At 47.8% G+C, this 144,179-nt stretch overlaps 2 protein-coding genes and 1 long non-coding RNA gene across 5 annotated transcripts; 2 read left to right on the top strand and 1 right to left on the bottom strand.

Moving 5' to 3' along the window:
* Positions 1-27,894: 27,894 nt before the first annotated feature.
* svbp (small vasohibin binding protein) lies at positions 27,895-33,410 on the top strand. 3 transcript variants are annotated; one of them, XR_011935429.1, is made up of 4 exons: positions 27,895-28,006; positions 28,706-28,825; positions 30,986-32,716; positions 32,835-33,410. XR_011935429.1 is itself a non-coding variant. In XM_072478431.1 (3 exons), exons 2-3 carry the CDS (start codon positions 28,712-28,714, stop codon positions 31,082-31,084), a joined length of 213 nt encoding a protein of 70 aa, XP_072334532.1. In that variant the 5' UTR covers positions 27,895-28,006; positions 28,709-28,711; the 3' UTR covers positions 31,085-33,410. The 3 variants fall into 3 exon arrangements, 2 of the variants coding, with proteins under 2 accessions (XP_072334532.1, XP_072334531.1); XM_072478431.1 differs by having other exon boundaries at positions 28,709-28,825; positions 30,986-33,410; XM_072478430.1 differs by having other exon boundaries at positions 30,986-33,410.
* Positions 33,411-33,843: 433 nt separating this feature from the next.
* LOC140392791 (uncharacterized) lies at positions 33,844-47,602 on the top strand. Its single transcript, XR_011935428.1, has 2 exons — positions 33,844-34,103; positions 47,262-47,602. It is a non-coding gene; the product is annotated as an uncharacterized lncRNA (long non-coding RNA).
* Positions 45,685-143,728, bottom strand: trim62.1 (tripartite motif containing 62, tandem duplicate 1). The gene is made up of 5 exons (XM_072478428.1): positions 143,174-143,728; positions 64,862-64,957; positions 57,691-57,947; positions 56,650-56,765; positions 45,685-51,734 (listed from the first exon to the last, which is right to left on the bottom strand). The coding sequence occupies exons 1-5, from the start codon at positions 143,576-143,578 to the stop codon at positions 51,184-51,186; spliced, it is 1,425 nt and encodes a 474-aa protein (XP_072334529.1). The 5' UTR covers positions 143,579-143,728; the 3' UTR covers positions 45,685-51,183.
* Between the last annotated feature and the right edge of the window lie 451 nt (positions 143,729-144,179).

Raw genomic sequence — 144,179 nt, 5'->3', positions numbered from 1 at the left:
AAATGAAAATGTTGGCCCGGAGTTATGTCTGGTGGCCAGGCCTCGACACCGACATTGAGAAGGTGGCCCAAAACTGCTCCATTTGCCAGAAGCATCAGAAGCTTCCGCCGGCCGCGCCCCTACATCACTGGGAAAGGCCTTGGGCACGCTTGCATGCAGATTTTGCAGGCCCTTTCAAGGATCCATGTTCCTTCTATTAATTGACGCCCAGTCTAAATGGCCAGAGGTGCATAAGATGCAGGGGATAACGTCCTGCACCACAACTGAAAAGATGCGTTTGTCGTTTAGTACGCATGGCCTCCCCGAGGTGCTGGTCACGGATAACGGCACTCCATTCACGAGTGAGGAGTTTGCGAGGTTCACGAAGCTGAACGGCATACGCCATATCCGCACTGCCCCTTACCACCTGGCTTCAAATGGGTTGGCAGAGCGCGCAGTGCAGACATTCAAAAGAGGCCTAAAGAAGCAGTCTTCCGGATCAATGGACACGAGACTGGCTCGCTTTTTGTTTACGTATAGGACCACCCCCCATGCGGTGACTGGGGTAGCTCCCGCAGAACTCCTAATGGGCCGGAGACTTCGCACCCGCCTTAGTATGGTTTTCCCGGACATTAGCTCAAATGTACGCCGCACACAAGAATGGCAGGGACAGGGATTTTCTTGGCATCGGCCGTTTGCGCCCGGTGACCCAGTGTTCATTCGGAATTTTGCTGGTGGTGCCCAATAGGTTCCTGGTGTAATCTTTCGCCAAACGGGCCCTATATCTTACCAGGTGCAAGCCCAGGGTCGTCTCCAGCGCAAACATGTAGACCACGTTCGGTCCAGAAGACTATCCCTTCAAAAGATTCCCCGCCCCCGGAGCTCATTTCTACAGACGCAGAGACCAGAGGCAAGGGAAGGTAGTCCTCACAATCTTCCAGTGGTGCCTCACTCGAAGCCTGCGCAGGTCATTACGGAACCGAATGGAGATAGAGATGCTGACATGATGGAGGCAGCAGACTCTGACTCCGAGATGGAGACACAGGATGCATCAGAGGGGAAACCCTCGGGTCCACGGGCCGTGGATGTACAACCGTTGCGCCGTTCATCACGGAAGCGCCGGTCTCCGTCTTGTTACACGCCACCTGATCCAGCGCCACAGGCAAATGGTGTCCGGCCTGCGGCCAAACTAGTCCGACGCCCTCCTTCGCCAGGGTCTTCGGTGGATTCCTTGGACTTTGGGGAGGAGGGATGTTATAACCTGCCTACTTACCATTGGCTGGGGACAAATGACAATCCCACAATCCTGTGGGAGTATGAGCTTCACCAATGAGGGGGGCGGAGAAACCATTAGTAAACTCCTAGTATAAATAAAGCTGGCCAGTTCAGGAACCAGCAGGAAGGAGTGTGCAGCAAGGGAAGTTGCTGCTGCTGTTATATATATATATATATATGTTATTGTAAATAAATGTTATTACTTTGTATCCTTAAAACTCGTGCTGGATTCTTCGTGGCCCTCACAAAAATCCACCTCTCCAATGACTGGAGATCCTTCAGCTGCTTGATACACCCGTTCTAAAGCCCTCTGCCTCTCCGCCTCTCCAACTCTTACTTGCCCTTGATGAAAAAGACCCCTCAAAGTCCATCTCTTCAACCAAGCTTTTAGTCATCACTACTAATCTCTCCTCCTCTGGCCAGCATCTGTTGACCTGTGAAGCACATGGGGTGTGCCTTACATTACACACAAGTTTCTTTTGTGATCTGGTTTAGGAAAAAAGGAGCCGTTCATTTTTACTCCTGCCCATCCTTACGGGAGACTGTTATAGAGTAAGTTGCTGTCACAATAAATATTGTGCATTGAGCAACAGATTCTCAAACATCAGTACAGGTGCTGGAGTTGCTGGTGGTGTTTAGCTGATGACAGCACTAAGTGTACCATGTCGAAAGAGCCACAGAAAAGTAGTGTGGTTAGAAATCTATACATTATCATTATGTTCTTCTCATCGGAGGTAGGAGTTGCTACAACTGGACTCAGCACTTTGAATCAAGGAAATGAAATGAAATGAAAAAATGAAAATCGCTTATTCTCACAAGTAGGCTTCAAGTGAAGTTACTGTGAAAAGCCTCTAGTCGCCACATTCCAGCACCTGTTCGGGGAGGCTGGTAAGGGAATCGAACCAAGCTGCTGGCCTGCCTTGGTCTGCTTTAAAAGCCAGCGATTTTAGCTCTGTATAAACCAGCCCCTTTGCTAAACCTGCGATTTAGCCCTGTGCTAAACCAGGCTAAACCAGCTAAACCAGGAATGAAGGGGCAGCCAGAATTCTCACTTCAAACCACTATCCAGTCACCCCATTGGAAAGCATGCATGCAGGTGTCAAATGAGCGCAGGACCAGGATGTGAGCTGCCTTCTATGGTTGAGTAGCCCACCAACATTCACATTGTAGATTTACATTTGAAAGAAGAGTACTTGATCAAGTTGCTAAATGGCTGTTAATGGTACGCCAGAAGCAATCAGAAATTTTGGGACAGGAGGGGAAAGCAAGCTGGATCACACACCTCACCTGTGCCCCTGAAATACCAGAATAACCACCCCCAAAGGTTCACCCTAATCCAGAGGTCAGCAGGTCTGATTGAGAGTAAGCTCTAGAACTTGGCCTCATAAGAGTGCAAGTCAACTAATCAGCCGCACAGCCCATGACCCTCAGCGTTAACATCTACACAGCCTATAGCCACCAGACTTAACATCCACACAGCCTATAGCCCTCAGAATGCTGATTCACAATGCCCATAGACCTCAGAGTTATCATCCTCACAGCCACTAGACGTCAGAATTATCATCCACACAGTCCGTGGGCCTCAGAATTATCATCCACAGTCGCTAGCCCACAGAATTAACATCCAGTTTTTGCCCCTCAGAGTTATCATCCACACAGCCCATAGCCCTGAGAGTTATCACCCACAGTCTGCACTGTAAATTCTGTGATCTATGAGTTACAATTCACAGTCTATAGCCCTCAGAGTTATCATCCACAGTCTATAGCCCTCAGAGTGATCATGCACACAGTCTATAGCCCTCAGAGTGATCATGCACACAGTCTATAGCCCTCCGAGTTATCATCCACACAGCCCATAGCCCTCAGAGTTATCATCCACAGTCTGCACTGTAAATTCTGTGATCTATGAGTTACAATTCACAGTCTATAGCCCTCAGAGTTATCATCCACACAGCCCATAGACCTCAGAGTTATTACTCACACAGCCCATAGCTCTCAGAGACTAAAGAAAATTAAAGTCTGACATGGGGGGGGTCACTCCAGGAAATTTGCCTGACCTGTAAGACTGAGCTTAAGCTACAATCCCCCAATACCAGCTGGCAAGAGTGCTGATCTCATGGAGACAGAAAGGAAGGTGGATATTCTCCTATCCCTGTGCTTGCTGTTGCTTGCATTCTTGAGGGTTATTAAGTATGAAAATGTTAGTATTATTTGACATTGTTGTGACAGTGTGTACTGAACACTCTGGGTTTCCAGGTGGGTGGAAGAATTTCAGCAATTTTACAATTTGTAGAATTAACAGCTTTCAGCAGCTATTTACTACAAGTACTTGTTGACAAGTGATACTCACGAATAATATAGCGTGTCAGGATCTGCATGAGGGTTAGGTATTCTGCTACAATCTCCAGTCAAGTAGACACAAAACTGACAAGGTGATGCCAGAACTGCACTGTATCTTATAAACAAACTGTAAATCAAACTTACCAGCTAAAGCACAGCTAAATGTAGAAATAAGCCATACAAGGATTGCCTCGAGTACCATCCCCAGTATGTGCTCATTTACCTGTCTTCAAACTCGTAGGGGGACCAATCAAGGAGTAACGGGGAGCTGGTGGCGTAGTAGTATTGTCACTAGACTAGGAATCCAGAGACCCAAATCTCTGGGGACGTGGGAGACCCAGGTTCAAACCCACCACAGCAGATGGTGGTATTTGTATTCAATTAAATAAATATGGAATTAAAAGTTGCAATTGTTGTAAAAACCCATCTGGTCCACTAATTCCCTTTAGGGCAGGAAATCTGCTGTACTTATCTTGTCTCAATAAAAGAAAATCTTGACTTAAAAGTCTAATGACGACCAGCCACATGTGACTCCAGACCAACAGCAATGTGGTTGACTCTTAAATGCCCCTCTGAAATGACCGAGCAAGCCATGACAAAGTCAAATAGGCGGTCATATGCACGTACACATAAATGTATATAGTTGTATATCAGTGCACATCGTTATCGGTACGACCTCTGGCCAGCAGGTGGCGTCAGACATCCATCACCTAACTGGAAACACCCACCAGTTGGTAGTAGGACGTACAACAGGATAGTTGCATTGAGAGTAGCTCCAGGAGAATATACTGAATTCATTTAGTAACTTTGTATAGTAATCTGTTAATTCTCTTTCCATGTGTTTGCTAATAAATCATCTTTCTAGTTAAACAACTAGATGTTCTGTGTACATCATTATAATGGTGGGATCACAGAACACAACAAACTAGGGTAAGCACCCAGGGATGAGGGGAAGTGATCAAAAGAGACAGGCAATATTCCAATCGAACTGTGATCTGGTCATCCCAAACTTACTGGGTCTGAAGAGGATCCTGTCAGGACTGACAGAAAAGAAATGCTCATTTTGTTTTGAGGAGTTATACAGGAGGAGCTGGTGCCATAAGAAGAAACAATTTGGTGGTGGGAGTAAACCATCACTTATCAAGGATCTGTCTAGCACTCAATGGTCTCGCTCACTTCTGTAATACTGCATTCGAATCAGTGATTGTAATAGCTACCAAGAGAATACATCAAAGCTATACCTTCTTAATATCATACGTTCTCGGAGTTGTTCTCTCTTAAATCTGATGATTGCGACATACGTTGCCATTTTTGAATGTTAAAGGCACTAAATACATGTTGCTGCTGTTGTCACACACTGTTCCAGCAATGTGAGCGCCTCCAGTACTTCACGCAATTGCTACGCATAATTTCAGAAGAAATGTCCATGGGTGGGCATCCTCCACAAGTGCTGAGCCAATCTGATGGCATCCAGGGGCAGGAACTCTGAGATTTCCCCTCCCTATCCAATGGGCACTGAGAACATTTGTGGTGCCCTGGCTGAGGTCAACTAATAAGTCACAGTCAGAGGCTATTCCTGATCTGTATAGCCCAGTCCAGTGCATTCGCCCAGGCCATTGGAGAAACTATATTTAGTTGGAAACCTTTCCATATTTCATCAACTAGAGTAAGTCCAGCATTTCTGGGAAGGTGGTGGCACAGTGGTATAGTCTCGTGACCTAGGATAATAGTCTGGGGAACTGGGTTCGAATCACACCATGGCAGAGGGTGAAATTTGAATACAGTAAAAAGAAATCTGAATTAAAAGTCGAATGATGACCATGAATCGATTGTCTAAAAACCCATCTGGTTCACTGATGCCCTTTAGGGAAGGACATCTGCCAAAAGACGTAGGAGCAGAAGTAGGCCATTCAGCCCATCACATCTGGTCCACCATTCAATGAGATTTTGACTGAACTGATCTCATAATCCTCAATTCCACTTTCCCACCGAATCCCCATAATCTTTGATTCTTTTAACTCATTAAAAATATGTTGATCATAAATTCATAAGATGTAGGAGTAGAATTAGGCCAATCAGCCCATCACATCTGCTCCACCATTCTACCATGGCTGATATGTTCCTCATCTGTTACCTACAATGCTACAGACCAAGAGCTGGATTGCAAAATCAGCCAGAGCATCTCCTCCCTAGAACACATGACCTAGGAGCGCGGGTAGGCACTATGGCTTCCCGAGCCTAAACACATTCAATAAGATCATGGCTGATCCCATCCTGGCCTCAACTCCACTGTCCTGCCCGTTCTCCATAACCAATTACCATTACCAATGAAAAATCTATCTAACTTCTCCTTAAATTTGCTCACTGTCCCTGCATCCACCACACTCTGGGGTAGCGAATTCAACAGATTCACAAGCCTTTGGGAGAAGTAGTTTCTCCTCAAATCTGTTTTAAACTTGCTACCTCTTTTTCTAAGATTATGACCTCTCGTTTTAGAAGGCCCCACAAGAGGAAGCATCCGCTCCACGTCTACTTTATCCGTACCTTTTAGCATCTTGTGTACCTCAATTAGATCTCCCCTCATTCTTCTAAACTCTAGAGTATAGGCCTAAACTGTTCAATCTCTCCTCATCCAACAAAACCCTCATCTCTGGAATCAACCTAGTGAACATCCTCTGAACTGCCTCCAATGCCACTCCATCTTTATTCAAATAAGGGGACCAAAACTGTGCACAATACTCCAGGTGCGGTCTTATCAATGCCTTGAAATGAAATGAAATGAAAATCGCTTATTGGCACAAATAGGCTTCAATGAAGTTACTGTGAAAAGCCCCTAGTCACCACATTCTGGCGCCTGTTCGGGGAGGCTGTTATGGTATAGTTGCAACAACACTTCCTTATGTTTATCCTCAATTCCTTTTGCAATAAATGCCAACTTTCCATTTACTTTCCTTATTATCTGCTGCACCTGCATGCTGGTTTCTATGACTCATGCACAAGGACACCCATATCCCTCTGCATCGGAGCGCCCCGAAGTCTTTCCCCATTTAGATAATAAGTTACCTTTCCATTTTTTCGACGAAAATGCATGACCTCATACTTATCCACATTAAACTCCATCTGCCACATTTTGGCCCACACTCGTACCTATCTATATTGCAGCCTTGGACATACTTAATGACCCAACCTCCACAGCTCTCTGCCATGAAGAATTTCACAGATTCACTACTCTCTGAGACAAGACATTCCTCCTCATCTCTGTCTTAAATGGGTTATCCCTTACTCTGAGATTATGCCCTCTGGTCCTACACTCTCCCACAAGGGGAAACATCCTTTCAGCATCTACCCAGACACGCCCTCGGAGAATTCTATAAGTTTCACTAAGGTTGCCTCTGAGTCTTCTGAACTCCAAATGAGCACAGGCCCAACAACCTCTCCTCATAAGAAAATCCCTCCATACTCGGGATCAACCTAGTGAGCCTTCTCTGGACTATCTACAATGCCAGTAGGTAGGGAACCCAAAGTGATCATGGAAATCTGCCATTCTTACCTGGTCTCACCAACATATGATTTGAAATGTGACTGAATCTTGCATGGACTCTCAAATGGATGAACAGGGCACTTAGGGGAGGGCAATAAATACTGGCCCAGCCTGCAACACCTATGTCCCATGAATGAACTTTCACAAAATGTCACCTGCACCAAATTGCATCCCACTAGGCTTGTGATTTATTGTCTCGATATCAAAATTTCCACAATCGTCATAAAACAAGGTCTGAATGAATTAACAGAAAGTTTAAGCCATGGAATAATAGCATAAAGAATATGAATGTTGGCAAAGCGAATTTGGCCAGGAACCAAACTAAAGGGTTTTGATGCATTGTAAACTGTGAGAGCTCTTTGATCCAATTGTATTTTACTGCTAGCTATTGAGGGTACTTTCTCGGCTTATGATCATGAGTGAAACTGGCACTTTCATTGCAGTGTTTAGACAGCATGTGGTAAATGTAGCTATTTGTGAGATTTGTTGCATGATTTCCTTCTACTTACAAAACTCGTAAATTCGCAGGGAGCAAATTCAGCTGATGTTGTGTTGTAAAAAAAAAAGACAAGAAACTTTTTTTTCTTAAAATAAGGTTGTGCTGGGTTGTGCAACTCTTGTTGGGAACACGGTGTTGTTCAGATCACACAGAGCTTCGTCTCAGGGGAGATGAAAAGGAAATCTGCAAGTGTTGCAAATCGGAAATAAGCTCAAATGGACTTGCTTATCGTCATTTTTCAGTTCTGTTAAAGCATCTATATCCAAATTGTCTGTCTTTCCAATGCGCACAAAGGTACCAATGGGCCCTAATATTCTCTTAATTTTGTAGTTGTTGCTTCTCTTCCCGCACTAAGTGGAGCATGAGGCAGACTTTCATCTGTTGCCACATCGAAGTTATTCCTGAAGCAGATCGCTAGTCTGTCACCGGAAGCTTATAGCTTGAGGGGCGCTACTCCACATCACACGTGGCTGACCAGAAATCTCTTGCACTCTCACCGACAGCCATTGGCATGTTTGGAAGCAGTTGCAGATCGACACTCAACCTGTCTAACCTCGTTATGAACACACCTGCCATGGCCATCAGGTCCTGGGGTGGGACTCGAACCAGGAGCTTCTGCCTCAGAGGCAGGGATTCTACCCACTGCGCCACAAGACCCGCCCAACTTTTTATTCTGGCCCCCTCAGATGTGGACTTGAGGGAGGACTTGAGTCCTCTGTACCCACAGTTTGGAGCTTCTGCAGGGTCTTGTTTTACTCACCCAGCCTGACATATAACACACAGCTGTGAAGTTCATGTTTGCCATGGAGTGTGTTGTGCACCAGTAGCGTGATTCTCATGAGTACAAACTTCATGAGTACAGCTTCAAGTGGAAGGAATTACTTACTGCCATGTAGAAAGACAGGTTTGAGGCTACTTCTAGGGAGATGGGAAAGGCATCCGGAATTCTTGTGACCTCAACTAGCACTTACCAAGCACCTACAGTAGAGAAACATTCCAAGATACTTTACAAAGGTGAAGTCAGAGAGGACATCTTTCCGGATGAATTTTTTTGAGAACTACCATTAACAGACTATGTCCTGATATTGGGCGGCACGGTAGGACAGTGGTTAGCATTGTTGCTTCACAGCGCCAGGGACCACAGTTCAATTCCCGGCTTGGGTCACTGTCTGTGCGGAGTCTGCACATTCTCCACGTGTCAGTGTGGGCTTCCTCCGGGTGCTCCGGTTTCCTCCCACATGTCCCAAAAGAGGTGCTTGTTAGGTGAATTGGACATTCTGAATTCTCCCTCCGTGTACCCAACAAGCACTGGAATATGTCAACTAGGGGATTTTTCACAGTAACTGCATTGCAGTGTTAATGTAAGCCTGTTTGTGACAATAATAAAGATTATTAGTATTAGCAAGGTGTTATCCTAACTATTCTACATCACAGGAATCCAACTCACATGCATGGTCATCCCTGTTTTTAAATTGAACCTTATTTTTTACTAACCAACTTTCAGATCCTAAACAAAAATGCTAAATGGCCACTCCAAAAAAGTTTCTTTATTCCAAAGATTTACAGCAAGTTGCTCCAAAAGATCTGCAGGCTTTCCCATGACCTCCCACCATTACTTCAACGGGAGACCGGCACAAGCCCCTGGAAAAGGCAGAGGCTTAGTTACACTGAGAATGCATCGATTCCCAGTCTGCAGTGGACCTCTGCACAACTCCTTCCATCCAATACAAGGGAAATGAGAGAGTGCCAGGGGATGAGATTCCCTATCCCATGAGCCTCAGACAATAGGGATATGAAGAATGATATGCCAAGGAATGTTAAGGGTGCTGAATCTCCAAAGGGTGGCAATGGACCCCTCAGGCAGGGTCCAGGCGAGGGACCCCCAAAGATAGACCTGCCGTTTTTGAAAGAAAAAAGTGTACAGACGGCCCCCTTACATAAAACTCGGAAATGACTGGTACTGGGTCAAACTGGAATTCCAGTTTAATGTATACAAGGTCAATTTGAACAGAAATCCGTTGTTTCCACATTTTACTGGTATTTCATTCTGCGATCCTCCAATGTAAGGGGGCCACCGTCTGTACTCTTTTTTTTCCAAAGTAAACCAGGGTCTATCTTCAGGTTCCCTGGCCCGGTACCTCCCTGAGCGGCCCACTGCCACTGGTACCGTTTGAACCAGAGTTCCATTTTAAGATATGCCAGACTTGTTTGGACCAGTACCAGTCATTCCCAAGTTTTGCTGTTTTTTCCTTCCAAAGTTGGTTGGGATGCACCAGGTTTTCTTCTGCAAGGGGCAGGCCGGTGCCCTAGACCACCCATAGTGGCACTTGTGCCCACCTGCCCTAAGTAAATCAGATGTCCTCTGTACCCACAAACCTCAGCTTGCACTGGCGGGCACTGGCTGCCCAGTGTAAAATTAGAATTATGTCCCAAGGATTTGCACCCCTGGTATAACCTGCCTGCTTACCATTGGCTGGGGACTAATGACAATCCCACAATCCTGTGGGAGTATGAACCTCCCCAATGAGGGGGCACAGAAATCATTAGCAGACTCCCTGTATAAATAAAGCTGGCCAGTTTGGAACCAGCAGGAAGGAGATTGATGCTGTTGTGTATATATATGATTGTAAATAAATGTTATTTCTTTGCATCCTTGAAACTTGTGCTGGATTCTTCGTGGCCCTCACAAAACTGGCGACGAGGGTTAAAGTGAATAGCTGTCTACACTGCTGAAGCCACCTCCCTGGATTTTTGTTGGATACAGGTTGGAAGTTGTTTTCTATTATACCATGTCTCTGTACGGGCGTTTGGATGTTTTTGATGCTGCGCTGGAAAGCTGGAACCAGTATGCACAATGGATGCAGACACCGTCGCGGACGCCGGTCCTGGGGGCGCCAGAGGCGCTGTCGTTCCGACCAAAACTGTGACCAGCCCGGGGGCCGTACCTTCCATGTGGATGAACCTGCGGCGACTACTCCTGAGGACGTGGAGACGGAGGATGACTGCCTGCAGCTGCATTGTGTGGCAGCTCCCTGTGTGGCCCCCATTAAGGTGACAGTACGGGTCAATGGTCACCCACTTGAGATGGAGTTGGACACTGGTGCAGCGGTCTCCGTGATCGCCCAGAGGACATTCGACCGCATCAAGCAGGGTATACAGACCCTTGCATTAACCGACACACAGGCCAGGTTGGCCACCTACACGGAGGAACCATTGGACATTGCAGGAACTACGATGACCCCTGTTGTTTCCGGACGCCAGGCGGGGCGTTTTCCACTTATCGTGGTGCGCGGCCATGGGCCCAGCCTGTTGGGTCGGGACTGGTTGCGCCATTTGCGCTTGCAGTGGCAGCACATCCTCCAAACAGTTTCTGGAGGGTTGACTGAGGTGCTAGGACGATACCCAGATGTATTCCAGCCTGGTTTGGGGAAAATAAAAGGGGCCGTAGCCCGTATCCAAATCGAACCAGGAGCCACACCGTGCTATTTCCCGGTGCGCCCGGTGCCTTACGCTTTGCTCGAGAAGGTGGAAGGGGAGCTAACTCGTTTGGAGAGTTTGGGTATTATCAGGCCAGTCCGTTTCGCTGACTGGGCAGCACCAATTGTACCTGTAATGAAGCTAGATGCCACAGTTCGCTTGTGCGGCGACTATAAACTTACAGTGAATACGGCTTCCCGACCCGACCGATATCCAATGCCTGACATAGCGGATCTCTACGCAAAGCTTGCAGGTGTACTCTCAGTCACAAAATTAGATATGAGTCACGCCTACCTGCAGTTGGAGCTGGACCCTGCCTCCCGACCATATGTAACGATTAATACACACCGGGGTCTGTATGAATATACATGTTTGCCCTTTGGAGTATCCTCTGCCTGCGCTATTTTTCAATGCGTTATGGAGGGCATTTTGAGAGGTTTACCGCATGTCGCTGTCTACTTAAATGACGTTTTGATCACAGGAACGTCGGAGCAGGAACATTTGGAAAATCTGGAGGCTGTCCTTAGACGCTTTTCGGAGGCTGGAGTCCGTTTACGCCGCACAAAGTGCGTCTTTCAGGTGAAGGAAGTAGTCTACCTGGGTTATCGGGTGGACCGCGAAGGTTTGCACCCCGTTGCAGAGAAGGTGCGCGCGATTCAACAGGCCCCCGCCCCGACTGACACTTTGCATCTTCGTTCTTTTCTCGGCCTCGTAAACTATTACAGGAAATTCCTCCCCAATCTGGCAACTACGCTGGCCCCGTTGCATCTTCTGCTAAAGAAAAATCACACCTGGGTTTGGGGTCAGCCGCAAGAAACCGCTTTCCAGCGGGTAAAACAACAATTGTCGTCGTCTGGGTTACTAACCCACTATGATCCTGGAAAGCCATTGCTCGTCACATGTGATGTGGTATTGGGGCCGTCCTTTCCCACAAGATGGAGAACGGGGCCGAGCGGCTGATAGCTTTCACCTCCCGCACATTGACTGCAGCAGAAAAAAAATACGCGCAGATCGAAAAGGAGGGCCTGGCAGTGGTCTTTGCGGTGAAACGTTTCCACCAGTACGTGTATGGCCGCCACTTCACTATCGTGACTGATCATAAGCCTCTGCTGGGACTTTTCAGAGAGGATAAGCCAATACCGCCCATTGCTTCCGCACGGATCCAGCGCTGGGCTTTGTTGCTTGCTGCATACGAGTATTCTCTGGAGCACAAACCAGGAACGCAGATAGCGAATGCCGACGCACTGAGCCGATTGCCTTTATCGACCGGCCCCATGTTGACCCCATGACCGGTGAGGTGGTTGCAACCCTAAATTTTATGGACACCTTGCCTGTCACGGCATCACAGATCCGTGCGTGGACCCAGACGGAGCCAGTCCTGTCAAAGGTTCGACACATAGTCCTGCTATAGCTTACCAGGTGCAAGCCCAGGGGCGTCTCCAGCGCAAACATGTAGACCACGTTCGGTCCAGAAGACTATTCCTTTCAAAGATTCCCCGCCCCCGGAGCTCATTTCTACAGCCGCAGAGACCAGAGACAATGGAAAGTAGTCCTCACAATCTTCCTCTGGTGCCTCACTCAAAGCCTGCGCAGGTCGTTACAGAACCGCACGGAGATAGAGACGCCGAGATGACAGAGGCAGCAGACACTGACTCCGAGATGGAGACACAGGACGCATCAGAGGGGGAATCCTCGGGCCCACGGGCCGTGGATGTCCAACCGTTACGCCGTTCATCACGGAAGCGCCGATCTCCGTCTCATTACACGCTCCCGATCCAGCGCCTCGTGCAAATGGTGTCCGGCCTGCGGCAAAACGAGTCCGACACCCTCCTTCGCCAGGGTCTTCGGTGGATTTCTTGGACTTTGGGGGGGAGGGATGTTATAACCTGCCTGCTTACCATTGGCTAGGGACTAATGACAATCCCACAATCCTGTAGGAGTATGAGCTTCCCCAATGAGGGGGGTGGAGAAATCATTAGCAGACTCCCTGTATAAATAAAGCTGGCCAGTTTGGAACCAGCAGGAAGAAGTAAGCAGCAAGCGAGGTTGTTGCTGTTGTGTATATATATATATATATATATATATGTTTTTGTAAATAAATGTTATTTCTTTGTATCCTTGAAAATTGTGCTGGATTCTTCGTGGCCCTCACAAAAACCCCCAATTCATTTTGTACACTGTACGCATTAAGGCAGAACTAACAAAGCGAACTTTCATTTCTTTTAAAACCTGCACAAGAGTGGGGCCCAAAACTGTGTCAAACTTGCTTCACCACTGTTTCATGGTGCAACACTGCCACATGCTGGTAGCAAAGCAGTACTGCTGCAATAAAATGCATCAGCTGAAAAAAATAGCAAGTTTTACACGTGATAATGGATTTACCAACTAAATCATTACGGATGCTGGGAAATTTATTTAAACCACATTTAGGATCCGTAGCAACTTTTATTAAAACGTCCATATTATTATATTAAGATCTGATTGCTTCAGTTTTGAAGCTAAGTATTTTACTGCAACAAATGAACAAGTTATAATCCAGGCTTTTCACTGTCAAACTGTGGTCCTTACAAATCTATATCCATCCAGCATAGTCAGTACCTGCAGTGCATTACATAAGGTCGGATGAAACGTTAACTCTGCTTGCATTTTGCAAAAAAAGCCTTTGTGAATATAAGGTTGTACCAACAGGAAAGATTCCACCTCCAAGATGTTAATGTGAATGGATAACTCAGGCTTTGTCTCAATCTTTCCCAACCATATATATTACACACATTAGTACGGGTCCTTCCTGTTTGTTCCTGTATATTCCATTTGTGCCCCATTCTTTTATTTTTGCCGTTATATTTTTGATCCATGGATGTTTACTGGACCTGTGACTTTAAGGAAAGCAGCCTGTACGCAGCCTGTTCCTTTAATTCAAACAGAAGGATCCAGAAGGCTGTGCTGTTTTGGCTGGTGATTGCAGATGTACTGGCAGTAATGACAGAGATTGGTCGACATCCATGATGGCGCGGTTTGATAGATTTGGCTAGTGACCAATGAATTGGTCCAAAAGGCTGTGCGCTGTCTGGTAACTGGTGGTGATTAGATCTGGTCCCACTGGAATGTTTCAGAGTTTCAAGGGTTGAGTTTTGGTTTCAGTTTGATTCCTCGCTACTCAGGGGAAGGACTGCTGTCTTCTCCCCCCTCCCTTTTCTCCAGAAAGGCTGTGTTTCTGAACTGGCAGGGGCCCTGGATGAATCCATGCACAGGATAACCATTACAGGCTGCGCAAGAACGGATCAATTCTCTCTGCAGACAAGGTTGGTGTAAACCGACCAACTCTCTCTCCAAAGAAGGCAGAGGCCTGGAAACAAACCACGAACAGAAAGCAGAGTTTGATGTGAAGCAAAGGGGACACAGGGAAAGCTGTGAGTAATACATTTCTAAACTACAGAAAAGACCATTACCAGCTGTAAACTAGACACTTTAATCAAGATCAACTAGCGTGTTGTGAGGAAAGTGTGCTAAGGAACCACCATTTGAAGCAAATCTGCTTATCTTTTGACCTTCATCCTTATTATTTTCATGCCTTTTTGCCCCTCTGTGTTTGTCTGTCTTGTGTGTGTGGCTAGACGGTGGGGCAGTTAAAAGGGGTAGTAGCTTGTTGATATCTCATTGTATTTACTGCGTATTCCATCATTATTCTTGTTATAAATAAACAGTAATTGTGTTTCAACTTACAAACCTGGTGACTAATTATTGGGCAGCTAAGAGTCAAAGATTTCGGGTATTTTCAAAATAATTATTGGTTAATTCATTTGTGCCGTGACTCTGGAGCACGTGGGGCTGGAATTGATCGTGCACTTGCCCAGGATTGCGTAACTAAATATATATAACAAAACCAAATACTGTAGATGCTGGAAATCTGAAATAGAAACATAAAATACTACAAAAACCCTGCAGCACAAGCAGTGTTTATGGAGAGGGAAGCAGAGTTAATGAGTGGAATTCTCCCAATGCAGTGGTGGGCAGCTCCAGTGATACCTGTCCTGCCGACCAGAATGGCGGGATCCTGCACCAGATTCTGCGCTTGGAACCTCATGAGTTATACACAGGAGAGTTCCCTTCAGACTCTCCTGGCGAGCCGACAGCTGATTCATTACCCACCCTCAGATGATTGGTTTGAAAGTCCCGATGCCACATTTAAACACCAGTCCAGCACACACTCATTATCACTCTCTCCAGCCCCACCTGTCTTCACCGTGCAGGATGTCAGCAACCCAGAGGGGAAAGGCTAACAGCCTCAAAGCAAAGAGCACGGTAGTACAGTGGTTAGTCCTGTTGCTTCACAGTGCCAGCGACCCAGGTTCAATTCCCAACTTGGGTCACTGTCTTTGCGGAGTCTGCACGCTCTCCTTGTGTCGACGTGGATTTCCTCCGGGTGCTCAGGTTTCCTCCCACAAGTCCCGAAAGTCATGCTTGGTAGGTAATTTGGACAATCTGAATTCTCCCTCTGTGTACCCAAACAGGTGCCGGAATGTGGCGACTAGGGGCTTTGCACAGTAACTTCATTGCAGTATTAATGTAAGCCTACTTGTGACAATAAAGATTATTATTATTATTATTATTAATAAAACAAAAGAAAAGAAACAACATTTAAACTTCAACCCTAACAATAACAGATTACAAACAATTTCTTAACCTTAACACACTAGATCCCATTAAACAACACTGTCACGGAACATGAAGCTCTCACGCCATTTTCACAGGCAGACAAAGGCAATACTTGCATGAACGAAGCAACTTTTCTTCTGGTAGGGACATTCATTCTGAACCTTTTTCCAAAGCCTGTCTCAGTGGCAACTTTCATGACCGTCTCGGTCGATTACCAAAGCCTTCTCCTGTGACTGTTCAAAACAGCATTACTTCTCTCTCTCTCTCTCTCTCTAAGTTCTGCCCAGCCCCTGAAGCAAAGATTCTCTGCTGGGCTGTTCAGGCTTGAACCCATCGGTGTTATCTTGATTGTTTGATTGCCCACTCCCGTTTATACAAAAGACAGAGCCATGCTATTGATATGCAACTAACCTCCCACTGGGCAAAGAGGCCATCAGACTCTGTAATGGGCTAATAGCTGGGCAGGCAGGAGTCTCTCGAAGTACAATGGGTCTGGGGCATCTGGTGTATTCCCACTAGCGAATTTATGTCTGGGACAATGTAACTTGGCCAGGTGTGGGCATATACCTCTGACTCTGTGCTGCAGGTTTTTTTCCCCCTCAGTCTGTTTAATCCCTAAATTGTCTACACTGGGGATTTCTGGACCCAATTTCCTAATCTCTACCTTGTGTAACATGAGAAGGGATGTAGGTGCATTGGAGGCAGTTCAAAGAAGGTTCACTAGATTGATTCCAGAGATACGGGTCTAATGAATATAAGACATTTTTCATATTTTAAATGTTTGTATTTAGTATTGTTGCTGTAATTTAAAACAAAAGGAGAGAATCACTGATTTTTGCCCGAGCAATGCAATCTTTTGTAACAAGACACAAGAATGCGGGGTGCTTTTGGATTGCAGGTGGCAGAATTAATGGGAGGAGCAGGTTTGTCAGTTGCGTCTGGAACACCAAGTTAGACAGACATGGTTCAGTTGTTCTTAAAGGACTCTCTCTCTCTAAAGGCTTTGTACCAATATAAACAAGTGGAAACCCTTAGAATCATAGAATCCCTACAGTGCAGAAGGAGGCCATTCAGCCCTCGAGTCTACGTTGACCCTTCGAGAGAGCACCCTACCTATGCCCAAACACACTCCTCATCCCTGTAACCCAACCGTTTGGACACTTAGGGCAATTTAGCATAGCCAATCCACCAACCTTTTTTTTTGAAAAATATTTTTATTGGTGTTTTGAGTTACAGATACAGAAAAAAAAGGGAAGCTCAAACTGAGTTTTGCATGTAACAGGCAATGCAACAACAGTAATAAGAAGTTCCATTTGTGGATTGTCTTCCAGGTGTGGGCCACTTGGATCCCCAGGTACCTGAACGTGATTTGGGTTACTTGAAACGGCAGTTCCTCCAGCTCCGCACCATTTCTCGAGGGTTAGATTTTGCTTTTCCCCAGGTTGTGTTTGTAACCTGAGAAGGCGTCGAACTCCCTAAGGAGTCTGGTTACCTTTCCCATACTGGCTAGGGGTTTGACACATAAACAGGTCATCTGCAGAGACTCTAGGCTCTCTGCTCCCTCTCCGGATGCCTGTCCACCAATCCGCCGATCCAAGGGCGATAGCCAGCGGCTCAATTGCCAGTGGAACAGGAGCGGAGATAGCATGCACCCATGCTTCATTCCCCTGTGCAGCCAGAAGTACACAGAGCTAGTTGCATTCGCCCGTATGCTCGCCATAGGAGCGCTGTACAGGAGCTTCACCCACGCGGTGAACCCTTCCCGAAACCCAACTGTTCAAGTACCTCCATGAGATACCTCTATTCTACTAGATCAAAGGCTTTCTCAGTGTCTAGGGAGACAATCACCTCTGGTGTCCTCTCCCGTGATGGGGTCATTATTACATTCAGCGTTTGATGTTCGCTGTTAGTTGTCTGCCTTAACAAACCCGGTCTGATCTTCCGCGATCATTTCTGGTCGGCAGCTCTCCAGTCGCCTTGCCAGTGCTTTTGCTATGATTTTCACATCAGTATTTAAGAGAGATGGGTCTGTATGATCCACACTCTGTCGGGTCTTTGTCCTTCTTGGGGATCAAAGAGATCGAGGCCTGTGCTAACATGGGCCGCAGAGCCCCCTTCGACAGTGAGTTGTTGAATATCTTCCGCAAGTGAGGGGCCAGCACTGCTGAGAAGTTTTGTAGAAGTCTACCAGGAATCCATCCGGTCCCAGCGCTTTTCCTGATTGCATCGAGTTGATGCACTCCATGATTTCACACAGCTCTATTGGTGCTCCCAGCGCCTGTTTCTTGTCCTCCCCCCACCACCGGCATATCCAGTCTGTCGAGGAACTGTTCCATCCCCGAGACCTCCTTCGGGGCTCGGAGGTTTACAGCCCTCGGTAGAAGTTGTTAAAGGCCTTATTGATCTCGTTTGGGTCCGCTACCATTACTGTCTCTAACTTGAGCTATCTCTTTCGCAACTGTCTGTTTTCTCAACTGGTGTGCCAACATGCGGCTGGCTTTGTCGCTATATTCATAAAAGGCCCCCCATGCCTGGCGGAGCTGGTGGACTTCCCTCTGCGTGAAGAGTAGGTCAAATTCCACATGCAGCCTTTCCCTTTGGGGCCGTGGAGTCGATCAGCCGCTTCTTGGCTTCCCTTTCCTTCTTGTCCCTAAGGGCCCTTTAAGCTATGATTTTTTTCCCCCTGATCTTTCAATGCCTCCTAGAATGTGGAGGGTGAGACCTCCCCGTACTGGTTGCAGGATACATAATCGTCGACGGTTTTGGGATATTTTAGTACTGAATTCCTTATCGGCGAGTAGAGCTGCGTCCAGCCTCAACGGGGGAGGGTTGTCCAAGGGTTGTCCGTTCTCCAACCACCTGTCAACGTAGTGCGGTGCATGGTCGGAGATTACAATCGCTGAGTATTCCGCCTTTGTTACTCCTAGAGGCACTCTCTTCCCTACTAAAAAAAGTCTCCACGAGTAGGCTTTATGCACGTTGGAGAAAGAGAATTATTTTTCTCTCAGGTGGTGGAACCTCCACGGGTCCCCCCATCTGTTCCATAAAGACGTTCAATTCCCATGCCATGCCTGACACATTAACTGTTGCCTGTTGGACCCGACATTGGACAGATCCAACCCCAGGACAGGTAAAGTTTCACCCCATGATTAGTTGGTGAGTGCCCAAGTCCAGGATTCGGCCATCGGTTTCTTGACTAACTCTGCATCATCCCAGTTCGGGGCGTATATGTTTATCAAAACTACGAGGGCCCCTTCCAGGGTCCGTCACTGTACTTGTCGCCATAAATGAGTCTGTCCTATTAATTAATATGGCCACACCCCTTGTTCTAGTGTCGAAACATGAGTGGAACATTTTTGTCCTACCCAGCCTTTCCTCACCCGCTGTCTGTCCCTCTCTCTCAGGTGGGGTTCCTGTAAGAAGGCTACGTCCACCCTCAGACTCTTGAGATGGGCAAGGACTCTGGATCTCTTCATCGTCAACACCTCCTTCATGATAGTCCTCAATACCAGGGCCCTACAAGGCCGCGTACTTAGCCCCCTACTATACACATACGACTGTGTGGCAACATTTGGCTCCAAGGACTTCTGGTTGCGGCTAGGACTTCCGGTTGCGGCTATGCGGAGCTAAGTCGCACGTTCGGCAGCTCCCGCTAAAAACGGTCTTTTGGGCTCTTTTTAGGGCCCGTAACGGTGCTTGTTCGACGTTTCCCGGTGTGGGAAGGGGACAGCAACATTCCCCCGATAGTGTATGGAGTGGACCAGGAGTGGGGCGATTTAAAAAAGTGGCATTGCAGCAAAGAAAGGTGTGAGGGAGGAGGACCAAGATGGTGGCAGGCGGAGACCAAGCAGAGCTGCTGGAGCCAATGAAGGCTTCAATCGGTAAGCTGCTGGAGACCCAGACGGCCCAAGGGGCACCGATCCGGGAGGTCCGGCAGAAGGTCTCGGAGAATGAGGACGAGATCCTGGGCCTGGCGGTGAAGGTGGAGGCGCACGAGGCGCTCCACAATAAATGGCAGGCGAGGTTCGAGGAGATGGAGAACCGGTCGAGGCGGATAAACCTGCGGATCCTGGGTCTCCCGGAGGGGCTGGAGGGATCGGACGTGGGGGCCTACGTGGTCACCATGCTGAATTCGCTGATGGGAGCGGGGGCCTTTCAGGGGCCCTTGGAGCTGGAGGGGGCGCGCCGAGTGCTGGCGAGGAGGCCCAAGCCCAGCGAGCCGCCGCGGGGGGTGCTGATGCGGTTCCACCGGTTTGCTGATCGAGAGTGTGTGTTAAGGTGGGCCAAGAAGGAGCGGAGCAGCAGGTGGGAGAACGCGGAGATCCAGATCTACCAGAGTTGGAGCGCGGAGGTGGCGAAGAAGAGGGCCGGGTACAATCAGGCGAAGGCAGTGCTGCACAGGAAGGGGGTGAAGTTCGGTATGCTGCAGCCGCGCGTCTGTGGGTCACCTATAAGGATCGACACCACTATTTGGAGTCCCCAGAGGAGGCGTGGGCCTTTGTTCAGGCCGAAAAACTGGACTCAGACGAAGGGTCGGGGATGAGGGGTCGTGGTGGAGGGATGGTTGGGGATTGTTGGGTTGTGTTTCAAGGGGTGGTTCTTTGTTTTTTGGGTGTTGATTGGGCATTGTTTTAATTGGGGCCCCGCGGCGGGGGGGGGACCAGAGTTGGGGGTAGTGGACCGGGCCTGGAAAGGGTGCTGCGCAAGGGGAGGCGGGGGCGGGCGAGTGGAAAGCGCGGGCTTTTTTTCCCCCCGCGTTTAGGGCTGAAGGGGCGGGGCCGGAGCTGGGAAGCGCAGACTTTTTCTCCCGCGCTGGGAGTGGAATGGTAGAGATCCCGCTGGTGGACAGGGGGGGGGGGGGGAAGTTCCACACTGGGGGGGGGGGGCGGCGAGTGTGGCCAGGGTCAGCAGGAGTCAGCTGACTTACGGGAGTGCAATGGGGGGAGCAATGCCGCTCGGGGGTCCTAGCTGGGGGGGGGGGGGGGGAAAGAAGGGGGAGGGGGGAACCGGGTTGCTGCTGGAATGGCCAAGGGGGAGCTGGAGTTGGTAGAGGAGGTCAGGGCGGGGGTCTGCCGCTGTGGGGAACGGGTCGTGCGGGGGGCGCGGGCACATGGCTGGCCAAGGAAGAGATATGGCTAGTCGGCAGAGGGGCGGGTAGCCCCCTGATCCGGCTGATAACCTGGAATGTAAGGGGACTAAATGGGCCGGTCAAGCGGGCCCGGTTGTTCGCGCACCTGAAGGGGCTGAAGGCGGATGTGGCCATGCTTCAGGAGACGCACCTGAGGGTGGCGGATCAGGTAAGGTTGAGAAAGGGGTGGGTAGGGCAGGTGTTACATTCGGGTTTGGATGCAGAAAATCGGGGGGTGGCGATCTTGGTGGGGAAGAGAGTTTGTTCGAGGCGTCGAGCATTGTGGCAGACAATGGCGGTAGGTATGTGATGGTAAGTGGCAAGCTGCAGGGGGAGCGGGTGGTGTTGGTCAATGTGTATGCCCCAAATTGGGACGATGCGGGATTCATGCGGCGTATGCTGGGCCGGATTCCGGACCTGGAGACAGGAGGCCTGATAATGGGGGGGGGGGGGGGGGTGGATTTCAATACGGTGCTGGATCCGACATTGGAGCGCTCTAGGTCTAGGACGGGCAGGAGGCGGTCAATGTGCTGAGGGGGTTCATGGACCAGATGGGAGGGGTGGATCCATGGAGGTTTGCGAGACTGGGGGCCAGGGAATTTTCATTCTTCTCCCATGTTCACAAGGCCTACTCCCAGATAGCCATTTCTGATCATGCTCCGCACTGGGTGGACCTCGAGTTGGGGGAGGAGAGGGACCAGCGCCCGCTGTGGCGCCTAGAGGTGGGGTTGCTGGCGGACGAGGAGGTGAGCGGGCGGGTCCGGAAGTGTATAGAGAGGTACCAGGAGGCTAATGACAATGGGGAGGTGCAAGTAGGGGTGGTCTGGGAGGTGCTGAAGGCGATGGTCAGAGGAGAGCTGATCTCCATTAGGGCACACAAGGAGAGGGGGGAGAGGAGAGGGAGAGGTTGGTGGGGGAGATGGTGAGGGTGGATAGGAGGTACGCGGAGGCCCCGGAGGAGGGATTGTTCAGGGAGCGGAGTAGCCTCCAGGCTGAGTTCGATTTGTTGACCACCAGGAAGGCGGAGGCGCAGTGGAGGAAGGCGCAGGGGGCGGTATAGGAATACGGAGAAAGGGCGAGCCGTATGCTGGCGCACCAGTTTCGGAGGCGAGAGGCAGCTAGGGAGATCGGGGGAGTTAGGGATGGAGGAGGGAACACGGTGCGAAGTGCGATGGGTATCAATGGGGTCTTCAGGGACTTCTACAAGGAACTGTACCGGTCTGCGCCCCCACTGGAAGAGGGAGGGCTGGGTCACTTCCTGGACCGGCTGAGGTTTCCGAGGGTGGAGGAGGGGCAGGTGGCGGGGTTGGGGGCGCCGGTTGGGTTGGAGGAGTTGGTCAAAGGGATAGGGAACATGCAGGCGGGGAAGGCACCGGGGCCGGATTGGTTCCCGGTTGAATTTTACAAGAAGTATGCGGGCCCGCTGTTGGTAAGGACCTTTAACGAGGCAAGGGAAGGGGGGGCTCTGCCCCCGATGATATCTAGAGCGCTGATTTCCCTGATCCTGAAGCGGGACAAGGATCCCCTACAGTGTGGGTCATACAGGCCGATCTCACGTGGCAATGATGCGTAAGTGGGTGATGGAGGGGGATGGGGCGGCATGGAACAGACTGGAAATGGCGTCCTGGGTGGGCACGAGCCTGGAGGCGCTGGTAATGGCGCCGCTGCCACTTCCTCCAACGAGGTACACCACGAGCCCGGTGGTGGCAGCTACCCTCAAAATTTGGGGGCAATGGAGACGTCACGGGGGGAGGCGGGGGCCTCGATGTTGTCCCCGATTCGGGGGAACCACCGGTTTGTCCCGGGGAGGATGGATGGAGGGTTTCTGAGCTGGCACAGGGTAGGTATTAGAAGGATAGGGGACCTGTTTGTGGACGGGAAGTTCACGAACCTGGGTGAGCTGGAGGAGAAATTTGGGCTCCCCCCGGGGAACACCTTCAGATATATGCAGGTAAGGGCGTTTGTTCAGCGTCAGGTGGTGGCGTTCCCACTGCTGCCACCACGCAGGGTCCAGGACAGGGTGCTGTCGGGGGTGTGGGTTGGAGAGGGAAGGATCTCGGCAACGTATCAGGTGATGCAGGAGGAGGAGGAGGCCTCGGTGGAGGAGCTAAAGGGTAAGTGGGAGGAGGAGTTGGGTGAGGAGATTGATGAGGGGGTGTGGGCTGATGCCCTGGGGAGGGTGAACTCTTCCTCCTCTTGCGCGAGGCTCAGCCTCATACAATTTAAGGTGCTGCATAGGGCTCACATGACCGGGGCAAGGATAAGCCGGTTCTTTGGGTGCGAGGACAGGTGTGCTAGGTGCTCAGGGAGCCCAGCAAATCACACCCACATGTTCTGGGCCTGCCCAGCGCTGGAGGACTTTTGGAAGGGTGTAGCGAGGACTGTGTCGAGGGTGGTAGGTTCCAGGGTCGAGCCGGGTTGGGGGCTCACAATATTTGGGGTGGCAGAGGAGCCGGGAGTGCAGGAGGTGAAAGAGGCCGGTATTCTGGCCTTTGCGTCCCTGGTAGCCCGGCGAAGGATTCTTCTTCAGTGGAAGGATGCGAGGCCCCCAAGCGTGGAATCCTGGATCAGCGATATGGCGAGGTTTATTAAATTGGAGCGGGTGAAATTCGCCTTAAGGGGGTCGGTACAAGGGTTCTTCAGGCGGTGGCAACCGTCCTTAGACTTCCTGGCAGAACGTTAGAAGGGGTCTCGGGGGGGTTGGTTCCTTTTTCTTGAGTGGGCGTGTATTTTTGCCTTTGTGTTGATGAAGGTTGTTAATTTATTATAGATGTATATGGGGGGGGGGGGGGGGTGTTGTTCTTTTCTTTCTGTATTTTGTAGTTGATATTTTGTGAAAATTTTAATAATTATTATTTTTTAAAAAACATTTGGCTCCAACTCCATCTACAAGTTTGTTGATGACACGTCCGTTGTGAGTCGGATCTCGAACAACTATGAGTCAGAGTGCAGGAGGGAGATAGAAAATCTAGTGGTGTGGTGTAACAACAATCTCTCCCTCAACGTCAGCAAAACTAAAGAGCTGGTCATTGACTTCAGGAAGCAATGCACCGTACACACCCCTGTCTGCATGAATGGTGCCAAGGTGAAGATGATTGACAGCTTTAAACTCCTAGGTGTGCACATCACCAACAATTTGTCCTCGTCCACCCACGTCGACGCTACGACCAAGAAAGCACAACAGCGCCAAATGTCCTCAGGAAACTAAGGAAATTCGGAGTGCCCACATTGACTCTGCCAATTTTTACAAATGCACCATAGAAAGCATCCTATCAGGCTGCATCACAGCCTGGTATGGCAACCGCTCGGCCCAAGACCGTAAGAAACTACAGAGTCGTGAACACCGCCCGGTCCATCACGCGAACCTGCCTCCCATCCATTTTCTCTATCTACACCTCCCACTGCCTTGGGAAAGCGGGCAGCATAATCGAAGACCCCTACCACCCGGGTTATTATATCTTCCAACTTCTTCCATTGAGCAGGAGACATAAAAGTCTGAGAACATGCACTAACCGGTTCAAAAACACCTTCTTCCCTCCTGTTACACATGACAATAAAACAAATCCAAATCGGCCGGTTGAGGCCCCTCATGTTCTATGTTACTATCCAAATTGGGGGTGAGTGGGGCCTTCTTTCCCAACACCCACCCCCTGTGGGGTTAACCATACTCACCTTGTGAGCCCGGCCCTATCTAATCAGGCCTGCCCTCGCTCTCAGGCTGTTCAAAATGGGCGCCAACTGCTTCCTCTTTTTCACCATCTCCATGTGTTGTCCGTTGTAACCAGCTTTCTACCCACCTCCCCCAGCCTCTGTCTCTCCACCTCTCTCTTCTTATCCTTATGCTTCCCCCTCCCAGTTCCCCTCCCCCCGGATTTACCCCCCCCCCCCCCCCCCCAACTCTGCAACCCCAGCCCCCCATTCTTTTGCAATTTGGTTTCCCTGAATTTCTGTCTTTCCTCGCCCTCCTGCCAGGTGCATCCGCCCTCCCTCCCGGTAGGTGCGCCGTAGCCTCCTCCTTCACTGTATTCCCATAGACCAGCTTACTCGCTAGTGTAGCGATTCCCCTCTTGGTCAGGTTCCTCTATTTAACCCCATCTGCCTCTTCCCCCCCCCACTATCTCTGCATGTGTTTGTTCCTGCACCTCTCAGCTCTTGCAACTCGCATTCTAGCTCATGTGCGATATCACTGCCTGCCCAGACCATTCTCCTGGATGAATTTGTTGGGCTCCCCCGGGGCATCGAAATAATACTCTTTTTGTATAGGGCAGATTTGGCCCGGCGTTTGGCCAGGTCTGCCCCAATGTCTTGATACAAACGGATGGAATATCCTTCCCATTTGCACCCTCTCGTGCCTTTCGCCACCTCAGGATCTGGTCTTTGTCCCGATACTTGTGGAACTTGGGATCCAGTCACTAATTGCTTCACAATTGCTTTAACCCTTTACTTCATAGGCTGTTGTAAGGCATCACTAACCTTAGGAGTGCATCAGATATTACTGACTTTTCACTAGCTAGCTCCACCAGGTCTGCACTTTTCAGCTCTGACGTTAGCTTCAACGACCAGTAGCCTGTTCCAATGGCAGTCCCACTTTGTTCCTTTTCAGGAGTGCATTGGATTACACTCCACTTGCTTGGATGAGTGCAGCTCTAACAAAGCTCAGAAAGCTCAACACCATCCAGGACAATGCAGCTCACTTGATTGCACCCCTTCCACAAGCATTCAAACCCTCCACCACTAATGAACAGTGGCAGCTTTGTGTACCATCTACAAGATGCACTGCAATAACTCACCAAGATTCCTTCCAAACCCACAACCACTACCATTGAGAAGGAAAAGAGCAGCAGATACCTAGGAACCCCACCAACTAGAGGTTCCACTCCAAGTCACTCACCACCCTGACTCGGAAATATATCAACATTCCTTCACTGTTACTGGGGCAAAATCCTGGAACTCCCTTCCCAACTGCACAGTGGCTGTACCTACACCTCAAGGACTGCAGCGGTTCAAGGAGGCAACTCACCACCACTTTCTGAAGGATAATTAGGGATGGATGATAAATGCTGCCCTAACGAGCGACGCCCACATCCCATAAATTATTATTTTTTTTTAAACTTGCTTTCTTGCCCATCACTCCATGGTATGGCTTTTCCTCTAGCACAGATGAGAGAATTATTGCCTGTCGAGCTTATAGGTTTGGTTCAAAACTAGCTCAAAAAAACTAAAACGTGGTCCATGGCTGCTGAGCCACAGCTCAGTCTTTCTCCAAACTTGTGTTTACTTTTCATGTTATTAAACTCTCTAAGCACAATACAGACCCAATTTGAATTTAAACCAAAAACTTCCATAAATGCACACACTTTTGTTTAGCATGAATCTAACTTACCCTTTCTTACACAAAAACACTAAATTAAACGCACCAAAATCTATACCTTATTTATGTTATCCAACAATACAAACGTAGATTACTTACAACTACCTCTCTTCCTATCAGTACCCTCGCCTCTGAATTACAACGTTTTGGGGTTCAAATCCCACTCTAGGAGTTAAGCACAAAAATCAAGGCTGACACTACAGTGCTGAGGGAGTGCTTGCACTGCCAGAGGTGGCATCTTCTTGGATGTGATGTTAACCCGAGGCTCGGTATCAGGTGGGTGCAAAGTCTGGGCATTACATCAAAGAAGAGCATAAATACCCCTGGTTTCCTGAGGTCAATTTTGATCCCTCAGTCAACACCACTGATGCACGATCAATTACGATTAAAGACGAGGTAGTAACATAACTGAAGGCTTTAATAGACTAGAACTGTTCCCCAGCAGCTTCGGTACAGAATGAGGGCTGCTGGGACAGCACCGGTTCTTATACCCCGCCTGTCAGGGCGGAGCTACATACCAAGCAGCCAATGGTAAACTCCTAGGTTTAACCAATGGTCTTCAGCCTCTCGGGTACTGCAATACCTGATAATACCACAACCACAAAAACAGATTATCTGGTCATTGTCACATTGCTGTTGGTAAGATCTTGCTGTGTGCAAATTGTCTGTCGCCATATAAGTGGCAACACTTAAAAGAAAGAAGTTCAACATTGCTGCAAGGAGCTTCCTGACGTCTGGTGTCCGTCAAAGGTGCTAGAGAACTGGAAGTCTTTCGATCTATGATGTTTCAACCAATGGTTCCTTGTCCTGTGCAGTTTAATATCATTTCTAACCTGTGGTCCCTTATCCTGTGCAGTTTAATATCATTTCTAACCTGTGGTCCCTTGTCCTGTGCAGTTTGATATCATTTCTAACCTGTGGTCCCTTGTCCTGTGCGGTTTGATATCATTTCTATCCTGTGGTCCCTTGTCCTGTGCGGTTTGATATCATTTCTATCCTGTGGTCCCTTGTCCTGTGCAGTTTGATATCATTTCTAACCTGTGGTCCCTTGTCCTGTGCGGTTTGATATCATTTCTATCCTGTGGTCCCTTGTCCTGTGCAGTTTGATATCATTTCTATCCTGTGGTCCCTTGTCCTGTGCAGTTTGATATCATTTCTAACCTGTGGTCCCTTGTCCTGTGCAGTTTGATATCATTTCTATCCTGTGGTCCCTTGTCCTGTGCAGTTTGATATCATTTCTATCCTGTGGTCCCTTGTCCTGTGCGGTTTGATATCATTTCTATCCTGTGGTCCCTTGTCCTGTGCAGTTTGATATCATTTCTATCCTGTGGTCCCTTGTCCTGTGCGGTTTGATATCATTTCTAACCTGTGGTCCCTTGTCCTGTGCATTTTGACATGATTTTTACCCTCCCTTGTCCTATATTCCTGCACAGTCTACTATTTGTTTTCAGATTTTCCACGCTGCTGAGTATTTTCCTTGACACGAAGCTGCTTCTCAAACTCCCCATCGCTGCTCTGAGGACTGCACCTTCCGCTAGCTGCAGTTGCTGAGCTGCCATCACTCACCCATTATCCTGACTGCCTGATGCTGAGGCTCCGTCCCCATGGAAACCAGCACCACCCGGAGCCCTTTGAGGGACGGACCCGGCCGCTGGGTCCGTGCTGGAATTGGTTCCGGCCGCTGCCGGCTGGAAGGGGTGGCGACGCAACAGGGTTCCGCGGGGTTAAGCTGGGCCTCTGGTGAGTAAGAGCGACCACCTTCGAGTGAGTGAGGGTTTAGACGTTTTGGTCTAAGTACCGGGAGCCCCTTGGCCGCCCTAGTTCGGTTGGCGATTGTGGCTTTTTCCACTGCAGCTCCTGTCAATGTTAAACATTCCCCCAACACACACACTGAATGTCTGGGTGAAAGAGTTTGAGCATCAGTTCTGGCTGGCTGATCTCAGGGAGAGGGGCAAAGGGGCCCAGCTTCCATAATCCCTCGCCAGTTTGAGCTGTTTCTCAGCCAGAGAGTTGTGGCCTCAGAATTAACCTCAGTGGCTGCAGTGTCACCTCAGAGGAAAGGCCAGGGACTCTTTCCCCCCCCCCCCCCCCCCCCTTAGCACTGCCAGTGTGTGGCCTTTGAAGCAGGCTTGGCTGCAGTGTTAACAGCAAATTAAATACCCATACACGCATCAAAAGTGGCCCTTTCACCTGTGTTCGCCATCCATTAATTGTACCCTGTAAGGAGCCACTGCTGCCAAGAGAGGAGAAGAGTTTGGCATTCTGTAAATTGATTTGCAGTCCCATGTGGATCTCACGCCCAAGTTTTACTGTTATGTTGGGATCTAAATATAGGCAAACAATGTAAGTCTAGCAATAACTCGGCTTGAGGTAGAGTGTGATTTTGCCAGTCCATGTGCATTTAGATCTTTCTTGTCTTTCTCTTCAATTTGTTTTTAGCAGGAGATGGAACCATCCTGCCGTAAGGAGAAGCCAAAGCCAAAGGAGCCACCCTACCGAGGGGACAAAGCCAAACAGAAATCTGCTTTACAAGAACTCAAACAGAGGCAGCGAGCTGAGGTATGTGGTATTAGGCTGATTTGCTAATTATTTTTTTACTTTTTTATAAATTTAGAGTACCCAATTCATTTTTTCCAATTAAGGAGCAATTATTGTGGCCAATCCACCTACCCTGCACATCTTTGGGTTGTGGGGGCGAAACCCACACAAACACGGGGAGAATGTGCAAACTGCACATGGACAGTGACCCAGAGCCGGGATCGAACCTGGGACCTCGGCGGTGTGAGGCAGCAATGCTAACCATTGCGCCACCGTGCTGGCCTTTGATTTGCTAATTAAACACCCTGTGATGTTACAAAGCCAGAGCACAAACGAGGAATTGATGCGATTCAAAACTACACGAGTAGAGATCAGTCAGTTTATTTTCTGTCACCTTAGAGTACAAGATTGAATTAGTCTTTGGCAATTGTTACCCTATCACCAAAACACAGTCTTGTTATGTAGCAGAATGATGCCATTTGGCCGATCATGTCTGGGCTGGCTCTTATAGTGTGAAGTGTTGTGAAGGGTCAATGCCGAGGCTGGGGTTGGTTCAGTTAAAAATGGTATACAGAGCGTACTTAACGAAGGCAAGGATGATCTGGCCGTCTGAGGGAGTGGAGGATTTTGCGAGCGATGTGGGAGGGGCCCAGCCAATCATGTACATACGTTCTGGCCCTGCCCAAAGTTGGGGAAATATTGGGGGTCATTTTTCAGCACCACGTCCGAGGTTCTGCATATGGAGTTGGAGCCGGGTCCCCTGGGGGCCATATTCGGGGTGTCAGACCAGCATGAGCTGCAGACGGGAGCGGGATATGATGTTTCAGCCTCCGCCTCGTTGATTGCTCACCGGCGGGTTCTGTTGGGATGGAGGTCAGTTTCTCCCCCAGTGCCTCGATGTGGCTGAGGAACCTGATTGAGTTCCTGTATTTGTAGAAGGTGAAATTTGTGCTGAGAGGGGTGCATGAAGGGTTCCACCAGAGGTGGGGCTTATTTGTTTTACAATTTGGAGATCTAGTTGCTATCAAGGAGTGAGGGTGGTGGGGTTGTGTATTGTTGCAAAAATGACATTTTTCCAAAATTGTCTGCACCAGCTCTCCGGACAAGCATCATGTCTTACCTGTACTGCTGGTAGATACAGCGTACCCAATTTATACTAAAGTAGAATACTGTGCTCCTTAAAATCTAAAATAAAACAGAAAATTCTAGAATTACCCAGCAGATAAGGCAGAAGCAGTGGAAAGAAAATCAGAGTTAATGTTCATGGTTGATGGTTTTTTCATCAGAATTCTTCTGACTAAAGGTCACCAACTTGAAACATTAACTCGGTTTCCCTTTCCATAAATGTTGCCAGATCTGCTGAGTACTTCCAGCACTTCCTGTTTTTGTATCCCTGATTTATACTTTTTTACTGGGAATCATTCTCTCACAGTCACAGGAGATCTCCTCTTCCCAGGTAGTGAATGTTGTTTGGTCTACCGATATGGGCAGGAGCATTGCTTTCTCAGAATACTAAAAAAGATTGGCTGCCAAGTTGTAAAAATTCCGGGTGGTTCATAAAACACCTTTTAAACTTGGATTGACACCATCGAGAATTAATGTGCAACGTAAAGCCAAATGGAGTGAGCCACCCTCTCCAAGGGGGAGTGCCTCAGATCCATGGCACCCCTGAGTCACATCATCAATTTAGAGTTGCTTTGGAAACTGCTTCACAACATAAAATGTTGTTGTCAATGCAAAATGATGATATATAAGATAATATATTTATAACCTTTTTGGAAAATGGTATGTACTTTAAGATATCCTTTTTTAGCTATTGCCAATGTAACTATTAGAGCCCTAAAGGTTGAAATTAATTGTGAGATCTTTGTCTGAGATGAAAGCCTCATCTATGGGCTGGTTGTAAGGATTTTAATGTGAAATGACTTTAAAAATACTCCACTTAGTTCTCCCTAGTGTCTGAGAACCCCCTCGGCTTAAATAAATCGACATAGTACTCGAGTCGTCACGCACCGAGTGGTCAGCCTTGCGTTACAGAGGTCAGAGAATTGGCATGATGATATCATTATCTCAAAGAGTCACTTGGAATGCAGGATTTCTGAATTTACTCTGAACTGCCTATTGTTACATTGCTTTCATTGGTAGTGTTAAACTTTGTGCTGTTTCCTCCTCCCCCAACAGATCTACGCTTTGAACAAAGTGATGACAGAGCTGGAGCAACAACAGTTTGAGACTTTCTGCAAACAAATGCAGTCGCAGAATGAATGTGGACAGCACTGACGACCTGACACGCCACAGCCCAGATCAGGCAGCTTTTTTATTTAAAAAATACAATGCTTACGAAGAGCAGTACATTTTTTAAAAAAGATCCTGTTCTTTGTTCTTGTTCTTTATAAGTCGTCCTCAAACGTTAGGCAAAAAAAATAAATAAATAATTTGTCTCCGATCACAACCTATTATCAAGAGAATAGGACCAGACCTTCCCAGTGGAGACCAGACATATGACCCGAGGTTTAATTTGGGACTGTGGGGAAGCCCCGATGTGCTGCTCTGTGTGAATTGCACGGGAAGTTTTAACTTTTGATGGGCAATTCCTCTGCTCCCAGGGAGCCCCATGTGAAAGTTTCCAACTCTAAGCTAGAGTCAAATTCTTTGGGCAGTCCTGCAGTACTTACCTAAATATTGACCCCTGAAACATTTGACAGAAAACACCTAGTCTAGCGCCCTGGTTAACCGCAGAACTCGTCTCTCTATCCCTCACACTTGGAGCACCCATCCCACCCTGACCACCCATCGCCTACTTGACCCACCTGCCACCCTAGCCACTTATCTCACTCACCCTACCGATTCACTAACATTCACACTGGCAGATAGTACAGTAGCTGCTATAAATTTCTTCATGGGACTGTACGCTCCGTATTTCTGAAGATACTGGGCTCGGATGATCCAGCCAGAAATGCGGAGCACCGTCAGGGTATTGAAATGTTTGAGTGGAGTGGCAACCTGTCGATAATTGCTACTTTGGAAGATCAAGGCCACGGAGTTATTTTGTTTCCCTTGAGTTAAAACATTTCAGTGAAGCAGTGTAGCAGCCAGTGAGGTTGTTGCCCCTGATTATTGCTTAGTAACTCCTGCTGCTGCCCCTGTATGCATGTGCCAACGTTGGGCGAAGACCAGATGGGTTTCAGCTGCAATGCACGCTGAAATACCCTGCCATTGCTTACTGCTCAAGCTAAATAAAGAACGGTCAGTGAGTGAGGGACTGTTGTCCTCTCCCAAATCTAGATGTTAAACAGAGCTTCGTACTGACCCAGCTGCTCTCGATCTGTGAATGATGCCAATCATTTCCTATTTTTATCAAGTGAGCCGAGAAGAATAATCCTGTGTTCTTTTTGCCATAAATGTGTTTAAGGCAAGAAAAGGCCATTTGAAGCATCAAGGCTGTTGCACCCAATATCCATTTATTATATCATGGACTCTACTCTAAACCACCAGCACCATTTCTTGCTGACCGCCATCCAACGAGTAACGCTAAATTCCTTCTCCCTCCCCGAAAAAAAAAATCAAGCAGTGCTAACCTCCTTGACAGGTATTGGTCCAGTGCTCTCCCTTTTAATTGGTTCTTGAATCTACTCCATTCCCCAAGAGTGTTCCAAATGTACACTATTTTGTTGGGGGATAATGCTTTCTCTGATCTTGTTCGAGTCTTGTGATGTTTGTAGTTGTGTCCTCCAATATCAGTTTGCAGCAAGCAAATCCTTCTTTCAAGCCACTTTTAACCTGTTTTGCTTTATGTTTGGCCAGAAGAATTGCGAAATTTCACTTTGCATCCAATGCTAGAACACTCCAGAGCCAAGCAGAGTGATACTCCATTCGCCCCAGCTTTACAGTGCCAATAGGGTTGCACCTTGGGTCAGTAAGTTTAAAAAAAATCCTTGGAACAATCTTCCTAATTTCCTAAACATCACTATTGGTTGCTTTCCTTGTCTCAGCATAGCTGTTTTGAGCTCAAAACGTCTGTACCTTCCAGATCTCCGGGGATGATGTTGTACCACTCACTCTAGCTTAATCTCCAATTGAAAAGGCCAAAAAGTGTCCTCCTTCCATCCTTTGCTCCAGTACCCTATTTGGAGCAACAGCTATGGACTCAGGTGGGCCACCCTGCACTATTGAGGGTCTGGAATAGGCACCGTTTTGCTGGATGGATCAGGAGAAACGTAAGCTGCAAAGATTGGAGTCTTCCTTCGTGAGTACTGTTCAGAATTGGAGTGGAAAATGGAAGAGGAATAAAAAAGCAAGATTACTTTCTTGAAAAGGTCTTTGTTCCTCAAATGACAAGACTTTCCCGTTGCATCTCTTTTTTAAAAAGTGTATTTATATACTTGTATTTATATCCCTTGATTATTTATTGTCATTATATACTGTCATTTGTACATTGTGATGTTTTGTTTCCATGGAGAAAGTACTGATGACAAACTGAGGGAGACAAAATGGCTACCTTGTAAATGACCATAGTGATGGAACTTTAGCTGAAAATGAAAGTCTTGGGTATGATATTTAGTTACTGCCCTATGTCAGTGAGGTAAATAAAATGGTGTCAAAATATTATGGGCCAGAGCTTCCTCTTGATTCTGCTTTCTTTGACCGTGTGAAACGTTAGTGAAAACTATGTAAGTTCAGTTTCTGTGAATTTCTTTTTGTGCTAGTTCAAATGACGCCAGACTAGGAGCTGATCCTGCCCACAAAACTGGCCACATGCATAGCAGGATCCAGTCAACACGCTTGGGAATTTCCACTGTTCACACTGTTGGAGCATTTAAGGAGGCTAGAAATATTAAACTGGTTCACTTGGGTGGAAGGACACTTGTTTAAATGTGTTTTGAAAGCAATTTTGTTTAATTTTCTAAGAAATGATGGACCCAAATGTAACTAACAAATATTACAAATATTTTTTTAACCATTTTTGGAATTTTCTGGGCAACAGGGAAAGGGCGTGGGGGGGGGGGGGGGGGGGGAAATCTGGCAGTCCGTGAGTTGCCCTTGCAGAGTGCACAGGCATGATGGCCTGAATAGCCTCTTTCTGTGCTGTACAGCTTTATGATTTTGAAATTTTAAACCCGAAAACTAATTCGTGGTGGATTCATATCGTGATTAAAGCTGCTTTTTTTCCCCATGATGTAGGCATTTGTTGCCCATCCCTAAATGCCCTTTAACCGTGAGGCTGACTGGCCGATTGCAAAGGGCAGTAAAAAATCAACCACATTACCGTGGGCCTGGAGTCCCATGTAGACCAAATCAGGTAAGGACGGCAGATTTTCTTAAAGGGATATTAGTGAGCCAGATGGGTTTTTTAAGAAATGTTTTTATCGTATCCTTAAAGTTAAAAAGCAATGTGCCGAAGGCAAGCCCTTACTCCATCTCATTCCTTGCTCCAAAAACCAATTAAAATTCAAATTGAATCCAATTCATGGTCTCCACAAGGAAGACATACAAGAGCCAAGTTCACAACAAAAGGCATTGCACCACATCTTGGGCTTGATCTGACACTTGATCTTAGCCAAACTAAAACAATCAGTGATAGTTTCATGGTCATCATTACTGAGGTTAACTTTCAATTCTAGATTTCAATTAATCACATTTATTCCAGGCCAGGGCAGCACGGTGGCACAGTGGTTAGTGCTGCTGCCTCACGGCGCTGGGTCACTGTCTGTGTGGAGTTTGCACATTCTCCCCGTGTTTGCGTGGTTTTCTCCCCCACAACCCAAAGATGTGCAGGGTAGGTGGATTGGCTATGCTAAATTGCCCCTTAATTGGAAAAAATGAATTGAGTACACTTAAGTTTATAGAGGAAAAAAAAAAAAAAAAAATCACATTTATTCCACCAGATCTGGGGGGATTTGAACTCCTATTCCAAGAGCATCAGCCTGTATTCGCTGGATTACATATTCCCAGTGACATTGCAACTATGACACCATCTCCATTTCAGCTGGTATTAATCAAGGTACTCTTAAATTGTAATCAACAAATATTTTTAAAGCAGCATTTTTAAAAAATTATGTTTTAAAACACTGTCTGATGGCACTAGCTCAGGGCATATTTTACATTCAATTATAGGCAAGTAGAAACTCAAATAAAAACACTTTTCAAAACTTTGGCCACAATGTATAAGGATCACCAACTGCGTTTAAAGTGGAAATGTTATCCCTTCATATTTAAACCAGCCATGTTTCTTGCTCCAGTGGAAATCGCACACGTCCTAATTCCGTCATTCCATAGCCACGTCCTTGATGGAAATGAATCTTTTGCATCCTTTGTTTATTTTAATAGGAACAGAACCCTCCCCATTCATCCCATCCCCAACCCCGAGCAAACATACCTTTGGCAAGGTGGGCAATGAAGTCAGCCCTGCGTCGGCTCTTGAGCTGCAATTATTACAGGGTGCAGCATGCATTAAGCTACAGCGGAGCTGTCCTGGCGGGGAGATGCACCAACATGGTGATTGAGATCTGATTGGCCATGGTGTTGCCACGGAGAAGCAATGGGAGGGGGGGTTGCGGGGGCCTTCGGCTCCCCGAGCTCCTAGGTAGTTCAAAAAAGAGAAGGCTTGAACATGTTTTGTTTGTTTGCAGAGAAGGGGCCATAGTGTGAATGTATGTCGCTTCGAACATGCATAAATTAGCCGCGTTACGAGCTTGACTGATAACAGATCAACCAATTTAAGATAGCTGTTAGAGCCCATGCCCTCACATACTTTCTCTCTCTCCCTCCCCCCCCCCCCCCCCCCCCAAACAAGTCCCCACCTTTCCTTGCCCTTTAATTATTCCTGCATTAAAAGTACTGTGTTGACTGAAGTGCTTTGAGACATCCTCAGGATATGAGAGGCACGGTATACATGTAAGTCTTTTAAGTCTTTTCATTTGATGTCAGCACTAGTGGTGGTGGGGGAGAAAGAGAATGTTTTGCCCTCACCCTCGCTTCAAAGCAAAAACAAAGGCACATGGCTCTTTCAATCCTCCGCTTTAACGGAGATGGTGATGATAGTATGAATTTAATCCTTTGTCCAATGATAGAAAAATAATTGTCTGTGTTACTTCTACACACCAATTATAATGTCTCCACATTTCCGCCCTCCACAAGCTTTAGCTCATATAAAATTCAGCTGCCCTTCTCCAAACTCGCAACAAGTACCACCCATTCATCAGTCCTGCCCTGACCAGCCTGCATTAACACCGGGTCCATCAATTTCCTCCATTCTAATATTTCCCATCCATTCAATAACTCTCCAAAATAACATGATTTGAATTCCTTAAATAGAAGGAAATTGGAGGCACAGACCTCATCACTTTGCACTTTGTCTTATAACTGGTTGTCAAAGGGGGAGGCAGTGGTGTAATCATATTGTCACTGGACGAGTGACCTAGGGATTCAAATCCCACCATGGAAGATTGTGAAATTTTAATTTTAACAAAATCTGGAATTACAAGTCTACTGATGACCATGAAACCACTGTCAATTGTTGTTAAAAACCCATCTAGTTCACTAATGTCCTTTAGGAATGGAAATCTGCCATCCTTGCCTTGCCTGCACTTGATTCCAGACCCACAGCAATGTACCATAAATGCCCTCCGAGATGGCCAGCAAGCTCTGTTCAGGGGCAATTCAGGATGGGCAATGTCCACATCCCACTAGTGAATAAATAAATAAACATAGGAAAGCTCCCGCTATTTTGTCCAAACGCGTCGTCTCATTATTCTCCTTTTTTAAAAAAAAAAAGCATCCCTAATGTGGAAATCTGGTAGTTTACTACTTCTCACACCAACCATCCTGCAGCTTCAATAGGTGATATGGTCAACGAATATTAGATTATGGGATTGTTTCTCCACTGTTGATGCATGCCCACTTGGATCTGGATTGCGACCGGCCAAGCTCATTTTGGGTATGAACGTTACAACCAAGAGACAGTCAAGTCACCCTGACAGGCTGACCTGAAATTAATGCGAGCTTCTCGAGGTAAGAGCCATTGCACGACAATTCACAGACCTCCCCTCCCCCTAACTAAGTTTCAGAACAAATACAGCGGGGGCACATCAGATACTTAACAATATTAAAGTTCTCCCTCTCACCATCTTACTGAAAGTCCTTCGGAGTACGCCAATCTTTGAGAGGATAGTCAAAGCACAATCATTAATATTGAATTGGGATTTGGTTGGGATTCTAACCTAAATTTTAAAAAAAAAATTTTGAGTATTTGGGAACTAATTAAACATAATAACTTAATTATAATTTAGAGGATATCTAAGCCAGAGATCGGAGAGTATTATAGTTAGCTATCGCATTTCTATTAGAAATCTAGTGCTAGGAAACAGATAGTTGACAGTAACTTTGCAATTTTTAAAAAAAAGTATTAAAAAAAAAAAAAAAATTTAAATTAATTGACGCAATGTCAGTTAGAGGGGTGCTGTGCTCTGACTGTGAGATGTGGCAGGTCCGGGAGGCTTCCAGCGTCCCGGATGGCTTCATCTGCAGAAAGTGTACCCAACTGCAGCTCCTCACAGACCGCATGGTTCGGTTGGAGCAGCAATTGGATGCACTTAGGAGCATGCAGGTGGCGGAAAGCGTCATAGATCGCAGTTATGTAAATGTGGTCACACCCAAGGTGCAGGCAGAGAAATGGGTGACCACCAGAAAGGGCAGGCAGTCAGTGCAGGAATCCCCTGTGGTTGTCCCCCTCTCGAACAGATATACCCCTTTGGATACTGTCGGGGGGGATAGCCTATCAGGGGAAAACAGCAGCAGCCAGAGCAGTGGCACCACGGCTGGCTCTGATGTTCAGAAGGGAGGGTCAAAACGCAGAAGAGTAATAGTAATAGGGGACTCTATAGTCAGGGGCACAGATAGGCGCTTCTGTGGACGTGAAAGAGACTCCAGGATGGTATGTTGCCTCCCTGGTGCCAGGGTCCAGGATGTCTCCGAACGGGTAGAGGGAATCCTGAAGGGGGAGGGCAAACAGGCAGAGGTCGTTGTACATATTGGTACTAACGACATAGGCAGGAAGGGGCATGAGGTCCTGCAGCAGGAGTTCAGGGAGCTAGGCAGAAAGTTAAAAGACAGGACCTCGAGGGTTGTAATCTCGGGATTACTCCCTGTGCCACGTGCCAGTGAGGCTAGAAATAGGAAGATAGAGCAGACAAACACGTGGCTAAACAGCTGGTGTAGGAGGGAGGGTTTCCGTTATCTGGACCACTGGGAGCTCTTCCGGGGCAGGTGTGACCTGTATAAGATGGACGGGTTGCATCTAAACCGGAGAGGCATAAATATCCTGGCCGCGAGGTTTGCTAGTGTCACACGGGAGGGTTTAAACTAGTATGGCAGGGGGGTGGGCACGGGAGCAATAGGTCAGAAGGTGAGAGCATTGAGGGAGAACTAGGGAATAGGGACAGTGTGGCTCTGAGGCAGAGCAGACGGGGAGAAGTTGCTGAACACAGCGGGTCTGGTGGCCTGAAGTGCATATGTTTTAATGCAAGGAGCATTACGGGTAAGGCAGATGAACTTAGAGCTTGGATTACTACTTGGAACTATGATGTTGTTGCCATTACAGAGACCTGGTTGAGGGAAGGGCAGGATTGGCAGCTAAACGTTCCAGGATTTAGATGTTTCAGGCGGGATAGAGGGGGATGTAAAAGGGGAGGCGGAGTTGCGCTACTTGTTCGGGAGAATATCACAGCTATACTGCGAGAGGACACCTCAGAGGGCAGTGAGGCTATATGGGTAGAGATCAGGAATAAGAAGGGTGCAGTCACAATGTTGGGGGTATACTACAGGCCTCCCAACAGCCAGCGGGAGATAGAGGAGCAGATAGGTAGACAGATTTTGGAAAAGAGTAAAAACAACAGGGTTGTGGTGATGGGAGACTTCAACTTCCCCAATATTGACTGGGACTCACTTAGTGCCAGGGGCTTAGACGGGGCGGAGTTTGTAAGGAACATCCAGGAGGGCTTCTTAAAACAATATGTAAACAGTCCAACTAGGGAAGGGGCGGTACTGGACCTGGTATTGGGGAATGAGCCCGGCCAGGTGGTAGATGTTTCAGTAGGGGAGCATTTTGGTAACAGTGACCACAATTCAGTAAGTTTTAAAGTACTGGTGGACAAGGATAAGAGTGGTCCGAGGATGAATGTGCTAAATTGGGGGAAGGCTAATTATAACAATATTAGGCGAGAACTGAAGAACATAGATTGGGGGCGGATGTTTGAGGGCAAATCAACATCTGACATGTGGGAGGCTTTCAAGTGTCAGTTGAAAGGAATACAGGACAGGCATGTTCCTGTGAGGAAGAAAGATAAATACGGCAATTTTCGGGAACCTTGGATGACGAGTGATATTGTAGGCCTCGTCAAAAAGAAAAAGGAGGCATTTGTCAGGGCTAAAAGGCTGGGAACAGACGAAGCCTGTGTGGCATATAAGGAAAGTAGGAAGGAACTTAAGAAAGGAGTCAGGAGGGCTAGAAGGGGTCATGAAAAGTCATTGGCAAATAGGGTTAAGGAAAATCCCAAGGCTTTTTACACGTACATAAAAAGCAAGAGGGTAGCCAGTGAAAGGGTTGGCCCACTGAAGGATAGGCAAGGGAATCTATGTGCGGAGCCAGAGGAAATGGGCGAGGTACTAAATGAATACTTTGCATCAGTATTCACCAAAGAGAAGGAATTGGTAGATGTTGAGTCTGGAGAAGGGGGTGTAGATAACCTGGGTCACATTGTGATCCAAAAAGACGAGGTGTTGGGTGTCTTAAAAAATATTAAGGTAGATAAGTCCCCAGGGCCTGATGGGATCTACCCCAGAATACTGAAGGAGGCTGGAGAGGAAATTGCTGAGGCCTTGACAGAAATCTTTGGATCCTCGCTGTCTTCAGGGGATGTCCCGGAGGACTGGAGAATAGCCAATGTTGTTCCTCTGTTTAAGAAGGGTAGCAAGGATAATCCCGGGAACTACAGGCCGGTGAGCCTTACTTCAGTGGTAGGGAAATTACTGGAGAGAATTCTTCGAGACAGGATCTACTCCCATTTGGAAGCAAATGGACGTATTAGTGAGAGGCAGCACGGTTTTGTGAAGGGGAGATCGTGTCTCACTAACTTGATAGAGTTTTTCGAGGAGGTCACTAAGATGATTGATGCAGGTAGGGCAGTAGATGTCTATATGGACTTCAGTAAGGCCTTTGACAAGGTCCCTCATGGTAGACTAGTACAAAAGGTGAAGTCACACGGGATCAGGGGTGAACTGGCAAGGTGGATACAGAACTGGCTAGGCCATAGAAGGCAGAGGGTAGCAATGGAGGGATGCTTTTCTAATTGGAGGGCTGTGACCAGTGGTGTTCCACAGGGATCAGTGTTGGGACCTTTGCTGTTTGTAGTATATATAAATGATTTGGAGGAAAATGTAACTGGTCTGATTAGTAAGTTTGCAGACGACACAAAGGTTGGTGGAATTGCGGATAGCGATGAGGACTGTCTGAGGATACAGCAGGATTTAGATTGTCTGGAGACTTGGGCGGAGAGATGGCAGATGGAGTTTAATCCGGACAAATGTGAGGTAATGCATTTTGGAAGGGCTAATGCAGGTAGGGAATATACAGTGAATGGTAGAACCCTCAAGAGTATTGAAAGTCAAAGAGATCTAGGAGTACAGGTCCACAGGTCATTGAAAGGGGCAACACAGGTGGAGAAGGTAGTCAAGAAGGCATAGGGGATGCTTGCCTTCATTGGCCGGGGCATTGAGTATAAGAATTGGCAAGTCATGTTGCAGCTGTATAGAACCTTAGTTAGGCCACACTTGGAGTATAGTGTTCAATTCTGGTCGCCACACTACCAGAAGGATGTGGAGGCTTTAGAGAGGGTGCAGAAGAGATTTACCAGAATGTTGCCTGGTATGGAGGGCATAAGCTATGAGGGAGCGATTGAATAAACTCGGTTTGTTCTCACTGGAACGAAGGAGGTTGAGGGGCGACCTGATAGAGGTATACAAAATTATGAGGGGCATAGACAGAGTGGATAGTCAGAGGCTTTTCCCCAGGGTAGAGGGGTCAATTACTAGGGGGCATAGGTTTAAGGTGAGAGGGGCAAGGTTTAGAGTAGATGTACGAGGCAAGTTTTTTACGCAGAGGGGTAGTGGGTGCCTGGAACTCGCTACCGGAGAGGAGGTGTGGAAGCAGGGACGATCGGGACATTTAAGGGGCATCTTGACAAATATATGAATAGGATGGGAATAGAAGGATACGGACCCAGGAAGTGTAGAAGAATTGTAGTTTAGTCGGGCAGTATGGTCGGCACGGGCTTGGAGGGCCGAAGGGCCTGTTCCGTGTGCTGTACATTTCTTTGTTCTTTGTTGAAGTATTGACTTCAGCTGAGAGACAGTGGACCTGGATGAATGGTATTGGTGAAGCAATTTGTGTACATTTACACTGCAATCCACTTTACAGCAGTTTCATTTAAAGCAGGCACCAATACCTTTTGTGTTCTTTTAACTGTGTACCCGTTTCTTTTTTCCTTCTCCTCAGTGTGCTGGGACATACAGTCTCAGCTGTGGCCTACCCTCTTGCCCCAATGGCTACTCTTCCACTTGTGTGCTTTGTCGGCTGAATGTCAATAGCTCATGCGACACTGGAGGACATCATTCCGAAGGGCTGATTCTGGCCTCATGAGTCATGCCCACATTTTCCAGTGGAGGTCACCAGATAGCAACACGAAGCATGAACCATAACAAGAACTAGGAGCCATCTGGCCCCCTCGAGCCTGCTCCACCATTCAATGAGATCATGGCTGATCTTTTGTGGACTCAGCTCCACTTTCCGGCCCGAACACCATAACCCTTAATCCCTTTATTCTTCAAAAAACTATCTATCTTTATCTTTAAAACATTTCATGAAGGAGCCTCTACTGGCTTCACTGGGCAAGGAATTCCATAGATTCACAACCCTTTGGGTGTAGAAGTTCCTCCTAAACTCAGTCCTAAATCTACTTCCCCTTATTTTGAGGCTATGCCCCCTAGTTCTGCTTTCACCCGCCAGTGGAAACAACCTGCCCGCATCTATCCTATCTATTCCCTTCATAATCTTATATGTCTCTGAGATCCCCCCTCATCCTTCTAAATTCCAACGAGTACAGTCCCAGTCTACTCAACCTCTCCTCGTAATCCAACCCCTTCAGCTCTGGGATTAGCCTAGTAAATCTCCTCTGCACACCCTCCAGTGCCAGTACGTCCTTTCTCAAGTAAGGAGACCCAAAAATGAACACAATACTCCAGGTGTGGCCTCACTAACACCTTATACAATTTGCAGCAGAACCTCGCTCGTCTTAAACTCCATCCCTCAAGCAATGAAGGACAAAATTCCATTTGCCTTCTTAATCAACCTGTTGCACCTGAAAAACCAACTTTTTGCGACTCATGCACTAGCACACCCAGGTCTCTCTGCACAGCAGCACGTTTTAATATTTTATCATTTAAATAATAATCCCTTTTGCTGTTATTCCTACCAAAATGGATATCATAGAACCACTAGAATTCCTACAGTGGAGAAGGAGGCCATTCAGCCCATTGAGTCTGCACCGATCTTCTGAAAAGAGCACCCTACCTATACCCACACCCCCACCCTACCATCCCCCCCGTAAAACCCATAACCTCACCAAACCTGCACATTCTTGGACAATAAGGGGCAATTCCATCATGGCCAAACTCCTTATCCTGCACATCTTTGGTTTGTGGGAGGAAACCGGGGCACCCGGAGTACATCCACGCAGACACGGGGAGAAAGTGCAAACTCCACGACAGACTGTCACCCAAGGCCGGAATTGAGCCTGGGTCCCGAGTGCTGTGATGCAGCAGTGCTAACCATTGTACCACCACTTCCATTTATTTATTTATATTTTTTACACATCCACCACTTCCAAGTAAGGTTGCGAACCGTCCAGGATTGTCCTGGAGTTTAAAGATCAATCTCCAGATCACTGTCCGTGTGGAATTTGCACATTCTTCCCATGACTGCGTGGGTCCTCACCCCCGCAACCCAAAGATATGCAGGATAGGTGGATTGGCCATGCTAAATTGCCCCTTTGGAAAAATTAATTGAGATATTCTAAATTTATTTTAAAAGATCAATCTCCAAGACACTTGCGTGCAGCCATGGAGAAATATTACAGGGAGATTTAAAAAAGCTAATTTTTTTTCTTTGAACATTTTCTCTGTATCAAATAAAAAAAATTTGAAAATGGAAAAAAAAATACTAGCTGTCAAGCATCATCCAATTGAGGTGATGTGTCCTTTTTGCTTTCCAATTAGAGAGAAGGAAAGGCCATGTGTCGCAAGGATGGATGTGTCAGTTAATAAGTGGCTATAGCAGGGCAGCTCGGTGGCGCAGTGGGTTAGCCCAGCTACCTCACGGCGCCGAGGTCCCAGGTTCGATCCCGGCTCTGGGTCAGTGTGTGGAGTTTGCACATTCTCCACGTGTTTACATGGGTTTCGCCCCCACAACCCAAAGATGTGCAGGCTATAGGTGGATTGGCCATGCTAAATTGCCCCTTAATTGGAAAAAAAATGAATTGGGTACTCTATAATTTATTTTTATTTTATTTTTTTTAAATAAAGTGGCTACAGCATGGCGGGGGGGGGGCGGGGGGAATCAAGTGATAATCTCCAGGAATACATTTAATTAATAATAATCTTTATTAATGTCACAAGTAGGCTTACTTTGACACTGCAATGAAGTTACTGTGAAAAATCCCCTAGTCGCCACACTGCAGTGCCTGTTTTGGGTACACGGAGGGAGAATTCAGATTGTCCAATTCTCCTCCAACAGCACGTCTTTCAGGACTTGTGGGAAGAAACCGGAGCAGACCCGGAGGAAATCCACGCAGACACCGGACGCGAACGTGCAGACTCCACATAGTGACCCAAGCCACAAATCTAACCTGGGACCCTTTAATCGCAAGTTGGCAACCCTTGCCCTCAGGCTCTGGGCCTGTTATTACTCCCCATCTCTAAACCAGCTGACTTGGCACAGATTGGGTTTGGTACCTGCTCCTAGCCTTGTTGCTTTCTATATAACCTATCCTGCCTTGCTCCACCCACTCTCTGCTCCACTTTCTGCAGTCACATATCTACTCCTCAATACCCTCCACTCATCTGATCCTGGACTCTCCTATGCCTCTCCACTCCTCTGATCCCGGCCTCTCCCATGCCCCACAATTAAGTCTCCAGCTGCTTCAGTCCTACCCTCTGGAATTCCCCCCCCCACCCCACCCACCCCTCCATGAACCCTTCCAATATCCAATTATTTGACAAGGCCTTCTCAACCTCTCCCATCCCAGCTCACGCGTCAATTTTCCTCTGAAGTGCTTTGGGACATTTCTTGACGTGAAAGGCACTATATAAATAAATGCAAGTTAACTCATTGGAGAAGCTGAATGCTCTAACCTTAAGATTGCCACACAGCTTTCAAACCATTAACATTAAAGTGCTGGTTTTCAGCTCACTGTGCATTCACCTGTTACTAATTGGTGTTAGTGAAATAATTTGCGGCAAGCAAATATACACATGTACAATTCACCTCAGGGCAATGTGTTTGTTTTGAAAGGTAAGAACGGATGTCTGAAACTTTCTATAATTAATTTGAACTCCAGCCTATTCAATTATTTTCTGTATGCGTTAGCATTTCGTTCCCACCTCAAGCTGAATGCACTAAATTACTGTATCACAAGTGTCAGCAAGCTCCCTGGAATTGCACCAGTGGGAACACATTCTTCACCAGGTTATTAAGTATTCAAACTGTGAGGTGCATTGCTGTTGAAGGAAAATGGTAGCCCACCCCTGTAATCGGCCATGCCAAGTACAAACATACCAACAAGAGTGTGTTGACAGACACCAACAACTATAACATGGCTGAATTTCCTAACGTTTCCAATTCAGGGCACCCTATAAAACACACTTACGGTCTCGACGAGGCCATGGTCACCATTATCTTTAGAACTTCTCCCAGTTGAATGATAAATTGGACGCTAGGCTGGTATTGGGAAGTAAAGTCGCCATAGTCCCTGATGACCAAAGGCTGCTTTCCCCTTTGAGGAAGGTGTGTGATGTGTGTGTGTGTGTGTGGGGGGGGGGGGGGGGCGGGGGGAGGAGGAAAGAGTGGACTGGTGATGGTTTAACCTAAGGATCACCACACCTCAGGTGAGGGGCAAGGTTGAGAAGGTGGCGCTTTTATGAATAACCTCAGCCAGTACGGGAATTGAAACTGTTGCTGGCCTCGCTCTGCATCACGGACCAGCTGTCTAGCGAACCAAGCTAACCCCCCCCACCCCGGGATGCCTTTGTTCAATTACCATTGGAAATCATGGAGGTAGAGTTTCCTCAGGGCATTGATGAGGACAGTTTGCAGCCGCACTTTGGAAATATCGGTGCTAAAAATGAGCCACTGGCACCGGGAAGATCCAAGTTCTGACCCCAGTTCAGTGTATCCTATGGGAGTAGCATTTTGTCCTGGCTCCCCTGGGCAGCTGCTTCATTACGGAGTGACTCCTGGTGGATAGTGTGATCCGCCTTGTGAACCAAGGTCATCTGTGATGCTTCACATTGTTAAATATACAGGCACCCATGAATTTGAACAATTTGACCCCCACTGTGCAAAAAGGACAGCTGGCATCCATGAAACTGTGCTTCCTCAACAGTCAGCACCTTTTACATAGGTGAGAGTGAGAAAATCGAAGAGGGAAAACAGCAAGTTTGATACTTAATCTTTTCTCATCCTATGTCGACATTATAAACCTAAAGGGCTCAATCAAAATGAACAGTCATTGACCTCCCTTAATAAAATAACGTAGACCAGATATGCAAGCAGCAGTCCAGAATTTTATTAAAGACATACTCAAGGAGGATACAAACGATGCACTTGACAATCTGGAGGTCTGAAACCAAACCCTTAGGAAACTCATCATGCATCTACCGCCTAATAATCCCACCAGAACCAAATCAAAAAACCTTCAAAAGTTCAATGGATGGCCTTAATATTTCATGGGCTTAATGATTATCCGAATGAGAAGGTTGAAAAGCAAAGACCCTTGACAGGATCTCTCAGAGAGAGGCTAATTGTGTAGGTTGTATTGATGTTAGGTTCTAACTTCAGCAACGTGGACCATACAACTTTGTGTCAGTTTCACACTGTTCAGGTTTCACATGGGCTGCAGCAGGATGCAAAAGATCTAAAGTTTTTTTTTGAAAAGTCTTTTGGACGGACTGGGAGCCTCCTGAATTGTGTCCATTTGTTTGCATTCCAGCAGAGAGCTTGCACTCCCATCCTCACAAGCATTGAAATTTCCACCGGCTTTAGAATGCCACACTCTTGACCCTGGGCTGCCTGCCCCACGTCATCCAATTACAGGTGACCAACAAGTACCGTCACATCCAGCACCACAACATCCATTAATTCAAGAGGAACCTTCACAAATCAGTAGAAGTCTAAATCATAGGATAGAATCAGAAACGGGTTCCAGCACTGAAGGAACAATTCACCTGAACAATTCCCCCCACCTTCTCCCCATAGCCCTGCACCGTTTTTCTTTCCAGACAATAATCCAATTCCCTCTTGAATGCCTCGACTGAACCTGCCCCCCACCTCAGTGCATTCCAGATCATAGTCACTTGTTGCACGAAAAGAAATAATTTCCTCATGCCACCATTGTTTAATGAATTTAATAAAATGCAGTATTAATTTAGGAAACGTGCATTCAAATTGGATGGTTAAGGCAGCTCCTAAAAGCATCTCTAATCACCCATTTTACAGTATTACTTGTGGAGGTCAACAAGAATTGATTTGCTGTGTCCTCCATGTTTGACTGCATAGGTCTTGGGCATCAGCAAACTCCCCCACAACCCAAAGATGTGCAGGGTAAGTGGCCACACTAAATTGGCCCTTAATTGGAAAAAATGAATTGGGTACTCTAAATTTATGTTTTTTAAAAACACTGCATCCTTTGGGTGAGGGTGCATGTGTGAATTTTGGGTGGGGAGAGGACCTGACCCAGTTGATGCCCCCTGCAGTCAAACAATCTCCCAAATTCATTGTTTTCCCGTCCCACCGGAAGTGGACTCATTTGGGCGACACGGTAGTACAGTGGCTAGCACTGTTGCTTCACAGCGCCAGGGTCCCAAATTCGATTCCCGGCTTGGGTCACTGTCTGTGCGGAGTCTGCACATTCTCCCTGTGTCTGCGTGGGTTTCCTCCGGGTACTCCTGTTTCCTCCCACAAATCCCGAAAGATGTGCTGTTAGGTGAATTGGACATTCTGAATTCTTCCTCCGTGTACTCGAACAGGCACCGGAATGTGGCGACTCGGGGCTTTTCACAGTAAGTTCATTGCAGTGTCAATGTAAGCCTACTTGTGACAATGAAGATTTTTTATTTTTTTATTTTAAAGGATGGGACAATTTAAGGATTGGACTGTTGGACGCCCCCCGAATTTCCCTGCCCTGCCCACGACCGGAAAACCCACCCTTAATCTGGGTATGCAGCATATTAACCCACACAGGTGAAGTACTGGAACAAACAATAAAGGAGGTGATCACCACCAGGGCATGGGAAATCAAACCAGAGAATTATTGATTGGCATCGCATACCAAGGTGGCCAATTTTCAAAATCGATTAACAAGACAATGGACTTGGGGGCTAAAATCTTCTTCCCCGCTGTTACCAGACTCCTAAACAATCCTCTTATGGACTGACCTCATTAAAACTACACCCCTGTATGCTTCACCCGATGCCGGGGTTATCTAGTTATAGTGTGTACCTTGTGTTGCCCCATTATGTATTTTCTTTTATTTCCTTTTCTTTTCATGTACTTATGATCTGCTTGCAGAAAAATATTTTTCACTGTACCTCGGTACACGTGACAACAAACAAAATCCAATCCAATCCAAATCCCAATCCACTACGAGGAAAGGCTCCCATAAGTCACCGCGATTCACAAGCAGCTAAAAGGTCAAGAGTGGAGCATTCTAAAGTCAGCTCCAGAATTGGGAAGCGCCAGTCAGCAGAAAATTTCACTTTGCATCAGCGAAACAGCCTCGCGAGGAAACAAATGAAAAACAAACTTTTGATTAACAGTCCCGAATTGTCTTCAGAGTGTAACGCTTATAAGGGAGTGAACACATCATTAGCTACATCTCCAGCTGCTTCGCTCCCACTGAATTGCCGGCTGTCTTTATGAGGCACAGCTGATTGAAGACAGTCTTTACATCGACGCAGGGAACATGAGGTGCTGGCCTGCACCAAACAGAGGACTTGCCTCACACTGGAACTGCAGGATGCCAGACCTAATTGTTTTTGGAGCGGAGGTGGGCAGAGGAAGAGTAATTATCAAACACATCGCAACAAGGCTTAATAAAAGAGCATCTAAATCCATCATAGCTCCAGAAAAATCAATTTACCATCACATAGCAGCTACCGTTTTAAGTTCTGGCTTCCTTTGAGCCAGCGCATAGAAGTCAAAGCAATAAAATGAACAGTTATACTTTCTAAAAATAAATACTCAAGTGAAAAAGGGAAGGTAAACAATGGGTCTAAAAACTCTCCCTCACTCCAGGTTATCGGAACGAGTCAAATTGCTACTAATTTTGGAACATTTTGGCAGTGGGCTTTCTCCGGCGGTTCTGTTTGCCAAATAGATGGCTGAGTCTCACTGACCAGAAAGGGCTCGAGCCTAATCCCTCTGCTGAATGGGACCTTTACTCTTGACGCACTTCAGTGCCCACGGTTACAGAGACAACGACCTCTGCTACACAGGCCCTCACAGTCAAATAGTCTAATTCTCATTGCCAGAGTTCACAGGTGAAATATGTCACCCATTTGGGCCTGTGGGACTGTTCCCGACTGGGAGTCAGCTCCTATAGGATGGAAAGACTTAACCAGAAGAGGGTGGGGAGACGGTGCAAGTGGAGTTAATTGGGAGTCAGTTTAGCTCAGTTGGCTGGGCTGCTGCTTTGTGATGCAGAGCAAGGCCAGCAGCGCGAGTTCAATTCCCGTACCAGCTGAAGTTCTTCATGAAGGCTCTGCCTTCTTAACCGTGCCCCTTGCCTGAGGTGTGATCGTCGGGTTAAAACTCCACCAGTCAGCTCTCCCCCTCAAAGAGAAAAGCGGGACTACGGGAACTTTATTTTTACTTACTTTTGAATATACAGAGCGGAGAACGTCTCCCGAAGGAGAAAATGAAATTTTTGATTTTCCCATTGGCAAATTCCATGCAGGAATATGGCTTATCCAACAAAAAAAAAAAAAAAAAGCACTTGTAAGGGACTGAAAGGAGTCCACTGTATTGCAGATATTTCACTTAGAAAGCTAACTACCCAAACTTGATCTGTCCTATTCCTTCAAATGTGTGCCCCCCCCCACCCACATCCATCCCACCCTGCCCCTCCTCCCGCCCCAGCCAAAACAACTACAACCTGCAACACATGTTTATTGGAGTTTAGAAGAGTGAGTGGGTATCTCATAGAAACTTATAAAATTCTAACAGGATTAGACAGGGTAGTTTCATAAAGAATGTTCCCAATGGTGGGGGAGTCCAGAACCAGGGGTCATAGTTTGAGGACAGGGGGTAAACCTTTCAGGATGGAGATGACAAGAAATTTCTTCACCTCGAGAGTGGTGCATCAGTCGAATTCACTACCACAGAAAGTAGTTGAGGCCAAAACGTTGGGGGATTTCAAGAAGGAATTAGATATAGCTCTTGGGGCTAAAGGGATATAATGGGTGGAGTGGGAAGGCAGGATCAGGGTATTGAATTTGATGATCAGCTATGACCATAATGAATGGCGGAGCAGGCTCGAAGGGCCTACCCCGGCTACTATTTTCCATGTACTTTTTGATGTACATCCCACCACTTCTTTTTTCCATATAAATGCTCAGGATCAGTGCTTAAGGGGAGAGAGAGAGAGAACAAAGCAATTTGTTTTTAAAAAATGACAGGATCAAACACTCACAGGCCTGCAGGGATTTTGTATGCTGAAGGCACCTTGACCCTGCCCCAACCTTTAACGTTTCTGATCGCATCCAGTTAAAAGTGGGTTGAGACCGCCCAGCATGACTAGCCGATAGACATTACTTTCATCCCATCGAAGTCCAGGTACAATTTGAACCCCAGTCGCAGGGTGTGCATAACCCTGTATGTGTCAGGTTTCTGCTGCAGCTCCACAGTTAGTGTAAAAATCCAGAATCAGGGCCCAATCGGACTCCAAAGCTGAGCAGGTCCTCCAGGAAAGCAACATTAAAACCACAGTCCAAACGATTCCTGACACATAAGAAGAGTTGGCATTCACTGCCCAATCCCGAACCAAAATAAAACATTAATAAATAATTTGTGTTTCGTTAAGGACATAGGCTGACTGAAGAGAAGTATTATTGTCTGAAGGCCGTTTCACGTTATGTGCCGAACATCAGTGGACACTTTCCATCACTGCTTCATCCATTAACCAAAACTCATGTTTTTGTTTTTTTAAATCACCAAGAAACATGGAACGAAAAGAGCCCCCAATCATCGATTAATGTGCATGCAGCCAAAATACCGAAGCTTGCTGGTTATTGTGAAAGAGACTTTAAGACATCTCAGGTAGCCGGTTGTTATTTTTGCAGTTTTCAGCTTAAAATCCCCAAACCGGCTTGGGAGTCCATTTAATGTAAGGGGTCCCCATTCAGGTCAATTTGTGTCCGCTGCAGTTTCAATCTCTCGTTCAGCCACCCTCGTGGATGAGAATTGTACAGGGCTGACCTGGGAATAAGCACAAAGGCACATAGACATGGCATGCAAAACAGAATTCTGGGCGCAAGCCATCTGCTATGCTTTCTGCATGAAACGCCAACGTTTAGTCTCATGCTGGTGACTGGGCTGTTACAGCGAGATGCATCAGGTTTGATGCATCACTGTGCCAAACAGGAATGGGGCCGGAAAGAGAGAGAGAGAAAATATATAACTACTAAAATATAAATCCAATGAGGTGGCAAAATGCAGCAAAAAAGAAATGGGCACTTATGCCCATCCCACAAAGTTCCTGATCACCACCTTGTCATTGTGGGTAAGCAGAGAGAGCCAATGCATGGTATTCCCAAAGAAAGTGGTAAGAAAAGTCAAGAGGGTACCACAGGTCCATTATGATGCATAATGGAGGACCGCTCGTGAATGGCACAGCCAAAGACACTGACAGCGGTTTACCCACCTGTGCCCTCTCTATGGTTAATGCCATGGCCCATGGAGACCAGAGGGCAGGAGAAATAATTGATGGTCTTATTAAGGGGAGTGGGAGCAAGTAACAGAATCAAAAAGGGAACTCTGAATTTAGCCCATGTTTTCAGATTCGGACGGTGTTGATTCGCAAGGGCTGAACATTTTTCCCATTGGCATGGCTCTGCCCCGGGCTAAAGTATGGGAAAAACTTTCCGGTGAACTTCTCCCGGAAGGTGTAAAGCCAGGACATGTCGTCAGCATTGTAGAAGGTCAGGAGGCTTTTATTGTAGTCAAAATAGACGCCGACCTTCTCCAACTTGGACTTGACATTCAGTCGGGTCCAGGGTTCCGTGCAGGCACTATACTGGTTCCCATCATGCATCACAATGCAATAGAAACCCCTCGACGGTTGGATCTGGATGCTTCCTTTCCGGTTAACGGACTCCAGCGCCACGCCAATCATCCACTGCGTCTTTTCGGACACCATCACCTCCCAGTAGTGGACGCCACCGTCGAAACTATCCGACCCCAGGACGGACACCTCCACATCAAAGCGCTTGGGAGAGTCTTGCAACGGCTGTGGGTGGAGGTTACCGTAAGCCACAATGGTGCAGTCATCCGAGAGAATGAGGCGTTGGTGAGCTGTTATTGGATCCAACGTCAGCGCTGCTGGGACTGAGAAAAGAGAAATAAAATCATCATCATTCTTTCAAAATGCCGAGCACCAACTACAAAATCATTGGATGTTAAATGACCTGTATTATACATATTTCTTGTAAATAATATGTCACCATTTTCTTCTGCCCTCCAGTCAAAGAAAAAGGAACTTGCATTTATATACTGCCTTTCACAACAGCCCCAGATATTTTTCAGCCAATTAAATACTTTTTTTAAGGTTAGTTATTGTTGGACTGTCAATTTTATCACAGCAAACTCCCACAAAAGTGATGTGAGAATGATCAGATAAGCTTAACTGATTGGTGGAGAATAGATTTTAGCGAGGAGACCCCCCCTAGCTTTTCAAAATAATGCTGTGGGATCTTTTATATCCCCCAGACCGACGATAGGGCACCCCTCAGTTGATTCTTCTGGGCGGCACGGCAGTTAGCACTACTGCCTCACAGCACCAGAGATCCGGGTTCAATTCCAGCCTTGGGGGACTGTGTAGAGTTTACACTTTCTCCCCATGTCTGCGTGGGGTGGTTTGCTCCGACTGTCCAAAGATGTGCAGGTTAGGTGGATTGGCAGTGATAAAATCTTGAGAAACACTAGGTCAGCCTGGATTTTGAAGTCAGCGAGTGGTGACCGCTCGGTATTACGCGTACCCACAGATGTTCTGTGGGCCTTTGCACTGCCACCCACAGTAATCAAGCAGTGAAAATAGCACAGCGCCCTTCACTGTGGACCCGAGTCCTGTGTGAATATGGCAAGCAATAACGTGTCTCCTCAACCAATCAGATCAAAGGAGGCTTTCTGTTTAGCTTACTAAAGCCACAGTTTCTTCACTACTCGTCTTGTGTTAATTGATGGCAATTCACCTCAATTAGTAGATTTAGTTTATTTTGTAAACCAAAAGAAGCACAGCGCTCACGAGAAGGAGCTGGAAGTAGTTATTCTTGTGGTAATCTCGCTCTCACAACTGGATTGCCACCACAAGGTGGAGCTTCGTTACGATTTTCTTTACATTTATTATTATCCAACAGGGCCACATGAAACTCTTGAGCCTCGTTTCCAAGGTCCTGGAAGCCGAGGTTACTCAAGTCTTATTTGGACTCAGAGCTCCCATTCACTGTTTGTACTTTGTGGTCCTGGCAGTTTTGAAAATGGGTGTGTTTAGTAATGATCGGTTGGCATCAGCACACTTAACGTGAACTTAAAACTTCACATGGGACCCCCCTCCCCCAAGACCTCTCATGGTATAAAACTACACACAAAGACTTCACTTCACATCGAGAAGCAGGTTTAGCTCCTTACCCATCCTATTTAATACCAGTGTATGTATTTTCTATATTTGTTCACAGGATGTGGGTGTTGCTGGCTGGGCCAGCATTTATTGCCCTTGAACGGAGTGGCTTGCTCGGCCATTTCAGAGGGCAGTTGAAAGTCAACCATATTGATGTGGGCCTGGAGTCACATGTAGGCCAGACCAGGCAAGGACAGCAGATTTCCTTCCCAAAAGGACATTAGTGAACCAGGTAGGTTTTTACAGCAATTGACAATGGTTTCCGGGTCATCATTAGACTTTTATGGAATTCAAATGTCACCATCTGCAGTGGTGGGATTCGAGCCCGGGTCCCCAGAGCATTGCCCTGGCTGCTCCAGCAACACTACCACTGCACCATTGCCTTCCTGGTGTGGTAGTGAGTCACAGAGGGACCAGGAAGGCCTCGGCCCAGAGGTAGCTGAACCTCGAAGTGGGAGGGTGGGGACTCATTGAGTCTGGGCTGGCTGTGGAGTTACTGAAAACCAGGCCGAGTTTATGTTTTTCTGAACCCCCAGTTTAAAAATAAGCCAGGATATTAAGGAACACACTGCAGCTCTGTAATGGTCGCTCATTGCCAGATTTAATTTCACTGTGTACGTCATCGTTCCCTGCCCTCCCCCTCTGCAGGTCATCAAGTTCCGATATCAGTACTCGGCCATAGCCCTCTCTGAAGGATCCAGAGTTATTGCTGGATTTTGCACTAACACTTTTCTTAAGAATGTGAAAAGGAGGGAACGCCTTATGTTCAAATCACTGTAATAAGTTTCAAACTAAAAACTCAGCTGCCTGGCAGACGTGTGCCACAATGTTGAAATGATTGATTATACAGATTTTTCCAGAAACCAAAACGAGATCCAGCCACCAGCCTGTGAAATGACTGAACCATTGCGGCGTAGAGCTGGTTAGTCGGGCCTTTGGCTGGTTACTGTGCACCTGTCGAGAAAGGTTGGATGTGGAACTTGATGTTGACTGGGGTTGTCACAGAACGAGCGCTCAGTAACCCTACCTAGCCCACTCAATGCCACAAATGCAAAATATTAATAATAATCTTTATTATTGTCACAAGTAGGCATACATTAACATTGCAATGACGTTACTGTGAAAATCCCCTTGTCACCACCTTCCGGCGCCTGTTCGGGTACACAGAGGAAGAATTCGGAATGTCCAAATTACCCAACAGCACGTCCTTCGGGACTTGTGGGAGGAAACCGGAGCACCCGGAGGAAACCCACGCAGACACAGGGAGAACTTGCAGACTCCACACAGAGTGACCCAAGCCGTGAATCGAACCTGGGACCCTGGCGCTGTTAAGCAACAGGGCTAACCACTGTGCTACCATGCCGCCAAAAAACAGCTGCACTTTTAAAGCAACATTTAAAGATAAATACAGAAACAGAAAATGCTGGATAAACTCAGCAGGTCTGACAGCATCTGTAGAGGGAGAAAAACTTCAAATCCGTATGACCCTTCTCCAGAATAGATACAAACTGACACAGGTCAGATCTGTGCAATAATCTATTCAACATGACTATGGCAACAGGAATAGTGCCAGAAGACTGGAGGATAGCAAATTTTGTCCCCTTGTTCAAGAAGGGGAGTAGAGACAACCCCGGTAACTATAGACCAGTGAGCCTTACTTCTGTTCTGGGCAAAATCTTGGAAAGGTTTATCAGAGATAGGGTGTATAATCATCTGGAAAGGAATAATTTGATTAGACATAGTCAACACGGTTTCGTGAAGGGTAGGTCGTGCCTCACAAACCTTATTGAGTTCTTTGAGAAGGTGATCAAACAGGTGGATGAGGGTAAAGCAGTTGATGTGGTGTATATGGATTTCAGTAAAGCGTTTGATAAGGTTCCCCACGGTAGGCTACTGCAGAAAATACGGAAGCATGGGATTCAGGGAGATTTAGCAGTTTGGATCAGAAATTGGTTAGCTGGAAGAAGACAAAGGGTGGTGGTTGATGGGAAGTGTTCAGACTGGAGTCCAGTTACTAGTGGTGTACCACAAGGATCTGTTTTGGGGCCACTGCTGTTTGTCATTTTATAAATGACCTGGAGGAGAGCGTAGAGGGATGGGTGAGTAAATTTGCAGATGACACTAAAGTCGGTGGAGTTGTGGACAGTGCGGAAGGATGTTACAAGTTACAGAGGGACATAGATGAGCTGCAGCGCTGGGCTGAGAGGTGGCAAATGGAGTTTAATGCAGAAAAGTGTGAGGTGATTCATTTTGGAAGGAATAACAGGAAGACTGAGTACTGGGCCAATGGTAAGGTTCTTGGCAGTGTGGATGAGCAGAGAGATCTCGGTGTCCATGTACATAGATCCCTGAAAGTTGCCACTCAGGTTGAGAGGGTTGTTAAGAAGGCGTACGGTGTGTTAGCTTTTATTGGTAGAGGGATTGAGTTTCGGAGCCATGAGGTCATGTTGCAGCTGTACAAAACTCTGGTGCGGCCGCATTTGGAGTATCGCGTGCAATTCTGGTCGCCGCATTATAGGAAGGATGTGGAAGCATTGGAAAGGGTGCAGAGGAGATTTACCAGAATGTTGCCTGGTATGGAGGGAAGATCTTATGAGGAAAGGCTGAGGGACTTGAGGCTGTTTTCGTTAGAGAGAAGAAGGTTAAGAGGTGACTTAATTGAGGCTTACAAGATGATCAGAGGATTGGATAGGGTGGACAGCGAGAGCCTTTTTCCACGGATGGTGATGTCTAGCACGAGGGGACATAGCTTTAAATTGAGGGGAGATAGATATAAGATAGACGTCAGAGGTAGGTTCTTTACTCAGAGAGTAGTAAGGGAGTGGAATGCCCTGCCTGCAACAGTAGTGGACTCACCAACACCAAGGGTATTCAAATGGTCATTGGATAGACATATGGACGATAAGGGAATAGTGTAAATGGGCTTTAGAGTGGTTTCACAGGTCGGCGCAACATCGAGGGCCGAAGGGCCTGCACTGCGCTGTAATGTTCTATGTTCTATGTTTATACAAGCTGTGGCTTGATCCAGAAAATCTTCCAGAAAATCCACAGCCTCAGTGCTATCCTGCTGCCCCAGCCACTCACTCCTATTGAGCCAGACAATGTACATTGATGATATTTTGTTTGACACTGAGCTCAATTCTGTTTGTGCGGGCATCCTTTCAAATGAAACAGAAAATCTCAATAGCCAGTTGGTAAATGCACAGACCAGCAAAGTCTTTGGTTCAATCTAGCTCTCTGCTGAACGTGCCGATCTCAGCCAAGGTGGAAGGTATGTCGCAATTGACCACAGTACCGCTGGGCAAGAGAAAAGGGCTTTAAAAAACAAAACTGGAAGGGCTCATTGTCAAGTCACCATTCCGACCTCAGTAAAACAGCCCAAACAAGATTCCATTCTGTGGCTCATACATGGCTCACAATGCCACTTGGGGCATGTACTGGACAGTCAATAATGATGGAACTGTGTCCTAACCAAACGATGGGTACCTTCAGGAGAGAAAGAGAGAGCGCAAACTGACGTCACCCAGAATTCCACTTGCTGACCCGTCAGCTGACAGGAGCAGCAGGGCTAAGGCTGCCAGCAAACCTTCCCTGTGACTTAGCGAACCTCGCTTACTGGTGACTCACCTGGCTGAATATCCTGGAACAAGGACTTCCAGATGGTGTACTGCAGGGGGCCCATATACTTCGAAGTCGGAAAGTCTTCGTATGTTAAATTGGTCTCGTGGATCTTTCCCTTTAGCCTGGAGGAGACAGCTCATTTTAGCGCACAGAAAATTAACTTGGATCAAGCCACGCATAACCCAAAAGAGATCAAAGAAATGTTTCTTAGTCTCACTTCACTCTATATCCAGCAAATCACAATGAGGTGTTGCATGCCACAAATTTGGTCAAACGTCACCAGTTCACTTCAGTATTGATATACTTATTGTAGAATGTACTCAACAACATGCTATCTGTCACCAAAGAATAGCAAAATTATTATAATAGCTCCTTTGGTGACTCAGTCACTAAGATGCCCATGTGATATGTCGTCAAGCAATCTTGGTGAAGATGGGGAGGAAAGAAAATCCACTAAGTGAGCTGAACTGGACGGCATCAAACCAAATTTCTTCATACTGGTTAACACCAATCAGAATGGGCGGCATAGTGGCTAGCACTGCTGCCTCACAGCGTCAGAGACCTGGGTTTGATTCCGACCTCGGGTGACTGTGTGGAGTTTGCACATTCTCCCCGTGTCTGCGTGGGTTGACTCCGGGTGCTCCGACTTTCTCCCACAGACCAAAGATGTGCAAGTTAGATGGATTAGCTATGCTAAATTGCCTCTAGGTGAGATTACGGGGATAGGGCCTGTGTAGAGCGCGCTTTCAGAGGGTCGGTGCAGGCTCGATGGGCTGATTAGCCTCCTTCTGCATTGAAGGGATTCTATGATTCTTCAATGAGAATAAACTGAGATAATAAAGACAGATAATTCTGGATAAATTCTGCAGGTCTGACAGCGTCTGTGGAGGGAAACAAATTGGGAACGTGCCCTCGACACAACATTTGTATAACCCCAGAGGGAGAGAAAATGGAACATTAAGGCAGAAGCAGGACACGCATGTTCTCCACTGAGCCAATGTAGTATTAACCACCCTGAAGAATTAATGGTCAAAATGTGTACTCTACCTCTCCAAAGTAATGTTGATGCCTTCAAGAAAGAGCAGCTTGTCTGCCTCGACAAGCTTCTCCTGCAGGATCTGCATCCCCTCCTGCACCTCACGCAGTTGATGGCTGTAGCGCTGGATCTTCTGCTCAATGTCATTCAGGGTGCGGGCTGTATCAGTCTCCAACTCTTCCAGCATCGACTTCTGTTTCTCCTTCAAGAAACGGTGCAGGCGCTCAAAGGCTTCCGCGATGGTCGCCCGAAGGCTCTTTGCCGAAGACTGGGTAAAATGAAAAGCAGAAGAAATTTCTAAACCAAAGAAACATCAACAAAGCTACGATCAAACCCTTGGCACTCACCTGCCCCCGAACATGGGGACAATCTCATATTGCCATAACTGGCGTTAGCTTTCGGGTTATGAGTCAGAGTCAGAGGTCTGCAACACAGAAAAGGCCCTACGGCCCTTGTCTTATCATTATTTCTGTCGATTGGTTATTCTAACTGTTTTATTCTAAAAGCTGTTCTCTCAGTGGCTACCTAGCAGATTGAAAGATGAAGAGGTGTACTAAAAGAAGCTATACCTACCATTAAAAGTCACTTCAATGCACCCAAACGGTGAGCTTGGATTAGACACAGCTGTGGGTTATAAGAGCACAGGAGGTGGCCATTCAGCCCATCTGTTTCTTGCTGGTTTTCTGTACAGCACAGTCACATTCCCCCTTGTAGCTCTGGATGCTTATTTCCCTAAACGGTCCATAGCCAATTTACCTTTGGCAATCGTTGATCATTTTGGCTTCCACCACCAGGTTCGATAGGTTATTACCATTTGCTGTATGAAAAAGGTCTTCGTCACACCATCTCTCGTTCCGACCCCCCACCCACTTCACACCACCTCTCTTTTCCCCCCCCCCCACCCACCTCACACCACCTCTTTCCCACCCCCACCCACCTCACACCACCTCTCTCCCCCCCCTACCCAACCTCTCTCCCCCCCACCCACCTCTTCCCCCCCCCCACCCACCTCACACCACCTCTTCCCCCCTACCCACCTCACACCACCTCTTCTCTTCCCCCCTACCCACCTCACACCACCTCTTCTCTTCCCCCCTACCCACCTCACACCACCTCTTCCCCCCCCCCCACCCACCTCACACCACCTCTTCCTCTTCCCCCCCATCCACCTCAAACCACCTCTTCCCCCCCCCACCCACCTCACACCAACTCTCCCTCCCCCCCACCCACCTCACACCACCTCTTCCCCCCTACCCACCTCACACCACCTCTTCCCCCCCCACCTCACACCACCTCTTCCCCCCCACCTCACACCACCTCGTCCACCCACCCACCACCACCTCACCCCCCCCACCACCACCTCACCCCCCCCACCACCACCTCACCCCCCCCACCACCACCTCACCCCCCCCACCACCACCTCACCCCCCCCCACCACCACCTCACACCACCTCTTCCCCCCACCCACCTCACACCACCTCTCTCCCCTCCCACCCACCTCACACCACCTCTTCCCCCCCCCCAACCACCTCACACCACCTCTTCCCCCCCCCCATCCACCTCACACCACCTCTTCCCCCCCCACCCACCTCACACCACCTCTTCCCCCCACCACCCACCTCACACCACCTCTTCCCCCCACCCACCTCACACCACCTCTTCCCCCCCCACCTCACACCACCTCTTCCCCCCCCCACCTCACACCACCTCTTCCCCCCACCCACCACCACCTCACCCCCCCACCACCACCTCACCCCCCCCACCACCACCTCACCCCCCCACCACCACCTCACCCCCCCACCACCACCTCACACCACCTCTTCCCCCCACCCACCTCACACCACCTCTCTCCCCTCCCACCCACCTCACACCACCTCTTCCTCCCACCCACCTCACACCACCTCTTCCCCCCACCCACCTCACACCACCTCTTCCCCCCACCCACCTCACACCACCTCTTCCCCCCCACCCACCTCACACCACCTCTTCCCCCCACCCACCTCACACCACCTCTTCCCCCCCACCCACCTCACACCACCTCTCTTCCCCCCCCACCCACCTCACACCACCTCTTCCCCTCGCCTCCCACAACTTCTCTCTCCCCCCCCCCACCGCTTCCTCTCCACCCCCCCCCCCCCCACCACACACCATCCCTTATCCCCCTCACCCCAGTATCTCCTGCCGAAAACCTTAAATCTGTGTCCCCCAGCCCTTGTGCCATTAGCCAATAGGAACACACCTTTCCTTGCCTACTTTATCTAGGCCTGTCATAAACTTGTAAACCTCTTGTCAAATTTCCCTTCAAACTTCTTTGCTCCAACACCCTCAAATTTAGCTATTTATGCTGGGGCCGACACATGGAAAACATTCAAATTCTGCATGAATTAAGCAGACACCGAATGATAGCCAACAGGGTGGAAGAGAGTAATAGGGAGAGTCCGAATCCTGCTCTGTACAAATGACAATTGGAACTTCAGGGAAGTTCGAGTAAAACCCATCATTTGTTCCCACTGAGAGGAGGGTGGGGTGTGGAGGGTAGCAGGCATCTGCAAAAGCCTCGTGTCAGCCCTCTCGCTGCCGGGTGCCAGGAGAGTCAGGCGAAGAAACAAGCTTTCTGGGACTACCCGCGGTGAAGATTTTGCACGCACAGACAGTGAGCCAGAAAGTGAACAGACTCCTGAAGGCATTAAACTGAGAGGGCAATGTGTAGGAATCCAGCCTCCTGCTGCCACTCACAAAGACTTGCCCCAACAAGAGGTAGACAGCAGTTGCACGGGGAAAGAAAAAACAGCAAGCTTCATTTGGCTCATGTAGAAACCTGATAACTTGGCTCGCTCGATGACTCAGTACAGTCAGTCTGTACATGAGTCAAAGACACCTGCAATTCCTGACTTTAATTCCTCATCTGCACTGAGTCAGCCCATTTCAGTTGGATCTGCCAGAGCACCGTAATTGACCTCAATACACAGAGGAAGGAGGAGGAGAAAAATCACCCAGGGATCCCTACTTCGGGTCACTAAGCAGTGATCTCCATTGGACAGTATGTGTTGCAGATTGTAGCTGAGGATACAATTGGGCTCAATTGTGACCATCCTGCCCTTGCTCAGAAGTAAAGACGGATCTTGACGTATTCATTAAACTGTGTGCCAGCACGTTTAGGAGGGTAATAAATTGGACGGGCAGGAAAACACACACATTTTTTTTTTTTTTTTTATATCAGATTCTAGAATAATTAACCCGTTCTCAGTAATCTCTCTCACCCTCGGTGGCAACTGTTATGTACAGATCCATACTATGATAATTACCCCAATTCAATCTCTTTACCGATAAATATTTTTCATTGAATATACAGCGGCACTTCCACAGATTCGGTCTGTATGGTAACCGTTTCCCCATTGCTAGGTTTTCTTTTCATGATAGAACCAAATGAGGACGTAGGAAAATGTGAGCATAGACCATTCAAGAAGATCACAGCGGAGTGTCTCAACTCCAGTTACCCACCATTGTGCGGCCTGCTTAACAAAAGAAAAACAAATCTATCAAACCCTCCATGTACACCAGCAATCTTACACTACTTTATTCTGCACATGCAAGGTCGGCCAGTTATTGTAGACAAGCCTTTCTGGCAATATTGCAACACAAAATCATGGACTGGTTTCAGCACAGAAGGAAGGAGGCCATTCAGCCCATGGTCTCCGTGCCAGCTCTCTCGAAGAGGCGCTCCACTAGTCCCACCTACTCACTCTGCAAAGATTTTCTCCTTCTGATGATTATCCAATTCCCCTTTTGAAAGTCACAAATGTATCTGCTTCCACCACCCTCTCAGGCAGTGCACACCACATCCTAATCACTCACTGGGCCCTATGTTCACTGGTGCAAGGTGGGGCGGGAAGGGGGGAATGCAGGGAAAGTCCCAAGGCTGCGCTCCTACCCCTAGACATTTGGATACCCTGCGGTGGCCCATTGTTCTTGATGCTTGGACTCGAAACACTTGGGTGAGATACCAGGCAGGAATCAGTGTCTGTGGAACATCACCCAATGCCTTCGCAAGAGGAGGAAAAATCATTTGCATGAAGCAACATGTTGTGCAGAGAGCACACTGTATAGTTCACACCTCCAGCATTTTGATTTGTAACTGGTGAATACAGTGAGGAAACCAATATGGTCCAAAGCCCAAGTATAGAGCATTATACAACAGATAAGAATAATGAAAACTCTGCCTCAACGATTACTCTTTCCCTGGAGTTTTCAAATATTTTTCTCAATACCTTAATTCCTTTTTATCCAGACACTTCTGCCAGGGTCTAAAGATGTGTGGAGCCATCTGAAACTTCCCCATTATGGAGTTCTTTATGTGAGAACCGAAAGAGAAGCAAATGTTGGTAAGCTAATAATAATAATCTTTATTACGGTCACAAGGAGGCTTACATTAACCCTGCAATGAAGCTACTCTGAAAATCCCCTGGTCGCCACACTGTGGCGCCTGTTCGGGTACAATGAGGGAGAATTCAGGATTTCCAAATGACGTAACAGCACGTCTTCCGGGACTACACGAGGAATCACAGAGAAACCAGGTTCTCTCCTTTTTTCAAAGTCAACGTGCCTGCGTTTCCAGCAGGGGTCAGTCAATTATAATCAGCGTAGGACACCTGTGGTTACATTCCCCCTCTTTAATTCCGAATGCCAAGGTCAATTGTGGAATCCAGCCACCATCCCAAAGGGAATGAAGAAAAGTAACATGGACCAAGAGTTCAATCCAGGGCCACCTTGGCCAATTCCACATTCATCAAATAAGCCATGGAGGACAAAAGTAGAGCTTTTTTCGAAGTGTAACTTAAGGATAATGCAGTGGTATCAAACACTTGCAATTGGCCAATACTGAAAACAGAAAGTGCTGTAAATACTCGCATGTCAGTCACATCTGAGGGGAGAGAAAGAGAGGGCTTGATGTTATGGCCGCGTGGCGTCCGACTTGGTACGCAACCCCACCGGTAAATCTCACAAGTGCCTCTTGTGTGATTTACCAGTCTCACTATTCCTCACGAGATCCCGTCAGACTTCACGATCTGTATCCCGCCCACAGTGGGCGGGGACTAAATTTGCATATTCAAGTATGCAGTAAGGCTCACTTGAATATGCACTCGCCGGAGTTATCCAAAGAACGGGATCTAACCCCCACGCCTTGGAGACCCTGGGTAGTGCAGGTTAGCACTGGTCTCCACAAAGGGTCCTCAGGCAATGGGATGGTCGGGCTCTAGATAAGGTGGTACCCTGGCATCCTTGACCAGTACCTTCCCGTACCAGCCTCCCCGAACAGGCGGCGGAATGTGGCGCCTAGGGGCTTTTCACAGTAACTTCATTGAAGCCTACTCGTGACAATAAGCGATTTTTTTTTTTTTTTTTTTTAAATGTTGATGCACCCTGGTACTGCCAGCCTGGCAGTGATTCAGTTGCAGTGAATGTCTGGAGATTGGGGTGCCATTTCTTGCTGCACTGGCGAGCAGAGCTCGTTACTGCAGGAAATGAGACCGCGTATGGCCTCGGCTGGGCGTTCAACGCTGCTCCCCAAAATGAAGCAGAGTCCCGTTTGATAGCGGGGCCATTCTCGACGTTGTCAGCACCGGTAAACCCACGGCTAAACGCGCTCGGCACGAGACTCAGTTTCATTTCCATTAAATCTCGCCCAGGGTTAATGTTTCAAGTCCAATATGGCTGTTCCTCAAAGTCATATTCAACTTAAAAGGTTAACTCTGTTTCCCTCTCTCTTCACAGATGATACCTAGTGAGCGTTTTCAGCACTTTCGGTTTTTATTTCAGATTTCCAGCATCCGCAACATTCTGCTTTTGCTTGCAATAGCCACTTTTGTTAACAATTTTGAAAAAGATCACAGCAGACTGACAATGCCACTTGGCCTCTACTTCTTCCTCCTGTCTCTATATTCGATGAGTCCCTTGTGCCCATCCCCTATCCCAGCCACCATAAACCTGATGAGTGGAAGAGACCATTCACTGGTTCTTTGCTGCGGGTTAAAACAGAGCTTTCATCTCACACATCCCAGCTTTCACTCCAACCCAGGCTAAGGAGTTTGCATCTCAAAACATGTCAATATCCAATGTAGGTGTCTGCAGGCCACACTGTAGGACACAGTGTAAGACCTGTTACACTGCCTTTCAAATGGATGGTAAAAATTTGAAATGGATGGTAAAAATATTACGGGTGGGATTCCCGTCCCATCAACAATGGGCACTGGCGCGGGTGGGGACAAGAAAATTAGGAGAGTCACCAATGGTTCGCCCGACCTCGACGATATCTGTTGCTGTCGGGAGGGGAAGATCCCACCTTGTGAATAACATTCCAAGTGTAGAGAGTTCTCTCCATGTCCTGGCCAACATTCATCCCTCTAGCAGAACCATGATAAACTGATCATTCATCTCAGATCAACTGGTCTGATCGGCAAATTGTTTGCCAAAAGCCAAGTATCATATAGCTCCTTTCACAACCTCAGCATGTCGCAAAGTGCTATCCAGCCCATACAGTACTTCTCAGGTGTAGTTATTTTTGTAATTATGGAAACCCACAGCAAAGTCCCACAAACAGCAATGAAATAATGACTAGATAATCTTTTCCAAGTGGCTGATGGTTAAATGACAACCCAAGAAACTGGGGAAAACCCAATAGCAAAATAGTGCCAATTCTCCCCTCTCCCCACTCCACCACCACCAATTAAGGGGCAATTTAGCATGGCCAATCCACCTACCCTGCACATCTTTGGGTTGTAGGGATAAGACCCACGCAGACACGGAGAGATTGCGCAAACTTCACATGGACAGTGACCCGGGGATAGGATCGAACCCGGGTCCTCGGCGCCGTGAGGCAGAAGTGCTAACCACTGCACCACCGTGCCTCCCTAAGCTTGCCTGTAAACTAGCGATGGTTATCCGTCATAAAAAAGTAATTCATCTGGTGTGACTTGCTTTGCAATGACTTGTGGTGCCCCATCAGTAGAAGTTCAATCTTTACACTAAATTAATTTGCGAGGCAGTCCATGTGAAACTCAGCTATAAATTGCCTCATTGTGAGGACGGTTGTGGTTTGAGTTGTCACCCTGCACAGCAGAGGTCTGGAGCCTCAGGAGAGGACGGAAGAAAATTAGAAATGAAAATGTATTCCTTAAGGCTTACCTTTGTCTCGGAGAGCTGGCGTTTCAATAGCTGTAGCGCCTTCACATGCCCATGTTCGCTGTCCTGCAGAACTTCATATTGATCCTTCAACTCCCTCTGCAATTAAAATAAAATAGCTTGACTGGCATGCGGGAAAGTTGTACTGGGAGTTTCTGATCCTGACTACAGGATCATGCAAAAGTCAAACAAACAGTTCCAACCACCCGCGCCCCCCCCCCCCCCCGCGTGAAACCCCAACCCTTCAATTTAAGAAATTGCGTCGAGTCTCCTAATCAGCAGTTGACTGACTTACGACGTTTTGAAGGTCGTAAAGAAGACTGTTTAACATTAAATATTCCAGAATTTTGACAGCTACGCCCAAGGGTCTGCATGACGGATCATTAGATGAGGCGGCAAAGTCAATAGTACAAACGATCAGCTTCTAATTGCATTTCCCAGCTACATAAACAGCAGCAAACACATTGCAGAGGACAGGACAGGGCAGTTGTTAGCCAACCAGAAACTGCTGAGAGTGGTGGGCAGCGGTCTAAGAGATGTCAAGGTTTTCTGGCCTGGTGCCTTGGTGAAAGCAGCAGGGAGGGGAGCAACACCAAAGTGACATTGTCTGCCCTGAAACACTGAGAAAAGAAGATTGAGAAAGAGATGGCTGAAAGGGTGAATGCAGAGTCCAGAGCCCAACGACAGCTAGAAAGACATCAGGAAAAAGATGCTAGTCTTCAAGTTGTTGGTTATGTAAACCAATTACTTTAATACATCACAAGCACTGGTCTATATACAAATGCTAAAAACAAATACTATGGTCTAATAGTTTCTTCATTCAGCACTGAATGACATTAAGCAGGGAGAACAGGTCACCTAGATTCAGTGCTGCCACAGCAGATCCAAGTCTAGATATGCTTTGTTTGGCTACAGACATGTGTGCTTACAAAGTGCAGATTAGCCCAGCACCAATTCTTAAAAGGGCTTCATGCAAACTGTATGTATCCACATTCCATATCGTGCAGTATGAAAAATATCACTAGTTGCATTTAGATCTATAGCGCCTTTCATGCCCTCAGGAGATGCTCAAGGATGTTACAGCCAATGGAGTACTTCTGAAGTGTAGTCATTGCTGTAAGCAATTTGTGAAATAAACAAGTTCCCACAAACAGCGATGAGATAATGGCCGGGTAATCAGTTTAACTCATGTCGATTGAGGGATAAATGTTAGTCAGGGCCCCCCGATCTCCCCTGCTCATCTTCAAAATTGTAGCATGGGATCTTTTAGCCTGTGTTTGCTGCCAAGGTGTTGCATGTGCAGTTGTACCATTTAACTCCAGTGTCAGTGCAAGCGATGGTCCACTCAAGGACCTACGGTTTTAATTTGTGAAAAATAAATGAATGCAGTGCGTTTTAATATTAAAACAATAGTGGGCATACATCTGGTAAAGTAGCAAATCACTGTGTAATCTTATCATTTAAAAAATATTAAAGCATCAATGTACTACAATGTACTACAAAACCACTTGCAGATCAATTTGCAAGCCAACAGACATTGAATATACAATCTTCAAATTCAGCATTTAATGTTCTGCTGGCTTAGCTCTAGGTTATCCAGGAAAGTCCAAATATGTGCAGGTTAGATGGATCGGCCATTCTTTTGAGGTCCATCAACAAACAGTTGGGTGGGGTTCTCTTTCAGAAGGTCGGTGGTTACTCGATGGGCTGAGTGGCCTCTTTCTATGCTGTAGGGATTCTATGATTCTAATAATCAGACAGTAAAGAACCTAACACCGAGATTTATTAAAAGCGGAATTTATCAATTCAGCTTCCTAGAGATTTGATTACAGTTATAGTTTCTGGGCTTGAATTATTTAGTTTTAAAATCTCCACAGAGGTGTTTTTGACTGGTTTTGTTGGCACTGGTGTCTCTGGCCAATGACATAATTGGTTTTCCTGCCTATGCATGCGCAGATGGGTATCGGCTGCCATCATGTGTTGTCAGGAGATATAGTAGATGTCCACCTGGAAGGGTAGATGCGGCCCTTAGTTTAACATCTCATCCAAAGGTCAAAGCCTCCAAACCGTGCAGTGTTCCCCAAGGACTGCACTGAAATATCAGCCTAGATTTTGTGTTGAAGCCTGCAGAATATGTGTCCTCATTTTGCATCACACATCACGCTCCTGAAGCTACAGGGCATCGGCAGTGGTTCAACATAGTTTCAACATAGTTTCAATGCTCGTCCTATTCTGCAGATTGTAGGACAAGCTGGTATTTGATTGGCAATGACAAGTATAAAACAGGTGGTCCAGAGCAATCAAGTACCATTCGTGCCACACAAGTGCTAAGCAATGACCATCTCCAATAAGAAAGAATCAAACCATCGCACTGAATCTTCCACTTGTCAACAACAAGGGCGTTACCACTGACCAGAAACTGAACTGGACTAGCCAGATAAATAATGTGGCTACAATAGCAGGTCAGAAGCTGGGAATCCTTCAGCAAGTAACTCGCCTCCTAACTCTCCAAAGCCTGTCCACCATCTACAGGGCACAAGTCAGGAGTGTAATGGAATACACTCCACTTTCCTGGATGAATGCAACTCCAGCAACACTCAATAGGTTCGACACCATCCAGGACAAAGCAGCCCACTTGACTGGCATCGCTTCCACAAATATTCACTCCCCCCACCACCAACGCACAGTAGCAACAATGTGTACCATGTACAAGATGCAATGCAGGAACTCACCAATTCTCCTTAGGCAGCACCTTCCAAACCCACGACCACTACCATCTAGAAGGACAAATGATGTGGAAATGCCGGCGTTGGACTGGGGTGAGCACAGTAAGAAGTCTTACAACACCAGGTTAAAGTCCAACAGGTTTGTTTCAAACACTCGCTTTCAGAGCACTGCTGAGGAAGGAGCTGCGCTCCGAAAGCTAGTGTTTGAAACAAACCTGTTGGACTTTAACCTGGTGTTGTAAGACTTCTTACTAGAAGGACAAAGGCAGCAGATACATGGGAACCCCACCACTTGGAAGATCCGCTCTTAAATCACTCACTATACTGGCTTAGAAATATATCAATGTTCCTTCACAGTGCTGGGTCAAAATCCTGGAACTCCCTTCCTAACAGCACTGTGGGTGTACCTACAACACATGGACTGTAGCGATTCAAGGAGGCAGATCACCATCACCTTCTCAAGGGCAATTATGGATGGGCAACAAATGCTGGCCCAACCAGCAAAGCCCACACCCCATACAAATGAAGAAAAAAAATATTAGATTCTTTCAAAGGAGCAGCGACAGCGACAATGGATTAAGGGATATTGCAGTTCAGAGCCAGTATCATCACTTTGTGTCCTACAGTCTCGCAGTCTTGCCTGATGGAAACACAGTTCTTCAAGATGATTATTTGAAATTGAATTTTTTCCTTTCTGCGTCCAAAGGAATGGAAGTGCAGACTGTATCCATAGATGATGCCAGACAAGCTAGCACCTTCATAGCATCCTGTACAACCATCATATGCTCAGTCAAGCACCAGCACGGGTACACAAATCCTGGAGATTTCACATAGTGAGGTGGACGCAACCCTCCCCGCCAGAGGGATCAGAGCCTGGTGACTCTTCACTACAGACAGCGCCATGGGGAGTGGTGGCAACTGCCAGTAATGCAGCCGTTAGAGCCCAGGATCAGCGAGGGACTCAGGCTTCACGTGTGGAGATTCCCCCACCTGCCACTGGTCCAATACCATGGCAGAATGGCCGTCAGCGAGCCTTCCAACTCCGAACTTAAAGCAGAGCAGAGGCAGGAAGGCAGCAGGGTCCCCACACTTTCTGCCCTATTAAATGCCTCCCACCTCCCGATTTCCCCTCGCGGTGAGCATTAAATTATATCCTGAGCGCGTCATGGGGAATGGGAAAGGAGCAGCAAATGGTGATGGTTGTTCATCCACAAACCCTCACAGGGTCTGCTAAAGCCAAGATACGACCCACTCAGTAAAATAATCTACACTGGTGTTTGTGTGGAATACACTGCATGGGCTGGGGGCATCAAAGACCCCATGATCCAAATGTGCCCATCAAAGGCTAACAGTTGCCTGCCCCGCTGTCTTCAACAGGGCACACAACAATTCCAGTCATGTCAGAAACAGTCCTCAGTTGCAGAGATCCTGGGCACAATCTGGTCATGAATGATCAGAATGCTGCTTAGCGTGGCCTAGGACCCGTGTCAATAATGCTGCCTCAGTTGGCTTTAACATGCTGAAATAAAATCAACAAGAGACAACCTTGAGGCACGAAATAACAGATTTCATATCTGTCTGGGTGTGGACTCAATGCAAAGTAAATGGACTTCACAGAAGAACGGTGGGTGGCACCAAGGGCCATTAAAACCAATTTGCATTTATTCACATTACCCGCCGGTGGGCATAGTAGACTTAGTTCGCCGTCAGCGGGAGTCAGAGCATCGGGGACGCCAATCCCAATTTTCCCCCGACACCCCATTCTCCGTCCCGTCAGGGAACGCATTCCAGGGCATCCCGGGACAGAGAATCCCGCCCATTCTGTTTCCTCATTTTTAGCAATGGAAGTTTGCTGTCATACCATTCCACCCCATCACCCCCAAAGCTCCCACCCTAGTGCCCCTCACCAGCCCAGTCTAGGTCCTGCTGCCATTCTTTTCCCTGCCCCTCAGGTCACACTGTAGGAGCAAGGTGAAGAGTGCCAATATTAACACCCTTTTCATCCCCCAGCTCCTGGAACACTCTTCTCCCATTCCTCTTTCGTAGCAGTCTCCTGCATCGCTCCCTGCCATTCCTGGTTTCCACCTGCAAAAGCATTCCACACAGATGGAAATTTTGCAGAATGCTGTAAGTGGGGATTTCTGACATGAGAAAACCATCAGACAAAAAAAAAAAAGCCCCCGCCAGAGCATTCAACACAGCTCCATTCTCCGGAGCATAAACATTATTGCTGAAGCCAAGGAGAGTATCAGATTTTCTTCTGCAAAAAAAAAGCAAAACGGGCAAGGACTCCCAAAACACAAACTGCCTGCGTGTAACGAGCATGTATCAAACATACCAAGTAGCACAAAAGTGTGGCTTTTAGCCACAGTATACACACAGGGGTGGCTACCCATTACTGCAATAGAATCTCGAGACATTGCAAGTACACAGCCAGTAATACAAACTCCCCCTTACAGCTGGATTACTGTGGTGATGTCACTGGGAGATAGTAGGATTAGCAGTCCTGAAAAAGTGAGATTAGAAGGAATCATCTGGTCCAGCAGTTTGATTTTGGAGAGAGCGAGTTGAACAATATATTTTCAAATAGCTTATTTTTTAATGCATTAATCATCAGAGACTTTTTAAACACATACTTCAACCCTCGAGCACAGAATGAAATGGTGAAGGCCTGGAGATTAGGTCACTTTTCAGAGACTAAACACTTTCTTGATTCTCCAATAGAGCAGGCAGGAAGCTTGTTCATCACAAGCTGTAAGTGCTCCGCCTGCAATGTTGATATAGGTCTAAAAATTGGCATGCTTACACCAAAAGCATGAGCTTGGCTCTTTTCCTTTGCAAATAATGAGGCCTAGTAATGCCCGTTTCAAAGACCTGCTTCCCCCTGAAATATTACCATGGGGCCTACGGCAAGAAAATCCGTACAACCCAACAGGAAGCGTTCACAGGGTGCAGGTTAGGCTGCAAATCTCGAGGCAAAGTCATTTAAAACATAAATCACCCGAATGTGGAGCTGGGAGAAGCACAAAGCTCCTCCTCTACAAGGAACAGGTCCCGCTGCCTGCCACCGCTCATTCCTCCCACGATCGCTAACCATGTCTCTCTACGACTTAAAAAGAATTGCCAGAGAAATGCATCCCAGGTCCAATATTGGGGGCACCTCAGGCCTCACCATGCAGAGTGAGTACTCACTGCTCCCCTTCCATGCCCAAAAACTGCCTCACCCAAGATTTTACATCCATGTTTGTCCAATAATGCCACAAATTAGTTAAGTGCACAAGTCAGTGTGGGCCACAGTGACTCCCATCCAGTTGTACAGAATCTTTAATATAATAAAACATTTCATTATGCTTCACAAAAGGGAGGGACTAAGTGGCGAAGGATTTAGGATAAAGATGGGCAAAGTGATTAAATGTTTCAGAGTTGGTTAAAGACGTGGCTAAAAGGATAGGATTTTAAAATGAGATAGTCGTGGGAGGTGGTGAATTAGCAAGATGAAGAGGTTTTGGGAAGAAATGTGCCAGATTATTTTTATGGTTGATCCAATTTTTTCCCTGGAAGAGGGAGGGCGCAAAAATAAACCCATTCCTCTCTGATGGCGAGTACGTTTGTCGGTGTCAGAATGGCAAAATTCAGATTCACCCGTGATGGCCCCAATGAATAAACAAATGCTACCTATTGCCTAGGCTCACACATAAGGAATAGTTCCCCGCCTAAGTAACCAGAGGCAGCCAATACCCATGGACCTAGCTAAAATGAATATGAAGGGTCAAAAACAATTGTATCAAATTTAGAGCGGAGGGTTAGAGAGGGAGTGGGAGAGGGGGGGTCAGAGAGGGAGTGGGAGAGGGGGGGTCAGAGAGGGAGGGGGAGAGGGGGGGTCAGAGAGGGAGGGGGAGAGGGGGGGTCAGAGAGGGAGGGGGAGAGGGGGGGTCAGAGAGGGAGGGGGAGAGGGGGGGGTCAGAGAGGGAGGGGGAGAGGGGGGGGTCAGAGAGGGAGCGGGAGCGGCGGGTCAGAGAGGGAGCGGGAGCGGCGGGTCAGAGAGGGAGCGGGAGCGGCGGGTCAGAGAGGGAGCGGGAGCGGCGGGTCAGAGAGGGAGCGGCGGGTCAGAGAGGGAGCGGGAGCGGCGGGTCAGAGAGGGAGCGGCGGGTCAGAGAGGGAGCGGCGGGTCAGAGAGGGAGCGGCGGGTCAGAGAGGGAGCGGCGGGTCAGAGAGGGAGCGGCGGGTCAGAGAGGGAGCGGCGGGTCAGAGAGGGAGCGGCGGGTCAGAGAGGGAGCGGCGGGTCAGAGAGGGAGCGGCGGGTCAGAGAGGGAGCGGCGGGTCAGAGAGGGAGCGGCGGGTCAGAGAGGGAGCGGCGGGTCAGAGAGGGAGCGGCGGGTCAGAGAGGGAGCGGCGGGTCAGAGAGGGAGCGGCGGGTCAGAGAGGGAGCGGCGGGTCAGAGAGGGAGCGGCGGGTCAGAGAGGGAGCGGCGGGTCAGAGAGGGAGCGGCGGGTCAGAGAGGGAGCGGCGGGTCAGAGAGGGAGCGGCGGGTCAGAGAGGGAGCGGGAGCGGCGGGTCAGAGAGGGAGCGGGAGCGGCGGGTCAGAGAGGGAGCGGGAGCGGCGGGTCAGAGAGGGAGCGGGAGCGGCGGGTCAGAGAGGGAGCGGGAGCGGCGGGTCAGAGAGGGAGCGGGAGCGGCGGGTCAGAGAGGGAGCGGGAGCGGCGGGTCAGAGAGGGAGCGGGAGCGGCGGGTCAGAGAGGGAGCGGGAGCGGCGGGTCAGAGAGGGAGCGGGAGCGGCGGGTCAGAGAGGGAGCGGGAGCGGCGGGTCAGAGAGGGAGCGGGAGCGGCGGGTCAGAGAGGGAGCGGGAGCGGCGGGTCAGAGAGGGAGCGGGAGCGGCGGGTCAGAGAGGGAGCGGGAGCGGCGGGTCAGAGAGGGAGCGGGAGCGGCGGGTCAGAGAGGGAGCGGGAGCGGCGGGTCAGAGAGGGAGCGGGAGCGGCGGGTCAGAGAGGGAGCGGGAGCGGCGGGTCAGAGAGGGAGCGGGAGCGGCGGGTCAGAGAGGGAGCGGGAGCGGCGGGTCAGAGAGGGAGCGGGAGCGGCGGGTCAGAGAGGGAGCGGGAGCGGCGGGTCAGAGAGGGAGCGGGAGCGGCGGGTCAGAGAGGGAGCGGGAGCGGCGGGTCAGAGAGGGAGCGGGAGCGGCGGGTCAGAGAGGGAGCGGGAGCGGCGGGTCAGAGAGGGAGCGGGAGCGGCGGGTCAGAGAGGGAGCGGGAGCGGCGGGTCAGAGAGGGAGCGGGAGCGGCGGGTCAGAGAGGGAGCGGGAGCGGCGGGTCAGAGAGGGAGCGGGAGCGGCGGGTCAGAGAGGGAGCGGGAGCGGCGGGTCAGAGAGGGAGCGGGAGCGGCGGGTCAGAGAGGGAGCGGGAGCGGCGGGTCAGAGAGGGAGCGGGAGCGGCGGGTCAGAGAGGGAGCGGGAGCGGCGGGTCAGAGAGGGAGCGGGAGCGGCGGGTCAGAGAGGGAGCGGGAGCGGCGGGTCAGAGAGGGAGCGGGAGCGGCGGGTCAGAGAGGGAGCGGGAGCGGCGGGTCAGAGAGGGAGCGGGAGCGGCGGGTCAGAGAGGGAGCGGGAGCGGCGGGTCAGAGAGGGAGCGGGAGAGGCGGGTCAGAGAGGGAGCGGGAGAGGCGGGTCAGAGAGGGAGCGGCAGAGGCGGGTCAGAGAGGGAGCGGGCGAGGCGGGTCAGAGAGGGAGCGGGCGAGGCGGGTCAGAGAGGGAGCGGGCGAGGCGGGTCAGAGAGGGAGCGGGAGAGGCGGGTCAGAGAGGGAGCGGGAGAGGCGGGTCAGAGAGGGAGCGAGAGAGGCGGGTCAGAGAGGGCGCGAGAGAGGCGGGTTGGGGGGCGGGGGTTCAGAGAGGGGGGGGTTCAGAGAGGGGGGGGTTCAGAGAGGGGGGGTTCAGAGAGGGGGGGTTCAGAGAGGGGGGGTTCAGAGAGGGGGGGGTTCAGAGAGGGGGGGGTTCAGAGAGGGGGGGGTTCAGAGAGGGGGGGGTTCAGAGAGGGGGGGGTTCAGAGAGGGGGGGTTCAGAGAGGGGGGGGTTCAGAGAGGGGGGGGTTCAGAGAGGGGGGGGTTCAGAGAGGGGGGGGTTCAGAGAGGGGGGGGGTCAGAGAGGGGGGGGGTCAGAGAGGGGGGGGGGTCAGAGAGGGGGGGGGGTCAGAGAGGGGGGGGGGTCAGAGAGGGGGGGGGGTCAGAGAGGGGGGGGGGTCAGAGAGGGGGGGGGGGTCAGAGGGGGGGGGGGGGTCAGAGGGGGGGGGGGGTCAGAGAGGGGGGGGTCAGAGAGGGGGGGGTCAGAGAGGGGGGGGGTCAGAGAGGGGGGGGTCAGAGAGGGGGGGGGTCAGAGAGGGGGGGGGGTCAGAGAGAGGGGGGGGTCAGAGAGGGGGGGGTCAGAGAGGGGGGGGTCAGAGAGGGGGGGGTTCAGAGAGGGGGGGTTCAGAGAGGGGGGTCAGAAAGGGGGGGTCAGAAAGGGGGGGTTAGAGAGGCGCGTTAGTGAGGGAGCGAGTGTCACCAACCAATTCTTGGAATTTGGTAGCTCCCTTTCCCTAAACACTCTTTTCAAACATAAGTTGTCACGGTCCAATGATCTGTCAGTAACTCCTCCAAAATTGCACAATGAGGGAATTATTTCAGCCCAACACCTGCTTCTGGTGTGAGCGCAGAGTTTTGAGATGAGGAAATTCAGCCACTCAGTTGGGTTTCGACCGATATCGGACTGGAATTTCATTTATTTTTTTAAAAAACCTTTCCTCATACAACCTTTCCCCACCCATTTGCTCAAACGTGCTTCGTTCCACTGCCCATGCTCGAGTCCAGTTCTGCCGGGCACCGCAAGGGGTCTTTCTCAATGCATGGGGCAGGATTTAACTAATGGGAACAAAGTTCCGTAGCGAGCGCGTTCCGCTGCATGTTTCCCGGCATTGGGGAAGAGGGGGCAGCCTTTGCTGTCTGCCCCGCTCCCCGCAAACCACCACATGACTGCCCCTCCCGCCAACCGCCATCACTCACATGCATCTCATTCAGTGCTTCCCCACCGCAAGTGTGCCGCAGCCACCAGCACCCGCGAGCACACATCCTTGCATCAAGGCACCAGACAAGCCCCAACCGTTTCTCTCAGCGATCGCCCGCCTACCGCTGCAGCTGCCCTTCTCGCCTTTGCTTTAATCAGGAACGGGGGAGCAGACGATTAATAAAGCAACAGTGCTTTCCTCTGGCCCACCACACAACGGGCAGGGATGCGGTTTGTTAAAAATACTCTTTTGTTCCATGGATTAGAAGGGAAGGTTTTCAGGGGCGATCGGAGGCAGTGATAGGATCTGATTGAATGAGCCTCAACCCCTGATCGGAGGACCAAGGCGGTTCAACATCTCGCTGACTGCTCGCAACTCCTCTTTAGCCATGGCTACCCCCTCACCCCCAATTCCCCTTGCTGTCCCACGAGGGATGCAGCTACCAATTTTGTACTGGGTTTCCAGCCTGTCATGGTCAACCCTGTCTGTATCGCCAGCGCCAGTACTGAATGGCAACCTCTGCCAGGTCTTGCCAACAAGACGACTTGGCTACTGTAGGTTCAGCCAGGACCTGCTGGTTATCTATCTGTGACATTCTAGGCCGGAATGTCCAACTGTTGGCTGGGCCGCCCACTATGTCTGTGGAGGCTGATGTGCTGAGGGACACAAGGTTTACCAGCCTCCATAAAAACAATTGTGGGATCAGTCAGTCATCGGGCTGGCATGGAGTGTGGATTCAGCCAGTTTCACACATTCCTGGCCCAGAAAGTCCTTCCACAACTGTTCACACGACCGGTTTTTCAGCACCACGGGCATCTCGCCATTCGCCACTGCTGGCACCTTCTGGTCCCACTGATGTCTATGCTGTTTAGCGTGCCATGCCCATCATATTGCCAGGGAACCCACAGCAGAGGGGGGAGGGGGTCATAACCAGAAGATCCCACTGGTGGGAAGGCCTGAAAAACCCCATCCCAAGTCTTTTACGGCACCATAGGCCATTCAGCCCATTGAGTCCATGCCAGCGCTCCATATAGTAATCCAGTCAGTCTCATTTCCTCCTACCACCATCCCGACAACCTCGAGGCCCTGCAAGTTTATTTCCTTCAAGTGTTCATTCAGCTTCAATGAGAAATCACTTGTCACCTTTGCATCCATCCCCCTCATCAGCAGAGAGTTCCAGACCAGCAGCACTTGCTGTGTAACAATGTTTTTCCTCACGCCCTGGCGAGCTGCCTGCTGTCCGGAGGTGGTGGAGCCCCCCCCCCATTACCATTGGGGATTGGCATGGAGGGAGTTACATGCAGCAGTTAGATGGCCCGCAGACTCCCAGACCTCCGGTATTTTCTGTGGCCTTGAGGAGTCAATGTTCCATGTGTATACAATTTTCCAGAGGCTGTAGCCCCTTTTTGACTATTTGAGGGGGATGCTCCTCAAATTTCGGTTGCACTTCACCCCCACGATCCCGACCTTCGACTACCTGGTGGTGGGGGGGGGGGGGGGGCACCATTCTTAAGCCAGCTCCTGAGCCTGACCAAGGTGGCCGTTAACAGGTCCAGGCAGCGGGAAGTTGTCTGCCCAACTGCCTGCCCCTCTTCCACAGCCATGTTCATGATAATAATCTTTATTGTCACAAGTAGGTGTGGTGATATGCATCACTGTAACTACACAAGGGGTTAATGTAAATACACTACAACTAAGTAAACACTAGAGGGAGCACCAGAGACATCATGACATGCAGACATACAGCTAATGAACACATAGAATAGGACACGACCAATGGACAGTCAAGACACCCAGAGGTGACACTACCACAAGGGGGCAACCCATATAAAAGGACAGGGCACACATGCTCTCTCTCTTTCCACAGGCGACACTTAGAGAGAAGGACAGGGGCAGATCAGAAGCATCACACCCACCGCATGGATTAGAGCAGACTGGTTAGTTAGACTCAGTTACTATAGCAAGATTAGCAGGAGAGTCGAACTCAAGTAGGAAAATTGTTAACTGTTCAATAAATGTGTTAAACGCGACTTCCGGGTGCGGCGATGACCAGCTGAGTCGCACGTTTCGGCAGCTCCCGGTGAAACGGACTTTTGGGCTCTTGATAGGAGCCCCAACGGTAATTTTGACGGCTAAAAACACTGTGCGGTAAACCAGAAGGGAATCCCCCCTGGATACGGATGGAAAAAGGAGGAGAAAGTGGCCGGATTGCAGTGGATCCTTTAGAACAGCAGCAAGGAAGGCAAGCAAAAACCAAGATGGCGTCGGAAGGTGGCAGTTTAACATGGGGCCCTGAACAACAAGAGTTCTTGAAATGCTGTGTGGAAGAGCTCAAAAAGGAAATGAAGAAAGAGCTGTTGGCCCCGATACTACAGGCGATCCAAGGGCTAAAGGAGGAACAAAAGACCCAGGAGCGGGAGCTTCGGGTCGTGAAGGCAAAGGCAGCCGAGAATGAGGACGACATACAGGGCCTGGTGGTGAAGACGGAGATGCATGAGGCACATCAGAAACGATGTGTGGAAAGGTTGGAGGCACTGGAGAACAACGCAAGGAGGAACAACCTGAGGATTCTTGGTCTTCCTGAAGGTGCGGAGGGAGCGGACGTCGGGGCATATGTGAGCATGATGCTGCACTCGTTAATGGGAGCGGAGGCCCCGGCGGGTCCGTTGGAGGTGGAGGGAGCATACCGAGTGATGGCGCGAGGACCGAGAGCAGGAGAAATTCCCAGAGCCATAGTGGTGAGATTCCTCCATTTTAAGGATAGAGAAATGGTCCTTAGATGGGCAAAGAAAACTCGGAGCAGTAAATGGGAGAACGCGGTGATCCGCGTTTATCAAGACTGGAGTGCGGAGGTGGCGAGAAGGAGGGCGAGCTTTAATCGGGCCAAGGCGGTGCTTCATAAAAAGAAGATAAAATTTGGAATGCTGCAACCGGCAAGACTGTGGGTCACATATCGAGGGAAGCACCACTACTTTGAGACGGCGGATGAAGCGTGGACTTTTATTGTGGAAGAAAAACTGGAATGAGCGGATTATTAAAAAGAACGTTTGAACAAAGTGGTGGGGCGAATGTGGGGGGCGAAGAGGGGGGTTAAAAAGGGGGGAAAGAGGAGTTTTATGTACTAATCCTGCGATGTTGTAACTTTTCTCTCTTCCACAGGTGGTGAGGGGGGGGAGATGGGGAGGTGGAGGAGATGGGGCGTTGGCCATTGGGGGCGGGGCCAAGGGAGAAGCGCGGGCTTGGTTCCCGCGCTATGATAATCATGGCGGGAATAGAGAAGCAGGAAGGAGGGGGCGTCGCACGGTGCGAGCCGAGGTCACGGGGGGAAGCCGAGGTCGGCCAGAGTTTGCTGACTTCTGGGAGCAACATGGGGGGAGTAATTACGCTAGCGGGGGATCTAGCGGGGGTGGGGGGGTGGGAGGGGGGGAATTACTGGGTTGCTGCTGCTGGGGAGAGGGGGAGTTGGTATGGGCGGGGGGGCACCGCCTGGGGGAGATACAGCTGCGTGGGAACCGGGTGAGGAGCTGGAAAAAGGGGATGGCTAATCGACAAGGGGGGGGGGGTAGGAAGCCCCCCAACCCGGCTGATCACGTGGAACGTGAGAAGGCTGAACGGGCCGATAAAGAGGGCACGGGTACTTGCACACCTTAAGAAACTGAAGGCAGATGTGGTTATGTTACAGGAAACGCACCTGAAACTGATTGACCAGGTTAGGCTACGCAAAGGATGGGTGGGGCAGGTGTTCCATTCGGGGCTAGATGCGAAAAACAGGGGGGGTGGCTATATTAGTGGGGAAGCGGGTAATGTTCGAGGCAAAGACTATAGTGGCGGATAACGGGGGCAGATACGTGATGGTGAGTGGCAAACTACAGGGGGAGACGGTGGTTTTGGTAAACGTATATGCCCCGAACTGGGATGATGCCAATTTTATGAGGCGGATGCTAGGACGCATTCCGGACCTCGAGATGGGAAAGCTGATAATGGGGGGAGATTTTAATACGGTGTTGGAACCAGGGCTGGATAGGTCGAAGTCCAGGACTGGAAGGAGGCCGGCAGCAGCCAAGGTACTTAAAGATTTTATGGAGCAGATGGGAGGTGTAGACCCGTGGAGATTTAGCAGACCTAGGAGTAAGGAGTTCTCGTTTTTCTCCTACGTCCATAAAGTCTACTCGCGAATAGACCTTTTTGTGCTGGGAAGGGCGTTGATCCCGAAGGTGAGGGGAACGGAGTATACGGCTATAGCCATTTCGGATCACGCTCCACACTGGGTAGACTTGGAGATAGGGGAGGAAACAGGAGGGCGCCCACCCTGGAGAATGGACATGGGACTAATGGCAGATGAGGGGGTGTGTCTAAGGGTGAGGGGGTGCATTGAAAAGTACTTGGAACTCAATGATAATGGGGAGGTCCAAGTGGGAGTGGTCTGGGAGGCGCTGAAGACGGTGGTTAGAGGGGAGCTGATATCGATAAGGGCACATAAGGGAAGCAGGAGAGTAAGGAACGGGAGCGGTTGCTGCAAGAACTTTTGAGGGTGGACAGACAATATGCAGAAGCACCGGAGGAGGGACTGTACAGGGAAAGGCAAAGGCTACATGTAGAATTTGACTTGCTGACTACGGGCACTGCAGAGGCACAATGGAGGAAGGCACAGGGTGTACAGTACGAATATGGGGAGAAGGCGAGCAGGTTGCTGGCACACCAATTGAGGAAAAGGGGAGCAGCGAGGGAAATAGGGGGAGTGAGGAAGGAGAGATGGAGCGGGGAGCGGAGAGAGTGAATGGAGTGTTCAAGACATTTTATAAAAAATTATATGAAGCTCAACCCCCGGATGGGAGGGAGAGAATGATGGGCTTTTTGGATCGGCTGGAATTTCCCAAGGTGGAAGAGCAGGAAAGGGTGGGACTGGGAGCACAGATCGAGGTAGAAGAAGTGGTGAAAGGAATTAGGAGCATGCAGGCGGGAAAGGCCCCGGGACCGGGTGGATTCCCAGTCGAATTCTATAGAAAATATGTGGACTTGCTCGCCCCGGTATTGACGAGGACCTTTAATGAGGCAAAGGAAAGGGGACAACTGCCCCCGACTATGTCTGAAGCAACGATATCGCTTCTCTTAAAGAAGGAAAAGGACCCGCTACAATGCGGGTCCTATAGACCTATTTCCCTCCTAAATGTAGATGCCAAGATCCTGGCCAAGGTAATGGCAATGAGAATAGAGGAATGTGTCCCGGGGGTGGTCCACGAGGACCAAACTGGGTTTGTGAAGGGGAGACAGCTGAACACGAATATACGGAGGCTGTTAGGGGTAATGATGATGCCCCCACCAGAGGGGGAAACGGAGATAGTAGTGGCGATGGATGCCGAGAAAGCATTTGATAGAGTGGAGTGGGATTATTTGTGGGAGGTGTTGAGATTTGGTTTTGGAGAGGGGTATGTTAGATGGGTGCAGCTGTTGTATACGGCCCCGATGGCGAGCGTGGTCACGAATGGACGGGGATCTGCATATTTTCGGCTCCATAGAGGGACAAGGCAGGGATGCCCTCTGTCCCCATTATTGTTTGCACTGGCGATTGAGCCCCTGGCGATAGCGTTGAGGGGTTCCAAGAAGTGGAGGGGAGTACTTAGAGGAGGAGAAGAACATCGGGTATCTTTGTATGCGGACGATTTGTTACTATATGTGGCGGACCCGGCGGAGGGGATGCCAGAAATAATGTGGATACTTGGGGAGTTTGGGAATTTTTCAGGGTATAAATTGAACATGGGGAAAAGTGAGTTGTTTGTGGTGCATCCAGGGGAGCAGAGTAGAGAAATAGAGGACCTACCGTTGAGGAAGGTAACAAGGGACTTTCGTTACCTGGGGATCCAGATAGCCAAGAATTGGGGCACAATGCATAGGTTAAATTTAACGCAGTTGGTGGAACAAATGGAGGAGGATTTCAAGAGATGGGATATGGTATCCCTGTCACTGGCAGGGAGGGTGCAGGCGGTTAAGATGGTGGTCCTCCCGAGATTCCTCTTTGTGTTTCAGTGCCTCCCGGTGGTGATCACGAAGGCTTTTTTTTTTTTTAAAAGGATTGAAAAGAGCATCATGGGTTTTGTGTGGGCCGGGAAGACCCCGAGAGTGAGGAAGGGATTCTTACAGCGTAGCAGGGATAGGGGGGGGCTGGCACTACCGAGCCTAAGTGAGTATTATTGGGCCGCTAATATTTCAATGGTGAGTAAGTGGATGGGAGAGGAGGAGGGAGCGGCGTGGAAAAGATTAGAGAGGGCGTCCTGTAGGGGGACTAGCCTACAGGCTATGGTGACAGCCCCATTGCCGTTCTCACCGAGGAACTACACCACAAGCCCGGTGGTGGTGGCTACACTGGAGATTTGGGGACAGTGGAGACGGCATAGGGGAAAGACTGGAGCCTTGGGGGGGTCCCCGATAAGAAACAACCATAGGTTTGCCCCGGGGGGAATGGATGGGGGATATGGAATGTGGCAAAGAGCAGGAATAACGCAACTGAAAGATCTGTTTGTGGATGGGAAGTTCGCGAGTCTGGGAGCGCTGACCGAGAAATATGGGTTGCCCCAAGGGAATGCATTCAGGGACATGCAACTGAGGGCTTTTGCGAGGCAACAGGTGAGGGAATTCCCGCAGCTCCCGACACAAGAGGTGCAGGACAGAGTGATCTCAAAGACATGGGTGGGGGATGGTAAGGTGTCAGATATATATAGGGAAATGAGGGACGAAGGGGAGACTATGGTAGATGAACTAAAAAGGAAATGGGAAGAAGAGCTGGGGGAGGAGATCGAGGAGGGGCTGTGGGCAGATGCCCTAAGCAGGGTAAACTCGTCGTCCTCGTGTGCCAGGCTAAGCCTGATTCAGTTTAAGGTATTGCACAGGGCGCATATGACTGGAGCACGGCTCAGTAAATTTTTTGGGGTGGAGGATAGGTGTGCGAGGTGCTCGAGAAGCCCAGTGAATCATACCCATATGTTTTGGTCATGCCCGGCACTACAGGGGTTTTGGATGGGGGTGACAAAGGTGCTTTCAAAAGTAGTGGGGGTCCGGGTCGAACCAAGCTGGGGGTTGGCTATATTTGGGGTTGCACAAGAGCCGGGAGTGCAGGAGGCGAGAGAGGCCAATGTTTTGGCCTTTGCGTCCCTAGTAGCCCGGCGCAGGATTTTGCTAATGTGGAAAGAAGCCAAGCCCCCAGGGGTGGAGACCTGGATAAATGACATGGCAGGGTTTATAAAGCTAGAGCAGATTAAGTTCGTTCTAAGGGGGTCGGCTCAAGGGTTCACCAGGCGGTGGCAACCGTTCGTCGAATACCTCGCAGAAAGATAGATGGAATGGAAAGAAGAAGGCAGCAGCAGCAGCCCAGGATCGGGGGGGGGGGGGGGGGGGGAGAGGGGAGGAGGAACCAGAAGGACTCTCAGGGTTGTTAATATATACTGTATAATATGTATAGGTCGTTGCTACAGATAATTATATATTGGACTGTTAAATTATATTTTTGGAGAGTGTTACTTGTGATAAGGCAGTTGCCAATTAGGGTTAGTTTTCATTTTTGTTATTTATCATTTATTCACTTTCTGTTTATAAAATAGGTCATTGTTATTTGTGTTGTTATAATATTGTGTAAAGGATGCACAATGTACTGTGTTGGTTGACCAAAAATTTTCAATAAAATATTTTATTTTTAAAAAAATGTGTTAAACCTATCTCCAAGTCGGAATCTTCCTTTGTCAGAGCATACATCAAGGAAGCAGCTTAAGCTAAATGAAGAAGCAGAACACAACAGTAGGCTTACGTTAACAATGTAACAAAGTTACTGTGAAAATCCCCGTCGCCACATTCCGCCGCCTGTGCGGGTACACAGAGGGAGAATTCAGAATGTCTAAATTACCTAACAGCATGTCTTTCGGGTCTAGTGGGAGGAAACTAGAGCGCCCGGAGGAAACCCACGCAGACACGGGCAGAACGTGCAGACTCTGCACAGACAGTGACCCAGGCCGGGAATTGAACCTGGGATCCTGACTGTGTGAAGCAACAGTGCTCCCCACTGTGCTACCATGCTGCACTTTCCCCATGCATCTCTTGTCACCTAGTTCCTGTACAGTCAGCTAATGCAAACGGTTTTCTTTGTCGAAAACAACAAACAGGCCAGGTCTCCAGCCACTCACTGGACAAACCAGGCGGAATTTCATGAAGACACAAATGGGGGAGTCGCCCACCAGCTGGAGAGCCAGTGATGAGAGTCCCAAGTCACAGAATCACAATCGTTCATCTCTTTTCAGGAAGGTCCAGCATATGAAAGTGCCAATCTGCGGCAGCAGGGGATCAAGGGCCCTGGGAGCAGATGTCCCACCTGTCGAGAGCTGCCAGCCAATCTTCATTGCTTGGCAGCACCACTGGGATGGTGGTGGCTGGTGTAGGTAGTGCACCCATCCAAGGCACAGGATTGCTGGAGGAACGAGACCACAGGTAAGCGATGGTAAGAGGAGGGTTGCAAGAATGGTGGTGGTGGGACAGGATGCAATGGCAGCTGGGGAGGGGAGGATGGTTAGAGAACAATAAATTCTGCCCACAGCTTCAGGCTATTGGGATGTGCATAGTGACGATTTTGCAGTCTTTTCTGTTTATACATTTTGCAGTAGAGATCAATTAAGCTATCCTCCTTGTGCTGTACACGCTTTCACCCATGTGGCCATCCAGTCACTTAGCCACGAGCTTGATGATTTCTCGCATCTTCTCTCCCACTGCCTCAGCCGGTCACTTTGTTGCTTTTCCCAAAAGGGAAGAGGGAGATCAATCAAATTTACACAATAAACGCAGCAATTCAATGTCATTTTAACCATCTGTATTCCAGAGCAGCAGGCACGACACAAACCAGGCTAGAAGCCAAAGAATCTGCAATCAGTGAACCTTTGTTTCTGTCTGCCTTGCACACGTGAGGCTGCCTCCTCCCAAAAACCAAAATCCAACATGAATCGAGCTCTTGATCAAAATGGGATTGAAGCTCTGCGGAGACAGAAATGCCCTCCAGCATTTGCTATGCACCAGAACTATAAGAGTTTGGAATTAATTACAGGCCCTTTGAGCTTTTGCACCCCCACACCCCCTCCTGACTTTAAATTGAAGACTGGGAGCCCAGCACGGCCACTCTCCAGTGAGAGAAATAGGGGAGAAAAAGAAGAGAAAGGTTAACAAGGACAAAGGAGCCAACATTTCTAGGACAGACTTTTCTGGCATGCTTGTCCTCTTGGAGAGAGTGAGGTAACTTTGTTCAGATCCTGTTCAGCAGGAAATCACAGAACAAAGGACAGTTGTATTGACTCGAGGAGAGGGGGATGAGAGATTGGGACAAAATGTAGACGTGTTAAATGTTTATATTTCTGAATCTGTGGTCAGATTCACAACTAGATGAATAGCAGGCTTGATTAGTCCAAGTTATTCGGCATTTTAAAAATTAATTTAAGGGATGTGGACGTCGCAGGCTAGGCCAACATTTATTGCCCATCCCTAGTTGCCCATGAGAAGGTGGTGGTGAGCTGCCTTCTTTAACTGCTACAGTCCATGTGGTCTGGGTAAGGCCATAGTGCTTTTAAGGAGGGAATTCCAGGATTTTGACCCAGCGACAGTGAAGTAACTGCGAGATATTTCCAAGGAGTGGCACAGTGGTTAGCACTGCTTCCCCACAGCACCAGGGACCCGGCTTCAATTCCGGCCTTGGGTGACTGTCTGTGCCAAGCTCGCACGTTCTCCCAGTGTCTGCATGGATTTACTCCGGGTGCTCCGGTTTCCTTCCACATTCGAAACATGTGCAGGTTAGGGGGATTGGCCATGCCAAATTGTCCAACGATGTGCAGGTTATGTGGGATTATGGGTTTAGGGCAGGGAGTGGACCAAGGTAGGGTACTCTATCAGAGAGTTGGTGCCGTACGATGGGCTGAATGGCACCCTTCTACACTATAGGGATTCCATGATACTATGAAGTCAGGATGGTGAGTGACTTGGTCAGAAATAGTATTAGGAATTTACCACCAACATTCGCACATGGAAGGTGCCAAAAGGGTAACTTCAACCATGGAATAATACCCCATTAAGATTCAATGCCATTACAAAACAAAGAACGAGGTCAAAACAAATTGAACAGCAATTTTCCCTCAGCTGGAGTGACAGTTGGAACTAATTCCTTAATTTCTCTCAAAGCAAAGCCTCTGGACCAATACATGAAATACATTTGTTTTATTTATTAGTCCCTGTGGCTTTCCTCCTTTCTCTCCCTCAGTCACTGATTCCGGTCAGGGTACAATTCAATTAATACACTTCCAGTGTCAGCAATGGCGCAGTTGGTAACGCTTTCGCCTTTGAGTTACAAGATTCTGGGTTCCAATCCCCCAAGGCTCGAACACCACCAAACAAAAAAATCCAGGCCGGCACTCTGGGAGCGCTAATGTTAGAAACGTTAAACATAGGCCCCATCTGCCTGCTTGGGTGGATAAAAAAAGATCCCATGATGTTATTCTGAAAAAGCAGGGGAGCCTGGTGCCCTTATATCAACATCATCACAAAAACAAATCATCTAGTTATTATCGCATTGCTGTTTGTGGGAGCTTGCTGTGCACAAATTGGCTGCCGCCTTTCCCAAAGAAGTATTTAATTGGCTGTAAAGCTCTTTCGAGATGTCTGGTGGCCATATGAAAAGTGCTACATAAATATAGGTCTTTCTTTCTTTTTCCAGCTTCTCAGATACCTTGTTCATATGTTCTTCATATGTCAGTAGATATTCCACTATGGTAAAAAGGAGCAGGGGCCTGCAGAAGGAGGCCATTCGGCCCATCAAGTCTGCACCGGCCCTTGGAATTAGCACCCCACTAAATTCATACCTGTAACCCAGTAACCCCACTTAACCTTTTTGGACACTAAGGGCAATTTAGCATGGCCAATCCACCTAACCTGCACATCTTTGGACTGTGGGAGAAAACCAGAGCATCCGGAGTAAACCTATGCAGACACGGGGAGAATGTGCAGACTCCGCACAGACAGTGACCCAAGCCGGGAATCGAACCTGGGACCCTGGAGCTGTGAAGCAACTATGCTAACCACTGTGCTACCCATTAAAGTCTATCCTCACCCACATGAGGCTATAGGTCCACAACAATGTGGTTGACTCTTAAATGGCCCAGCAAGCCACCCAGTTCAAAGGACGGGCAATAAATGTTGGCCACGCTCTGTACTGAGTCGATGCACTTGGTCACCCAATGCATGGTCAGTAGGTGGCAATCACACGTTATCTGAACCCACACATTCTGGGTAGTTTAAAAAGAACCAACAGCACTTAAAGCATTGGTCGACATTTGAACAATTAGTTAATTAGGCGGATAGTGGCTTAATTCATCTATAAATAAAAAGGATACAGAATCAATTGTGTTGATTCAGCAATGCTTGTTTTGGCCGATGATACCCTCAGATCAATAACCAGATGGCTTCCAGCAAAGGCAGATCCAAAACATGGGAGCACGGAATGGTAGTTTTGTAGAAGAGTCATACGGACTCGAAACGTTAACTCGGTTTCTCTCTCCACAGACGCTGCCAGACCTGCTAAGTTTATCCAGCACTTCCTGTTTTTATTTCAGCTTTCCCCAGCATCCGCAGTATATTTTGCTTTTATTTGAGTGAGGAACGGGGATGGGGAGAAAGGAGGGGTAAAAAAAAAAAAGGAATATCCATTTGGCTCAAGTCTAGCAAGTTAAATTATTTGTTCCACATCTTTTAAAACAGGGAGCTCTCCTCCAAGGCCGCAGTTATTTCCAGTATTTTGTGGCTGCTTTGTTCCTGTTTCAAGCAAAGACTTATGACGGTCAATAATTCAAGGCTCGACAGATATTCTGTGCTGCAGCAATTCTCAAAGGCTCTTAGATGATTAACTCGTCCCCATTTCCAGAACAGAAGGCTAACTGCGGGCGGCAGGATTGCTGCTGGTGCCTGCTACAGCAAATGCAGATAGAGGTCAATTCCTTCACAGTCATAGCACAGCCGTTCCTTAATATGTGTCAATGCTGCTGACACTGGACAACTCCCTTGTGTCAGATTCTTCTGTTGCAAGCCATATTCCTCACGCCACGCACGCACAAGTGGTTCAAAGCAGCAAACGATGTCTGATGCTGGGACAGCAAAGTGGCTCTCTTCTCCCTCTCCCAATGTGATAAAATCACAAAGCACATTCGGCCCATCATGCCTGTCGCTGGCACTTTGAAACAGCTATCCAATTAATCACCCTCTTCCCCTCCCCCCCCCTCCCCCACCACTTTCTTTCCCCATAGCCTTGCAATTATTCCTGTTCAAGTATATATTTGAAAGCAGTTCGATCGACTGACAACGGGGAAGATGATGGGTCAGTTACGACGTCTACGAGGGATGCAACACGAGTACGGTGAGAAGGTGAGCTGCTTGCTTGCACATCAGTTGCAACGGCAGGCAGTGACGAAGGAAATTGTGCAGGAGTGGGTGGGCAGGGGAGTTTCCGGTGGAATTTTATAAGCAGTTCGCGGGGAAGTTGTCCCCTCATTTTCTGAATATGTTTAATGAGGCGGTTACGCTGGCATAGGCGGCAATTTCGCTGATCCCAAAAAGGGACAAGGATCCCGTTGGAGTGTGGCCATCTCGTTGTTGAACACGGATGTTAAAACTTTGGCCATGATATTGGCGAGACAGCTGGAGTGGTGAGTGCCAGAGGTACTGTCAGAAGATCAGACGGTGTTCGTGAAGGGGCAGCAGCTTTCAAGTAATATTAGCAGGCTATTAAATGCGGTCTTGACCACAATGGAGTGGAGGGCAGCAAGGTACCGCAGTGGTTAGCACTGCTGCCTCATGGCCTCGAGGTCCCAGGTTCGATCCCGGCTCTGGGTCACTGTCCATGCGGAGTTTGCACATTCTCCCAGAGTTTTCGTGGGTTTCGCCCTCACAACCCAAAGATGTACAGGGTAGGTGGATTGGCCATGCTAAATTGCCCCTTAATTGGAAAAAATAAATTGGGTAAAGAAGAAAAAAATGACCCCTATGGAGGGGCATGTCCCAGAGGTGATCATATCGATGGACAGGGGAAAGGCCTTTGACCAGGTGAAGTGGCTGTACCCGTTTTGAGAACTTGAAGGTTTGGATTTGAACCAAAGTTTGTGGCCTGGGTACGGCTACAGTATGCATCCCCTATGGCGAGGGCGAGAACATATGAGATAAAGTCGGAGTATTTTGGGTAGCATAGGGGAACAAGGCAGGATGCCCATTGTCGCCATTGTTTGTGTTGCTGATTGCGCTCTGGACATTGGAGGAGTAGCAGGGGATCTTGAGGGCGGGTAGGGAGCAGAGGATGTCGTATGCTGACAACCTACTGTTGTAGGTAGCGAATCTCTGGACAGAATGGGGAGAATTAGGAATTTGTTTGGGAAATTTGGGGCCTTTTCCAGGTACAGATTGAGTGTTGGTGAATGCTGAAGGGCAGAGTGTGAACCTAGAGGCTCTGCCGTTTAGGGTGTCTAGGGTCAGGTTTCCTTTTTTGGGGATCCAGGTGGCGCAAGATTGGATTACCATGCACAAATCAAACTTGACGGGACAGGTTAGAGGGGGCAAAAGGGGACTTCAAATGGTGGGATATCCTGCATCAGGACATTGGCAGGGAGGGTACAGGTGGTATAGATGAATGTGCCGTCAAGATACCTGTTCATCTTTCAGTCCCTTCCAATTTGTCTCCCCAAGGCCTTTTTTCGAAGGGTGGACAAGCTGATTTCGGATTTTGTTTGGGCTGGCAAGATGCTGAGGGTCAGGGGGCTGGTGCATTCAAATCCATTACATTATTGCTGGGCGGCGAACACTGATAAGTTGGAGTTGATTGGTTAGAAGAGGATTTGTGTAAGAGGACGGGTTTGAGGGCCCCGGTGATGGCCCCGTTGTCATTTTCCCCGGGGAAGTACACGAGCAGCCCGGTGGTAGAATCTTCACTTAAGATTTGGAATCAGAGTGGAAGGGATAGTGAAGGTGAGGGACTCGTTTGGGGAGGGTAAGTTTGCAGAGTTGGAGGAAGTGCGGGCAAAGCTGGACAGATTTCGGGAGGTGGTGCCTGAGAGTCTGTCAGGGAGTGTAGAGGTCAAGGTCATGCTATGGTGGCGAGTTGTGGCGTCTCGCAGGCGCCTGGGCTTCAGGAGGGGCCGATGTTGTGACCTTCGCTTCGCCGATTGCCCTGTGATGGTTACTGTGGAACTGGAGGCGGTCAGTACCGCCAGGGGTTCGCGGCATGGTTGGGGGATATGTACATGTTCCTCAGGTTAGAAAATCTTTGCCCTTAGGGGGTCGGAGGAGCGGAACTAGATGTCGTGGAGGCTGTTTCTGTCCATGTTTGACAAATTGTTTGTTGCCGGGAAGGGGGGGGGTATAAAGGGGAAAAACTGAACAAACTGTATCATGCTTACTTTTATACTGTGTAATAAAATATATATTTTAAGTATATATTTTGAAAGCTCCTATTGATAGACACCTCAATTAGGCAATTCTGAAGAAGGGTCATACAGACTTGAACATTAACTCTATTTCTCTCTCCACAGAGGGCAGCACGGTAGCACAGTGGTTAGCACAATTGCTCCACAGCTCCAGGGTCCCAGGTTCGATTCCAGGCTTGGGTCACTGTCTGTGCGGAGTCGGCACAATCTCCCCTTGTCTGCGTGGGTTTCCTCCGGGTGCTCCGGTTTCCTCCAACAGTCCAAAGATGTGCAGGTTTAGGGTTGGCCATGCTAAATTGCCCTTAGTGTCCACAATTTCCCTTAGTGTTGGTTGGGTTATGGGGATAGGGTGGGGGTGTGGGCTTGGGTAGGGTGCTCTTTCCAAGAGCCGGTACAGACTCGATGGGCCGAATGGCCTCCTTCTGCACTGTAAATTCCATGAATTCTATGTTTATGCTACCAGACGTACAGTGTTTATCCAGCATTTTCTGTTTTTATTTTAGGTAATTCTATTCCTTCCCACGATTGAAGTGGGGGAAGGAGACGGTGAAGGATGGGGGAAATAGAGTGGAGGGAAGCAGGGGGAGAGCGGAGGGGTTCCTTCCTTCCTCCCAATAAAGGGGCAACCAGCCACACACACTGTGCACAGGAACAAAAACAGTATAAATAACTGAAGAAACTAGATAACAAAAAGAAGCAATTTCTTGAAGTGAAGTACATCACCAGGCCTCCCAGTCAAAATTCTGCTGGGTAATCAGGACCTCCAATAAATACAGTGCAGATATTGGAGGGGCCAATATAACATACATCACTTTGCCAAACACTTGGAGTGGCTCTTGTAGTCTGGTATTATACTAATAATTGCCCCGATAGAGTTTGACCAAAATATTCTGGTTAATTATTGGCCCATAGAACATACAATGCTGAAGGAGGCCATTCGGACCATCGAGTCTGCACTGACCCACTTAAGCCCTCACTTCCACCCTATCCCCGTAACCCAATAACCTCTCTGGTCACTAAGGGCAATTTATCATGGCCAATCCACCTAACCTGCACGTCTTTGGACTGTGGGAGGAAACCGGAGCACCCGGAGGAAACCCACGCAGACACGGGGAGAACATGCAAACTCCACACAGACAGTGACCCAACGGGGAATCGAACCTGGGACCCTGGCGCTGTGAAGCCACAGTGCTAACCACTTGTGCTACCGTGCTGCCCACAATTCTAAGAAAAAGCCTCTTCATTATTTACATCTGCCAACTAGATCTCGAGCAGACTACACGATTATGAATCCTTCATCCACCTGAACACCATAAGAGTCATAGAGTTTTACAGCACAGAAATAGGCCCTTCGGCCCATCACATCCATGCCGGCCATCAAGTACCTAACGATTCTAATCCCGTTTTCCAGCATTTGGTCCACAGCCTTGTCTGCAATGGCATTTCAAGTGCTCAACTAAATACTTTTAAAAAGTTGAGGATTCCCGCCTCTACCACGGTTTCAGGCAGCGAGTTCCAGATTCTCACCACTCTCAGGATAAAAAAAGTTTTTCCTCAGTGGCGATGGGTCGTCATTGGTTGGTGATGGGACCCTTTGGTCCCGCTGCCGTCAACGGTGTTTCCCATTGTTTGCACCGTCCGCCCCCGGGGAAGTTGTGACGGAGGCTTGCCGTTGGCAGGCCCGGATGACCCCACCGGCACAAATGGCCAGAAACCCCAGCCTGTTAACTCGGTTTCTCTCTCCACAGATGCTGCTAAACAAAAACCTGCTGAGTTTTTCTGGCATTTTCAGTTTTTCTCTCAGTATTTCCAGCATCCACAGCATTTTGCTTACATTTTTGTGGAGAGCGAGTGCTGTGTTAGTATTGATCAGAATTGGTACTAATGGGACAGCATCATTGAACTTTCCAGGATAGAGTTCAAATAACCTCTTGTCCGGACCCCTTGTCCTCCACCCCAAGCCAATTCCAAAGATATAGGTGGCGGGGAGAGGGAGAGGACAAGGGGTAACTGGTATGTGATCGGGAGTGGGGAACCTGGATGATATTCTAATCGCTATCTAACCCAGTCGTTCTGATGTCAATTGTGATGTTCCAACCACAAAGCGCCATTGACTTGAGGTTTATCACAAGGAAAGCAAAAAGGTGCAATTTGGAAATATTTCCTTTGCCATTACTGGAAAGTGGTTCGTCACAAGTGTAATGATATACAGCCTTGGTGAGAACACACCTGGGGTACTTGTTCAGTTTTCTGTCACCCAACCTCTCCTGCTTTCTTCCACCTTATCACAGACCTTCCTTTGGTCCTTGTCCCACCACCTTTCTCAAAATACTCGTCACATTTCTAACCTTTCCCAGTTCTGATGAAAGGTCGTTGACCTGAAAGGTTAACTCTGCTCCTCTCTCCACGCATTCTGCCTGGCCTGTTGAGTGCTTCCAGAATTTTGTGTTTTTAATGGACAGTTTTGGTCTCCTTATCAGAACAATAATGTACGAGCCTTGGAGAGAGAGAGAGAGAGAGAGTGATAACAATTCACTAGATTGCCCAATGAGGGGCTAGTCCATGAGGAAAGATGGGGTAACTACAGAACATTATTAAAGAGCTTGCCTGAAGAATATACAAGGCCACCCTCAATCTCTGACAAGCATCTTCACCTTAGAGATGCCAGGATGAATGCTGTGTAATTGAGTTGGGAGCAGCTCTCTGGCTGGTACAGCGACGACTACTCTTGCTCCTCTGTGAGTGCCACAAAGAATCCAGCACAAGTTTGTAGAGTCAAACAGAAAGTAACTTTATTTACATGACTATGTACACAGGGCCAGTAGTTCACTGCTGATTCCCTCTCTAGCCAGTACCACATTGGGCAGCTCTATTTATACAGGTGTACTGCAATGATTGCTGCCCCCCCCCCCACCTCTCATTGGGAGAGCTCATATTCCCCAAGTAAGATGGAATAATCAATTGTCCCCAGCCAATAGGATCCAGGCAGGTTATAACATGCTCAGAGTATGATGCCATCTTGACAACTTAATTCATTCTTGCGGATAAAGAAGGGTTTCATTTCCTCTGAAACTGGCTCATTTACATATCATAAGTATTTTGTATCTCACTTTGGGCAGAAGTGGATCTCGATTGGTCCAGCTCCTGATCGGTTTCACCGTGACTGGCAATGCATCTAAAAGATTAAATGCCATGATGATATCTTGTGGTACAGGAGTACATGTGATACTTTCTTTCAAGGGTAGGGGATAGGTGGCTAAGAGCATCCGCAATCGATGTGAGAGTTCCAGCTCGGTGCTTGAGAGTATGTTCATAGCCGGACCGAATTAATGCCCATTATTGCATTCTTGCTGAGGCGATCAGCAGGATAGTTTTGTCCTCTTTGAACTATTGACTCTCGATTTGTAAGGATCCTTTTTCAGCCTCTGAGGGGGTTCTTGACACATACCCTTATGGGCCTTCCAGAGCCGTCGCCCATCTCAGAGTCGCCGTCCATCTCATGGGACAACACCGCACCGAGTGTCACAGATCAATATCGGTTCTTTAGATGGGTCGAAGTATACCAACAGGTTTGAGGACTGCAATTGCTTTACTCTATTAAAAGCTTCCTCCTGGAGAGCATTCCAAGGTCAGCAATGGTGTTTCTTTAGCAGAAGATGCAAGGGGGCCAACCGTTAAGTTTTTAAAATAAATTTACAGTACCCAATTCATTTTTTCCAATTAAGGGGCAATTTAACATGGCCAATCCACCTACCCAGCACATCTTTGGGTTGTGGGGGCGAGACACACGCAAACATGGGGAGAATGTGCAAACTCCATACGGCCAGTGACCCAGAGCCGGGATTGAACCTGGGACCTCAGCGCCGTGAGGCAGCAGGGCTAACCCACTGCGCCATCGTGCTGCCCAACCGTCGTTAAGTTTAGCAAAATCTTCAGCTCAGCAGAGGTGCTCTTCAATTCAATGGTTGGACTCCCTCTCTTAAGTACTGAAATGTATGCTCACCCATCACATTGGCTGATGCCCCTGTATCCACTTCCAGAGAGAGTGCATACCAGAATCACGGGTGCTAGGCTCTTCATTGTATACTTGTAACATCTTAGTTGATCGATTACTCAGCGATCTTGATTTTACTCTGCACTGCTTTATCAAATGTCCTCTTTTGTGACAATAAAAACACTCTGCCTCCTTAAACCCACACAAAACAGGAATGTGGTTACATCCACAGCGGTAACATTTCCCTTTTAAGCATTACTGACTGACTCTCTACTTTTTTGTTTTGTTTGGTGGTCGAAATTGCTTCCTGCTTTGTGGCTGCTTTATACTGGTTTTTGCACCAGGACTGGCGGGTTCCAGCCGTGACTGGTGAATGGCACCATTTTGTGCAGGTCTGGGGCACCTTTTTCAGTGCTTTACATGGCCTGCACGATCTCCATGTCTCATTTAAAATTTATGTCAAGTTCTTCAAGAATTCTGCATTGAATAGCGTTATTGTTCATGCCACAGATTAACCTATCCTATAACATGTCGTTTAGAATGGTTCCAAAATCAGAATATTCCAATAATTAATCCTGCCCCGCCTCTGCGACGGCAGCTACCGAATTCTCCGGCACCGGTTTTTGGGCGGGGACGGGGTTCACGCTGCGCCGGTCGGGGGCCGTTGGCAGCGGGCCCCCCGGCAATTCCCCGGGCCCCCGATTGGCTGAGCGGCCAGCCAGTCCCGCCGACGTGAAAGAGCATTGGTCCATCGTGGTGGCACCTGGCCTGGTAGGCCGTCTACCGGAGTCCTCGGGGAGGCACGGGAGGATCCGGCCCCGGGGGGGGGGGGGGGGGGGGGGGGGGGGGCCACGGTGGCCTGGCCCATGATCGGGGCCCACCGATCTGCGGGTGGGCGTGTACCGTGGGGGCAATCTTTCCCTCCGCGCCGGCCTCTGTAGGGCTCCGCCATAGCCGGCGCGGTGAAGAAACCCGCTGCGCATGCGCCAGAACACGCCGACGGTTCTGCGCATGCGCCAGCGGTTCTGCGCATGCACGGGAATACGGCAGCCCTTCAGCACTGGATTCCGCAACTTCCAGGTGGCCCGACGCCGGAATGGTTCGCGCCGTTCTTGGCACCAGCATCGGGCCAATCCACCAATCGCGGGAGAATCCCGCTCATCATGTCCAGTCCTCTGTGGAGGACTCAAAGAGAGGCATTCTGGTGAGTACATTTTTTTCAGGCTTCAATTAGAACAAGATACCCACAGGTGTCGGGCCAGAGGCAGTGTCAGGATAATTTATCCTCATCGCTAGATACAAATGTGCACTTTCACAGACTTCATGAATGAGAATTCAATAGCAGCTTCATGGCTGTAGCTTGCTCCCAAAACGTCTCTTTCCTAGGAGCCTCTCTCACCATGGGGTGATTCCAAACTGATTGGTCACACAGGCCATGTGACCCTTTATCTGCTGTGTTGACATAAAAGGGACAAACACCGCATATTTCTTTAATCATCATTGGGGGAAAGGGAGTCTAATGTCAATTAGGCATGGATAAGTATTTGAAAAAGGACAACTCTTAAAAGGATACTAGAAAGGGAATAAGCACAGTACCAACCGAAGAAAATCAAGGAAATTAGAGCACAGAAGTAGGTCATGTGACACATCATATCCACTCTCAGTTTGGACTTTTGGCACTGAATTTTATTTTTAAGCCCCACAAGCTTGAGCACATAAACTAGGCCAAGGCTGTAGTTCAGTATAGAGAGGTGCTGCAATGCTGGAAGCACCACACTTTTGCACAATATATAAAATTGAGGCCCCAGTACCTGCACAGGTAAATATAAAAGAGTTAATGAGATGAAGAGAGGGGAGCTTTCTTAGCATCCTGACTAATATTCTTCCCTGCACAAAAATAACCAAACGATTCACCGGTCAACTGCCTTAATTTGCTGTCCAGTGATCTTGCTGTGTGAAATTGGTTCCCACCTTTGTCTGTACAACAGGAGCATTGCCTCAAAACAAATTCATTGGCAAGCTGTGAAGCGCTTTCATACATCCGGCAATGTGAAAGACGGTATCTAAATGCAAATTATTTCTTTGCTAACTTGTGCAGCTTCCTTCTGCCCAATTCTAATTTCAATGTAATGCTAACCTTGCTTAGACAAGCGAACACAACGCAGCCTATCTTGGCTCACAGCCAATGGCACATGATATCTTTCAATATTCATTCAAACAGTGTAAAGTTGTTAGACTTGGTAATTATTTTTTCCTTTGTCATGAAAGTTTTTTTTTCCTCCCAAGGATGAACTCATGTGGCAGAAGGTTCCCGCTGATTTTTCTCCCCAAAGTCACCAGTTATGAAGCAATTGCAACACTGCCCCAGATGGGGTTTTCATTTAACAAGACTGGAATATTCCGTTTTATAGTTCCAACACAAACATGAGGAAGTTACTTCACAGAATTGATCCATTAATCCAAATCAGAATATGCATTTTCGTTAAGGGAATCATTCCGGTTCACTGAGTCAGTCAAGTCTGGAATTGGGCCAAGGAGAAAGGCTCATCCCTGGTCTCCACTAATTTGGCAGATCTTATTCTGGGGCCTGTAAGAGTGTTATATCCGCATTTAGCATCCTCGGACCAGAGGGGGAAAAAGTAGCCAGGCTCCCATCCCCAATTTATTATCTAACGATTCCTGCTACAAGGTGAAAAGTTGGGTGTTAAGCAAAGGCAGGCTGACTGTCAACTATGGGGCTCTTCATCCTCATTGAGCTAATTGACCACACTCCCAGTCAAGGTACAAGTGTGAACAATAGCTGTCCTCCATTTCAGTTACCTAATGACACTGAAACACAAAACCAGCAGAAGGGATTCAGGGGTTGGGGAAGAGGGGTGAGAAAATTACAAACTCTAAGCCAATGACTCCGTTCTCACTTTAAAAAAAAGCTTTGTATAAAGTTTGATTTTGGTGCGAGACATTTTGGCTTTGGCAGGCACAAGACTTTCTTACATTTTTTGTACTAGTCGGTCTCTGTGGGGTTGCTCATGACAAGCCAGACGATATGGTGTTTCATAAGAACACGGATATTATACAACACCGTGCACACTGTTAATTCCTCCTTGTAAGATAAAGCTGCATCCTTTTAAAGTCACAAAATTTAAATTGCTGTTAAGTAAACAGTGTGAGGCCAATTAGCATGGACATTTTGTCTTTTTTTCCTTTTTGCTTCAAGTATGATAACTAAGGTTAATCTGAGCTCACTAGATATCCACATGAAGCTGGAACAAGAACACTGGCTCTTCCTAGTCCAGAGGCACTGGTGTTACTTCATAGAATCCCAACAGTGCAGAAGGAGGCCATTCGGCACATCGATCTGCACTGGCCCTTGGAAAGAGCACCCTACTTAAGCCCAGCAGTAACCCCACCTAACGTTTTGGACACTAAGGGACAATTTTAGCATGGCCAATCCACCTAACCCCACATCTTTGGACTGTGGGAGGAAACCGGAACACCCGGAGGAAACCCACACAGACACGGAGAGAAAGTGCAAACTCCACACAGACAGTCACCCAAGGCTGAAATTGAACCCGGGACCCTGGAGCTGTGAGGCAGCAGTGCTCACCACTGTGCCGCCTACTTGATACTGATGAGACAGCTCCCCAACAGAGATCAGCTAATTCAGCACATTCTAGGAGTCAAACCTGGTGGTCTTCCAGATCAACAAGACTCAACTGCCCAGGAAACCTGCAGAGCCATTGATTGAGCTTTGATATCAGAGAGCCCACCGTCCAGTCTCCTCTCTTGTGATTTTAAGATGTTACCAGTCATCTAATGCCACTGAGCAATGTTTTACACAGGTAGAAAGCTCTACTGTCCCTGGATGAAGAGGGAGACACAGAAGCCTTTGTCCTTCCGATCTGCCCACCGCCTGTTGATTCATGCATAGTAGGAGTGGCCTTCATGAATAACTTCAGCCTGAACCCACACTGTTGGTCTTGCTCTCCATCATGAACCAATTGTCCAGCCATCTGAGCTGAACCAGCTTTTCATAAAAGGTTATTCATGAAGAACCACTTTCTCAACCTCGCCGCCCCCCCCCCCCCCCCCCCCCCCAAACACCTGAGGTGTGGTGATCCTCAGGTTAAATCGCCAAGAGTCAGCATTCTCCCCCAAAGGGAAAAGCATCCTCTGGTCATCTGGAGCTATGGCAGCTTTACTACGGTCAGTGCCCACTTTTTAATTTCCCTCCTAACTGTAGAAGAAAATTTTTTAAAGTGTATTTGCCGGACTGACTCTCATCAAGAATACATCAGGGACTTGGCAAAGAAAATAATGGGCCTTCAGACAGGAATGTGCTTGTCTGATTTGCAAATAGTTTTTGACTTAAAGCACAATAACCATAGGCGATATCTACCTCTGTTCATCTCAGATCATTCACAGTAATCTATATTTCAGGTCATCTCAGTGAAAGGTGATGCACTGTATCAAACACAAATATCCTGTGGTGATTTCATGAATACAAGGAGCGTCTCATCATATCCTCCCTGAAGGCAAAAAGCATCGGGCCTCCAGTGAAGATGTTCAACTCAAAAGAGCTCAGGCTTCCCTTTTGATGATACAGTCCAAAGCTATCAAATCAGCATTGCTGTTTGGGATCTTGTGGTGCTAATCACAGATTATTTACACAAAGGCTTAAACACAGTTTGTCAACTGTTTGGATTTCACCCTGGGGGGCTTCATTACCCAACCACCTGCCTCCAATCACTGTTGCTCACCCCACTTGACTATCGTTGCTCCACACCGTCTTCCTGTACTAATTGAAGAGGCAAACATGCTCAAATACCCCGATTAAGATTATACTTGGCCATCAGCCAAACAGTTCATCTTTCTGGTCTCCAAACTATCTACCCGAGTAATAAATACGCAGTTTTTCCCTGTTCACATTACTTTGATTGGTCAGTGGGAGCCACCTGCCATACACAAGAGGCATGGAGCATGCATGATATAGAATCATAGAAACTCTGTAGTGCAGAAGGAGGCCATTCAGCCCATTGAGTCTGCACTGACACTCCAGAAGTCCAAAAGAGTACTCTATCCATATCCACTCCTCGCCACTCCACCCTATCCCCATAACACATCCCTTGACACGAAGGGGCAATTTAGCATGGCCAATCCACCTAACCCACACATCATTGGACTGTGGTCAGAAACCAGAGCACCCGGAGGAAACCCACGCAGACACAGGGAAAGCATGCAGACTCCACACAGACAGTCACCTGAAATCGTAATTGAACCAGAGTTTCTGCCGCTGTGAGGCAGCAGTGCTAACCACTGTGCCACTGTATGAACATAATTGTTCATTTTCACGTGATTCCACTTCAAAAGAATTTCATTGGCTGTAAAGTGGTTTGAGACATTCTATGGTAGTGACAGGCATTATGGGAATGCAATGCTTTCTTTCCTTTCACCCAGGTTTAAATTAGCAGCATTATAAAGCTTCTTTAAAATGACAGAATTAATTTAAGCTGAAGAATTTTTTAAATTTTTCAGAACAAGGGCAATGGAAATCGAGAATTCTCTCGCCCCCCCCCCCCCCCCCCCCCACCCCCCCCCCCCCCCCCAAGAGGCTATGAATGTTCACAACAGGAAATAGGGGGCGCCATGGTGGCTAGCACTGCTGCCTCATGGCGCCAAGGACCTGGATTCGATTCCGGCCCAGGGTTCGATCCCGGCCCCGGGTCACTGTCCGTGTGGAGTTTGCACATCCACCCAGTGTCTGCGTGGGTCTCACCCCCACAACCGAAAGATGTGCAGCGTAGGTGGATTTGCCACGCTAAATTGCCCCTTAATTTTAAAAAGATGCAACTTTTTAAAAAATCAACAGAAAATAGGCTTTTCAAAGCTCAAGGTAGGTAAACATCTGTTCGGCAAGGAATAGACAACAGTGTTGCTAATTGAATTGAGACGCAGGTCAGCTGTGATCTAATTGAATGGTAGAGCGGGCTAGGGGATTTTTCCAAGCGTTCACCAACTTCATTACAGTTTGTTTATGGTGTGCGTTGGGGGTGTGGGTTTGTGTGCATGCGGGGGGAGGTATGGGTGAATGTGACCGGTGTACGTGAATCTGTGTAGGGGTAACAGGGGCGTGCGAGTCTGTGTCCCGGTGTGTGTCTTTCTGTCTGTCCCTTGTGTGTACACCCACAAATCCAATTCCCAACTCTACTCTATTGTTTGCGTCAGCTTCTTAATTCCATGTTTTCCACGTCCCTTACATTCTCTTCCAAACCCTCTTTTGCCGTGGCATCTTTCACTATTCCCGCTCAAGGGCAATTAGGGATGGGCGATGAATACTGGCCTAATCAATGACACCCACATCACATGAATGAATTTTTTAAAAATATTCTCCGATAGCAAACACATTTCTTGTCATCTCCCCTAACCTCTCACTTACTTTCTGCTCAACCTTCAAACTTGCCACCTGTAAAAGTACCTCAGGATGTTTTATTAGATTCAACATATTATACAATTAGAGTTTGAGATAAAGCAAGCAGCGATTTTTTTTTAAATGTTGAGAATGTTATTAAATCTTTGTTCCAAAATGAACAATCAAAAGAGCCAAGCAGCATCTTCGTTATGATATTTGCAAGTGTAACATTTTGATTCAAACTTGCAGTAAAAATCAAGACTGGTCTAACTCAAGTTGTTCCTGGGGCTACAGATACACCAGGGTATCAGAATGGTCTTCCACAACACCAGCAGAGTAGCAAGCCGTCAGTTAATGCCAACTTCCTCCAGAGTCTTTGACTCTGGGACAGGCCAGAAGCCAAAGGGTTCAATGCCAGACAGTTCCTCTTCATTCTTTCATGGAATGTGGGCGTCACTAGCTGGGTCAGCATTTGTTGCCCATCCCTAATCGCCCTTGAATCATAGAATCATAGAATTTACAGTGCAGAAGGAGGCCATTCGGCCCATCGAGTCTGCACCGGCTCTTGGAAAGAGCACCCTACCCAAGGTCCACACCTCCACCCTATCCCAATAACCCAGTAACCCCACCCAACACGAAGGGCAATTTTGGACACTATGGGCAATTTAGCATGGCCAATCCACCTAACCCGCACATCTTTGGACTGTGGGAGGAAACCGGAGCACCCGGAGGAAACCCACGCACACACGGGGAGGATGTGCAGACTCCGCACAGCCAGTGACACAAGCTGGAATCGAACCTGGGACCCTGGAGCTGTGAAGCATTTGTGCTATCCACAATGCTACCATGCTGAATGGAGTTGCTTGATCGGCCATTTTAGAGGACAGTTAAGGGTCAACAACATTGCTGTTATATGTAAACCAGATCAGGCATGGGTGGCAGATTTCCTTCTCATTAGGTGAACCAGATGAGTTTCTGAGGCTGGCTTTAAATTCCAGATTTTATTTTTTTTGTTAAAAAAAAACATTTTATTAGGGTATTTGTAGTTTTTATAATAATAACGATAACAGCAACATGGTACATAAAACATTTCCATCCCTATCACGTTCTCCGCACCCCCAATCAATGAAACAATAGCCTAACCGCCCCCCCTAGATTACTGCCTCTGCTGACAATTTAATTTTCTCCGGGAAAGTCGACAAATGGCTGCCACCTCCGGACGAAACTCAACATTGACCCTCTTAGGGTGAACTTTATTTTCTTGAGATTGAGAGACCCAGCCATGTCACTAACCCAGGTCTCTAATTTTGGGGGCTTCGAGTCCCTCCACATTAACAGTATCCATCGCCGGGCTACCAGGGAGGCAAAGGCCAAAACATCAGCCTCTCCGGACCCCCGGCTCTTCCGACACTCCAAAGACCTCGGCACCACCCGTGTTTTAAGCACCGTGGACATAGCCTTAGCAAAACCCTGCCAAAACCCTCCAAGCTTCGGGCACACTCAAAAACATACGGACATGGTTTGCTGGACCTCCCGCGCACCTCGCACACCTGTCCTCGACCGCAAAAACTGTCCTCTAGCCCAAAAAACTTGGGGCCACAGTCATGTGTGCCCGGTGGACTACCTTAAATTGTATCCGGCTAAGCCTGGCACAAGATGAGGATGTGTTAACCCTGTAAATTCCAGATTTTATTAATTGAATTTAAATTCCACCAGTTGCAATGGTGCGATTTGAACCCTTGTCCCAGAGCATTAGTCTGGGCCTTTGGGTTACTAATCCAGTGATATTACCACACGGTCACCATCACTTACAATTCTAGTGAATCGGAAATCCAGCTCTGTTTTCTGGTGGGGGGTGAGTGCTCCACCGCACGTTCTAATTGTACAGGTTGTGATCCTATGAAACCAACCAACCGTATAGGACTAACCAACCTAATCAGCTGCTCTAAAAATAATTACAGTCCTGCAAATCCCTCCACTGCGTCACACTATTCTCCAAGGGACAAGTACAAAAATGCAAAAACAGGATTTAAAGAGATGGATAACAGGTACACAGATGATAAACACACACAAACACACACGCAAACAAACTAGTATAGAAAGAGAGACAGAGGACAAAGACAGGTTAAGAACACGGTGCCTGAGCTCGCAGCCACACCAAGGACACAACGGTGACAGTGAGAAAAATAAAAGACGAGGTAGATTTTCATTTGCGGAATGTGGGCGTTGCTGGTTAGGCCAGCATCTATTGCCCATCCCTCGATGCCCTTCAGAAGGCGGCAATGAAGAAAGACAGCTATAGAAACATGCACAGAGAAAGAGAGGTGAAGAGAAAGTAAAGAGAGAGACAGCTTGAAATAAATTGTACTCCAGTACCAGTTGAAGGTGAGGGCATATGATGTATTGATTACTTGTTAAAGTGGTATTTATTGTTTTCTTTAGTTATGTCCCTAGGCCCTCCCATCAGACTCTATGGTTGGCTGAAGATAGTGACTTTATATGCCTCATTAGTTCCAATTCAGTGAACGCTATCATTTTGTAGGGAAGAGGCTTGACCCATGCTTTATTGGCATTCTTCCAACTAACTGCAAGATACTACCCCGTTACTGCCAAGGGCAAAGAACAATTGGACCAAATAATTGTTTTCCAACAATGGATTAAGATAAAGAAGGCGAGAGTCCAGAGGTTGATCTGTGAGCAGAATGGAATGGCTCAGAAATGACAGACATCACTGAAACAAAATGAGGCTTGGATACTGGGCCATATGGGCAGCACGGTAACACCGTGGTTAGCACTGTTGCTTCACAGCGCCAGGGACCCGCGTTCGATTCCCAGCTTGGGTCACTGTCTGTGCGGAGTCTGCATGTTCTCCCCGTGTCTGCATGGATTTCCTCCGGGTGCTCCGGTTTCCTCCCATGAGCCACGAAAGACGTGCTTGTTAGGGGAATTGGACATTCTAAATTCTCCCTCCATGTACCTGAACAGGCGCCGGAGTGTGGCGACTAGGAGCTTTTCACAGTAACTTCATTGCAGTGTTAATGTAAGCCTAGTTGTGACACTAATAAAGATTATTATTAATACTTTGAAATACAAGCGCAGAAGGCTGGCTTGGGATGGATTGGAGAGAATGGAGGAGCTTGAACAAGAAAAGACACAAAGAGAGAGGATGGGTGGTAAGAGATGACAAGAAAAACAATCAATTATCAACAACACTTACAATATTTGACTGCAAGATACACACAGTTGAGGAACATCATTTGACTGAATATCTCTTTCCTCCCCACCCCCTAATGGCTAAGGACAATGAGGATGGTCGCAGAATTTTACTGCAGGGAGGGAGGCAAGAAGATTAAAATGTTTGGTAAAGTGTTCTGGAAGATAAGAGCATAAAATATTCCCTGCTCTACTTACGGTGAAATTGTGAATGTGATGTGAATACGCTGTGCTGCACAGCTTAGGAAACAAGTGAAACCTGATGAGCCACAACTGACACAGCCCCACTGACAACCAAACAGGTCTGGATGTGATCCCACTGACATGTGAAAACAAATTGTTACAATGAAAGTGCAATGGGACATAGCAGTGCAATTAAGTAGTAGGTCTGCCCAATATTCCATTACTTTGTACGATGGTGAAAGATGCAAATCGACAGTCAGAGAAGTTGCTTCTTCATGTTGTCGATGGACATTTTCCTGCTCTATTTGTCACTGCATGGTTGGCAACTGGGAAACAATCAATCAGTTTGTGGATTCAATGAGCAACTTGCAACAACTTCTGAAGAAGTACAAGGTGTTCAAAGATTCACTAGGCTATATAGCTGGAGTTCAGGTCCACCTAAAAATCATGCAGGCAGCACACTCCAATGTCTCAAAAGGTAGAACCATACCATGCACCATCATGCCTCAAGTTGAAGAACTAGAAAGATTAGTAAGGACACAAGACATTGAACCTGTTGTTATAAGTGACTGGGCACCACCAATTGGTCCTGTATTAAAACAGGATGGCTCAGTGAGAATTTGTGGAGATTTAAAAACTACCAATTTCCCAGTATTGTGTGCAGATCATTATCCACTGCTGCTGATCAAAGTCTTGTTTCCTGCACTTTCTGGGGGACAGAAATTCAGTCAAATTGATCTTTCACCGGCATATCTGCCGATGAATGTGGCTGCCGAATCTCAGCCACTACTCACCATAGTGACGCACAAAGCTCTGTTTTGTTCCAGAAGACGTCCTTTTGGAATAACATCTACACCTCCTCTTTTTCAAAGACTCATGGATCAAATTCTCAGTGGGTTGAATGGAATGCAATGTTATTTAGATGACATACTCATCAGCGGTTCGAGTGAACAGGAACACTAGGAGAATTTGGAAGCTCCCCTTAATCTGAGAGTTAAAAAGGAAAAATGTGAGACTTTTTCCAAGTCATCCATAAACTACCTTGGTCATATTATTGACAAAGATGGTTTACTAAAAAAACTAAAGTAAATGTCAGCGATCTTAGAAGCACGATGTCCTCAAAATATGACACAAAAGAATATGAAAATACATACAATGAAGTGAAAGAAGCTTTACTGAAGTCAGAAGTTGGTTCATTATAATCCCAACTTGCTATGGGGTTGTTGCCGTTGTCTCGCACATTTATGTCTTTAAGAGAGGAATCACTGATAGCATTTGCTTTACGCACTCTTACTCTCTCGCTCAGCTAGAAAAATAAAGTTTGAGCATCATTTTTGGTATAAGAAGGTTCCACCATCACCTTTCCGGGCGTCATTTCACTCTTTAAAAAAAATTAAAAAAATTTAGAGCACCCAATTCATTTTTTCCAATTAAGGGGCAATTTAGTGTGGCCAATCCACCTAGCCTGCACATCTTTGGGTTGTGGAGGCGAAACCCACGCAAACACGGGGAGAATGTGGAAACTCCAGATGGACAGTGACCAAGAGCCGGGATCGAACCTGGGACCTCGGCGCCGTGAGGCAGCAGTGCTAACCCACTGCGTGTGGGGGCGGGGTGAAGCACTTGGTCCAAAATGGAATGCTGTCAGATGTTCATTGGAAAAATCCACACCTCAAGCCCTATATCACATGTAGACTGGAGTTGACAACGCAGAGCAGTGTTCTACAGTGTGAAATCAGTGTGATTATTCCTCTGTTTTTGTGTTGTAGAGTTCTTGACCAACTGCATGAGGGACATTGCGGTGTGGTGAAGATGAAGGAATTGGCAGGATTAGACGCTCATATTGAAGAGAAGAAGAAGTTGGGTAATACCAATCTTGTAGAAAACTAAGGAACACTCCACCATTACATCCGTGGGAATGGCAGCAACTACACATCGATTATGCTGGTCCACTGGAGGGTGACCTGCTCTTTGTGATTATGGACATTCAGTCGAAATGGCCAGAAGTCACTATAATGAAGTCAATGACGACCATTGAGAAAAATGGAGCAGACCACTGAGAAAAAGTTTCCAAGATTTGGAACACCAGAGCAGATTGTCCGTGATAATGGTGTACAGTTGGGGCAGCATGGTGGTGAAGTGATTAGCACTTCTGCCTCACTGCCCAGAGTTCAATCCTGGCCCCGGGTCACTGTCCATGTGGAGTTGGCACATTCGCCCAAGGGGTCTCGCCCCCACAACCCAAAGCTGTCAGCGTATGTGGATTGGCTATGCTAAAAAGGGCCCCTTAATTGAAAAAAGAAAGAATTGGGTACTTTAAATTAAAGATAATGGGATGCTGTTTACTTCAAAGGAATTTGAGGACTACTTCAAAGGTAATAGTGTATACTGTATCAAGTCAGCTCCACGTCATCCTGCAATGAATGGAGTGGCTGACCATTTTGTGCAATCATTAACATGTTCTATCAAAGCACCGAAAAACTAGGGAACATTATCAAGAAGAGTAAATATCTTACCAGAACACTGTACATGCTATCACGCAAGGTCCACCTGCAATGCTGTTGTTTAACAACAACAACACAAATTGTTAGGAGGGAGCAAAATTCTAAAGTATTCAACCAGAGAGAGAGAGAGAGAGAGAGAGAGGACAGGAGAGGTGGGTACGAGCTATGATCCTAGCAAAGACAGATCCAATGTCATACACATTATAGATGGATGATGAAGGAGTTTAGCGACGTCATGCTGATCAGTTACTTACTGCACAAAATGAGGTTGCAGAAACTTCAAGAGGTTCTACCTTTGGAAGATCTGGAGAGGTATACTTTGGAACATAGACCAGAGATAGTGACAAGTTCAGATTCTGTTTCTAAAGACTTTTCAATGCTGATAGTGATAGTAACTACTCAATAAGTACCATCTACAGAAAGGAATGCAAATACTTTGGAGGTCACAAGCAGGCAAGTTAAAGAATGCCACCTGCTACCAAAAAGGAATAGATGTCCAACACAGAGACTGACTTATTGAATTGTATATATGTATAGGAATATCATATCAGGGGATCTGTTGTATAAACGTTAATTGGTGTCATTGCATTAATGAAGTAAAGAGGAAGGGAGGTTTTGTATCAGAGAATACGTCACGTGATGTGTAGTGATGTCAGCAGAGTGCGCAGACTTTGAGCAGATCACCACCGTTGATTATATTGAGTGACATCTCTTAATAAACCTCTCACCATGTTTTACAAGAATCCAGAGTGCGGGCATCTCCATACCATCTGGAGTGGGACATGGCCCACAAAGCCCCAGGACTCGCACCTTGACTGTTTGACCCCAGACCAGGAGCTAAGACTATCTTTCACTTGCCTCATCCATTCCTTCCTGACTGCTGACAACACAGTGTTCCGAACTGCCTCCCACCCACCCACTTCCACGAGACTCTGTGCAAACCTCTCCCCACCCCCCGTCTTCATGGGTCTTTGCACAAACCTTCCCCTCGTGCCCAACTAACACCACCCCCCTCGTATCGGGTTGGCGAGCTGCCCTCCAAATCATGTAGTTCTGTTCCCATTCCACCCCCTACCTGTGTCTGCGTTCTAGTCTTTCACGTGGGGCTCTAGCTTCCCCACCCTCGGTCCCCCCTTTGCCTGCCACCATTTCCACTCCTCCAAACCCACCTTTGTCCATTGTTCCCCCATGTTTCCTTCCCAATGCTGGTCTCAGTCTGGCTTGCTGCCCTGTCTGCGCCCCTCCGATAAGATCCTCCCGGATTACAGAGGAAGCTAGTGCGGAGAGCAAGCCTACAACCTCACCTGTGCAGCACCTTACTGGCATTGATGAGGAGCCGGAGTAGTTCTGTTGTGGTCGGCTTGGAGTGTTGTACCCACCTCGAAATCCGGAGTGAAATGAAGGCTAACAGCTGAATGCCACTCATTTCCGAACTCTTTTTCCCGCTGAGGTGGCGGTTGATTGGGAGAGGCTATGTTTATTCCAGCGAGTAGATATTTTCATGCATATTCAAGAGATGATGATGCATGCAAATAGTATTCCCGGCATGGATCAGTTGGAAACCCGACCCAACATAAATGTGGCGAGGGGAGAATTCCGAACTGTTTTGCCTCAGGCGGGTTCCGGAATTTGGGCCTCACTCCGGATTTTTCGGTACCCGCCCATCACAAAATGGACTGAGGGCTGGAGGGGGAAAATTCAGCCCACATTATAACCATTTCTCTTTTCATTTCATTATTCTCGGGTGTTACTTTAACACCGCCGGGAGGCCAACTGACCTCCCCATGCTCGCAGAAGAGAATGGAATTGCATCCGAGAAGCAGCCAAGGAGACCCCAGTTCAGAATTCAAGGGATCTTAAGAGAGTTTGGGGCACCAGTTGTCATACAATCTGCCAGCGGAAGTGCATTTTTCTCGAGTGCGGAAGTTGTGCAGACAACAGCAAATGCACAGAGGGGCTGACTCACAATGAGTCATGGGGCGACTGCCAAGGAATTAAAGTATGGCATCTTACATCAAAAGGCAGTCAAGTAAGCAAAGCTCAGGGTGGGGTATACTGTGATTCCAGGTAATCCAAAGCCAAGCCATCTGTTACTGTGCCAGCACTGAATATCATTAGTCCGCCTGAAATAAGGACTTCTTTAGCTGATGGAACACTTCAGGATTTCAGACTGTGGCAACATGAGAGGATCTTGATGCGATCTCGCAACAAAAATATCACCACAGAGCCAATTTTGGTTTTCAAGAGTTATTATCACAGGGCAGCAGGACACACAAGTGCAGACTGTGTTTCAGACAGGCTATCTAAATCAGCACATTGCAGACAATGCAAGAGAGCTCAACATTCCTGTGATCTTTCACACTTACCACTGCTGCAGCAACTCTATGCATTTGAACTCAGCGGGGCAGATGGGGGTCATTGCCAAATTGGGAAAGTGGCTTGCATTCTACGGGAAGTAGGGAGTGGGTACAGTTTCTGTAAAATTAGCCATTGCAGCTGGTCTTTTTGATTTTAAAAAAGCACAGAGAGTTGCAAGAGTGAGAGACAGACAGACAGCAAAGGGCTGTGAGGGAGATGCAAAACAGAGGAGGCAAGCTCGGAATCTCAGGCAGAATTCTCCTATCCGGGACAAAATCCCATGGCAGGGACGGGAATATGGAGCGCATCCCGCTGCGGAGAGCGAGGGGAATCACGCCATATCTTCCGTCCCCGGCATTATTAATTCTGCATCCGGGAGATTTGCTCCATCATCCTTGGGAGGGCAGGCTTAATAGTGGGCATCCTGCCATCGTACCCAGGTGCCATATCGAAAAGGCACCCGACATCACTGACCTACCACTGAAGAAAGAGAATGGATCTCATGGAAAAAAAGCTCGGTCAAATAGGGCAGAATGTGGACAAATGTGAAATTGTCCATTTCGGCAAGAAGAATAAAAGCTTATTATCTAAACAGTGAGAGATTGCAGAGCTCTCCAATGCCGAGGGATCTGGGTGCACTAGTGCAGGAATGACTAAAGACGAGTATACAGGTACAGCAAGTAATGAGGAAAGTTAATAGAGAATGTTATGACCGGTTGGGAGGGGAATCATTTATAAAAGTAGGGAGTTATGCTTCAGTAGTACAGGCATTGATGAGACTACATCTGGAGTACTTTGTACACTACTGGCCTCCTTATCCAAGGAAAGATGTAAATGCCTCAGAAACCGTTCAGATAAGCTTTACTAGACTAATACCAGAAATAGGCAGTTTGTCTTATGAGGAAAGGTTGGAGAGGTTATGTTTGTAACCGCTAAGTCGGAGCACCCGTCGGGAGCGGAAGGGATGAGGCAATTTTTGGACCAGTTGAGGTTTCCAAAGGTGGAAGAGGACCTAGTGGAGGGGCTAGGGGCCCTGATTGAATTGGAGGAGATTGTCAAGGGTATAGAGGGCATGCAATTGGGCAAAGCCCAAGGGCCGGATGGTTACCAGGTAGAAATCTATAAGAAATTTTCGGAAATATTGAGCCCGTTCCTGATGAGGACCTTCAATGAGGCTAGAGAGAAAGGAACCCTCCCCCCAACAATGTCACAGGACTTGATCTCACTCATTCTTAAACGAGGGAAGGACCCGGAGCATTGCGGCTCATACAGGCCAATTTCGCTTTTAAACGTGGATGCCAAATCGCTAGCTAAGATTCTGGCCACAAGAATTGAGGATTGCATCCCAGGGGTGAAAGAGGAAGACCAGACTGGGTTTGTTAAAGGCAGACAACTCAATACCAATGTTCAGAGACTTTTGAATATTATGATGCCCTCAGAGGGAAGGGAGGCAGAGGTGGTAACAGCGATGGACGCAGAGAAAGCCTTTGACCGGGTGGAGTGGGAGTACCTGTGGGAAACGCTGGGGAGGTTCGGGTTTGGTGAGGGCTGGGTGAAATTGCTGTACCAGGCGCCTGTAGCAAGTGTATGTACAAACCGGCTGAGGTCGGGTACTTCGAGCTTCACCGGGGAACGAGGCAGGGGCGTCCCCTCTCTCAGTTACTATTTGCCCTAGCTATAGAACCGCTAGCTCTGGCACTGAAAGCCCAGAGGAACTGACGGGGACTGGTTCTGGTGGGGGGGGGGGGGATGGAAGGGGGTGGAACATCGGGTCTCGCTATAAGAGGATGATTTGCTCCTGTACATTTCGGACCTTGTGGAGGGGATGGGGGAGGTTCTGCGGATCCGGAGGGATTTTGGTAGTTTTTCAGGGGACAAACTGAACATGGGAAAGAGTGAGTTGTTTGTGATCCAGGCCAAGGGGCAGGAGGAGAGACTGAAAGAGCTGCCGCTCAGGATGGTAGAGAAAAGTTTTCATTACCTGGGTATACAGGTGGCCAGGAAATGGGATGCCCTGCACAGGCTCAACCCAACCCGGTTGGTGGAGCAAATGGAAGGGGACTTTAAAAGGTGGGACATGCTCCTGCTGTCACTGGCAGGGAGGGTGCAGACCGTAAATGACTGTCCTCCTCAGATTTTTGTTCGTCTTTCAGTGCCTCCCCATCATCATCCCGAAGGCCTTTTTTAAGCGGGTGAGTGGATCATTTCAGGCTTTGTATGGGCGAATAACACCCCGTGAGTAAGGAGATCGCTGTTGGAGCGCAGTCGGGGGTGGGGGTGGGTTGGTGCTGCCAAACTTTCGCAACTACTACTGGGCGGCCAATATAGCTATGATTAGGAAGTGGGCGATGGTGGGGGGGGGGAGCAGCTGGAGGCGGCATCGTGTCAAGGTACTAGTCTGGGAGTTTTGATAACGGCTCCTTTGCCGTTCTCGTCGACCCGCTACTCCACAGGTCAGGTGGTGGTGGCGACACTGCGGATCTGGGGACACTGGAGGAGGTACAAGAAGGTGGAGGGAGCGTCGGTCTGGACCCCGATATGCAACAACCACAGGTTTGTCCCGGGTAGGACAGATGGTGGGTTCCAGAGCTGGCAGAGGGCAGGCATCAGAAGGATGGGAGATCTGTTCATAGCTTTCCCCAGTTTGAAGGCGCTAGAGGACAAATTTAATCTGCCGCCAGGAAACGCCTTTAAATATCTGCAAGTACGAGCCTTCCTGAAAAAACAGGTAGTGGCCTTTCCGACGCTGCCGCCACGGAGGATACAGGACAGGGTGGTCTCCGGCACCTGGGTGGGGGAGGGGAAGGTGTCGGATATCTACCAGGAACTACAGGAGGCGGAGGAAACCCCGGTGGAGGAGCTCAAGGGCAAGTGGGAGGAGGAGTTAGGTGAGGAGTTGGAAGCGGGTCTGTGGGCAGAGGTCCTGGGCAGGGTTAATTCCTCCTCATCATGTGCCAGGCTCAGTCTAATTCAATTTAAGGTGGTCCACCGGGCACACATGACGGCAGCGAGAATGAGCAAGTTTTTTGGGGTAGAAGACAGCTGTATGAGGTGCAAGGGCAGCCCTGCAAACCATGTCCACATGTTTTGAGCATGCCCGGAGCTTAGAGAGTTCTGGCAAGGGTTCGCGAGGTCAATGTCCAAGGTGCTTAACACACGGGTGGTGCAGAGTCCAGAGATAGCGATCGTTGGAGTGTCAGAAGACCCGGGAGTTCAGGGGGCGAAAGAGGCCAACGTCTTGGCCTTTGCCTCCCTCGTAGGCCGGAGATGGATTTTATTAATGTGGAGGGAATCGAAGCCCCCGAGTGTAGAGACTTGGGTTAACGACATGGCTGGGTTTCTCAGCCTCGAGAAAATAAAGTTTGCCTGAAGAGGGTCTACGCTCAGGTTCTCACAGAGGTGGCAGCCGTACATCGACTGTCTCGGGGAAAATTAAAATGTCAGCAGCAGCAATCAGTAGGGGGGGGGGGGGGGGGGGAAGTGCTTCATTGGGATGGTGTGGGAAGACTGAGTCGCGTGGGGTAATGTCTATTTAAAAGTTGTATCTTCTCTTTTTGCACTATGTTAATGTTCACTCTAGTTTGTTTTATTATTGTTTCTACTGTTTTATTATGAAAAATTCTGCAAAACCCTAAGAAAATTACTTGAAAAAAAAAAAAAAATGTTTGTAACCACTAGAGTTCAGAAGAGTAAAAGGCAACTTGATCCTATAAAAGATCCCGAGGGGTATTGGCAGGCTGTAAGCGGAGAGGATGATTCCTCTTGCTGATGAATCTAGAACTAGGGGTCACTGTTCAAAAATAAGGGGTCACTCACTTAAGGCATCACTCACTTAAGGCAGAGTTGAGGAGATTCTTTTCTCAGAGAGCCATAAGTCTCTGGAACTCTCTTCCTCAAAAGACAGTGAAAGTAGCATCTGAAGGTCTTTACGGCAAGATAGGACAGGATTGGGGCGCTGAAGTTGCAATCAGAACAGTCATGCTCTTATTGATTGAGGGAGCAGGCTTGAGTGGGACGAGTGGCCTATATCTGCTCCTAATGCATATGTTTTTGCCTGTGCATAAGGAATATGAATCTCCTGAAGAAAGAAAATGGATCTCCAGGAACATTGAGGCTGGAAGCTGGACGTCCTCGAAGACACAGAAGCTGAAAGATCCACTTGATAGATACTCCCCCCATCCACTAGGATCCAGGATCGCAGCCGGCTTCCATCCCGAACTCCGGAGGCAGCCCCAGGCCTTCTTCAGATAAGGCCAGGCTTCTGCAGCCATGTTGTTTCACATACGATTCCCCACCGGTCCAGAACGTATGTGGAGGGGTGGGGGGCGGGGGAGATCTCGCTCTCATTTCCGCCGGGGTGAAAGCCTCTTGCCAAATTCATGACCCCTCCCCCACCCGCCATTGTTCCCACCAGGGGACACAGGAGAATTCCACCCTTGGTCGAGCAAAAATGGCCCACTACAGTGAATTGGAATGGCATATTTAATATTACAAGTTGCATTGATGGAAATAGGTGTATGTGATTGCAACTGTTCGGCAAATAAGGCGCTTCAACTGTCCATATGATGCCTGATCTCACCAAGTGTTCACTCCATCCACCATTAAAGAGTTTGAAATATATCTAGGAAAGACATATCTGATCCTAGGGGCTGGTTTAGCACAGTGGGCTAAACAGCTGGCTTGTAATGCAGAACAAGGCCTGCAGCGCGGGTTCAATTCCCGTACCGGCCTTCCCAAACAGGCGCCGGAATGTGGTGACTAGGGGCTTTTCACAGTAACTTCATTGAAGCCTACTTGTGACAATAAGAAGTGATTATTACTATCCGCATAGGAGATGATATTGTTAAATCCCTGGGTTATGCACTTGTACAATTAGCTGTAATTAGAGGAGGTGGTGGCGTAGTGGTATTATCACTGGACTAGTAATCCAGAGAACCATATTCAAATCCTGTGGTCCCAGGTTCGAATCCTGCCACTGCAGATGGTCAAATTTGAATTCAATAAAAATCTGGAATTAAAAGTCGAGCAATGACCATGAAACCATTGTCGATTGTCTTAAAAACCCATCTGGTTCACTAATGTCCTTTAGGGAAGGAGATCTGCCGTCCTTAACTGGTCTGGCCTACAGACTCCAGACACACAGCAATGTGGCTGACTCTTAACTGCCCCTCCAAGGGCAATTATGGAATTATGGATAGGCAATAAATGCTGGCACAGCCTGCGACGCCCACATCTCAGAAACAAATTTTTTTTAAATTCAGATTAATTAACATCTGGCATAAGGGGCAGGATTCTGTGGGAATCGGCGGGGCGGGCATCTCCGGGACCGGCCTAAAACGGGCGACACCCGCCAAATCCCCGGCGCCGGAGAATTCGGCAACCGGCGGGGGCGGGATTCACGCCGCCCCCCCCGGCGAGGGGTCGGAGAATCCCGCCCAAGATGTTCAGGCCACTTAAAGGACTGAAATTCTCTTACTTCAGCCCCAAATTAATAACATAACATTTCTGTCAACAGGATGAGAAATATCAGGTGAAAATTCTGTTAACTTCTGAAATGGTTTCACAATTTTGTAAAAATTGTGGTTTAGACTGCTGCTGCATTGCTTTGAGTGGAATTAATCCATTTACCAGAAAGCTTGTGGTTTGGAGATTTTGTTTTTTTGGAATATGGGAAGATCCGCTATCTGACGTGTTGTTTGTTTATAAGCACAGGAAGCTTGTGAGATGGCAACACTGACACAGGAGGTGAATCATCCTGGCTCATAGACTAATCTCATAAAAGCACAGGGGCTTTATATCCAGCCACTGAAATCTCAACTATCCATGCAGTTCACCACTGCAAAACTGATGGCATTACTCTGCAAAACTGACAACGGCCTCAAGCATTCACGCATGTGGAACCCTGCAGTCAGTGATTCCCCTCTCTTCCACAGGGTACACTGTCACCAAGTCCTTGCAGATGATATCTGGATATCACTGATCTGACATGAACTTCCACTTTTTATGCTATTGGTCTCACTGTAAAAACCCTCGAGCCTTTCCGAATAACAGAACAACCTCTCTGGCCCTGAAAAACTAATTTTATAATTGTGAAATGTCAAATTTCTCCATTAGGATAAAAACAATTCCATAGATTCTTACTATGATAAACATAAATTTCAGCTTCTATCTTAATCCCAATCTTCATTATACTCTCGATAAAATGATAAGCGAGGGATAATTAATTCTTACTTTACTGGCTTGCTGTCTGTGAGAATTCTGAAATGTGATTCATTGTTTACTCACTGTTGCCGGATGCTAGATATCCCCAATATTTAGCACCAGATTGGAATTAATGTTGGGAAAGATGAAATTCATGTCCCAAAGATTGCTGGGTCCCAGTAGGTGTTATTCTTTGAGACTAGCAAGAGCCATCATGTTGCCACTGATTGCAAAGTCTGGCCAATATTTACAGTTTTTACTACAAATAGCAAACAAAGACCACTCAAGAATGTGATAGACTTAGACAAGAGCATAGCATAATGAGCTGGTAATAGAGTGAGCTGAGAACAGAGTGGGGATTTATAATAATAATAATCTTTATTAGTGTCACAAGGAGGCTTACAAACACTGCAATGAAGTTACTGTGAAAGTCCCCTAGTCACCACATTCTGGCGCCTGTTCGGGTACATTGAGGGAGAATTCAGAATGTCAAATTCACCTAACAAGCACGTCTTTCGGGACGTGTGGGAGGAAACTGGAGCACCCAGAGGAAACTCACGCAGACAAGGGGAATCGTGCAGACCCCGCACAGACACAGACCCAAGCCAAACCCGGGACCCTGCTGCTGTGAAGCAACAGTGCTAACCACTGTGCTACCGTGCCGCCCTGACTTGGTACCGAGGAGGAAGGAAACATGGAATAAATGAGCCACGGAAGAAAAGTTTAATGAGTTGCTCACAGTATACCTAACTATATTCGATGTTAATAGACGACTAAACTTTTCACAAGAAAAAAAATCTAGTGTCCACATCCAAACAACAGCGATAAGCACAAGAAATTAAGGGCGAGATTCTCCAGCCCAGTGTTTCGCAGCAGCAGGTAGTGGCGCACCCTTTGCCGGCGGCAGGATTCTCTGCTCTCGCCGCTGGCTTTGGCATTTCCCATTGAAGCCACCCCATTTTGCCGGGAAACCTATAGGCTGGGGTGCACTGCTGGCAGGACCAGAGTATACCTTCGCCAGGGAATGGCCGGAGAATTCCGGCTAAATGAACAAAAATTAACATCAGCAAGAGATGACAGGCTAAAGCAATAAAATGAAAAAAATCTAATGAGTGATTATATTAGGATTCTCATATGGATTCAAAGGTGAATCAGTTAGCTGTAAAAATAGAAAAGTTAGTTGCGGTATGGTAAATATAGAATGGATAATTGCAGCATGAGCACTGTGTCAGCAAGGCAGAATATGGGAACTTGTGTGCCCCGAGGCTGTCCCAGGTGATCACACCTGTGGACAATGTCTATGTCTTGACTCATAACCAACTCCAACTCATGAAACTGGAGTATGAGCTAAAGACACTTTGATATGGAGGAAATAGGATGGAACAGCTGGATAGTTCACTCCAGAACACAGTTAGACCACAGAGAGAGGATTTGCAGTGCAGAAGGAGGCCATTCAGCCCATCAGGTCTGCACCGGCCCTTTGGAATGGGAAGAGGACAAAGCTAGTCATTATAGTCCATGTCAGAATCCAATGATAGAGGAAACAGGTAGGAGGATCTTCTAAAGTGGACAGCAGCCGCTAGGCAGCACTGTAAATTAAAAAGCAGGACCTAGAAGGTGTCATCTCTGGAATACCACAACAAGCCACTTGCTGACAAGCACAGGATGAAAAACAAGTCAGGAAAAAGGAGGCCACGTGATGCAGCGGTAGGGCCCCTATCCCTGAACCAGAAGCTCCAGGTTTGAGTCCAACGCCAGGACTTGGCCATGGAGGGTGTGTTCAAGGCGGTTCAACGGGCTGATAATCAGCTCAAAAATCCTTCCACCACTTACCCTACTATCCCCAAAGGGCAAAAATAAACAGTATATGGGTGTGGAGGTACGCTAACAACAACAAGCCAGTGAACGAGTGTGCGTGACTGGAAGACTGGCGAAAGAAGGAAGGGGTTCCATTTCAGGAGCAGTGCTGGGGCAGGAAGCTGTACCACTGGGATCGGCTGCACATGAACCTAGACTGGGACCACGGCCTGACCAGGAAGAATAAGCAGGATCCTAGACATGTCTTCACAGTATTTCTTTAAATTTAGAGAGGGGCCCAAATGGAAATAATCACAACCTAAAGACAAGAAAAAGTGGGAGAAGAGAAAAACAAAGAGCATTAAAAGTGATCAATATAATGTAAATACCTGGGTTTGGTGGGTTGTCTTTACGGATGGGCCATGCTTCTATCCTTTGGGGTTTAGAAGAGTAAGAGGCAACTTGATTGAAACATACAAGATCCGGAGGGGACTTGACAGGGTCGATGTGGAGAGGATATTTCCTCTTGTGGGAAATTTAGTACTCAGGGCTACTTTGAAAAATAAGGGGTCGCCTATTTAGTACAGAGATTAGGAAGGGCAGCATGGTGGCGCAGTGGGCTAGCCCTGCTGCCTCACGGCGCCGAGGTCCCAGGTTCGATCCCGGCTCTGGGTCACTGTCTGTGCGGAGTTTGCACATTCTCCTCGTGTTTGCGTGGGATTCGCCCCCCCACAACCCAAAGATGTGCAGGGTAGGTGGATTGGCCACGCTAAATTGAAAACAAATATTTGGGTACTCTAAATCTATTTTTAAAAAAGAGATTAGGAGACATTTTTCCTCTGTGAGGGTTCTGGGTCTAGAACTCTCTTCCTCAAAAGGTGGTGGAAGTCTTTGAATATTTTTAAGGCAGAGGTGGATAAAATCTTGACAAGCAAGGGGGTGAAAGGCCATCAGGGATGGGCAGGAATGCTGAGGCTACAATCAGATCAGCCATGATCTTATTGAATGGCGAGGCGGGCTCGAGGGGCCGAATGGCCTGCTCCTGCTATGTATGTGGGTAAATACGTAACGGACAGGCACAGTTAAAGGAAGCAATAAAGGAACTATAAATTTTCATCACCCCGGCTTTACTTCCAGAATATTTTACATTGCTTATATCACGATGTGCAAAATCATCAGCAAAAACAGTGAAAAAGCGACATGTGGAAGGAAAACATCACCAGGCCAACCAGCCAGGTGGGAACAGTTTCCCAAATAAGAATTTTCTACACAAATGCATACAGCACAAGAAATAAAACAAAATGAGTGAATAAACAAATTCAGTTTAATTCTTACGATGTAGAAAGCGGAACAAAGAACTGGCTACAAGCTCGACATGACAATGAGCTTCCAGGCTTATAGGATCTCAATAAAGGACACAAGAGAGGAGAAGCAGCAATATTGCTAAAAGACAGAATCGGAGATAGCCTTGTGACACGGGTTGAAACAGAGAGTGGGGATAAAGGAAATGTACTTTGATTGGTGGCTCCTGACAAGTGGTGTTCCCCAGGGATGTGTACTGCGGCCTCAGCTTTTCACCACATATATTAATGACTTGGATGAAAGAATAGAGAGTTGTATATCTAAATTGACAGATGGTACCATGCCAAGAGGTACATAAATTGTATATTAGTGCTCCGTCTACGCCAAGGGACATAGATAAAGTGTGTGGGCAAAACTGTGACAGATGGAGTTCAGTGTGGAAAAGTGGGAGGTCACCCATTCTGGATCAAATAAAGGCAATATTTTCTTCAGGGCGAGACTAGAAACTGGGGAGGAGCAAAGCGACTAGGGCCTCCTTGCACACTACTCAATTAGAGGTCTGATTGGGGAGGCACGATGGTCGTCACTGCTGCCTCAGAGCCAGGGACCGGGTTCAATTCCCGCCTTGGGTCACTGTCTGCGTGGAGTTTGCACGTTCTCCCAGTGTCTGAGCGGGCTTCCTCCGGGTGCTCCGGTTTCCTCCCAGTCCAAAGATATGCGGCTTAGGTGGATTATCCATGCTAAATTGCCCCTTTATGTGTAGGTTAGGCTGTGGGGTTACGGGGGTAGGGTAAGTGAAAATGGGTAGCTTATTCAAAAGCGTCAGTGCAGACTCGATGGGCCAAATGGCCTCCTTCTGCACTGTAGGGATTCTCTGAATCTATGAAAAGGGACTAGAGTACTCATTTGCATATATTGGTCTCGGAGGGGGATGCAGACTGATATCAGGTCTGAAAGTGTTAAATCACAAAAGATCTGCATGTACTTCTTGCGTTATGTTACCTCGAGTAACACAAGCTGCCACTTGATGTAGGCTCTGCTGAAAGATGCTCCCGATTCGGAGATAAGTTTAACGTATTTATTGAACCAATAACAATGCTCTTAAATGAGTTCGACACTCTACTAATTTGCATCTAGTAACTCAGTCTACTCTGCTAACTATACAAGCTTGCTCTCGACCATGTGCTAGGGTGTGATGTTGCTGATAATCAACCCTGTCCTGCTCTCTTGGTTTCTGCCGGTGGAAGAGGCAGAGCCTGTGTGCCTTGTCCTTTTTATATGGGTCGTGTAGTGCCCCCTTGTGGTAATGCCACCTCTGGGTGTCCTGTTCTAATGACCCATTGGTTGCGTGTCTGCATATCATGACATCTGTGGTGCTCCCTCTAGTGGTTACTTACTTGTAGTGTATTTACATTAACCCCTTGTGTATATACAGTGATGCATATCACTACAATACTTGGCTTGTATTCCCTGGAACAGAGAACGTTGGACGGTGATCTAATGGAGCGATTTATCAATAATAATAAAATGATAAAGGCTAGAAACTACTTCCTCTGGTGGGGGAATCCAGAACAAAGTAAGTGCTGGATCACACAAGAGCGTAAACAGAATACCTCTCTGCCCCCCGTTTCCCCCCCCACCCACACACACAGACAAAGGGGTAATGGAAATCTGGAACTCGCACCTCAAATGGAGGTGGATGCTGAGCAAATTGACGCTTTAGACTGAGAGTAATAGATTTTTGTTAGATACGGGTGACCATAAAGGCAAGAAAATGTTTTCAGAGAGCGAAACAGGCTTGAAGAGGTGATAAGTGGCCTATGTACTAAGCCATGCAGTTCTGAACCATGTCGGTCAGGTTCTACATTAAGTCTGAATTATGTTACCTAATCTTAGTGATAAAGACATGGAAATTGACTTCAATTATATGAAAAGAAGGGGGGGGTGGGGTGAGATGAGGAGAATGCCATCCTGCCCCAAATCCACCCCCCCCCCGCCCCGCGAAAGTACAGGCTGGATTTAGTCTTACCATCCCAGTACCAAGCAAGTTGTCGGGTACCTGGTATGGATACGCACGTGGAAGCGAAACCCGATTGCATAGTTGCGAGTTCATGAATACGGGTGGCATGAGCTTGCTACTGGATCATTCGTGGGGGGAGGGGGGGGGGGGTGCAGCTTTACGCCAGGAAGCCCCCATCACCTGATGGCCATAAAGGAACTGCTGCCATATTGAAAAGGAAAGCAGCCTGGTGTTGGCTGTTCTGCAGGCTTTTGAAGAAAGCTCTGCACCTTAAATCTCCAGCATCTGAACTTCTGTTGCTCCAGCTTCTGAAAAAGTATATATATTCTTGGGACGTGGGCATCATTGGTCCAGCATTTATTGCCCATCCCCCATTGCCCTTGAACTCAGTGGCTTGCTAGGCTATTTCAGAGGGCAACCACATTGTTGTGGATCTGGAGTCACTTGTAGCCCAGACCGGGCAAGGGGATGAAAATACAAGACTGAATAAGATGGGTGTTTACGACAATGGTTTCATGGCTGTTCCCCTCTTCGTTCCAGATTTTTACTGAATACAAAATTCACCATCTGCTATGGTGGGAGGATTCAAACCCACATTACCCTGGATCTCTGAATAACTCATCCCGTGACAATACAACTGCGCCACTGCCTCCCACCTGGCGCCCACGCCCGGGGAGAAGATTCCTTCGCCATCACACAAGTTCATTCGGTGGCATCAACAGATTCAAACAGAGGTCGGAGGTGTCACAGTCCAGCTGCAGCCACCCCTTTCAGTGCTCGAGGGTGAGCACACCGGAGGTCTGGGTGGATGGTTCTCGTGCAGCCATTACCTTACCCGCTCCTTGCCGGCAGCCTCAGATGTCGTCCCCTTGCGTTTCAGATCTGTGATGCCACTTTGAGAAATGGCCTCTCTGCACCTCAAGAGGCTCTGGACCCAGCACCTCTGGATTCTGAAATTCTCGTCTGGGGCTCCACCGCTCAGTAGGTTTTAACACAGGCAGAAGACATTTCCAAGATCAATTGGCCAGTGAATCAGTCTCTCGAAAGTCAAAAAGGCTCTTGGTGAGTCAAGGGTGAAGGCACAAGAGACATGAGAGAGTCTCACTCAAGGGTGCAGGCAGGATTAAATCGTGTCGAATTGCATTTATTTATTTTTAAATAAATTTAGAGTACCCAATTATTTTTTTCCAATTAAGAGGCAATTTAGCATGGCCAATCCACCTAACCAGCACATCTTTGGGTCATGGGAGTCAGACCCACGCAGACACGGGGAGAATGTGCAAACTCCACACGGACAAGTGACCAGGGGCCAAGATCGAACCCTGGTCCTCAGTGCCGTGGGCAGCACTGCTAACCACTAAGTCACCATGCTGCGCTCGAATTGCCTTTTAAATTATATGCAAGGGATGGGGGGGCAATTAAGCATATAGGTGAGCATCCCACCTCTGGTAGCCAAGCTTCCCATTGCTGATTTAATCATCAACAACTTTCCGCCAATCGGGAACCTGACGCGCCTGCCTCCCTAGTGACCGGCCACCACTCCAGGGGCCTCCGCCACATCCAGCCCTGTGTGTGCTGTGGAGGGCAGGATTGGACACGACTGTGTGTCCTTCTCAGAAGTAACTCCCCCACGTCTACAAGTTTCAGTCCCTAAAAATAGAATGAGCCGAGAGGGATCGTTTCAATTTCCTCATTTTATTCAATCACCTCTTTGCATTCCTGCAATCCATTTTATGTTTATTCATTTACATATTATAGCCGTCAATGCCTCTCAGCTCTGGAATGTTTGCAATACATCAACGTGCAGCACAAAGTACCACATAACTGGCATTTTCTCCCTAATAGAGAAATATTTTTGAAACCACAAAAACAAACCACCTGCATAACACACCCTTAACCGTGATACACAAGAGACAAACCCTGGAGCAAACCCAAATTGCAATGGGATTGGTTTCATTTCACAGACCTGCCACCAATCTTTCTCCAATTTATACTTTTGAAAGCTGTACTTAAACAATTCCCCTTTATTTGGGTTTTTGCATTCCATTCCAAGAATGTCAGCCAATGAACCAGGTCTGAGGCCTCTACCAACAGTGTTACAGTGTTCCCCAACCAGTATTCCAACCCCTTCTAATGAATCTGGCTGGAGTTTTTGGCAAATAAACAGTGGCAATCCTGATAGTTAGTACATCACCAGAGTTTCCATTATTCATAGAATCATATAGAAGCATAGGATCTACAGTGCAGAAGGAGGCCATTCACCCATCGAGTCTGCACCGATCCTTTGGAAAGAGCACCCTACCTAAGCCCACACCTCCACCCCATCCCCGGAACCCAGTAACCCCACCCAACCTTTTTGGGCACGAAGGGCAATTTAGCATGGCCAATCCACCTAACCTGCACATCTTTGGACTAGAGGAAGAAACCAGAGCACCCGGAGGAAACCCACGCAGACACAGGGAGAACGTGCAGACTCCGCACAGACAGTGACCCAAGCCGGGAATCGAACCTGAGACTCTGGAGATGTAAAGCAACTGTATGTTCGTAACAGTGACGGCGGCGGGGGGCATGGTCAAATAGGATAGGAAAATGTCTAATTGAAGCATGCTGCCAGAATGCTGCTTCAGTGAAGGCATTAGCAATTGCAGCATTTAGAGGCACAAACCAGAATGGAAGCACAGGGTGGAATGCAAAACCTCCCCCCTAGGCACTTTTCTGTTATGGAAATTGGCCTTGAGCAGAGCACGATCCGCAGAAATGCTCCACAGACAGGAGGACTGCAGCAGTTTCATTTCTCACAAGCAACAATCTTCACTGCAATAAGGCTTTGGAGTTGTTCACGACACCAGATGGTGGCTAATCAAAGCCTTTGTGGAGCAGAAAGCATTTAGCAAACTCCTGGGTTTTTTTTTTGCTATCGGCCTTGCTCAGTAGGTTAAGGCCCTTATATCATTATTGCCACAGCCATATACATGAATGATTAGGTGTTGTATTTCAATGTGATTGACAGAGTTATCCTGTTCACTGGCAAACCTTTATTTATAGAAACAATTTTCATTAAGGTAATGGCCTAGCTTACAAAAGGGGTCGAATGATGAATGTACAATTGATGATAAGTGAGATGGCGTAGCAGCGATCTCGCTGGACCTGGTAATCCAGAGGTCTGGGCTGATGCTCTTGGTCACGGGTTCAAATCCCAGCCTGGCAGCTAGTGAAATTGAATTTAATTTTTAAAATCTGGAATTGAAAAGTTAGGCTCAGTGACCGTGAGCCTCTTGTCGCTGGTCAGAAAACCCCCATCTGGTTCACTAGTTCCCTTTAGGGAAGAAAATCTGCCTTCCTCACCTGGCCTACGTGTGATTCCAGACCCACATCAATGTGGTCGACTCTTAACTGTCTTCTGAAATGACCAAGCAAGCCACTCAGTTCAAGGATAATTAGGAATTGCCAGCGATGCCCACAGCCCACAAAAGGATGGGGGGGGGGGGGGGGGGGAGACATCACTTTCTAACATGCTTCTGGAGTAGATGAAACATTCGGGCATGGTAGCACAGTGGGTAGCACTGTTGCTCCACGGCACCAGTGTCCCAGGTTCAATTCCCGGCTTGGGTCACTGTCTGTGTGGAGTCTGCTTGTTCTCCCAGTGTCTGCGTGGGTTTCCTCCAGATGCTCCAGTTTCCCCCCACAAGACGTGTTTATTAGGTGACTTGGACATTTTGAATTCTCCCTCCGTGTACCCGAACAGTGTGGTAACTAGGGGCTTTTCACAGTAACTTCATTGCAGTGTTAATGTTAGCGTACTTGTGACAATAATAAAGATTATTATTATGGGGACAGACGGCAAAGGAGAAGTCAGTAGGCAATAGCATACCACCTCATACTATAGCTAGCCAATATCTCTTATGATTCTAGATGTTCTTCCTGGTTCCCACCCGCCAAGACGACTCTAATTTCTAATGGCCAGTCAATAACTTCCCGAGGGACAAGCCACACACGGGAATCTAGACAGCGAATGCCAGGAAGCGATTCCACCACGGGGAGAGCAGTAGCTCAACCCGAATCTGTCCCGAGTACTCCATGTTCCAGCGAGGAACCACAGAATAACGTTCAGAAATCCTGCCAGATTTCCCTTTTCTCTCTCCCTCTTCCTGTGCAGGAACACAAAGCCCAGTTGTAGCACCTCTGCATTTGCCCAAACGAAAATCAGGTCACCCAACTCAAACCGAGGACTGAATTTAGGACCTTTGCACCCTTGGTGGCTCGCCACATGCTGGACAGTGCAACAGAAAATATTTTGATCAGCATAAACCACCCCAAAGCAACAACATTGACTGCAGATGTCACTGACTGCAGATGTCACTGACACACTTGATCAGCCTACAAAGCAATAGTGCTCTATGCTAATAAAAACAGACATTGCTGGAATAACTCAAGCAGGTCACAAAGCGTTAACTCGGTTTCTCTCCCTCTACAGATGCTGCACATCTGTTGAGTTTTTTTCCAGCATTGTCTTTTTTGATTTCAGATTTCCAGCATCTACACGATTTTCCTTTTATTTTAGAGCGGCACGCTGGTTATGATAAATCTTTTCTTGTGTCCACTCTGCAGAAGAAAACTTAATGGAGCTAGTCAAGTATGACTAGCACGGTAGCCTTGTGGATAGCACAATTGCTTCACAGCTCCAGGGTCCCAGGTTCGATTCCGGCTTGGGTCACTGTCTGTGCGGAGTCTGCACATCCTCCCAGTGTGTGCGTGGGTTTCCTCCGGGTGCTCCGGTTTCCTCCCACAGTCCAAAGATGTGCAGGTTAGGTGGATTGGCCATGATAAATTGCCCTTAGTGTCCAAAATTGCCCTTAGTGTTGGGTGGGGTTACTGGGTTATGGGGATAGGGTGGAGGTGTTGACCTTGGGTAGGATGCTCTTTCCAAGAGCCGGTGCAGACTCGATGGGCCGAATGGCCTCCTTCTGCACTGTAAATTCTATGATAATCTATGAGAACGTAGGAACCGGTAAGATTGTGAAGCCTTCCTCCACTCCTCCTCCTTCCAATAAAAGTAGTATGTACTTTACGCCAAACTGACTTTTTAAAAAATGAATTTAGAGTACCCAATTTTTTTTTCCAATTAAGAGGTAGATCCACCCAACCTGCACATGGGTCGTGGGGGCGAAGCCCACGCAGACAAGGGGAGAACGTGCAAACTCCACACGGACAGTGACCCGAGGCTGGGATCGAACCCGGGTCCTCGCCGCCATGAGGCAGCAGTGCTAACCACTGCACCGCCATGCTGCCCTACGCTAAACTGATTAACTTAAAGAAGAAGCAAATGACACAAGAAAGCAACTGATGCAACACCAGAGGTCAGAAAGTTTATAGCTGGAGTTGGCTTTATTCATAGCGGCCAAGTTATTGATCATGTGAATCCATTAACATTACTGTAAACTAAAAAGACTTGATTGATTTCTCCAGGGCTAGGCCAGGGAGAAAATAAAGAGGAACTGAACGTAATGAAGGTTAAAACTAACCCCATTTCAAAAAGGAGTAGGAGTAATGAATTCCTGTCGATCTAAGGGTCTCAGGTCTGATTCCCAGCATTATCGGATCTCAGCCAAAGCAGTCATTGAGCATTATAATTGGTCACTGCTCTCCGAAATGAAGAGAACACAAATCAGCCAGGGTGTTTTTTTTGTTGGTAAGCTAATACCTGTGAATACTAATTAAGGATTCAGCTCGGCTATAATACCCATCACAACAATATCCTGGTGACAATCGCTGCCTGACAACGACCAGGCATTTGAATTAACTGGTAGAGATCTACCTTCATCTTGCAATAGGTAATGACCATCTTTGACCAGAGAGAATCCAACCATCTGCCCTTTGACATTCAATAACATTACCATCATTGAATCTCCTGCCATCAACATCCAGGGGTTACCACTGAACTGAACCAATCATATCAATAACATAGCTACAAGAGCTAGTCAGAGGCTAAGAATACTGCCAAGAGTAGGTCATCTCCTGACTCCCCAAAGCCTACCCACCATCTCCAAGGTCAGGAATGTGATGGAATATTCTCCACTTGGTCGGATGAATGTAGCACCAAGAATCTCAACGTCATCCATGACAAAGCAGGTTGCTTGATCGGCATTCCATCACGTGTTCTCCACCTTAAACATTCACTTCCACCACCAGTGCCACATAAGTGGCAGCATTGCGAAAATCGCTGCAGCAACTTGCCAAGTTGCCTTCAATAGCGCCTTCCAAACCATTGACCTCTATCACCTCGAAGGACATGGGCAACAGATGTAGGGGAACACCACCTGCAAGTTCCCCTCCATGCCGCACACCATTCTGACTTGGAACTAAATCACAATTCCTTCATTGTCACTGGGCCAAAATCCTGGAACTCCCTCTATAACACACCACAGTGACTTAGTTCAAGGCACTGGTTCACTGCCACCTTCTGCAAGGGCAATAAATGATAGGCAACAAATGCTGGCCTAGCCAGCGATGCCCACATCACATTAAAGAATCCAAAAAATACTTGTGCCCCAGGAACAAGCAGTACCCACAGTAGGAGTGGAACAAAATACCTGCAATTTCAGCCCCACCTGTCTATCAACGCCAGCTTTCAGGTTACTGGCGGCTTGTGGACACACTTGTGTCTGGAGTGGTTATGTTAGACCATTGACTTTCTATTCTCCTGCTTCCCTCCTCTTTTGAACCAATTTCCTCCAGCACCCCATACATGTGGCCTTTCTTCATGTGCACACTGGGACGTATTGCCAAGCATCTAGACTGGTCAGAGCCTTGTGGGCCCAAATTGCAATTGCAGATACAAGAGCAGTGCAGGGTCCCTCTACCCTCAACATTTCTCTTACCAAAGTCCTTTTCCTACTGCCAGTGATTTCAGCTGCCAATTCACTTCCCTTGTTGTAGGATTGGGAAGGATCAATATTGAGGAAACAGGGAAGCAAAGCAGATGAAGATAGAGAGGGGTGAAGACACCAAAAGTGAAGTTATGGGAAGGTGGGAAGGGAAAAGGCAAGATTGTCACTTTGGGGGAGGTGGAAGTAGGTGGCTGTGATCAGTGCTTGCGGGAGGACAGGGGTGGGGAAAGAGGAAGGCCATGCTGAATTGAGTGGAAGTGAAGAAGAGTATCATGTTTAGCTGGAGAGGTGGAAGTGTGCAGGATGGACTGGGAGACTGACAGAGGAGAGCGTGTCTGTAAACTGGAGGGAAGCGGTTCAATGTGGCAGAGCAACAATGAAGCAATGTTTGCACCAATTATGCTACACTGAAAATTCAAACACAACTCAACTACGAACAGAAGAAAAATAATTAGAAAGTAGAACCAGGGTGCACCACTATTAAAAACAAAATTCAAATTGCTCCAAGAGAGGGGGTGGGGGGTGGGAGGCAAAAATAAATTAAACCCCATTTTCCAATTAAGAGCAATTTCACATTGAATCCTTCAACATTTGATCAGTGTGTATAACACTACACACTTCCCTTATGTGGCATGTCGGCCTAGACTTGTGTTTTAATAGGTTTTAAAATAAGGGTTGGTTGGGTAATAATTGCAGAGATCAGGCCAATCAATTTTAAAACGAAGACTCATTCATGCTGGAGCTATTTTGAGGTTTTCAGCCAAATGGGTTTAGCAGGTCACCGTGATGGAATCCTAATACACATCTGGTATAGCACCGTTTCTCACCATACACTCCAGCTCCGCCATTAATGATGAATCAAACCCATCAACAGAGTGGTTTGTTGTCCAGCTACCAACACGTTACTGGGGAAACATCACACTTCAGATACTTGGATAATACTCTTAATTCATTACCACAGGTTATTCTCAGTCAGTACGAAGTCTTACAACACCAGGTTAAAGTCCAACAGGTTTGTTTCGATGTCACTAGCTTTCGGAGCGCTGCTCCTTCCTCAGGTGAATGAAGAGGTCTGTTCCAGAAACACATATAGACAAATTCAAATCAAAATTTTGAATTTGTCTATGTGTGTGTTTCTGGAACAGACCTCCTTCATTCACCTGAGGAAGGAGCAGCGCTCCGAAAGCTAGTGACATCGAAACAAACCTGTTGGACTTTAACCTGGTGTTGTAAGACTTCGTACTGTGCTCACCCCAGTCCAACGCCGGCATCTCCACATCATTCTCAGTCAGTATCAGACCTGCAAACCATCTGTACTCCACCCCAGTGCTATACACCTCAGAATGCACCCTCCGAATAAAACTACGTTCAGCAATTTTAATCGACCCATCTTGCTTCTGCCATGACGTCTTGGCTGCTGAAGTCTTCTCCCCTTTGCCAGATCCACCATGCTGCCCTCCTCCCCTGCTAGTCTGCTGTAATGATTTGCATGTCCCCTGAACCTTTTTTTTTTTTTAAAAATGTTCTATCTGCCTTTGCCTCCCTTTTTATTACACCATCACTCGTTAAAGATACCCTTACCTCCACCTAATAATCACAGACCACTCGTTTTCTTTTCCCCTGAAGTCTTCTGCTTCTTCTCCCTGGCTCAGCTCTTTATTGCAAGCTGTTCATCTCGAGCATCTCTCTTGCCTGTCAAAAGTCACGACCTGAACCTTTTTTAAGCTTCCCCTTCGATTGCACAGATGCCGCCCAGCTTGCCGATTGCAAGACTGGGATCGACAGATTTTTACATGAGGGATAATGGAGCTCAGCAAAGATCTAATTCAACTGCAACATATCTTGTTTGTGGGTAATTCTAGCATTTTCTGTGGGGTCTTTCTCCCCCCGTTTCTGCAATGTTTATAATTGTACAGCTGGATATTTCACAGTTCACAGCGTCACAATTTAAAATTACACAGGTCCGACACACTTTATTGAATTCCCAATAAGAAGTCTTACAACACCAGGTTAAAGTCCAACAGGTTTGTTTCAAATCACTAGCTTTTGGAGCACTGCTCCTTCCTCAGGTGAATGAAGAGGTATGTTCCAGAAACATAGATATAGACAAAGTCAAAGATGCAAGACAATGCTTTGAATGCGGGCATTTGCAGGTAATTAAGTCTTTACAGATAATCATACTGTGCTCACCTCAGTCCAACGCCGGCATCTCCACATCATGAATTCCTAGTGACAATGGTCTTCATCTATATGGGGTATTCCCATGTGCAAAATCAAATCTCACAGAAATCCAGTGTAATAAAACTTGACTTTGTTACTTTCATCCTATCTCTTCATGCATTCACATTCAGAGGTGGGAACATGTTCTGCCAATTTATGCAGGCGTTTAAAAAAAAATTCATTCATGGAATGCGGACTTCACTGGTTAGGTCAGCATTTACTGCCAGTCCCTAATTATCCAGTGGAAGGTGGGGAGAAGCTGCCTTCTTAAGCTGCTGCAGTGTCTGTAGTGCAGGTGCACTCACACTGCTGTTACGGAGGGTGCTCCAGAATGTTTACCCAGCGACAGTGAAGGAACAGCGATATATTTCCAAGTCAGGATGGTGAATGGCTTGGAGGGAACATCCAGGTGGTGGTGTTCCCATTATCTGCTGCCCTTGCCCTTCTAGATGGTCGCAGGTCGTGGGATTGGAAGGTACTGCGTTGGTGAGTTCCTGCGGTGCATCTTGTAGACGGCACACACAGCTACCACTGTTCATCAGTGGAGGAGAGTGAATGTTTGTGGATGGGGTGCTAGTCAAGTGGGCTGTTTGCCCTGGATGGTGTTGAGCTGCTGGAGTGTTGTTAGTGCTGCACTCATCCAGGCAAGTAGACAGTATTCCATTACACTCCAGAATTGTGCCTTGTAGATGGTGCACAGGCTTTGGAGAGTCAGGAGGCGAGTTACTTGCCACAGGTTTCCCAGCCTCTTACTGCTCTTGTAGCCAATGTATTTATGTGGCTAGTTCAATCAGTTTCTGGTCAATAGTAACCTCCAGAGTACTTAAGTTCCCTCTGTTGCCGTGCTCTCTCCCCCTGGGGAACATAACCTCCACTTGAGGCTGCAACTCCAGTTTAATGCAGCTGTGGTAAAGAGAGGCAGTTTCACAAACGCAACACCCCCAGGTTAGTGACCCAGAGGTAAAGTTATTCATTACACTTTTTGTTTCGGCCAATTTCCTCTCCTCTGGTGACGACAGTGATGCCCACTTATGTACAGCTTTCACAGGTGCCAGTAACTCACTAGCACCTCACACGTATGCCATTCTTCAATGTGCATCCAAGACAGCAAGTATACCATCAGGAACAGCACCCAACTCCAACACGGTCCTCACTTGACACCAGGATTTCCTGCAGGATTCACATTCCCTCTGTCTGGTCAGGAATGGCAAAATTAATTCAACTCTGGTCCCCATTGCCAATCTCTTTCCAGGGAACCACCATTGCAAAATATGCTGAAATTGGAGGAGGACATGACCATGACTGGGCTCCAAACGGCCCATGGCCCAATAGCCTGCAAACACGCACCATCTTTGAAGCTATGCAAGAGGAACAGTCACACAGGTGAGGGGTCAGAGGGCACGTCCTATCCATGAAATGGAGCATCCCAGCCCTCTGCACACCCCCTCCCTCCCCCGCACTCCCGCAACCTCGACCCCCACCATAATTGCAAGCCTGTGCGATCAGGAGAGGGGGAGGAACAACCCATAAGCAGAACCAAACACTTGCTTCACAAAATAACATTTCAGCAGCAATTTGTTTAATCATCTTCCGATACCGGTGAATGCCTCTCATTTAGTAATGTAATACTTGGAGCACTGTATTTGACACAGAGCTCACAGAGGGAATGTATGCTCGAGTGCTGGAGACAGGGCCCTAATTTAATCGCTGGGTCGCAAAAGAAGCCATTATTTCACTCAAGCTGCACTCTCATGGTTTATGGATGTCAGCTGGCTCTCTCAGTTTTAATTACCGCTTTTTTTTTTAAACCACATTCTTTTCAAAATATGATAACAGACAGAGAGTGGCAGTTGTTCCCTCAGCATTGCAGCTGGGGTTTTCAACTAATGTTTAATTTCTCTAACAGGGTCATTACATTTTGGAAGCGGGAAAAAAAAGCCACTTTCGCCACAGAAAAGGGGAGTATCTTCCAGATAGGAACAGGGCACATTAGTCTCGTTTTTTTCCAGCTGTCAGCTGACACCTCAATGAGGCACTGAGGGAGGGCTGCATCGACAGGAGGTCCCAACCTTCGGAGACATTAAAGGGAGATCTAATTTTCCCATTCTAGTGGATGAAAAAGACTCACTTGAATAAGAGTGGGGCATGCTCCCTGACTGGCATCCATTCCTCATTCAATGTTGTAAAAAAACAAAACCACAGGTTATCTATCTGGTCGTTAGTTCTCCTCTTGCTCATTGTAGCAACCACAATTGCAGCTACATCTATGCACACAGGGGGCCGGTCAGTTCAGAATATCATCAACGGCTTCAATTCCTCTGTTGCAGCGGAGGTAGTTTTGGGACCCTCGTCCTTGTCTGCACTGTGCTCGACACTGGGTAGTGCACCTCAAAGCTACCCAAATGATTGAAGAGAGGGAGAGGTGTGGACTCTGACTAATTACCAACCTACCTACTTACAAAACAAAAGAGTGATTTCAAAAGTAGCCTATCGATTCAGTGCTCTGGGACAGGCCACTATGTAAATGTAGGTTTCTCCATTCTGGACTCGGCTTCACTCCATATCCCGCAATCCCATTAGCCTACGGGGCGAATATCCTTTATCCATAAATTCAAAAAGCGGACACATCCAAGAACCGCACTTTATTTGAACCTCATCGACCTTTAGCACAGGAAGTCTAGTTGTTTGCCTGCACTGTTTACCATGTGATTTTTGTGGTGAGTATGTCAAAGAAAAACTTATTACAGGCACCCTGTATTTATTATTCAGCGATACATCTTACTTTTTCTGGCCAATGTATTTACTTTGGACTATAGTGAGCCTAAGCTTAGGCTTTTGTAACACAAGTTTACATGTGGTATTGAAAACCAAACTTATCTGAAACTTGAAATGCAGTTAGCCCCAAGGAGTTTTGGATAAAGGATACTCAAGCTTTAAAATATTTATGCTGGTAGAAAATAGATCCCCAGTGTTAGGAAATATACGGTCCTTTGGTGAGAACAAAGTCATGCTTGGCCATGGTATCCTACAGAGTCAACAGTCATTGGCATGGTTCACATATGGCCACCTGGCCAAGATAAATGAACTGAGAGGATCGATGGGGGCATTCCCAAAAGAAAGATTCAACACTGTCAGGAGAGGGGCAGAGAGAAACAAAAAAATCGGAAAAAAATAACTGGAGGGAAAATGAGAGACTGGGGAGTATCCTGTTCCTGTCAGCTCTCCCAGTACTGCCACAAGAACGAACAAGCGTTTATTCCAAACGTTTTCTATTTGCATAAGAACATGTTCAGAATTAAGCACAGCTTGTGCAAGAGGGGGGGGGGGGGGGGGGGCGCGGGGCTGATGCGCAACAAATCTTGCTGAACAAGATTCTCCCCCTCCCTCAAGATCCCATGGCCTCACTGGAGTTCTGGCACAGCAGACACAGCATATGATAAAGAAATAATATTATGCACCAAGTAAACATCATGAAACATCACCAGAAAATCTTTTTTTTTTTTTACAAAAGAAAACACCTTTATTCATTTTATTTTTTTTTAAATATTTTTATTCTCCATATTTCACATTTTCTTCAAAGTTTACACCCCACCAACAAACAGTAAACGGTAACAAATACAATGACAGTCCCCTTATTAACAACAACGATCCCATCTTCCCAACAACCCCCAAACAACGGCCCGCATGACGATATAAGCATCAAATAAAACAAAACCTCACAAGGAGGAAAAAAAAAGGAAAAAAGAAAAAGGAATCAGGAATCACCTATGGTCACCATTGACATATATAGTCCACCCCCCCCCCCCCCACCCCCCACCCCCCCAATATTCAACACCATCCAATCCCCGGAAGAGTACCGTGAATGGCACCCATGAATTGTAGACACCCCCCCCTCCCAGACTCCTCCCCTCCACTTCCACATGTAAACTCCTCCCCCCAACTTTGGTTCCTTCCCCCAACTTTGCACCCTGGTTACTCACCGAAACCAGTTCTACCTGGCTCTGATGGCTGCAGCCCCTCCCCCCACCTCACTCCCATTCACTGGCCAGCTTAAGCCGGCCAACGTGGAGGCCCCCTTGCCCGGTCCCAGGAAAACCAAGAAATCCCCTTTAGCACACAACCCCAGCATACACACTCAAGCCCCAAAGAACCACCATTGTAAATAAAAGTCCCAATTCTTCCCTTGTCCAAATATACAGTGTCGACTCATTTAGTACATACACCAACATGCAGTGAGAAAATAAATTTACATGAGGCTACATCGGTACACGACCCGCTCTCAGTCCCATTTCTCAATTCTGCCACAGCCCTTCTGCCATCGCAAACGCCTCCGCGTTTCCAAAATAAAAGTCCTCCTCAACTTAGCTGCACTTTACTGATGTACACTGCCTTCTTCACCCGGCTGTAGGCCGCCCACCTCCTCGCCAGCTCCACCGTAAAGTCCTGGTATATGCGTACACCAGCTCCAACCCACTGCACCACCCGCTTCTGCTTTGCCCAGCCCAGGACCTTCTCCTTCATGCTATATCTACGGAAACACACATTTGCTACTCTTGGCGGCTCACTCGCCTTTGGTATAGGCCTACGACGGATGAGCCCGATCCAGTTCGTATGGGGAGCGATCGTCCCCCTCCCCAACATCGTAGCAAAATACTCCGTCGGCCTCGGGCCTTCCACCGCTTCGGGCAGACCCACAATCCTCAGATTCTGCCGCCTGGATCGGTTTTCCAGGTCTGCCATTTTGGCTCGCAGACCCTTGTTGGTCTCTATCACCCTCTGCAACTCCTTCCCCATCGAGGTGAGTTGATCACTGTGCTGCGATAATGCCTCTTCCACTTCCTTCAGTGTCTCACCTTACTCCTGCACCTCCGCCGCTGCGCTTGATACCGCTGCCCTCACCAGGGCAATCGCCTCCTCCACCAGCACTTTCAATACCGCCCCCGTCTCCTTCGTCATCGCATCCATGTGTTTTGTGAACTGTTTTTCAAGTTCCACGGCCATCACCTTGGTCATTTCTTCTGCTGTGAGCGATGTGGCTTCCCCTGGTGCTCCAGCCTCCGCTTTCCTTACAGTTCCTGCGCTGACCTTTTCACTCACCGGCGCACTTCCGTTAACCCCCTTTTTCACGGCCGTTTTTCCCCCAAACTTGGACATTTCTCCTCACTATGCCTTCTTACAGCTTTTTCATCCTCCGTTGCCCCTGGGACCGGGCATTAAAGCCCCGAAAATTCTATTCGCAAGCGGGAGCCCTCCAGTGTGCGGCTGCCTCCCGCCCGCTGATACCGGAAGTCACTTTTATTCATTTTATTTTATTTATTTTTAAAATAAATTTAGAGTACCCAATTAATTTTTTCCAATTAAGGGGCAAATTTAGCTTGGCCAATCCACCTACTCTGCACATCTTTAGGTTGTGGGTCGAAACCCCCGCAGACACAGGGAGAATGTGTAAACTCCACACGGACAGTGACCCAGAGCCAGGATCGAACCTGGGACCTCGACGCCGTGAGGCAGCAGCGCTAACTCACTGCGCCACCGTGCTGCCCTCTTTTATTATTTTAAATAACAAACCTGATCATGAGCCTGCCCACAGATGCCATGGTTCTTCCTGCATAGCCCCAGCAGTGCACAGAAAGAGTCCACTAACAGCACTGAGATAAATCAGTTTTCAGTAGGTCAGATTGAGGGAGGAATGTTGGCCAGGACATCAGCAATCTCTCCCGGCTCTTCAAATAGCACAGTGGATCTTTAACATTCACTTCAATAAGCACCAAGGTTTAACATCTCATCCGTAGGAAGCATAGTCATCAATTAAACACTCCCTCCATGTGGTACTGGAGTTGAAACCCAAACTACATGCTCAAATCCTGGAGGGGAGCTGGAACCAAAACTTTGGACTGTGCTTTGCCTAGAAAACAGTCAATTATGTTGCAAAGTACTTCATTTGCAGGTGGCGCAGTGGGTTAGCACTGCGGCCTCACGGCGCCAAGGTCCCAGGTTCGATCCTGGCTCTGGGTCACTGTCCGTGTGGAGTTTGCACATTCTCCCAGTGTTTGCGTGGGTTTCGCCCCCACAACCCAAAAAAAATGTGCAGGCTAGGTGGATTGGCCACGCTAAATTGCTCCTTAATTGGAAAAAATAAATTGGGTACTCTAAATTTTTTTCTTTAAAAGTACTTCATATGCAAAGCACCCTTTGAGCTGTTGGAGGTACATTTTCTTTAAATTCTAATTTACTGATGAGAGCACAGTAATTTTGGTCGCAATTTGTTACAAGTGTTGAGCAATTAAAAAGAACAAGGAGAAGTACCAGTTTATGATTTTCTCTGTGAAATTAAAAGGCTTTAATCTCCATCCCTCATAAAGTTAACAAGAAGGTCTTTGAACCAGCTGTGCAGCACTGACAAATAAGCACATCTAGAATGTTTTTAAACAGACAGTACTGTACATCATCTGGAAACCTCCTAGAAGCACCCTCCAGTACAGTTAATAGCTGGAATCAATCCATAATTACAGACTAACAGGTACATCAAAATGTCAACACTGCTCTGGTTTCAAAGCTCAAAGTTCTTTCACAATATAATGACCCCAAAATTGCTCCTTGTCGGTGTTGAGTTAAAACAAATTTGCAAAAAAAAGAAGAAAAAACTTGCCCCACCAGATTAAATGGCATAACTTGCAATGTTCTAAAACACATGGACCCAAGCAGCCTTTTGGGAGGTTCAGGGATCAATTTCAATCTTCTTTTATCACCCCCCCACCCCCGAGGAGTTGGTTCTTGGGTGAGGCTCACTACCAGAAACACAGAGTTGGTGCACTGCCAAATGCTCGTGTCCACGTGACTCCAGACAGTCAACAACACTTGCTGACTGCGCCCAACATCCACTTAGCCAAAACTGTCCAGCAGAGGTTACTGGATGGGCAAGGAACGAGAGTTGGTAATCCCCTTAGCTACAAGAGCACGGATTTAAATTGTAGCTTCCTTACTGTTGTTCCAGCTGAGATCGGATAAATGAGCACAAACTGGCGATGTTTTAAGTCTTAACTTGTCCGAGTGGCTTAGCGACATATTCTGGTTCCCAAATGAGCCAGGAGGAAAAGAAAACTTTACATTTTATTCAGCAAATGTCAAATAGTCAGACCACGATCTAGTGTCAACGTACTACATCTCATTTAGAACTCTATTACTTCCCATGGCCCTTTCGGCCTTTTGGCTAAGATGAAGCCTGAGATCAGGTGTAATACCTGTTCTGGTCAGTTTGGATTTCGATTGCCGCTTTTGTGAGGGCCGTGAATTGGGTTCTAGCAAGCAAGGAGATGGATTAAGGGCCATTGCCCCGTGCACTCTGTGCATTGGGCTTTGCAACTCTGAGAAAGGAACACATTGAAAAGGTAACTGGGCTCTGATGAAAACCATCTCAATGGGACGGTTTTCACCATCTTGCTGTGGGCAGTTGAGCTGGGCACCAACTTAACCAGCCTTTGCTGAAATGCACTTGATGTGTAGGTATGAGATCCAAGGTAATAATATCTGCACCTTTCAGGACCTCAGGATGCCCCAAAGCATTTTACAGCCAATGAAGTACTTTATAATATAGGCGCTGTTGTAATGTGGGAAACACAGCAGCTAATTTGCACACAGCTCACTCCCCACAAACAACAAATTAGATAATCACTGGATAATCTGTTTCAGTGATTATGATTTGCTGGATAAAGATTGGCCTGGACACTAAGATAGCTCTCCTGCTCAACCTTGAAAGAATACCTTGGGAGTTCTTTTCTGACCACCGGACAGCAAATGTGGCCTCAGTTGAAAGAGGACATGATCCATTCACACAGGCCAATACTCGTGGCCATGGGAAATGGATTTGATGCAATGTAAAGCAGTCATCACTTGGTAGATCCGAACTGGTATCCAGATGTCCTGGCACTTGACTCAACAGTCTCATCACTGGGATGTGGAAGGGGGGTTAAATGGTAGGCTCTGGCTGGGGGAGAACCCTTTCTGGCAGCACCGCATGTGCAGAGCAGAGGAATGAGAACATTTTTTTCATAATCTTTATTGTCACAAGTAGGCTTACATTAACACTTCAATGAAGTTACTGTGAAAAGCCCCTAGTCGCCACATTCTGACACCTGTTCGGGTATACACAGGGAGAATTCAGAATATCCAAATTGCCTAATAGCACGTCTTTTGGGACTTGTGGGAGGAAACCAGAGCACACGGAGGAAACCCACGTGGACACGGGGAGAATGTGCAGACTCCGCACAGACAATGACTCAAGCTGGGAATCAAACCTGGGACCCTGGTGCCGTGAAGCCATAGTGCTAACCACTATGCTACCATGCTGCCCATTGAATCAACTTGCAGCTTGAAGGGTAGACAATGAGCAGCTGCTCTGCTTCACCTGGAGGGAGAGGCTAGAACTAGTAGCACTAGTCTCAGGAAAAGTGCTCTGCCATTTTGAACGGAGATTAGGAGGGATTTCTTCCATCAGAGGGTTGTGAATCTTTGGGATTCTCTGCCCCAGAGGGCCATGGCGGCTCAGTAACTAAACATAATCAAGGCTGAGAGATCAATGGACGCTGGGGAACAAGGGAAATGTGGATTAGGTGAGAAAGCAGAGTTGATGTAGAGGATCAGCAAGATCTTATTGAATGGTGGAGGAGGCTCAAGGGACCGTGTGGCCTACTCCTGCTCCCATTTATTATATTCTTATAATGTTATATTAATTTACTGGATAGCCTGTGGCATTGCTCACAGCAAGTGGCAGAGTTTTCATGTCCCAATTTCTTGTTGTGCTGCTACATTGCAGCTATGCAAACTGTCCCTTTAATGTCACAAGACTGAATATGATCAGGCGCATCATGACAATTAGAGGCTCACAATTGCATATTTTGTTTTTAAAGAACAAACAGCAACGATTTCTGGATGCTGCACCTGAAGTGTGATACTAAAAATGTGGAAATAATCTGTAGGATGGCAGCACTGTGGCGCAATGGTTAACACTGCTGTCCCACGCCGCCGAGGACCCGGGTTCGATCCCGGCCCCGGGTCACTGTCCGTGTGGAGTTTGCACATTCTCCCAGTGTCTGCGTGGGTCTCACCCTCACCGCCCAAAAGGATGTGCAGGATAGGTGAATTTGTCACACTAAATTGCCCCTTAATTGAAAAAAAAAAAGAATTGGGTACTCTAAATTTATTTTAAAAACGGAAATAGACCGTCAGCGCGAGTCCTTTTTAGTCAGAGGCTCTGAGCAATGTTAACTCTTTAAAAGAATACAGATTGCAGGCCTGGCTGCAGATCAGAACTCTGGCTCCTTTTATTGGCCGATCAAACAGTGTGGACTTGGTTATGTTCAGGAACCCAAAAATCACGGCAAATTTGCCCCGGTTAGGTTGTTGCCGATGTGCCCTGTGACTCTTATGGGCCCTGAACATGCAACCGCCTTGGCCTCAAACCTTTGCAGTTCACAAGAACAGAAGCTTTCACATCTCCATGGTGGACAATTGTTGTTGCGGGCTCAGTAGTGACGAATCATGACTATTATTTCTGGACATCAGACTTCCCCAGTGTTGTAGTGAGAGGAAACAGGTTTCGAAGAGCGGTGCGAGATCCTGCTCAACGTTGGCACATTTCTATTGGAAACAACTCAATGTAGCAGTATTACTTAATATTATTTTGTATGGTTACCAGGCCTTCGGGAGAGTGGTGCTCCAACAAACCACAAAAAACAGTCTCCCTCGTTTGCCTCCATCCAATAGATCTTTTGAAGGTTTAATGTTCCAGAAATCTACATTTTGCAATTGTGTCTCACAATAGATCTTTGAAGATTTGGCTCCAGATTGGTAACAACAGTAGCGCTGGCAGCAAACGTGCCCCGAAGAAACAGATTCATGCCACCTCATCCCTAAACTGATTTTTAACATGAACCTCCCTTCATATGTAGAACATTTCAGGATTATCTGCATTGAAACTGACAAACAGGTTAAGCTGCAAATAATCGGCTTCTATCAGGACTTGAGTAAATCAGAAGATAGATAGAGGCAGACATGTGTCAAATCTACCGATATTCTTAACTGTTCAACACCTTTAACAAAAATCAAAAACCAGAGGATAATAGTTGCTGATGGAACTGGCAGCAATAGGACAAATTTGCATCTGTAGAATTTGGGTGTGTGACTGTTTTTTGTGGTCAGGAGCATTTGGTTTTAATCAGGGTGGAGGTTTCTATCAGTCAACAATGGCAAAGGTGTATTACTGGTCTGTATGGTTTCATTGAATCCTTAACTTGCATATGGCCAGAGCCACAATGGCACATTCCATGGCATGAACCTCTGCCAGGAGTTGCATTTTCCTTCAGAAGCACCCAGTGGAGCTACTTTCAGAGGTGGGTTTTCAGTTACGACAGCACTTGTACTGGATAATTTACAATACAGGGTCATCTCAGTTGGTGCTTTTGGCAATAGGGATAAAACAGGAAAAGGAGGGTAACACTGCACATAGTGTTCATCCGCAAATTTACTTAATGCAATTAAAGAATTCAAACGGTCACCTACATTAACCATGTGCATCCAAGAAATTTGTTATCATTTTATGATATCTGTTGCAAAATATAATGGGTGTTATTTCCCGAATACCTGTCCATTGTGGAACTCAGTTATGCAGACCAACTCCTGGTCAAGACTGATCTAAATCATGACCATAATCAGAACACTGCCATTAATTTTGTCAGCTCTTGGCTAATGAAGGGAATCACAACCAGGACTTCTGAACAATAACCAAAGCTCTACTCATTGGACACCCTGACTACGATCAGGCTTGGCTGGAATGCCCCCTGTTGCCACATGATCTACTGGAATTCAGCATCCAGGTCGGCAAATGGAGAACGGATATCTAGATAACAAAGGCAGCTCACATCTATGGAACTGAACAAATCAGGGTCTTCAAACGAATGAGGAACAAAATGTGTGTGGTGGAGCAGGAAATGGGATTTAGATACCATTCGGAACAAGAGGGAAGTTCAGGGTGGGGAGGATCATTCAAGATGTTGGACAGCCTGTTTGTAGAGCGAGTATTTGCTCATTTGGAGGGCTGGATAGGAAGCAGCTGTTCCCCTTAGTTGAAGCGTCAATAACAAGGGGCCATAATTTTAAGGTGAGGGGCAGGAGGTTGAGGGGATTTCAGGAAAGGATTTTTCACCCAGAGAGTGGTGGGTGTCTGGAATGCACTGCCTGGGAGGATCACAGAGGAGGGAAACCTCACAATCTTTAAAAAGTATGTTTACGAGCAATTTAAAGGCCATAAAATCCAAAGCTAATGGCCAAGTGTGGGATTAGTTTTGTTCTGTCAGGTGTAGACCTGATGGGCTGAAGGGCCTCTTCTGTACTCTATGACAAAGGGCTGAATGGCTCCCTTCTGCACTCTATCAATGCTGTGATCCTGGTGGCCTTTCGCCACCCTATTGAGGAGTTTTGCAGCAAAAGACAGGAAGAAATTGTTTGAGCTGGCAGTAAGAGGAGTTCCCAGATTTAAGATCATTGGCAAACTGGCCGGAGGAGAGATGAGGAGAAATTTTCTTTAAAAATAAAAGGCAGCGAGTTGTTGCGATCTGCAATGCCCGAAAGGGTGGTGGAAATGGAACAAACAATAAACTTTATTAGTGTCACTAATGGGCTTACGTTAACACTGCAGTGTACTTACAAAAGGAAATTGAATAAGTAGTTGAAAAGGAAAAAGTGCAGCACTACAGGGGAAAGGGCAGGGACAGATGGACGAACTTAGACAGTTTTTTCAAATGGTCCAGATAGCCTCCTTCTGTGCTGTATGATTCTATTTGTATATTTATCTGTAAAACCAATGCACTTGATATACTTTGGATTTATGAAGGAAAAATAAAATTCCAGGTTCGAATTTTTAGATGTCATCCACTGCAGGTACTGACAGGCAGCACATTCCTCTTTACTGACACAAAATAACATTGAGAATTTGTAACTTTGATGGAATCAGTGCAGACATAGCCGATAATATCATCAGCCGTGGCCCAATCCCATCAATCCATTCGTTAAACTAAAAATGGTGGATGGTTTAACAGCAGAAAACGAGATGAAGAATTGGAGGAACTGGCGATGTCGTGGTAATGTGACTGGACAGTAATCCAGAGGCCCATCCTAATCCCCTGAGACATGGGTTCAAATCCCACCACCACTGCCGCTGGTGGAATTGAAATCCAACATAAAGATCTGGGTTTGAAAGCTAGTCTCAGTGATTATGATTAAAAATACAACTGCTTCGCTGAGATCCTTCAGAGAAGGAAATATGCCATCCTTAGCTGGTCTCTCGCTACTCAGTGGTTGGGCAAAAATGTTGGCTTTGTAAACGAAGCCCACATCCACGAAAGAATAAATGTAAAAAAACGTGAAAAGGAAAAGAGCAGTTTCGAACTGACCAACAAAGCTTAGAATTCCTAGGCTTCGTCAGTGCTACTCACTGGCGCTCAATTTGGGTTCTGCCTGGGTCATTCATTACAGCCTTAGTTCAAACACGGACAAAAAAAGAGCTGAAGTGAGACTGACTATCCTTGATATCAAAGTAGCATTTGACCGAATGTGGCATCAAGACGCCCCAGCAAAACTGGAGTCAATGGAAATCGGGGGAAATCTCTCCACTGGTTGGAGTCAAGCCTAGCACAAGGGAAGATGGTTGTGTTTGTTAGACATCAATCATCTCAAGACCCCAGACATCACTGCAAGGGTTCCTCAAAGTAGTGCCCGAAGCTCAACCACCTTCAGCTGCTTCCATTCATCATAGGTCAGAAGTGGCGATGTTCACGCCAGTTCTGACTCCTCAGATACTGAAGCAATCTTCATGTCCAAATGCAGCAAGACCTGGACAATATTCAGGCTTGAGCTATTAAGTAAGAAGTTATATCCGTGCCACACAAGGCAATGACCATTTCCAGCAAGAAAGAATCCAACCATCTCCCCTTGACATTCAATGGCATTACCATCACGGAATCCCCTCACTATCAACATTCTGGGGGTTACCATTGATCAGAAACTGAACTGGACTAACCATATAAATACTGTGGCTACAGGAGCAGGTCAGAGGCTGGGAATTCTGCAGCAAGTAACTCTATCTCCTGACTCCCCAAAGTCTGTTCATCATCTACAAGGCACAAGTCAAGAATGTGATAGAATATTCTCCACTTGCCTGGATGAGTGCAGCTCCAACAACATTCAAGAAGCTCAACACCATCCAGGACGAAGCAACCTGCTTGATTGTCACCCGATCCAGCACTTTAAGCATTCACTCCCTCCATCGCCAACAAACAGTGACAGCCATGTGTACCATCTACAAGACGCACTGCAGCAACACTCCCAAGGCTCCTGAGACAGCATCTCTTGACCCTGCAACCTCTGCCACCGTGAAGGACAGGGTCAGCAGACACATGGGAACACCACCACCTTCAAGTTCTCCTCCAAGCCATTCACCATCCTGACCTGTAAATATATTGCCATTCCTTCATTGTCACTGGGTCAAAATGCTGGAGCTCTCCTCCTCACAGCTGGTGTCACTGCGGGTGTACCAATACCGTTGTTCAAGAAAGTGGCTCACCACCAACTACTCAAGGGCAATTAGGGATGACCAATAAATGATGGCCTAGCTGGCGAAGCCCACATCCCATGAAAGAATTTAAAAGCTGTAATTTAGTAACATTTGCTTCGGAGTCAGAAGGTTGTGAGTTCAAGTCTTACTTTAAGAGACTGAAGCACAAAATCTAGCCTGGTGCGGATTTTAGTGCTACACAAATCAGGATGTGATCTTTTCAGTGGATACTAAAACTGAGCATCAATCTGCCCTCTCCGGTAAAAGATCCCCATGGCATTATTTTGAAAAAGAGCAAGGGACATTCCCCCTGCCATTCTGGCCAATATTTACTCCTCACCCAACATCACTAAAAACCAATGATTTGCTCATCATCACAGTGCATAAATTACCTGGAACATTTCGTACATTACAACAATGACCACTCCAACAGCAAAGGTGCCTTTTTGGGGTTTATAAAACAGCTTTAAGACATCGAACAGTTGGGAAAGGCGCGGGACAAATGCTGAAGTGGCCACCATTAGCTTGAGCTCTTCTTGAGCAGGGTAAAGAAAAATCATCGAAGGTCAGCATGCAGTGATCCCCGAAGGGATTGCCTGTGAAAATGGGCTCCCGCCATCAAGATGCTTCCTGACACACAGTCAAGACTCCAGCCTCGAAAAATGGCTAAGAGGCTGAGGCTACAGATGATCATTTCTCCATGATCTGTGCTGCCCACCCACCCCCAAGCAAATTATCAGCACTTCCTGAACAGGGGAAAGTGTAAAAATCCAAAACAAACTGTAGCATTTTAAAGGATTGCACACTTCAATGAAAAACGTCTCGAAGCATCCCCTTAATATCACCCGATTACCCTGCTAATCGCATCGCACATCTTAAACTGGCCTGATTCAGGAATCATCCCCCTCCAGGGAGAATTTGGCAAATACTTTTCATCAGACACTGCCCCTTTAAATATGGAGTTAAGGATTCTATAATGCTCAGTTGGCTCTGGCTGTTAACATTTGCTTCCACGTCCACAGGATATATTTAGGTTATGGTGAAGTTATTTTTGTCGTCGTCCCCCCCCCCCCCCCCCCCAACATCACCCACACCCCCAGCGCCCACTCTCCCTCCCACTTCTCCGCCAAATTCAGTGCATCAGATTACCAGGAATCTCTGGACAAAACGACTGCCACTGGTGCCCAGAGAGATTTTTTTTGTTTTTAAATTGGTTTCTGTTTAGTAAATATTGTACCAATGAGCTGACACAAATGGCATGTACAAACGACATGGGGGGGGGAAGAGAATATACCGAGTATGACAGTATTGGTCTTCCTTTAGATTGAAGCCCCTTTAAGATTAAGACTGTGTTCTTTTCATTAATAAAACACGGAGGCAGTGGTCGAGCTTTACCTGGATTTCTTCAAAGGATTCTTCGATGTTGGTGACATGGTGTTGTTCGTGCAGAGCAGGCTCGTCGCAAAAGAAACACACCAGGCATTTGTCATTCAGGCAGAACAGCTTGACTTTGTCATGGTCCTTACAGGGGAAGGAGTTCCTCTGGGCTTGTAGGATGGCGTCCAGCGGGAAAGCGCTGTACCTCTCCACGATATTGGACAGCTTGAGGCTGGGGGAGAGCAAGGGGTCCCTGAAGCTCCTTCTGCACTCGGGGCAGTCCCTGGAGCTCTGATCCTGCCTGCTCCAGTGCTCAGCGATACACTTCCTACAGAAATAATGCTCGCAGCCAAAGCTCACGGGATCCTGGTAAATGCTCAGGCAGATGGAGCAAAGCAACTCGTCTTTGAGACTGCAAGCCATAGGGGCACAAAGGCTAGTGGGGTGTTTTTTGTTTGCTAGACCCGCCTGCAAATGAGGAGCTGCTCTCCCTCTCTGCCCCCCGGTCTGATGTGAATTCCTCCCTGCGATAGTCCTCACTGCTGATCAATTTCATTCCAGGAAGTGTTCCTGTGGGAAGCACCAAACTGCTACCTGAGACAGAGAGAGGGGTAGGGGCTAGGAAGCCAGCATTAATCTCTTGAGCCTTAGCGCCATCAAAAAGCATCCTCTTGCATCATCTATCGCTCAGACTGTAAACTTGGCCAAGCCAGTTACCATTCCCTTTTCCAGACGATTGCAATTCCTTTAAAGGTTAAACTCCCGACGTTTCAGTTTTGGCTGTCTTTCCCTTCCCCAAGGAAATGGTTGCGTCCTGCCTGTTATTGTGTTACATTTAATGTTGCAATCGGATTCGCTACCTCAAAAGAAAAGGGGAAATCATTCTTAAACCGGGCGCCAGAGCAGGCTTTGAATGGTGCGGGGTGCCCGCGGTGCCCCCCCCCCCCCCCCCCCCCGCCGCGCATAATTGGAATCCCCGCTCCCCATCGCGAACAAGTAGAAGCTACTTTTAGGATCAGCTAAA

This window comes from Scyliorhinus torazame, chromosome 16 (genome assembly GCF_047496885.1).
Source record: "Scyliorhinus torazame isolate Kashiwa2021f chromosome 16, sScyTor2.1, whole genome shotgun sequence".
In the NCBI taxonomy this organism is placed as follows: Eukaryota; Metazoa; Chordata; class Chondrichthyes; order Carcharhiniformes; family Scyliorhinidae; genus Scyliorhinus; species Scyliorhinus torazame.
Note: the sequence above shows the minus strand (reverse complement) of the source record. Positions and strands in the feature narration are given on the sequence as shown.

Coding starts and splice junctions, on each gene's coding strand:
- svbp (XM_072478431.1), top strand. CDS start 28,712: ATGGAACCATCCTGCCGTAAGGAGAAGCCAAAGCCAAAGGAGCCACCC. Junction 28,826..30,985: donor AACAGAGGCAGCGAGCTGAG/GTATGTGGTATT, acceptor CTCCCCCAACAG/ATCTACGCTTTGAACAAAGT.
- trim62.1 (XM_072478428.1), bottom strand. CDS start 143,578: ATGGCTTGCAGTCTCAAAGACGAGTTGCTTTGCTCCATCTGCCTGAGC. Junction 64,958..143,173: donor AATCCTTTGAAGAAATCCAG/GTAAAGCTCGAC, acceptor TTTTAATTGCAG/AGGGAGTTGAAGGATCAATA. Junction 56,766..57,690: donor ATCAACATTACTTTGGAGAG/GTAGAGTACACA, acceptor TGTCTCCTCCAG/GCTAAAGGGAAAGATCCACG.